The sequence below is a fragment of the Elephantulus edwardii genome, unplaced genomic scaffold (assembly GCF_000299155.1).
Source record: "Elephantulus edwardii isolate Elephantulus edwardi_28Jun2011 unplaced genomic scaffold, EleEdw1.0 scaffold00016, whole genome shotgun sequence".
NCBI lineage: Eukaryota > Metazoa > Chordata > Mammalia > Macroscelidea > Macroscelididae > Elephantulus > Elephantulus edwardii.
Window position 1 is genome coordinate 22,659,599 of NW_006399766.1, and position 135,098 is coordinate 22,794,696.

General features: G+C 40.4%; 1 protein-coding gene across 1 annotated transcript; it reads right to left on the reverse strand.

The window, feature by feature from the left end:
- Nucleotides 1–2,315: 2,315 nt before the first annotated feature.
- On the reverse strand, nucleotides 2,316–108,791 carry ATP11C (ATPase, class VI, type 11C). Its single transcript, XM_006881898.1, is given in 33 exon segments — nucleotides 2,316–3,016; nucleotides 12,126–12,279; nucleotides 15,986–16,089; nucleotides 19,353–19,418; nucleotides 21,511–21,646; nucleotides 22,473–22,600; nucleotides 29,537–29,596; nucleotides 34,116–34,261; nucleotides 35,450–35,552; nucleotides 37,791–37,965; nucleotides 42,361–42,624; nucleotides 45,539–45,720; nucleotides 46,309–46,412; nucleotides 48,409–48,482; nucleotides 50,309–50,380; nucleotides 51,016–51,167; nucleotides 52,018–52,179; nucleotides 60,157–60,354; nucleotides 61,144–61,294; nucleotides 65,831–65,912; nucleotides 66,247–66,311; nucleotides 67,223–67,273; nucleotides 69,465–69,568; nucleotides 71,376–71,504; nucleotides 76,250–76,357; nucleotides 78,292–78,372; nucleotides 82,180–82,269; nucleotides 93,323–93,474; nucleotides 107,765–107,971; nucleotides 107,974–108,009; nucleotides 108,012–108,048; nucleotides 108,467–108,553; nucleotides 108,555–108,791. Coding segments are annotated over 33 exon segments (3,960 nt in total). The 3' UTR covers nucleotides 2,316–2,953.
- Between the last annotated feature and the right edge of the window lie 26,307 nt (nucleotides 108,792–135,098).

Consider the following 135,098-nt stretch of genomic DNA (forward strand, 5'->3'; position numbering starts at 1 on the left):
GTGGCTTTACTATCAATATGTACTTGGCAAGTGATGAGATCTGCCAAGTGGCATTTAGCTATGTATAATAAATGTCATGGGCACCTTAGCTGAGTTAACATCTATTGCCCTGTCCCCGCCAAAGACCTGCAATCACCATGGGGTGCCCTGTTCCTTTTGGCCAGAGGTCTCCCTGCAGTTCCATGCATTCAGATCTGAACTGACATTTCCTTGACCATCAGATGGTTGGAATAAAAGTTGAAACCTATGAAATAATTAAGTGCTGTTCTTGTTGACAATTATGTCTAGATCTTTGGCCTTCAGATTTCATTCATCTGTGTCTTACGTGTCTTTAAGGTGCATAAAATGTCTGCTGAAGTCATAGAGAAATAATTACTCTTTTGTGAGTTGTCTGAGCAAAAAAGGAAATTAGGAACTTCCACCACCCAACTGCTCCTATATTATGTATATATTAAAAGAGACTTAAAAAAAGACTAAAATATAAATCACATCATACCAAAGTTTATTGATTACATCAAACAAAAATTTCTGTAATGAAAAAGGCAAGTTGCATTCATAAAAGATGGCATTCACATTCATTATAGAAAGCAACAACATAGATGTAAAAAATTGCTTAAGTGAAAAAATGTAATATTGCAGTCCCATTTTGCAAGCTGAAAAATGATTTTGTCAATACTTGCATAAAATCTGCACATTTATATAGCGCATGTTATTAAAAAATTCCATCACTAAATTATTATGAACATTGTAAATTTAGACGTTCATTTGTACTGTTGCTGGTGTGTATGTGGTTGATAGGAATTAATGTTTGTCGATTGGTAGGCAACGTCCTTAAACAATGAACAGTGGTGAAATTCACCAGAACATCGTGAAGTTGAAAAACCATCCTGATTGTGGGTATATGACCTTACTATTACATTTCCCCTTTCTTTGTAAAAAAAAAAAATTAATAGAATGGTGAGATTGCAGTGCTAAGAAAACCAGACAGCTTCAAGTTATTCCATCTGTTAACCCCATGCTAGCCACTTTTAGCCCATCAATTAAAAAAAAAAAATCTTTAAAAAGGCAAGGCAGATGCTTCCCACGGTGTTACACACTGCCATTCTGAATTTGAGTGGCAGTGCAACGTGTAACTGAAACATAATGCTAACTTCAACTTCCCCGTCCTCCTCATCTAAATCACTTCCTGGCTGTAAGGAAATGCATATGCATCCAATTATACTTCCACTCCCTTGGGAATCCTGATTCGGTCACATCTCCAATGGTTCTGCAGTGTCGCTGCCTTCCCATCATGTCTCACAGTCCCTGTAGTTCTGTATTCACAGTCCCTATAGTTCTTAGGTAAAACAGTAACAAAACAACTCTCAGGACAAAAACATGGTAATAATCACAACAACAATAAGAAACATGAAAAGCTTTCTTGGGTCTGCTTTTTATATCTTTGGAATAGGCGAATATAAAGACACTGTTGTAAGCAAATTACCTCAAATACAAGCTACCAGAATAACAGCAAGTTCTAAGTGGCACTTGCCGAAATGCTCACAAATAATACTGACAGATGAGAATAAATGAAATCAAAGAGCTCAGGAATTACTTCTAGTTGAAATCAAGCCATTTCTAGAATCTTTAAGGGCAAACCATGCCTAAAACCCTCCCAGCCTCAAATATATTGGTGAAAATCAAATGTGCCAGATGGACCATATAAATATATTGGTACACACAGAATCTAATACTTTTCCAAATCAAGGTACAACATAACCAGTAACAACACAGGTGTGCCAGAGAGACATACAAAATTGGCAACTGACAGGAAATGCTTTCTCTTTTATTACAAAAGACTGGTTCAATTTAGTAGTCAAATGTACCCATTTATATCCCAAACAGCATGTATTTCATTTTACCACTGAAGAGAAACATTTCATGTTGGAATTTAAGTGCACTCTCAGGAGACTAACCCCTCTTCCCAGAGCAGCGCATTAAAGGACTTTATCAAGGTGAATCTCACAGGTTAGGCTCAGACCATTGTCCTTGCCACAGTAGTAGAGAGAGACAATAGTCATGTTGACAGTCACGACTTAGCCAGCTGGGCTACCCTTCTTCCCAAAGTGGCAAGGTTTTAAAAAAACAAAAAAAAAAATGCTGCACGGATGCACAAGTGCAGCCTGTTTCAAATGAAAGCTGTAACGGTTTAAAAAAGAATTCTTCTTCCCAACATAAGCTCATAAAAAACCCTGCTATGCATTATGGCTTTTATTTTGGAGTAACTGTGGTTTTACCCACTTTATCTCAGATTACGGTAGCTTCATACCTACACATGGAGTTTAATGCGTAAGGAAAAAAACAAGTTTAAGGTCCCACACTAATACCCAGGGTTAACATTTCCACATTAAGTGTTCAAGGTATTTTTTGACAAGGATATTCCACCAAGAGACAGTCTGAATGTACATGAACAGAAAGAACTGACTATTCCATTTGATGCACTGACACCACTTCGTATTTTCAAGTATTTCTTTCATATATTTGGAAAAAATGGTTATTTATCATTCAGCAGGAACAAGAAGTGTGACCCATATAGTCTATTTCTTTTGCCAGGCCAAAAAAAGAAAAAAAATTTAGCAAAATCTATTCATTCCCATTGCATGACTTCTACTTTGATACTATTGTATTTAAATCCATTCACGAAGTTCATGGGTTAAAAGTGCACCCATTTGGTAGTTACATTATTCTATCTATCACCAGATTTCTAAGTATTCTTGCTTCCAACTTTTGTATAATTCTCAACTGATAGCTTTGGCCACAACAACTGCTTATAATAACTGTAAATGTTTGTGAGTCATTTGGTATCTGAACAGACATTGATTCTGAACCCTAGACACAAGAGTGGTTTACGCTGTTGCATATCAAGTATCCTGAGATGAGAACTTTTTGTAGTTGACTCTTCATGCTTTCTTTTCTAGCTGTAACCACTGTCAATATGCTTGTAGGACAGTAACATGGGCAGTTCAAGATTCGGATTCTGAAAAAAAGGTTAAATAAAACAAATCAAAAGGTTTATTTTTGTAACAGCATGGAAAATCTGTTTAGAATTTTCAAAAATAAATCAAGTAGTAAATTTTGTTATAAGTAAGACAACTTCCTTAACAAACTGTCAAGTTTTATCCACACATGCAGGAAAGAGAGAAAGAGGAAAAGAGAGAGAGACCAAAGCGACAGCTTTGAATCTTTGTTTTGAAGGTCAACAGATTCAGACTTGCTTTCTGCTTCTGCACTGCTCCAGGGCACACCCTGGCTTTACCACTAGGGTAACCCAGCAGAGGTTTAGTTCACTATGCCCTTGTCCTCTAGGTAAGAAGCTCTTTAAAAGCAGGGACAAGAGACAACTTTTTATCTCTAGCACCAAGCAGAGTTGTCTGTCCTGGACAATCCAATGAATGGATTGCTTTCTTAGGGAAGTGTGAATTTTGACAAAGGAGGTCTGAAGATATATTCACTTTTCAAAGATTACAGTGAAAATACAGTTTTAAAAATGTTACTGGATGAAGTAATGTCCCTTCTATTATTGACCAGCTGCCACTGTGACAATTCAGATTCCTGGTAACTCATGTTATAGACTAGAACTGGGCTCTGGAGGGTTTTCAGTGGCTAGGATCTCTTGGAAGGAGATCACCCGGCCTTTCTTTGTGGTGGCTGGGAGAATCGGCAAACTAATCAGAGTATAAGTCATGTATTTCAATAATGAGACCACTTCTGAAATCCTACATCCAGGAATGGCGGAGTCTAAGCTTGCTTCACTACATTAAAGGGTATTTTCAATTATTGATTGTGACTCTAAATAGTGTAAGGCCTTTGTGTGTGTGGAGATGACAACCTTTCCATTTTGTTTCCTCATCATGATTACATGAGAAGTCTCCTGAAAAACTTTTGAGGCTGTAATTCCATTTTTCTTTTCCATCCACATTCTCAAGAACTAGTTAGTGGTAGTTCTTTAGTGCAGGACCGTGATGACTGACGAAAACTCATGGAATAAACACAGAGGCTAAACTAATTATGAAATACTTTCCTTGGAGGAGAAATGATGTCATGTGAAAAATCTATTACTGGATGAAATAATTATCATTAAAAAGAAGATGAAAAGAATTGTTTTCTTTGAAAAGTAAAAATTCCCTCAATCCTATGTTACGTATGGTAGGAGTTAAATCCCTGGAGAGGTCAAATGCAGTAGCAATGTCTGTTACCCAACCCTGTCCCTAAACGTCAGAGCGAACTCAAGAATGCAATCCAGGGGGAGATAAAATTTACTGGAAACAACACAGCCAAAATGGACCACACAACTTAAGACAAGGCTATCTGCAACTAAAGGCTGAAACTGTGAAGGCCAAGGAATATCCCTTTCCTAGGGAAAATAAGTACGCACATTAATCTCTGAAAGATGCTGAGTGAGACCAAAAGAGTCTGCCTCGTAATTACGGTTGTAGACGCAGACCATGAGGAACAGGTGACAGAATCAGCTGACAGGGAAACTTACTGACTCCATCCTGTAATGGGGTCGGGTAGGGAGTGGATGGCAAAACCCAAACAAGTGGATCTATCAGGTACACTTGCAACTGTCTGCTTCAAAGTGAATGGACCAGCAATTTCAATGATGAAGATCATCAGGTTTAGTGAGCGGATAAAAGATGGCCTTGCCGTAAGCTGCATGTAGTTGTTTCTACACTGGCAGGTGTGCACTCATGCATGAACGACTCTAAAGGCCTGGGGGGCCCAGGCTCCTAGAGTGGGGAACATGGAGGGCACACAGTAGAGAGTCTGAGTTCAATGCTTCCTTACACGGATAATATTTCTTATAAAAATAGGATACTATATTTGAAAGCAATATATTTGCTATTGGAAAAAGTAATTTTCTCTAGTTTAGCTAGCATCCCCCTGAATGGCTAAGAAAGTTTTCAGCTCTGAAGGCTGAAACATTTAGCTCGAATAAAACTTGACATTAAACAACAAAATCAGAAAAAAAGTTCCCCAAATTATTATAATAGACCGGTTTATTAATACATATTTAAGAATCAGACATGTACAAGGTACATACCTGCAAACACACAGACACAGCACATGAAGGTACGAACACATTTAATTATTTTCACATAATTCCCAAAAAAGGAACATGCAAGACTAAACTGACTCGGGATTATACAGATGCAAGTTTGGAATATTCTTTTTTTTCTTTTCCAAAGCGTCTCTTGAAATCGGAATCACAGTTCCAGATCAGTATGGATGAGCATTTTCAAATGATGGGCCAGCCGTGACAATGTGCTCCTTACAAATGAAAGATATTGTACTTCCCTCTCAGTTCTGGAAACACCTGCAATTTTACTTGAAGGCTGAGCCAGTTTTGAAATGTGTATTTCCCCATATTCCAAGTAATGCATCTTTATATTTTGGCAAAGAATAGTTATAAAGTTCACCACACCAACAGCAGAGAAAATTTAGAGAGTAATGATTTTTCTTTTTAAAAAAATTTCTTATAATGCTGTTAATCTGTTTCTTTAAAGCCAGCCCGCTTGTTTAGCACTAGGTACCTGTTACAACATATTAGATTCGTCTGAGAATGTTCGTAAAAGAAGAGGTCTGACTGAAGGTCTGGCGGATAATGAGTCAGATGCCCTTCTACAGCTCTGATTTCTCTGTAATAGTGAGGTAAAGATACTTAAAGCATTTGAAGATTAGTTAACCTACCTGGAGATAAAAATGTAGTAGGGAAAATAAAAGAAAAAAATATTTCCTATGAATTCTACTCTTCTGGCCAAAAGTACAAATGATTACACGGTAGTAAATGCGTAACATTCAAATGAATACATTGAAAAGCCTATGAAGTCTCCAACTCAAATCGAAATGTTTTCATGGTGGAAGTACACAGACATTAGAAGTGTGTGGCAAACTTGGATTTCTGAAATGGCACTGGTAGGTTATGTGGTAAGATGAGTCGATATGGTGGGATTAGAAAACCTTACCATCCTTTTGGTGAACACCTCTGAGAGTTGTGCTGGTGGCTGTGAGTTTACCGAACGAACAAGAATTTGTACAAAACATTCCTGTCCTGGTGAACAAACTGGTTCCACGCCATGGCTACTACATACCATGGGTAAGGGAGGCCACAGACTTATAGTCTAAGCTTTTCAAAATGACTTCCTCTCCAGTGCAACAGTTTGAGGAGGTGAAGAAATGGTTAAAGGAAAATGACCAAATACTCTAAGTATCAACAGAAGATATAAAACAAGGCATGAGAAGTAATGTATAGAATCAGGAAATGGCGTCAAGCAAATGAGAAATGCAAGCAAGTTGGTACATTAAGAAAGAAAATCACCTTTATTCACTCCAAGAGAAACTGTGATTGCTGGAAGTTTGAGAAAGCATGAAGATAGTAGATGTTCCTGAGGAAGGGAGGCGTTTCGTTACCTTGTTCACAATTGCACAAAAGGTGGAAAATTGCAGTAGAAAAAAGAGAAATGCAGAAACCAAAAAACAAAAAGTAAATATACTCTCGAATGTAAGACATTTAAAGAATAAGTAGAAATGACATGTTAGTTTTGAAGACGTATCTTTCTGAAGAGTAGAGTTAGTCAGGAATAGGCTATTATATGTGCAAATTGTAATATCTACATATATAAATGTAATTTTTCTAATGAGGAAATTGACTACTTCTGAATTCACATAAATTTTAAATGTTTCTCATTCACATAAAACTTATATTCAGTCAATTTGCTAAGCTACATTTGTTCAAACCCATTGGTCCAGGGTCCATCCACAATCCACCATGAAGGAGCTGGCTATATTTGGGCATTTACAGGTTAAAAACCTCATCAAAACGAAGGTAATGGAAAAACACTGGGTGAAGTCATACTTAAGTTTCATTTACTTCTGGACCAATGCTTACCTTCTTCTAACACGGTTTGATTGGCCTCCCCCATATTTTTTTCTGTAAGATACCTCTTTAAAATAGGTAAAGAGCTTACAATTTTCCTTTTAAAACACCTAGAAGTCATCCAAGCTGATAATTTAATGTATTATTATAAACCCTAGCCGACTATCAATTTCCTTCTTATCTTGTGCCTAGACTTAGAAACTACTTCTTAGACTTGGTTTTGGTATTGCCCAAGCAAAAGAGAAGATGAGGTCAATTATGAGGATGAGTTTGAAAAGTCTTCCAATCAAGAGTACCCATTTTATTTACTTAGCGACAAAGGAAAAGAGATACAACAACAACAAGAAGGAAAAAAGTCAAGTAACTTATATATCCAGCAGCCTAATAAACTTTCAAAGGCAAATACTTTGATTTAGCCAGGTATGTTTTTGAGATTAGTTAAATTTTATTTCCAGTTCAGATTTTACCTAGAAGCAGCATGCCAATAACCAGTTAAGAAATAAAAGATTTTGATTCTGGGAAAATGTTTACAAATCGCTCCTATCTTCTATTTTGTGGGCAAAAACTTTGTAACAAGATTAACATGGTACCAAGTCCCCCACCCCAGTGTTCAATGTGTAAGTCTATTTATTAAAGACTGCAACTGTAAGCACATTTTGGTGTGCTCCAAACTTGTACCCAACCTTTACAGATAAAAAGTATTTATTTACAAAGTAGAAACTTTCTGGGTTAATACATTAGGTGTTAAGACTGCTTTATAAAGAAAAAAATGAGATATGAAAGTACAGAAGGCAGTAGAAAGCATGAAAAGAATATCTAAAGCAAAAAAAAAATACTGATATTGCTAACAGTTGGTGAGGGTGGTGGGAAGAACAGGAGATGAGGAGTTTCAACAATATGACATTTTCACATTCCTTTGCAGTCACCCGGATCTTTGACACTGGCCCACTCAGCACTATGTCAGAGAAGCCAATGGACTGGGGTCCATCTCAACAGCCACGGCATTAGGATTTGACAATCCCCTCCCACCCGCCCCCAATCAACCTCATAGCCTTAGAACCCATGACTACTTTTGACACTGTAATGATTCCATTGTTGGTGTCGTGAACTGTTGAGTTGGAACGTAGTTGACCCTCCCCAGTGGGTTTCCAAAAGCAGTGAACGGCACAGGAAGAGACTGCCCAACTTTCTCCCACCGAGCTGCTAGTGGATTCGAACCACGTGCTGTTGGGTTGACAACACAGCTCTTAGCACTAGGCCGCTTTCTAATGGAAGGATTCCAATAGTAACCATCCTTATCCACTATTATTACTATAAACAGAATTTCCCCCCCTAACTTTTCCAAGTGTTTCCCCAGGGAATTGTGTTCACTGGCTGACATTCCTCCTCCCCTCACCACAAGAGCTCTCCTCCATAACGGCACGTTTCTGTGCAGATGAGCTATGCGAGGCCTGGTGGTGGTGCTGCTGGGCCCACTGTCATTAGATCCCAGTGTTCTCGTGTCTAGTCAGCCAGGCCTCTAGCTCACTGTGCCAGTTACCTGCCATGGTTTTACACAAGGCCACGGGAACATGCCTCCACTGGAAATGTGATGTTTACTACTTAGCTCCAAGGGCCAGGGGAACTGCCCCGATTCACAGAAGGCCCAAATGCTTGCTTAGAGGGCACATGGCTTTTTGAAATACCCAAGTCTCGAACCTGCAACTTTCTCTGAGGTGCAGTCCTCTCAGTTCACTGTGCAGTACTCGGCGGGCCTTTCATCTCACTGGCAGCAGCGAGGCTGTGGAGCCTTTTCACATGGTAAGCTACAGAAATGCTCTCTGATCTTAAAGGATGGGACCTCGGCACCAAAATGAACTTGAGTTCTGAAAATATAGCTGAGGAATATGTGACTTAACCACACTTTCTTACTTAAGTGCCTGAGGGAACCTTCTGAAGCTCGTCAGTGTTACGACATAACTCAGCTTTGGTGGAGGCCACCATCCAGTCTTTGCACAGAAAGCTTCAGGAGGTAGTGACTCAGTCTTTGAAACAGCTCAGCAGTGTTGTAATAGGCCAGCCTATCACTGATTTCTACCATTCTTCTTCCTGCTTGTTTGTGGGCGGGGGGTGCGGAAGAAAAAAGAAAGAATCTCCTTTCTAACTCAGCTGAAGTAACAGCTCTCTGTGAGCAGGGGCCGTGTGTGCTTCACATGTGCAACCAGTGTAAGAGCTCTGGAGTCCTCAGGTGGTGCGGACAGTTAAAGTGCTTGGCTGCTAAATGGAACGAGTGCCTGGAGGTTGGAGTCTACCTCGATGCCCCTCACAAGACAGGTCTGGTGGTCTGAGGAGATCACCTACTGAAAATCCTCTGGGGCACAGTTACATCTGACAGGAGTGGGGTCACCATAAATTGGATTTAATTAGGCAGCAATCGGTTTCGTACAAAAGTGAATTCACAGTGGCACCTCAGACAACGTGTGCTAAACGGAACGGAAATCCACATAAGACTGTAGCTATAATGGTTATTTATGTGCAGTAACTTACTTCTCTCTCAAAGTGGCCGCCTAGTATGGCTGCCTGGGCACAGCATTGGTGGCCAGTCTGCCACTGGAACTACTGGCTGTGTGCACAAAGCTCAAAGAGCTGAATGGTTAAAGCCAGGGATGGGACTCCTCATTAAGGAGCATGTCAAGCATAAGATGAGTCCAGTGTAAAATTACCTCTTGTCTCTCTTTAAAATGAGACCACCGCCTTAGCAAGGACACTGAACAAAGCAGGAAAAGCTGCCACTTAAGATGCCTGTTGTACACTAAGCATCAAGGCTAACGTATTTCAGGAAAGAAAGAAAGTCTTCCTCCTCATACCTTATAGGTGGCCTCTGCTTCTTTGGTATGACCGAAACCAAACTGTATATAGAAAGAGACGTTACTTAACAGAATAGCCGTGGCTGCTGTCATAGATCAGTTGGTCTTTATGCATTCATGTGCACTTGCATTTTCTCACAAAGAAAGGAAGACAGAGTGCTGCTGAGTGCCTGCAAACTCTCATCTCTAACTCTCAGATACCATCAAGTCTGAAAAACCATGTGGCCTTTCAGACACTGGATGTGAAGAGAGATGTTCATCAGTAGGTGGTTCAATAAATGTTGACTGGTTCAACAGAGGTAGGAATATATGAATGAATGATTCAATGAATGAAGATGATCATGGAAATCCACTGGGCGGTTCTAGCGAGTCAGCATGCCAAACTACAGTGCAGACCGAAACTTCCTCCCACCACAGATTAACTTGCGGCAAACAAGCTTCATGTGGAACAGACTTTTCTACAATGTTAAGTAAAATGGACTGTGGTTCTAGAACTCCAGGCTGTCAACAGACCTTTAGGACCTCCTGTTTGCACTCGGGAAGGGTGGAAGGAAGTCCTAAGGTTTAATCTCGACTGCCTTTCAGCATCCTTCCATGGAAGCCTATAGAAAAAACATCACCTCCAGCCAGTACCTACATTTTTCTTTTTTTTTTTTTAAAAGAATGCTACGCTTGAAGATTTTGACTTCTCAGTCTTTGTATCATCTTTAGAGTATAAAGTTAGATGTGATTCATCTTAGCATGAGTTCCATTACTCCACATAAAGAGAAAACATTTAGGAGAAATTAAAGGTGCACTCCTGAGTAAGAATGGTAGAAAAAAAATAGGAGAGTCTCCTCAGATCAGTTAGATATTCTATAAAAGCATAAAAGAATTTCTTACTGTGGCATCTTTTATTTGGCCTCCTTCAAATTGCTACCTCAGTCATTTTGAGAGGAACCTGTCACACCAACTTGTTTTTCCTCCTCTGTTAATAAGGTATGAACAGACCATGAAAGGTTCCATCCGAAGACTAACCTCTAGGCTGGAAAGAGTTAATGTGAGGTCGACTGGAAGGAGTTAGGCAAAGACCAATACAGTATTACTTCGGCTGACACAATTCTTGTTCAGTTCCATCTTGGAATGCACACAGAAGCTGGTAATTCAGGACATTCTGACTACTTAACTATACATGCACTGGCCAAGAATCAATGTTGTTTATGCCACTGACAATTCGTTTTCAATTGAGAGTGACTGTGTGGACTTGAACATGAAGATCTTTACACATTTGTCACTCAAGATTTTTTTCCCGCTATAATACTGTCAAATTCCCATTTATATATGATGTTAATTATTGGGTTGTGTCAATTTAAAAACAAACAAACAACAAAACCAAACCCCCAAACCTCAACAAAAATCAGACAACCTAGCTTGGTGGCTAAAAACTGGTTCATAAATTTGATCAAAGAAGGTAAGGTTAACAGAATTTAAAGTATTTCTTGAAAATAATTGCCTTGGAGAGGATACAAGATCCTGGGACAACAATGACAGAAACAGGCTTTTTGATTGGCAAAATGCGGTAACATCGGCAGGAATATATTTAATTAACTTGTAAGTCAAAATCTGTCCAAAGTTTTCTTTTCCAGGTTAATCTACTCCTTTCAATTTGAAGGCTGTTTAGGAATGTCCACGAAATGTCAGATAATGCAGGGACAAGTAATCAGGAGGAGGGAAGATTAAGAACTTTTCATATCTATGACAAATTTTACAATGTAAGCAGCAAAACCCCACACACATTAAAAGCAATCTCGGATGCTTTCTTTTCTTCGTTAAATGAGTATGTTCAGTAAAGTTAAGGATGCAGAAATCACATCCAAGGAATTCTCTTTGGATCAGATATTCTGCTGGACGGCCAGGGCTAGAAGCAATGCAGAGATTAAGCAGCACTATAATTAAAGGAGGGGCAAGTTTTCAAAGTGGCAAATTGGGACTATCAAGGGAAAACAAAAGATCTGCAAACAACCCACAAGGAAATTTCTAAGGTTAAAGTTGAAATGTTGGTGTGGAAATTCCTGGTGTGAAAATTTCTAGCCTGAATTAAAAAGAAAGTATATTTTCTTTCAAATTTCCATATGGAGCATGTTATATACTCCATATGGACTACTAAAGGTCACACAGAACACCAGTAAGGAATCTACTTACCACCTGCACTGAGTAACGAAGTTTTTACTATACTTTTATGCAGAAGAGGAAATTAAGTGGTGAACCTGTAAGGAGGGGTTTAATAATTCTGTAACTGAGATAGTTCTCTAAATAAGGTTCTTAGTTCAGGGCAGGTATCAAAACACCTTCAAAAGTTCAACTAATGTAAATGTAGTTCTTACCCTGGCACTTCTTCTTCTTACATTCTTTAAAACTATCAGGAGAATCTCAGGGAAAAGGCTGATAAATATAAGAAAAATTATGGCCAACCATGTGGATACAGAAGACAGCATCTGAGCAAATACAAAATACATTCTTTGTTGCTTGAGAAAAGGCCTGGAGTGGAAAGACAAGATACAACAGAAAACAAGTGAGTTTCCATCATACAGAACAGAAATGTAATTTGAAACTGTCTTTTGTATTTAAAAGGGCTCTTCATTATGCACGTTAATAAAAATAATTTTCTCTAGAACATCCCAAATGTGGTAAAGAAATTTCATTTACCAAATGTTTTGAAAGAAAAGACAGGATAATCAAAGAGAAAAAGAAAGATAATAAAATACATTTGACTTGACAACAATCAGGCAATCAACTCTGAAGCTGCCAACTGGAGAGTATTTACTTTCATTAGAAAATACTGGAGCTTCAAAGATATTCAGGACAAAGGATAGTTAATTTCAATGATAACAAGCATTTTACTTCCCAGCTATTTTAGTAATATGAAGATAATTTTGTGCTTTACATTTAGAAACTGAAAATATCTTTTTATAATTCTCTCTCACAAAACACTGTATTAAAAAAAATAAAAATAACTAGAGAGCTAATCTCTCTCAAATGGTAGGAACCTAGCATTCCCATTGACAAATACATTTTTTTAGTTCTAGCATGTGCCAAGCAGGGTGGTAGAAAGCAGAATACTGCAAATAGGGCATTAAACCCTGGAAATTCCAAAACTGAGGAGGTGGCCGCTGCCTCCTCTGCCTTGAGATGAAAGTCAGAAAGAATTTGGTTCAAATCACCCACTGAGCTCGTGAGTGCAGCCTTTGGGAAACATAGCCAGGTTCCCACTGAGAGTCTCCCTGGGTAACTTCAAGGCTGTTCTAAGAGGAGGACAGAGAGGAAAGTGGCTGCTGGAGGTGTGGATGCTCACCGGACCCTTGGTGCCAGAGCGTTAGGTAGGTAACCACCTGGCACCATTTGTTCTATCAGGCATTGCTCACTGATGGTAACTGGCTGTGTATTTAAAACTCAGTGTCCGCATCATCGAGTAACACTTTGAAATCAAACTTGTTCTGCATCTCTGTGGACTGGGCAGTGAACAGAAGTGGGCAGGACAGAAAGGTAGGCAAACCTAGGAGGCCCGGACTACAGACTCTGCTCTGCAGAATTCTAGCTCTGAGGAAAACACTAAGTGACTCTCTGGACAGGTAAGTGATAGCCAGTCCTTCATACTGTGCCTATAATACTCTCTCTTTCTCCTTGCTCTTTCTCTATATAGACTTACACATACACATACACTTCCCCCCCACCTTGAACGACATCTATGGAACATTTCAGGGAAGCGGTAAAAAACAATAGATATAATCTCTGGGTTGGGCTCTGTGCTCAGACCTCATTCTCACTGCGCACCCTGACGAAGGAGTGGTTCCAGTGTCTCAGGACAGAAAGACGTCTAGCTTCAGGGTAGCAGCAGGAACCAGCATTCAGCTGAAGCTTCATATGGTGACTAGTCCTATTCTGCACAAAGACCTACAGATTTTAGTTTCTCAGAAATATCTTTTTCCTTGTGGACAAGTTGCCCTTATTAATTAGCTCATACACTGATTACAAGGATTCACAGATAGAATAGTCTGGGTAGATCTAACATTATATATCAGCTTATGTGTCTACTATTACGATGGAAACGTCTTTCAGTTTCTTGGCTCTCCATTAGTACTTATCGATGTGCCAGATATATGTTGCAGTTATACTTTTCAGAGCTGGTACATTGTTTTGCAATTAGGTATTTCTCATTTTTAAAAAGACTTTGGTAAAACAAAAGCTTTTCAAAATACTGCAAGTTTCTTCTAATTAAGTCTCAAGGGGCAGAAACATCCTCCTCCACCTCTCAAATCTCTGTGTTGAAATGTTCTGTATTTATGATTTTTCTCAAACCAGAGAAAATGTCTCACAGTGTGGATTGTGCTGGTCAGGCTCCTCCTGCTGGCATCCTTTTCAAGACAAGACACTAATAAATGAAAACAATTCTGACATTTAAAGACAAAATGTAGCCCTTTGGGAGGTTTGGAAAAGAGATGCAGCACAAGCTTCTTTGCATTCTTTCTAATTTTCCAAGTCGCAGTTTGTGTTCCTCAGTCAACTATAATCTCCTGGAGGGCAAAAGTTCTGTCTAACTCTCGTCTGTATCCCTTAGAATACCTGTTGTTATGTGCCGCCGAATCACCTGCAACTCATAGGGACCCTATATACAAGAGCTCTGAAGCCTGGCTTGTCCAGAGCCAGTCTCACTGACTCTGACCTACCTACCGTCATTGCCCCAATTACTGGATAAATCTATCCCATCCGAGGTCTTCCTCTCCTATGCTGTCCTTCCACCCTTCCGAGTATGATATCCTTCTTCAAGGACTGGTCCCTCCTGGCCACATACCCAAGGTATATGAGATGGAGCTTCAAAATCCTTGCCTCCAAGGAGAAATTTGTTTCAACCTCTCCAAGACAGACCTATTTGTTTTCTTGGCAGTCCATGGTACGTTCAATATTCCCTGCAGCACTACAACTTAAAAGCATCAATTCTTTTTCTGTCTTCCTTAGTCACAGTCCAGGTCTCTGATGCATAGCAAGTACTTGTAAAGACCATGGCCTGAATTCAGGAGTGCCTTAGTCTCTGGACTGACACTGCTGCTCTTCAGCACTTTGGAGAGATCCTTGACAGCACCTTCACCCAGAGAAATGAGTTTTTTTCATTCTTGACTGCTGTTGCCAAGAGTGTAGTCTGTGGACCTGAGCAAGCTGAAACTGTTAACAACCTCAATCTCTTCTCCATTTATGATGGTGCTGCCAATTGGCCACATGATGAGAATCGTTGTCTTCTTGATGTTGAGCTTCAATTCATAGTTAAGGTTGCAGTCCTTGACCTTCTGTAGCAAGCACTTCAGGTCCTCCTCAGTTTCTGCGAGCAAGGTTGTGTCATCTGCATGATACAGGTTGTTTGATGAGTCTTCCTCCAATCCTGATGTCACATTCCTCTTCATAAAGTTCAGCCTTTTGAATGATCTGTGCCATATAGATTGAAAAGGTATGGAGATAGGATGCATCCCTGATGCACTGTTTTTCTGATTTTGGACTAGTGGTAAGGAGCTGTGCTGCAGTCCTGAAGGGACATGGTTCAAACTGCCCATTTGCTCTGTGGGAGAAATCTCTCGTGTGATTAAATTGCCTCTGAGAACCTGGCAGAGGGTCAGCTATGTGTTGGTTCTGACTCCACACTAAACCACCACCACCACCACCACATTAGAATACCTAGCATAAAGTAAATGCACAAGACATATCTACTAAACCAAGATGAACCAATGAACTTCATGTCAGGGCTTGCCATTTCCCCCCAAAAGCAGTAAGATGTGTTTCAAAATGTAACCCTCTGCATAGTAAGTGGTGTCTATTCTATACCAGGAACACTACTTGTGGAATGAAATAACAATTACATACCACAAAGAGAGACTGGGGTTCAAAGAGATCGATCTATTGGCCAATTATCATGTAGAAACTTCACAGAATGAGCACTTCCAGTGGAGATGACATGAGAATCATGCTGAAAATTACAGTTTCAATTCACAGAGAGAAGTTACAGACCTTCAAGTTGAAAGATGTGCAAAGGCCCTCTGTGTAACTCCCACAGTCCATGTACTTGTACTTGAAAACTTACCAACAATTAGCTGTGCCACCTTACTGAAAACTTTAAAAGTATAATCAATATTTACATAGTGATGTACAAATACCTAGATCTGGTTTGTTATTTGTCTATTACAAATGAACAGCTGCTTACCAAATAATTCCTCCCCAGAAGAATGAGAAAAATACATAAAAGGCCAAGGAACCCCAAATCACAAAGTGATTTATCCACGTCCAGAATCGAGTATCCAACGCGAGCTGCAAAGACACAACCAACATAAGAGCTTTCAAGAGGGGTACAAACTGCATCAAGGGAGACATTAGGTGATCTGGTAACTATATGCAGCATGAGAAGATGAAGCTTGGGCCACAGATCCAAAGGAGAATAGAACAAATCGTAAAAAAGAATGGAGGTTGTTCAGGGTGAGAAAGAAGGTCCCTGGTGGTACAAATAGTTAAGCACTAGAGTACTCGCCCAAAGGTTGGTGGTTTGAACCTACCCAGTGACCCCACAGAAGAGAGGCTTATGGAGTTGTACATATGGAGTTGACACGAGTAGGAAGAGATTGCTGTGATGTGTCACTGAGTCAACAGCGACTCCCAGTGATCCTATGCACAACAGCTCTGAACTTTGCCCTGTCCTGAGTCAATCTCACGGTCTCCAAGACACGTACACCTATTACTCCTGTCACTGAGTCAATCCATCTCCCCCAGGGTCTTCCTCTCTTGCACTGTCACTCCACTTTTTCATGATGTCATTCTCAAAGGCCTAGTGTCTCCTGGCAACATGCCCAAAAGTATCTCAGACAGCGTGTCAAAATCCTCGCCTCCCAGGAGCAACTTCATGTCACCCTCTCCAAGACAATCCTGTTTGTCTTCTTGCCAGTCCATGGTATGTTCAAGACTCTTCCCCAGCACCACAACTCTCAAGCATTAATTCTTCCTCAGCCATTATTAGTCTCTGTGCAACTCTGATGCACAGCCAATATCTGCAAAGACCATGTCTTCGATCAGGTGCACCTTAGTCTCTAGACTGACACTACTGCTCTTTAGCACTCTAGAGACATTCCTGACCGCTGGTGCCAAGAGTGTTGAACAAGCTAAAACTGTTAACAATTTCAATCTCTACTCCACCTATCATGTGCTATCAATTGGCCCAATGGTAAGACTGTCTTCTTGATGTTGCTCTTCAATCTATATTGAAGACTGCAGTCCTGGACCTTCTGCAGCAAACACTTCAGGTCCTCCTCAGTTTCAGTAAGCAAATATAAATATGAGGTTGTGTCCTCTGCATAATGTAGGTTGTCTTCCTCCAATCGTTTTAGCACATTCCTCCTCATAAAGCCCAGCCTTTCAAATGATCTGCCCCAAATAGACTGAAAAGGCATGGAGACAGGACACATTCCTGACACTCTACTTTCCTGATTGTGAACCATGCAGTGTTTCCTTGCTCTGTTCTGACGACCGCTTCCTGGTCCAAATATAGGTTTCGAGACTGCAACTGACAACTATATGAGAAATAGCCAGTTCTGTTCTAAGGCCTCTAGATTCTGAAGTACAGAAATAGAGCTTTGGTCACGCTAAATGGCAAGTAAGTGTGGAGCTGTTGACACCTTACTGTTTGAGGAAGGGCAGGAAATACCCAAGAGGCTGGGTTGTCATGTAGTGGTAGCTGGGAGACAATGACAAAAGGAGTATGACTAGCTGGCAGACGTAGGCATATTGAAGAGCAGGAAGAGAGAAAAAAGAGAATATGAGGGGAAGACTAACTGTACAAAGGAGTCACAGCACTTCAACACAACAGATGGGACCCTGTAGCAATGAATTATAGGCTATGTAGTATGCCTTTCCAATTGCAAAATCCTTACCTACTCAATTAAATAAAATTTTCAGTCATCTCATAATCCTTTTAGGTTTCTGCCAAGACTAAACCTTTTTCCAGATTGCGGAACTTCAGTCTTTTGTATGTGATCTAAAAACAAAAGTACGGGCCTACTATGCTTGCTTAGAAGTTCAGGTGATATGGGCATTTATTTAAGGTTCAGGGGGAAGTGATGTTTCATTTTTGCTACTTGCTGTGAAACCATGGTTCTCTGGTCTCTGTTACAATTTCTCTGTTAATAAACAGAATGCTGATGACATTGTCAATGTAGCCCTGAACTACCACTAGGCTGCTAGGGAGAGTGTTACAATAATACCCTCCAAAAAAAGTGGATATTTTGAGAATGCAATAAAGCCACTTACAGCCTTGCAGCTTATGCAAGGAAAAGATTACACACAATTTATCTCAAGTCATTATGATCCTTTGAAACAAACAGCATCTATGATAACGGGAGTGGTATCTTTGCTGGCCATACTTCTCAAAGTGTTTTATAAGGTTTTACCAACTGAACACTCAAAAAAATCTTAGAGAGAAGAACTGCTTTTACTTCCATTGTACAGAAGAAAAGTCAGGCCCAGAGAAGTGCTGTAACTTGTCTGAGGACACCTAACGAATAAGTGGCTAAATGGAGATGAACATTCACAATTACTTTTTGAACACATTTTAAAGTCTTAAACAGAGGTCAAGAAGTATTCATTTTTTTTTTAATCATAGGTAGGCTGCTTCTTATTGTAATTATCAGAAGAATCTGACTATGTTTTCAACTATAAAATATGAATCCCAACACATGGGATACATTCTACAAGACTTCAAAACATTATTACATGACTGCATGTTAATGTCAATGATTTTGACAACACTCCCCTTCTTATACGTTGTTGTTAGGTCAATTCTGACTCAGAGATCCACACAACAGGGGGAGAGCTTCCACACAGTTTTCCTGGATGTAAGGAAACATCAGTGGTCCTTCTTAGATGTCACCTTGGGCGTCATCTTGAGGACTCATCCGAGGTACAGCCTCAGGTCTTTTCACCACCAATTCCTGGGGTGGGTTCCCATCACCCCCCTTTCACTTAGCAGTCACGCATTTAATCATTGTGCCACCACAGTCGCTCTTCTGTTTGTTACTTGCTGGACATCTTCATGCATTCATCACCAAGATGAGTAAACTCCAATGATAAATATGTTTTATAAAATGTCTTTCCAACCAAGCTCTTTAACATACACACTTTGCTCCTAGATACCTATATAATTGTCTTAAGATCTCAAAATCTGGTCTCTGGGATTCTTAAAAAGATAAGAAATTTGTAAAAGATTCAAGTATCTCACATGGAAAAACATACTTTAAAGGTTTAAACATAAGTCTTAAAACTAGCAAGAAAGAAGGAAGAGAATTAAAAAATAAATATGAGGTTCTAATATTCTTTAAAGTAAAGCACAACAGAAAGGCCGTGCTCTGAAATAAAGAAGATCACACATATTAAACAGACACTCAAACCTCTAGAACTATATGTATGTTACTCAGCTTTTAGACAGCATTTTGAATAGTAACTTGCAGTAAAAATAAAGATTCGGAGATTTACATCAGACAGGAGTATTAAAACTGTGTTACATATATTTGAATAAATAAAGATCTAACCTTTAGCGTTACTGTGAAGACTAAGACTGTAAAAACAATGGTTCCAAACGTCCAGTTTCCATATACCTGAAAGACATTGAACAATTAATTACATGATATGTAAATGAATGCATAAGCCCCCTTTAAAAACAAAATAAAAGGCAAATTTTAATCCTGCTTGTAACTGCCAAGAGTTTTGGATGACTTGCTTAGGGAAATATCTGGTCAGGCCACAGTGCTGGATTTTTCTGGGACCCTACATTTCCATGAACTGCATCTGTGGTTTGGGAGGGTCCACGTCATTACTCCATGCATCATCAAAGAAGCAGTTCACTGATGTGACAAAGGCAGGAAAAATCTAGGCCACTAACAGCTATACCCACCAAGACAGGTAGTTTTCTCAAGTCTCATGGGCTTTTTCCTCTGATAAGGAACTGAAAACTAACGCTCTCAAATATATAAACATTTGCACACAAACAGACTCACAGTTTCATAAACTACAGTCTAATTGTTTGGCTGTAACTATTTGACTTGTCAGCATGTGTACTTCAAAGAAAAGCAGATTCCAAGTATAAATGCAAACGATGGCAATGAATGGCACATATGCTTACCACACGCTGTCAAGATCTGAATGCATAACATTAAAACAGAAAGTGAAATGTGAAAGGCTTTAAAATTTTTTTAAAAAATAAGGTTAATAGAAGCAAAAAAAAAAAAGGATTCAATCTAATCATACACGGGCGTTATTATGCTGAATTGCTGATAGCAGTTCTTACACTTACTGTCATTTTAACAAACACTTAGAAGGATGGTGACATATACAGGAAAATGTTATTCATTTGGGCTTTATGAACTCAAAAGGAGTGAGAAGCGGGACAGAGGCTGGGCTGAAGCTCCCCATGCACCACCTGAAGAGTTTGCTGAGCAAATGAGTCATGTCAAGAGAACTGCAGAGGGTCTGCCTACTTGGGAGCAAACGGTTTGCAAGCAGTAGCCAGCTATATAGAGTTTCTAAACGAAAATACAATTAAAAAGTGAGTTACAACATCAGTTATAAAAGCTGAAGAGATCTTATGAATGGGCAAAGCCGACCTACAAAGTGGAATTGACTGGCCAGAAGGTACTCAGACTATGGCATGTATCCACTCAACCTCTATCATATCAATAAATTACTTTGTGATTAATCATTTTGATGGACTGCTATTACACAGATTTCTGTTTTGCTCAAATCAGTCAAGTTCCCAATTTCAAAGTACTATCCAAACTATTTCTGCAAAAGGTGCCACTGGTCCAGACTCTATACATGGTCATTGTACTCAGTAAAATCTTTCGGAACACTAGCTTAGCTTCACGCTATGATCATAAAAAAATCCCAATAAGTAGCAAAAGAGAGCAGAGTGACAGCAACGTGCAAGGCAGTGGGTTTGATCTCCCGCCATGTGGTGGGAAAAGGCCTTACCTGTCCCACATCAACAATTCTCTCTCAGAGTACCAAACCCAACCCACTGCCATCACGGAGTTGATTTCTGCTCACAGTGACCCTTTAGGACAGAGTAGAACTGTTGCATTGGTTTCCAAGGCTGTCATTCCCATGGTAGCAGACTGCCACAACTATCTCCTGCAGAGTAGCTGGCGGGTTTGAACCTCTGACCGTTCAGTTGCAGTCAAGGCAATGGCATGGCCACTGCCACCATTAGTGAGAACTGTCTTCCTCATTTCTAAGGTGAACGCTCAATCAATATGGCAGCTCCCACCTCCAACTCTCAGTGGGCAGGATCACAGCGAAGTGGGACTGAGTGAGACCACACTTTGATGTGAGAAAAGGTTTTTCTGATTTTAAAGCAAAACGCAGGAGAGTCCAAAGTCTGAAATCCTAGGAACTCTACTCACGCTAGGAAAACCTACAGCCAAGTCAAGGTTCTGTGTGTGCTCTAGTTAGTTATGTAGAACTGAAGTGGTTTTTACACCAACGTTCCTACTGGAATAAAGAAGTTGAGAAAACTAAGCACTATATATTTAGAAAAACCGTTTGCAAAGTGATTGCTGCTCCAGTACGTGCATGGCAGATTCAGTGCCAGTGGAAAAAAGTCCGGCTTATAATACTGAAAGATGTAATGACACAGCTTTTAGGTTGGGTGTTTTTTTGTTGTTTTCGTTTTGTTTTGTTTTTGCTTTTTACCTTTCCACTGTCTTCAAGGGATGAAGTCTGAAAGAGAAAGTAAGTTCCAAAGAAGAACACAGTTCCTTCAAAGGCAGCCAGAAATGTCCAATATAAGAAGGGGCCCAACTGGAGCATGGCATTGCCAGTGATTTTCCTATTGCAAAATAGGGAACAAATACAATACCGGTTAATGTCAGGTAATGTCAAAGGTGAAATGCCAAGTTGAGTATGTGGGTTGGTTGACCCATTATAATGAAGAAGGCGGAGACAGATTTATCTCCATGCAATCACTTCCTGACCAACGTACAAGAGTAAGTAAACGATCAAAAAGCTGTTAAGTTCAAACTCTGGCCACTGACCACACTATCGTAAACCATAAGAGCTTCCATTTAATGAGTCCTTCTTTTGTTGCCCAGAACAGAGTGAAGGGTCTTGTGTGCATTATCTAATTATTAAAATTTTTTTTGGCATTATCAATTTTTATCTACATAAAAACTACAGATGAGAAGTATTATCATTATTCCCATTTCTAAATCATAAAGGTTCTCACAATTGGAAGGCACTCTGTGCTGGAAGGGCTTCCCAGCTACCCCTCCAGTGGTTTTCAGAGGCTGGAAATCACACGGGAGGAGACTGCCCATCTTTCTAGAGCAGAGCACCTAGTGGATTGGAACCACATGCTTGTAGGGCGGCAGCACAACTCTTTATCACTAAGCCGCCAGAGTTCTCGATCTATTCCAGGTGGGGGTCCGTGTTTGAAAGGAGCAAAGAGCTTTGTGTTTTTTTCAAAGTTAGCAAGACTCTCGGAATTGTATGACAACATACTTTTGAATTTTGGGGGCTAGAGACTGTGACCTCAAGTACAGAACTCACTGCTAGGGGATGACGTCACGTTCCTGTGTCTTCTCCACGTACAGATGATGAAATAAAACCCACCACTTGGAAATTCAGAGGAGCTTTGGATGCTATTTGCTACTTACATATACAATCGGGGGTCTGAGGTCAATGTGTCAATGTTGATGTGCTGTTCCAGTAGACTGTAGGCCAGGATGGGTAAGGAGGTGAAGCAGATATTGTACATTGTAAGATAAGCAGCATCATACAGTGGCTGATACGAAAAACAACAGGAAACAAAGAAAGAAATGTACGATCACAAACATCTGCAAGAGGACATTTAGGTGAACGGAAAGTTGGAATTCAAACAAATGTTTCATTCTTGCTTTGTGTGACAGCCAATAGAACTTTGCAAATAAAGTCACCCTGGCAGCGATTACGAAGATGCATCATATTAACAGACCCTCCTTTCTAATAAGATTTTATTCAGAATGTTTAGATGCTATAAGCTTTATTACTAACAGCTTCAAATAAATCTTCACTAACAATTCCAAAAGATTTGTCAGTGAAAGAGGCCAAATAAGTTTGAGGCAGGAACCAGCCCTTCAAAGAAAATAAATATAGGTAGCTGTGAGTCTGTGTCACAATTTCCAAAATACTTTTGATGGTTTCAAATATCACCATCACCTTTCCATGCTACATCTGGAATTCTGAACGTGGCCATTTATTACGGATAAATCAACTGCACTGAGAAAAATGAGTTAAATGTCTATGTGTGGGTAAGACTTTCCACTCTTCTTGGTACTGGGACTTCCCAGTGCGCCAGATCAGTTTCCAACTTCCTGCTACCAGCTGTCTCACAGCACCTTCAACCAAGTCTAAACTCAAACTCATTAACATTTACTCAAAATATGCTTTGTCCTATGTTCCTTGTTATAGAGGGTAGCACTCCAATTTTTACAACCCAAGTACCTACTGGTGCTTGGTACCACTCAGGAAATCTTCTGGAATGACTTTTCCTAATGCTTACGCTCTGATCCAGTCCTATGGTCTTAACAGTATCTGCTCACTGACAATTCCCAAGCCTCTATAATCATCAGACCAGTCCTGCCCTCAACTCATAAACTCTTATAGCTAGCTGCCCACCTGACATTTACTCAAGTGTCTTAAATTAACATGCCTCAAATGGAGTATCTCTAGGCCTGCCTTTATTTCAAACTTGCTTCTCTTTAAGTCTTATCTTAGGAAACAGCAACTAAATCTTTCCAGTTACTAAGGACCAACATCTTGGAAACTTCCTCGCCTCCTCTCTTCTTCAAACACCAAAGCTAATATACGAGATTAAAAATCTATTTCGAATCGGTTCCCTTCTCAGCACCTGCACTGACAGAATCAAGGTCTTTGTGCAGCCACCACTGTTCATTCTCAACATGACGGCCAAGTTGTCCTATTAAAAGAGAAGTCAAATTGTGTCAGAGTTCTGTTCAAACTCTCCAATGGAGTCTGTGACTCTGAAAGTTAAGAAAGGAAAATGCTCTTTCAATGTGGTAGCTGTAAGGTCCCACCCAACTGCACTTCTCTCGCCCTCATCTCTAACTACTCTCCTGCCTCACTGAACTCCAGGCACAACAATGTCTCTTACAAGCAGGCCAGACATGCTCTTGCCTTAGAACCTTTTTTGCACTGGCTGGTCCCTCTGCCTGACGCATCTTCTTTACTCGGTGCATCGCATACTCCCTCATTTCTTTCCAATCTCTGCTCAAATGTTTTGTTCTCCATGAGACCAACTCTGATTGAAACTGTCACTCCTTCTGTCATGAACACGATCTATCCCCATTATTATCCACCCCCCCCGACAGCACTAACCACTTTCATTTACACAGTAACTTTAATAGGTTCACTACTTGTCTCTTCCCACTGAAATTAAAGCTCTATGAAGGCAAGAATTTGTGTCCATTTTCTTGCTGCTGTTTCTTCAGAAAAAGCAAAGCAGCCCTCTAGAACCAGGAGCTGTCCTGGTACAAGCTAGGCCTTCTACGGAGCCAAACGATGTCCGGCAGCACGCCAGCAGCATCAGATTAACACCATGCTGTGACTGTGACGAAACAAGGTGAGTTTTTAATTACATATGAACATAAACAAAACAGGAACTTTGTTCAAATATAAAAACATTCAAATACTCTATCCTGGTAATAGGAGTGACTAGTCCTTCTTTATCAACTGATTACAGCCTTAGTTCGTCTCTTTGTGCTCTTCACTCCTCATGGGTAAAACTGAACTAACCCCATTAGAAAATGACCCTCATTTCCCACAAGTGACCAATCAGGAATAAACTCTCAGTCTCGTAAACCTGCCCGCAAGTCACCTCGTCTTTTCTAGCATCCTCTTTCTGCAAGGCCCCATTATTCTCCCTGCTGTGTGTTCTTCCTCTGGCATGAGGTAAGAAATCAAAATGGATTCAACTACTGGTATTTTGCTAGTGATCTTTAGCTGAGAGCTCTGTCCGTTTGGAGCTCGCAGAACAGAATCTGGAAGTGTTAAGAAATCTGGAGCTATGCTCCCTCACTCAGTGCCGTCAAGATGGAAACGACTCAGAGCGAACCCTCCAGTGGGTTCTCAGAGGTGGTGAATCACAGGTGAGGAGACTGCCCACCTCTCTCCCTGGGAGCAGCTGGTGGATTTGACAGCTAAGGGATGCAGCCTTTGGGTTAGCACTGCAACTTCCTCTGGACAAGGCCACCAGAGCTCTCGGAAGTGATCCTGAATCGTTGGGGAGCGATTTAACCTGGCCACTGTAAACCTTCCCTCGTGGGGGGTGTCTTCTGTGAGCCTTATTTTGATGAAAGCACTGATGGAGTACAGTATTGACCTATGCAGGGCTGGACATGGTCCACACAACCATTATCTGTGCGCTGAATAAATGCTATCCTTTATGCACAGATTGCTTATAATGAAATGCATCTGAATCGGGCTTTAGATTAGTATCCCAAGTATTTTACATCAATGGCTACAAAAGGTTCAATTCTGTCATCATAGGAGTTCTAAAAAAATCTTTGACTAGAAAAGTCAGGGATGATTTGAACGGAGCATTAATTCACTCTCCAACATTTGCTGTGCATCTACAGTGTGAAGGACTGGGGACAGAATAATGCTTCATCCTCTGTCCCCCAAGGAATGAAAATTCTGAAGGTGGAAGCAGATTGGTGTATGGACAGAGAACTGGCAGGAGCGAGAGGTGGGACCATAACTCTTACCTGTGGTAGAGATAAGAGATAATACATGCAACGTTCTCAGTGCAGTGAAAAATACAGCTATATACAGAATATGAAAGCGCTTCCCACATGCTTTCTGTAAACAATGACTTAAACTCAGCAAAAATATTTCAGAGAATTAAAAGGAGGGGGGAAGGCACTATATTCCTTTTAAGTCTCAGAGGAGGGAACTCGTCCATGGCACACAATATCACATTTCCACTGGAACCTACTTATTATCACTAAAGAGAAAACTGAAAAAACAAACCAAAATCCCAAACTCCGACTGACTGCTGTATAATTTAGTCCAGAATTTCACTCAAGTAAAAGAGGCATCAATCTACTTTTGTTCTATTATATCATTTGAAGGTACATGTGAGATAAAGCTAATTCATAGATGCATAATTAAAAGGGCACAGATCTTCCCCTCAAACAAACAGGTTTTCGCTGATAATACTGTTTCTTGTTGGACCTGTCACAAATGTTGTCAAAAGTATCAGCCTAGCTATGTTCAAAGAAGAGGTGCTTTTGTGCTTAAGGTCTTTACGTCCCAACCCCACATCTTCATCCTCCCTAGAATGCGCTCCAATTTCCAGGGTTGCAGAAAACACGGGATACAATCCTGGGTTGAAAAAGGCTGACCACCAGCATGGGCTCCAAAAAGATTTTGAATAAAGGCCACTACAATCCATCCACGTTACGATCTAACCAGGCACAAAATAAAAGATGCCTCACATCTCAAAGAAGCAAGCCTTCATTTGACCTCGTTTGATTTTCCTCTAAGATGTTTGCAGAGCTCAGTCCCTCATCTCCTCTGAGTCTCTGCCCAGAAGCCACCGCATCAGCAAGAACTACCAGATCATCCCAGAGAGAGAAGCAGCCCCTCCACCAGCCACTTTATAATTAGTGCTCCCTTCAGAGACCAGATCAGTGCCCAACATTAATGACTTTCCCCTCCATGTGGTCTGTCTCTCCTCTCACTACGTGCAAGTTCCATAAAGGTAAAGGAGTTGGTTTAGATTCCTGTTTTATCCGTAACACCTAGAATCTATGTCTGGTATGTAGTAGGAGCTCCAGACATATTTGTTAAAGGAATTAAACACCAAACCCACTCAAACGGATACCTGAGCACGTAAGCTAAATAAGCCTAGGACAGCACTGAGAGTGAATCTCAGTAGGCTTCCTAAGCCAAAAGTTCTTTCTTTTGCCATACCACTATTAAGCACAAACAACCTTTTCAAAAGATAAGAAAACAACAAAAGTCTTGGAAAATAAGGCAAAGGCTTCAACTCAAACAGGTTAACTTCTCTCTAGTACTTTTCTACATATTAGGCAAGGAAGAAAAATTAAAGTGTATTTTTAATATTTGCTTTCATTCAATAAGTGAAGGACTGGTAAAATTTTGGTCAATGACAATTTCAATGTTTAAGAAAATTGACTTTTATACATCATCAGAATTTATAAAATCTTCTCTAGCCAGGAGAACAAACAGGTCTCGGAGAGGGTGAAACCAAGTTTCTCCCTGGAGGCAAGAATTTTGAGGCCAGGAGGGAGGGACCAGTCCTTGGAGAAGGACATCATGCTTGGAAAGGTGGAGGGACAGCAAAGGAGAGGAAGACCCCAGATGAGAGGGACTGATTTAGTAACTGGGGCAATGGGATTAGGTGTGTTGGAGTCAGTGAGACTGGTCCCGAGCTGTTGTACACAGGGTTGCTATAAGTCACAGGCAACTCAATGGCACATAACAACATTTATATATTTATATATTTTTTTCTTATTGTTAGGTGTCATTGAGTCAGGTACAACTCATAGCGACCCTATGAACAGTAGATCTGAACTCTACACAGGGTCGCTATGAGTTGCAGGCAACTCAACAACACATAACAATGACACAACAGTTAATACTATTGTTGTTGTTGTTGTTGTTATGTGCCGTCGAGTCATTTGCGACTCATAGCGACCCTATGCACAACAGCCCTAAACCCTGCTCTATCCTGCGCCAACCACACCGCCTCTGACACACCCATCCCGATTACCCCAGTCACCGAATCAATCCATCTCATAGAGGGTCTTCCCCTCCTGCGCTGTTAGTCTTGAATATAAGAACGTTAGTGGCATTGCATCAGCTGGTGAATGGCTAACTAGGGCATAGTCAGCTTCACTGAGGCTGATGACACAACACTGATGATGTCAAAGGCAGCATAACAAACAGCAAAGAGGTATGTTCAAGAAAAAGAAAATTATTCTCCATTAGGAAGAGTAATGTATACATATGTTCATAGCAGTGTTATTCACAAGAGCAAGAAAATGGAAACAGCCCAGATGCCCATCAACAAATGAATGGATTGAGAAACTGTGGTACATTCATACAATGTAATACTGTGCAGCAATATGGAACAAGTTCTTAAATTACCACCTAGAAGAGTCTAGAGAGCACGATGCTGAGTGCAATAACTCCATCACATAAGGAGAAATACTGCCTAAGACCATTATTATAAAAACAGAATGGTAACTAGTAAGATGTGTATAAATGTTTAAAAGGAGAAAGGGAATGAGGGGAGGGAGAAAGAAGGGGAAAAATGACTGGGAGAGCAGAGGCTGGTGGGTGGAGGGTGAGGGAAGGAATGGAAAAGGCTCAGTGGGGACTTGAAAAGCCAGGGTAATAATAGGCATAGAGCAATGGTCATTAATGATGTAAAATATAATATATGAATGACTGGATAAAATATAATGTACATGAACGAAACACAATGTATTTCATGACTGCATAAAGCACGAGCATGAAACAAGATGTCTATAAATTTTTTTGTACAAACCAATACAACATTGTTTAAAATGGCCAACAACTGAGGGGGGGAACCCATTAGAAGTCATGAGAAAGTGTGCTTTTGAAATTTAGAAACTGAGTCGTCAATACTTGAGGTGATAGTATAACACAGCTTGGCAAGATCACTAAAATGCTCATAGATTTCTGGGTCAGAAAAATTACAGCCTCTGTACTTAGCGATACATCCACTACAAGTAGTGTAAAATCTGGTTTATGCATCAAACTAACATACTGTATATTTGACAGGCAGTAAATTTTGAAACAACAGAGGGCAAAAAATTTAGAGTTTCTTCAAGTAACCCAAAACTCCCAAATAAAACATGTCTCCAACCTGAGACATGTAAGGGAATTTTATTTAGTGAAATATTGAGCTATCATATTTTAGGACATTTTGAAAAATATTCTACACATTGATAAAAAGGAAAAACATGTAAAATGTAAAAAGTCTTTTTAGAAATAAGAGCTCTGCCACGAACACTGATGTTTACTGTAGCTTTTACACAATAGCAAAGAAATTGAAACAACCCGTGTCCAATAACAAACAAATGGATAAACTGTGGCACATTCACATGATGGAGTACTATACAACACTTAAAAACAAATACTGTGTAAGACCACTGCTATAAAAGGATGGAGAAACAAATCCATCCATTATTTACATACAGAGAAATCAATCTAATATGGTTACCAGGGAGGAAAAGGGGGTGGGGGGGGGATCTAGAAAATGAACTGATAGACAATGAGCACTTACTGGGATGGGTAAAGGGAAGGACAATGTGAAATGAATAAACGATCAGATATTGTATAGATTGTGGACCTTGTGTAACTGGTGTTGCACAACAGCATGTGCATGAATGGTTATTTGGGAAAAAACCCCAACATTCTTTTTAAAGGCATCTCAATTACAAGAAGATGTACCAATTAACTTTCGAAAAGAAACAAATTATAAGAAAGCTATGTTATTGACAAAACCCAGGCACAGACAATCATCTGTTGAACCCCAAACCAAATCAAACAATTTTCTTTTTGGAAAATTGTCTTACTTCTCTAATGCCTACAATCTAATAAATAAAATGTCATTTATTCAAAGTAAATATAGACCATAATATAAAAAGTAATTTGATAAACAAACCTGTTGTGAAAATCCACAGAAGAACTGGTACAAAAATTGTGGCAAAATGAAACAAAGGTTCTGGAAAAAGGTAAGAAAAAGTGTTAATATTTTAATTTAGTGAGCTATTTAAAAGAGAACCTTAAAGTGCCAGGATGCAATAAATCTCTATTCCAAAGGTATAAGAAAACTGCTCAAAATTTGTAAGAGTAAGTCTTATTAAGACCAACACTTGCTCTAACTAGGTAGAAAAAGATTGCTTTATGAGAATCTCTTGCTATTTTTATCACAGGGAAGAAATGCTCTCATCCAATATGAACAGCTAATGGTATTGTACCTTAAATGCCAATTATATTTGCAAAATCCTTATAAAAGAGATTTATATAATTGTGCAAATTTATATTTCAAAGGTAGTTAATACCAAGATTCAGGAGATTACAATCTATTATGTTACTGATAGTATAAACAACTGCCATCAACCAATGCCTTTATTACTATCTCATCAAATAATTAGCATGTAGTTATTGAACACCTACTACACGCAAAGATAATACTATGGGTGACAAAAAATAAAACACATAAACTTCCTTCACTTCTGGGATTTAGTTAATTGCTGAACACTATAAACAAGCTGATAAAAAAATACAAGCTGAGAATTTGTATGGCAATAAAACCCAGTAAATGTGACTATAAAATACTTAATTTAGTGTCTTCAGGTAAAACTGCTGCTGTCGTTAAGTGCCCTCGAGTTGGTTCTACCTCATGGCTAACAATAAAACAAAATGCTGTCTGGTTTTGTGCTACATTCACAACTGTTGCTCTGTGTGAGCCCACTGTTGCAGTCACTGTGTCAATCCATCTCATTTAGGGTCTTACTCTTTTTCACTGACCCGTCTACTAAGCTTGATAGTAGAGGATAGTCCCTCCTGATATTGTTGTCGTTATGTGCTGTCAAGTTGCCTGCAACTCATAGCGACCCTATCTATGTACAATAGCTCTGAAGCCTGCCCTGTCCTGAGCCGGTCTCACTGACTCTGAGACACCTCTGTCCATTGTCCCAGTTACTGTGTCAATCCATCTCATTCGAGGTCTTCCTCTCCTGTGCTGTCCCACCACCCTTCCGAGCATGATATCTTCCAACGATCGGTCCCTTCAGGCCACACACTCAAAATATGTGAGAGAGAGCTTCAAAATCCTAACCTCCCAGGAGAAACCTGGCTTCATCCTCTCCATGACAGACCTATTGCTTTCCTTGGAGGTCCACGGAATGTTCAAGAAGACTCTTCTCCAAGGAGCTCAGGTGGCCTAGTGGTAAGAAGCTGCACTGCAATCCCAAAGACTCTTCTCCAGCACCATCAATTCTTCTGTCATCCTTAGTCATTGCCCAGCTCTTTAGATGCATAGCAAGTAACTGCGAAGACCATGGCCTGGATCAGGTACATCACAGTCTCTAGACTGACATCATTGCTTCTCAGTACTCTGGAAAAGTCCCTGACAGCAGATTTACCTACTGCAATTCATCTTTTGATTTCCTGATGGTTGGTGCCAAGAGTGTTGATTGTAGAGCCAAGCAAGCTGTAATTGTTAACCACCTCAATCTCTTCTCCATCCAACACGGTGCTGACAATTGGCCCAGTGGTGAGAATCTCTGTCTTCTTGATGTAGAGCTTCAGTCCATATTGAAGACTACAGTCCTTGACCTTCTGCTGCAAGTTATTCAGCTCCACCTCAGTTTCAGCAAGCAAGGTTGTGTCATCTGCACATCATATGTTGCTGGTGAGTCTTCCTCCAATCCTGAGGTCACATTCTTCCTCATAAAGCCCAGCTTCCCCAATGATCTGTTCTGCTTATAGACTGAAAAGGTATGGAGACAAGATGCATCCCTGATATATTCACTTCCTGATTTTGAACCATGCAGTGTCTTCTTGCTCTGTTCTGAGGACTGCGTCCTGGTCCAAGTACAGGTTCCACAAAAGTACAATCAAGTGTTCTGTGATTCCCATTATCCTCAAGGTTTACTACATTTTGTTGTGATCCATACAGACAAATGCCTTTGCGTAGTCAATGAAACACAGACAAGACATGCTCCCTCTGGTACTCGTTGCTTTCTGCCAAGATCCATCTGACATTGATGATAACGTCTCTAGTGCCACAGTCTCTTCTAAACCTAGTCTGCATTTCTGGTAGTTCTTGGTCAATGTACTGTTGCAGTCGTTTCTGGATAATCTTCAACAGGATCTTGCTTGTGTGTGTGATATGAGCGATGTTGTACGATGGTTTCCACACTCTGTCGGATCACCTTTTGATAACATGTCCTAAGTATGTCTCATGAAGTCTTCCCATCCTTGCTTCTAAGGAGCACGATGATTGAACAAGTTTGTTCTTTGGGCAGTCGACGGCATATTCAATATGCCACATTCAAAGGCATCAATTCTTTAGGCTTTCTGTTTCATTATTCAACTTATACGTGTTGTGAAGCAATTGAAAATATCATTGACTGGGTCAGGTGTACTTTAAAGTGACAGGTTGGGTCGTTGGTAGATTATTTTGCAAGGCAGTACGACATTTGTTTTCTCCTTTTAAAAGAATTTTTAATTGGTTTATATGCACTCATTCATATACATTTTATTTCCTTCATCTACACTGTGTTTTATGCAATCATTTGTATACAGTGTTCATTTCTGTACAATTTATATGACCATTTCTATACATCATGTTTTATATAGTTTTTATCGATCTATGACTTCCATCAAGAACCATGTCACCAAGAACCTACTGAGACTCGCCTCATTCTGAACACCTATCCTGTACTTATCTCCATGTTTCCCAGGCTCATCCTCCCCATCCAGTCTCTGCAGCATTCACTGTCTGCTCATTCTGTTTCTGCTCTTGGCCATCCCCCTGCCCTCCAAACCCCTCAGTTTTTGAAGTGATGAAAATGTTATATAAATACACAATGGTGATGGTTGTACAACATAGTGAATGCAATAAAAGTCACTGAACTACACACTGAACAAAGGTAAAATTGGCAAACTTTTTATCTATTCATGTTGTTACGTGCCCTCAAGTCAGAATCAACTCATAGCTGACTCTCCAGAGGGTTTTCAGAGGCTGTAAATCATGTGGGAGGAGACTGCTCATCTTTCTCCTATGGAGCAGCTGGTGGATTCGAACAATCTTCCTTTTGGTTGGCAGTGCAACTCTTTACCATTAGAGTTCCCTATGTTCTTCTTCCTAGTTCAAACTAAGAAGGTTGAAAATATTGGCAAAGATCTCAGGATAAAAGTCTAAAAGGACTACTACTACTACATCAACAACTGAGATGATAATGGGCTAGAGACCTTAATAAAGACAGAGTGCATTACTTACACACATAATCCCCCAAACTATTGACCACCAGTCCACATTAATCTTTTTAATGTTTGTCTTTGTTCTGTCTTAACAGAACATTCCTTCCATCTGGTGGCAGATGCATGAATTGCAGGCCAAAACCTAAAGAGGCAAACCAAGCCTTGGAGCAGCAGGGCCAGATTACAAGGAAGATCTCTATGGCAAATCTTTATGGGAAATTCTACTAGGCACAAAAACGGGTCTGTATTTGCCTAGAACAGAAGAAGAGTGAGACATGGGAAGAGGAAATAATGTGTGGCTAACTGCCTCACTGAAAACTCTCACCATTGCCATAAGACCAGACTGGATAGTGTCCAGCTACCCTTACTGAACATTTTGATCAAAGTTTCTAAAAAATAATCATGATCAAATGGGGGGAAATATAAAACAAAATTTAAAATTTTCAGACCCTAGACTAAGAAGTCATGAAAAGTGGATGCACCTCAAAACAATTGCGCTGAGGCAGTAACTATAGAAAAAAATACCCTTTAGCGTCCTTAATGAACCAGACGTCATTGTTGTGTGCGGCACAGTCAGAACTGACTCACAGATGACCCTCCAATGGGTTTTCAGTGGCAAATTAGCTCCCAAGAAGCAACTGGGGGATTCTAACCCTGAGTCTTTGAGATTGCAATGCAACCTCTCACCACTAGAGCTCCCTACTAATTAGTTTAGCTTAATTAGTATGAAATGTGTGCCTTTAGCCTTGTGCTCTTTTAAGATCTATCTTTATGGCTTCAAGCTGAGAAGAGCAAGTCAGAAGGTCAGGCAGAAATCTTAGTGGGCAGTGGCACTGATATTATGTTAATGAGGGAGGAACAACTCAGAAAAGAGGATAATGGTTGCAACTCAAAGAATGAAAACAATGTCACAGACTTGTATACAGAGAAACTGTTGAGTAGGCTTATGTTCTCCTGTGCAGGCTCTCAACCACAATTAACAAAAAAATGACCCAAACAACCACAATAAACCAAAAAACCCCAAATTATTAAAACTAAATGAAATGTATGTTAAGTGACAAAAACCAGGTGCAAAAGACTACATATAATTTCATTTGTATGGGGCATTTTGATACATTAAATTTCACCACTGAGACAAAAGAAAAACAAAGATTGAGGAGGAGGAAGAGGGATGGAAAACAACAGAAATTATGTTGAGCGAGATACTGCTGAATTTACCATCAGTTAAATTACCAAATTTTGTCACATACCTTATAGAAGAAATACTGTACAAGGTGTGCTATTCTCACATAGTACAGATGCCCATGAGCCAATAGCAGTTTTTTCAAATGTTTAAACTTAGGAACAGCATAGTCACTATTCCTGGCTGCTTGGCGACCTTCTTTGCCTTTAATACCTTAAAAGAAGAATATCTCTTTAGGGTCAGTATTTTCTAGAATAAGCAACCCTTGGAATTTTTATTTTAGGATACTACACTTGCTTAAGCATTACAATTCAACTTTATACCTTACCTTTTTTTTAAAGTTCTTTCTTTAAAGAAATACCTAAATTTTCTAGTAAAATATAAAATTAAGTTTAATCCGCAAGTATGCATTTATAACATAACATGAAACAATGAGATAGAACCATTATTTTACTCAACACAAGGTGAAAATTATCTAGAGGGAGAAAAATTAAACTCAAAAGACATTTTTAAGCTATGTAGGAAGTAATTAATTGTGCACTACCACAGGCTTACACGCTATATTAAAGCAACTCAAAGACCTGGGATTTATGTCCTAGGAACTCAAAATTGAATAGTTACAATGAAAAGATGACAAAATCCAAAATCTTTTCACTGAATGAAACTCTAAGTAGCACAGCCAAAGTATTTCATAAACTCATGTAGCTTTAGACCATTTCCACACCAGATAATTATAATGAGTACAAGTTCAGAGGTCTGCAACCAATAGGGCAACTTTGAGACGGGGCGGGGGGTGGGGCATTGTGAATTCAAACAGCAGCAAAATGAGTCTTAAGATTCTAATCTCCTATCTCTCCATTCCACTTGAGAACAAAGTACAGGGGTGTTAGGTTTATTGCCTAAAAATGGTGCAGTGGTGAAAAGCTGTTGTTGCATTTAAACATATAAAGTCATCACTACAACCCAAACCACCCACAAATGTTGTTCTGTGGAAAACCAGACAACCAATTAGCACTGCTCAGTCCCAAAGAATTAAATATCTCAAAAGATACAGTGCAGCAACATAAGCAGGTATTCTGACCGAGAGAGGAAAATCAATACAATTTCATGCATGCTGTGAAAGTGAGAGCTAAACAATCAATTGTGCTGCCAGCACGTTTGGGAAATTCACTTTTACTTGGTCAATATGAAACTAGCCCCTCTCCCAGTCCTGCTATATGTGCAGGCCCTCTGGATAGACTTGTTTCATGATCAGATGAGGCCCTCCATTCGACTGACAATTATCATCCCCAAATTAAAGTTCAGGAGGAGCAACCAAAACAATCTCTCTAGAATACAAGGCCGTTCTACCTAAAACAATACTGAAAGGTTTCAGCTATCATCTCAGAAGATGTTTCTTACCTATGCCCACATGGGATTCCAAGATCATACTAACATCATTGGCACCATCACCTATCGACAGTGTTATTGGACTGCCTTTTAAATTCTTCACCATTCTGACAATCTAAACATTAAATACAAAAGAAGTATAGAGAAGGTCAAAGCAGAACCTGCGAATGGACCACATGTGGAGTTTATGACTCATTCACACCTGTAAATGGAGGCCTTTCAAATGGGTCATTTATGCACGTATATCCCACAGTCAAGGATTCGCAGACACAGAGGACCACAACCATTACTTGTTTCTGGTTCTGTGCTTGTGTGAATTAGCAAAAGCCTGGCTTATTAATTATATTAACGAACAACACATGCCACACTTTTGTTACTGCTTCATATGTCTTTTCAAGTCAGTTGAACGTTTTCCAATGAAGGCCAGAAACAATTTGGGGTGGCGAGTACAGAGCCGCTGGAAGAAACGTGGGAAGTCAGAACAGTACTTTTGTTCACCTGTCCCTCCCTCCCTGGTGGTTTTCCTCAATATAGGTGTACCTTGATTCTCAATTGTCTAGTTTATTTCTTGTTAAAGTCTTGCTTCCATCTGGCTATCTATTAATCTTTAGTTCATTTCCTGCTGCGTAATGTTATGGAAACACTAGTGTTTTAATGACATGAACTTGACTTGGCGGTGTGGGAAAAGAGATTCTAGGGGAAGGGTGAAAGCTGGAAGACCAGCAGGGAGATTGGCGGGGGGGGGGGGGCACAGAGGAGGAAGTCTGTTAAATCATATGGAATTGGACCAGGCTGGAAAAGAGAGATTTTCAAAGCTGATATCAAATGAAAGTTATGACAAAAGGCAGGATGTCAACAGGGCTTAGTGACGACGAATCAGAACCTTGCGCTCTCCTGCATCATACAGGGTAGAGGAGTTGAAAAATACTGTGTATAGAAAGTGGCCCTGGAACCTTGGATTATATCCCGAGTTAAGTTTTTTGTTAGGTCAGGAGGAGTCCAAATGAGGAAACATGAAAACATGAGAAAAGCTTTGTTAAGTGGACTTGGGTTACACCATAGTGAAGGGACACAAAGTGAAGAAACCAGAAGAGGGGGGAGGGTTTTCTATTACAAAGAGAGCACAGTTCTTCTCTGACACACATATGGTCTCCATGGTTGGGGTGACTTGAGAGCAGTTTGGAATGGACACAAAGCATGTACATATGTGGTAAAGTCCAAGAGAATGATCTCCAACTACCATCTTTCATCTTAGGAACTAGGTGACCACAGAAGGTGTCTGAGCGAGAAATGATAGAAGCACTAGTGTTGTAATACAGTGAACCTGGCAGTGTGGGAAAAGAGATTCTAGGGCAAGGGTGAAAGCTGGAAGACCAGCAGGGAGATTAAAAACAGAAGAAAAATGTCTGCTAAATCATAAGGAATCGGACTAGGCTGGCAATGACAGAGCTGAAAAGCTGGTATCAAAATGCAAGCTATGACAAAAGGCAGGATATCAACAGGACTTGGTGACTTTACATGGAATAAGGAAGAAGAGAGGGGTCAAAGGTAGTTTTGAAAGGCTGGGAACAAATGAAAAAATGGCCCTGGTAACAGAAATAATGAGGATACGGGGAGAAACAAACTACTAGCCTGAAGGAAGAAAATGGGAAGATGTGTTTTGGATACTACAATTTCATGACAGTGGGAAAGCCACGTGAAATGATCTAATAGGCAGCGAGAAGTATGAGGCTGAATGTTAAGACGGAGTTCCAGTCAGAGATATATCAACGAGGCTCAAAGACGTGAACGTGCTAATCCAGACACAGAGCATCGTCATAGTAAAGAATAGGATGGATGACCCAAACCTAGAGAACGCCAGCAGTTAGAGAAAAGAAAGGTGATAAAAAAAGAAAAGAAAACGACGCTGGGTTGCCAAAGAAGAAAAAAAGTCCGAAGCTTGAGCTGTCACAGAAACCAAGGGAGGAGAGTTTCAAGAAAGATCTAATTGGTACCATCAAATGCAGTGGAGAACGCAAGACAAGTCAGCCTTCAGGGTAAGATGAGAAAAAAGAAGGCACGGGGCTAATGTAATAGGGGAGTCGGGGGCAGAGGAACGGAGACAGCAGGCACCAAGTGCTCAACTAGCAGTTGGGAAGGTGAGTTACTGAGTAGCCGGGTTTGGGCAGACAATAAGGTGAAACCTAACTTTAAATTCAAATTGATGCCCAAGTTTGACAACAAAGAGAAAGAAGCCAAGGACGACAAGATTAGGTGTCAACAGTCACTCATATATAAACAGATACCCTTGACTATTTGGACATATGTCTATATAAGAACCCAGAGTGGAACATTAACATAAATCCATAGTTACCTGGGCTTTTTGTAAGGGTGCCATCCGGCAGCAGAGCACTGCCGTGCACTTCATACAAATTTGTAGGAAAATGTTTTTGTAGTTGTTTGAGCTAGAGTCTTGACTAGAATTCAATATGAGTGACAATGTGGAGCCATCAATGATTAATCCATATTCCTGGTGCTCTGTCCATGCTCTGAAAAGAAAAAGAAAAAGCTGTAGTTAAATCCATTATATGTTTGTGTTTAGAGCCCTGCTTTATTTCCTTTTTAAAACGAAAAAAGGATGAGTTTCAGAAGAAAGAGTCAACAATCTGATCTCTTAACCTGTAGATTCTAAGAAAGTAGTTACCTCAAGCAATGGCACAACTGAGACTTTCAATGACATCTCTAGGACCCAAGCTGCCCATGGAGATGACTGAGCTCTAACTGATATAAAAATAAAAATAAAGGAGGTCGAACAGGAATACAAAGACAAATCTGGAAATTATGGATCAAACTCTGGTATGAAGAAAAGACATCAATATGAAAATGTCTTAGCAACACAGGAAACGCGAAAAATGATTTTGGGGTAAATAAATTAAAAGCGACCATTTGCTAAAATATTTTTGACTAAGGGACAGAACCGATTAATAGAACATGGCTTCTCAAATGTAATGGGCTGCCTGATAGACATGATGTTCAAGAAACCCCATACAATACTGACGTAGGCTCCGTAAAGAAACAGCACCGTACATAATTCACACGAAGGATAAAGTACTGGCAAGCACTGCCATTTTCACTGGTTCTCAACCTGAGCTCTCTGGACAGCTTTACAAAATGCCCAGCTCTGGCATCTCTGCCCACATCAAGTAACTCAAGAGTAGCTGGGCCAGGGTTTGGCCACAGGTGTGATTTTAAACTTCTCCAGGTGATTCAAGGAGGAGCCATGGTGGTACAGGGGTTAAATGCTTAGCTCCCGATCAAAATGGCAGTGCTGTGAACTCTCCAGCTCGGAAAGACAGGGTAAAAAGAGGTCAGAAAAGCAAACTGCTAGAGCGGTGCAGTCGGCAATCAGGTTGAAAAGGTGGATTTAGACCTCTGCTTTGACCTGCTTGTGTGAAAATGGGAGAAACAGCCATGGTTTCTGAGGAGAGCTGAGGTTTATTTAAGGATCCTTCATCAGGCAGAGGGGTTTAAGAGATACGAGGGACGTGGTGCTAGGAAGTGATGTGGCGCATTGGCTTTGAGAAACGGGGACATGAAGGAGGCTTGGGTGCAAAGCTGTAGCTGGTTAAAGTGATTCTAGGTCTGAAGTCTGTGTAATTGAAAAAAAGACTGTGCCCAACTCCCAAAGATGGGATGATCTGGTACAGCGAGGAAGGTTTTTCTACGTTTTGGTTTTTTAAAGCTCTGGCTTTTAAAAAAGTGTTCCCAGAGCTGTAGAATGGACAAGCAAGATACAAATAAGCATGATTTAATAACTAAAGGGGAAAAGATTTATCACAGTTAATAAAAATCTGCTTACTCTCATTGTTATCTAAGAATCAGAACAGTAACAACTATAAGAATAATAATTGTTGTTGTTGTTATGTGCCGTCGAGTCGCTTGGGATAATTAGGATCAATTTTAGAGAACTACGGAAACCCTCAAGAATGTGCAGTATTTTTTTTTAGCTGTGGTAAAACAGACAATATTACAATATAAATACAATATGTAAAAATTCACTATTTCAAAGTATACAATTCAGAGGCATGTTATCACCACAGGCATCGCAACCACTCCCACTATTTGCTTTTCAGAACCTTATACTCTGGAGTTTTCATTTTAAAGCCTGTTAAACCTCAGGGATGGGGACAGATAAGTATGAACCCTGGAACTGGGTAGACTCGTTCCCCCCTCACTAGTTACGTGATCTCAAGTAAACTGCTTCCCGTCTCTTAGCTTCAGCTTCCCTATGAACTGCAGCACTGGGCTCAAGTGGGTCAAAGATGATGAGGAAGGCACCAGATAGGGCAGGGTTCAGGTCTGTCGCTCACAGAGCACCCAACAACAACAAAATGGAGAAAATAAGAGGGCTTTAATGAATTCCTGTACAGATTAAACGAGCAGCATTTTCTAAAGCACTTACTATTGTGCCTGGAACAAGTGTATACTTGCTCTAGTTGGTTCCGACTCGGACCAAGCCTCCAGGGCTGTACATCTTTGCAGAAGCAGACCGTCTCATCTTTCTCCCAAGGACTGGGGTTCAGGCTTCTAACCTTTTGGTTTAGCCTTAACCACAGTGCCGCCAAAGCTTGTAATCAAGAAGTAGTAAATATTGCCTAGGGTCCTTTGGGGTTAGTCCAGACGCAACCTGTGGTATTCTAGAAGGGGACATGAAATTGCTTATGGCTCAGATAAAGGTACATATACCTGATGGGGTGGAGGGAGGGGACCCCTGTTGTGCCTGGAAAAAGCATTGCTTAGTCTTAGTCTTGATCTGAGCAAGACACAAGAAGTCATCTTATTTCAGGATGGCCTCAGGCAATCGGGTTTAGAAAACATCTGTGGGATCTGATTGTTAAAGTGCCCTGATGTTGGTCAGTTGAGCTGTCCACTTGTAACGTACCCCAGAGGAAAACAGTCCGAGTCTTAGAGGGTCAGTGGTTGAAATACATTTCTTTTAGGCAAAGGGAATGGCTGGAATGTCAGAGAGATTTCTCTAAGAGGAGCAGTTTAATCAATGGTTAAAAAAGATAATACCTTAATACAAAATAACTGATGACTTTTATATTGCTGTTCCTTGCTACCCTTAAATGAACGCAAGTAGATTTCTTGACACTAAAGAAATATCTGATGTGACTGGCAATTGGGAGGGGGCGAGGGTAGTAAAGGAAAATATTTACATTCTAAATATATCAGGTTAGGGAGTTTTTATAGAAGCAAAGTATATTTGGGAGTGCTGGTGGCCTAGTGATAAGAAGCTGTGCTGCAATCCCAGAGGCACACAGCTCGAATTCACCAGTTGCTTCACGGGAGAAGGATGGGCAATTTCCTCCCGTGTGATTAACCGTATCTGACAACCTGCTGGAGGGTCAGCTGTGGGTCAGATCCGACTCAACAACAAGATAAAGGCAAGTAGGTGGTCTGGACAAGGTTGACTCTTGCCCAACAGGAAGTAAGAAATAAACTGCTCTCACTCCATAGACTGTACTGTAGGAACTTGACAGGTTTACAGAGGCTGTAGGTCACACGGGAGGAGAAGCTCCGAGTGAGAAAGAGAAGACCCTTTACAGCCTCAGAAATCCAATGGAAGGTGGCCATGTATCAGCAGTACTTCAAAGACTGGGTTTCTAGTAGTTTTGTAGGCTTATTTATGCTTATTTACTAACGTTTTTCCCCACATGAAAGATACTGCTTAGGTATGACCACCATCTTCTATCCCTTCCAACTCCACAGCGCTGCCTTCTTTTCAAATTTATGCCAGAGACAGAGTATTCAGTAAGCACTGTAAGCACTGGCCTGCTTGTGTTAATTTTCTAATCTGTCGTGAACTATTTCACAAGCACAAGTACGTACGTGCCTACCTTTCCTACCGCGTCACCCATCTGTCCCCACTGGAATTCTAGGGGATGATAGTCTCCACACAAAGTGGCTCCAGAACTTCAAAATGCATAGAAACTCTTAAGAGACTCCAATTTAAGAGACTAGAGAGGAGCAATTTTTCTTATTATCATGGACTATGACAGGATATCAATGCAAAACATCTAGGTCCAGAACATTCAGAAATTCAACTACTTTTCTAAACTTCAAGATTTGGAGGATTTTCTTTTAAGAGGAGAAGATGGAAAATGCCTAATCATCTCAAATAGACTATATTAAGCAGGTCCTCAGGGAAGGTTTTAATTTACAAGCATGAAACATCTGCAGAGAATGAAAAATTACACAAAAATGGACCATTCTTTCGTAGGCAAAACCAAGCCTACCCCGCTGCCATTAAGTTGCTTCTGACTCATCAAATCCCTGTAGCAGGGCTTCTCCACGGGGTTTCAGAGGCTGCAACTCTTCTACAGAAGCTAATGGACTGCCCTATCTTTCTCACAAGAATAGACTGTTGTTGTTGTTGTTATGTGCCATCGAGTCGTTGGCGACTCATAGCGACCCTATGTACAACAGCCCTAAACCCTGCTCTGTCCTGTGTCAATCGCACTGTCTCCGACACTCCCATCCCAATTATCCCAGTCACTGAATCAATCCATCTCATAGAGGGTCTTCCCCTCCTGCGCTGTCCCTCTACCCCACATGATGTCCCTCTCCAAAGACCTGTCTCTCCTTACAACATGTCCAAAGTATGTCAGGCGAAGCCCCCGAATCTTTGCCTCCAAGGAGCAGCCTGATTTAACCCTCTCTAGGATGAATCTGTTTGTTTTCTTGGCAGTCCATGGTACATTCAATACTCTTCTCCAGCACCACAGCTCAAAGAATAGACTAGTAGCTTTAAATTGTTGGGCCTTTCAGATAGCAGCCGAGTACTTTACACACCACACTACCACGTCTTCTCTTCTGCGTCTGTACCTGAGATTAAAACCTATGCCAATGTGCATACACAGGAAACTAACGCGCTTTCTTACTTTTTCAGGCTTCTAGTGCTTTTAGGAAATTCATGCAGCAACTTTTTTCGATATTCTATCAATAACTCATGCAAGCGGTCTTCTTTTCTTTCACTTTCTTCGATGGTTTTCGTGGTCAGCTCCAGGAGCTCGGTGCTGGTCTGGAAGAGGCGGCAGGCATAGCACGTGGATTTGGCGGTCTCCATCTTGTCCCCCGTGAGCACCCAGACCTTCAGACCCGCTGCATGCAGAGCTTCAATGGTCTCGGCAGCTTGATCTTGAAGCCTGGAACACAAAGCAAACCTTGTTATCCTCTAAACCTCCTGACAGGAATTCAGCAAGGCAGCTTGTTATCGAGAATATTTTTATACTTCACAGCCTTTCTCGAGTCCTGACACCTTATTACAGTTGGTGTTCTTATATATACCCAACTCCTTCTGAGAATGTTGTCTCTGACTTCATTTTACTTATTAACGTGAATGTCAAATAATGAGGTTTAGAAGATTTGATGACATCTTCCCTGCCTCCCATAATTTTCAATGAGCTTCTGATCATGGAATTGTTGTCGTTGTTATGAGCCGTCAAGTTGCTTGCGACTCATAACAACCATACACCCTGCTCTATCCTGTGCCAACCTCACTGTCTCCGACACACCTACTCCCATTACCCCAGTCACTGAATCAATCCACCTCACCGAGGGTCTTCCTCTCCTGCACCGTCCTTCCATTTTCCCAAACATGGTGTCCCTCTCCAAGGACCAGTCCCTCCTTGCAACATGCCCAAAGTATGTCAGACGAAGCTGTAGAATCCTTGCCTCCAAGAAGCAGCCCAGCTTCACCCTCTCCAGGACAAACCCGTTTGTTCTCCTAGCAGCCCATGGTATATTCAACACTCTTTTCCAGCACCACAGCTCAAAGGCATCAATTCTTTCTTTCATCCCTAGTCACTGTCTAGCTCTCCAATGCATAGCATGCAATTGTGAAGACTATAGCCTGGATCAGGCACACCTTAGTCTTCATTCTGATGTCATTGCTCTTTAGTACTCTGGAGGGCTCCCTGACAGCTGATTTTCCCAATGCAATTCGTCTCTTGATTTCCTGGCTGCTGGTACCAAAAGTGTTGACTGTGGAGCCAACCAAACTAAAAGTGTTACCAATCTCAACCTCTTCACCATCCATACTGATGCTGCCAATCGGACCAGTGGTGAGAATCTTTGCTTTCTTGATGTTGAGCTTCAATCCATATGGAAGGCTGCACCAAGTGTTTCAGGTCCTCCTCAGTTTCAGTAAGCAGGGTTGTGTCATCTGCATAACGTAGGTTGTTGACGACTCTTCCACCAAACCTGATGCCACATTCCTCTTCATATAGCCCAACGTCCTGGATGATCTGTTCTGCATACAGATTGAAAAGGTATGGAGACAGAATGCAATCCCTGGCAGACTCCCTTCCCAATTGTGAACCATGCAGTGTCTCCTTGCTCTTTTCTGATGACTGCCTCTTGGTCCAGGAATAGGTTTCGCATAAGCACAATAAAATGTTCTGGGATTCCCATTCTTCTCAGAGTCAGCTACAGCTTGTTGTGATTCACACAGTCAAAAGCCTTTGCATAGTCAATGAAGCACAGATAGACATTCCTCTGGTACTCTCTGCTTTCTGCCAAGAAATATCTCTAAGTACCATGACTTCTTCTAAACCCAAGCCTACACATCTGGCAGTCCTCTTGATCATGGAATAGCATTTTAATATTTTATTGCATTTTTGAAATAATTTTACATTGCCAATTAGGTTTTATTGGACAATTTCTATGAGTGTTATTCAGTGACACTGGTTCTATCTCATTTCCATCCTGGTTGTTTTGTTTCCGTGAGTTTAGCTTCCTTGTTCTCCCCTCTGGTCCAGGGTAAAAGCTGACCTGTGTATCTTACTTAGAAAACTGGTTAGAAGAGCACGTACTCATAGGCGCTATCATTTATTTTGTGAGGTAATCTGTCTTTTGGCTGATAGGTGACACAAGAGAATGCTTGAGTTTCAGGTGTAAAAGGTATTCCCAGGCAAGAGTCTCAACGGTTCCCCTAGTCTCCGACGGTACAGTAGGTCTGGCTATCTGGCCTTTTTAAGGAATCTTGATTTTTTTTTTTCTACATTTTTTCTCCTGTTCTGTCTGGGATCATTCATTATATTTTATGACATGTTCCTATGAAAGAATTAAGAATCATCAATCTAAAATAAATTGGTTTTAAAACTCACCAGATGTTTTCAGTCACTATCACTTTCCTCTTTTTTATTATATTGTAAATCTCATCACACAAGTAATTAAGGTGGTTCAAAATAGATAGGATCAAATGCCTTCTAAGTCAGAGACTGTGGGGTATTGGAGAATTCTTATGTCTGAGGCACTTTAAGAACAGGAAAGCCAAGCATCCTGAGTTAACTTATACATAATTCTGAAAGGCAAGATTTAAAAAGGAAAAAAAAAAAAAAAAAGAGGATTGTATCTCTGGGTTCCTTCTGGCCATAAAGCAATATTAAAATTCTAATACTTTTCTACGTGGTTGAATTTATGTTTGGAACTTTTTGTTTGTTTAACTCTGCTAATTTGCATTTATACTTTTTTTTTTTTTTAGAAAGCTCCTAAAATATTAAGAGTCTCAGCATTCTTCTCGGCAGGTCACTGCTGGAACCCTGCAATCCTCTCTGGCAGAGCTCATTCTGTCCAGTTCAAGCCAAGCATTTCAAAGCGCACAAAAGCGTGCTTTGGTCTATTAAAGCCAGGTTAGAATTCAGCTTTCATGTTGTTCTCTCTTGAATTTCCCTTCAGCTTTTCTCTTGTGAAAATCTCACCTATTCTCGCAGGTATTAGCTCAAATGTTGTCTGCAGCACAAAGCTCTCTACACACAGGAAGTCTATTTCAGAAACGTCTGCATAAGTGAATGGAAGGCTTAGTTGGAATTAAAAAAATTTGTGAGGACTGATTTACTTCTAGGTCATTTGGATTTAAGTTAAAAACTATTAAATCACTCAAAATGTAACCAAGTTTTCCCTAGTTGTCAAAGTCAATGTATCTTTACGCCCATTTAGATAGCAAAGTTAAACAAAAGCTTTCAAAATCAGAGAACAGAGGGAAAAAATATTCAGTGGGGAAGATCTCACTTCAAATTCCTTGTCATTATTTTCATAAGAGTATTATTTTCTAGTTACTTGTCTTCCACTGCAGTAGCTCCAATTAAATTCATGTTCCTCTCAATATCATCAAAAACCTTTTCCAGTTTTTCTTCTCTGTCTTGTAAGGCCATTTTTGCCTCTAAGAGCTGTCTGTTAATCCGTTCATAATCATCTGAAGCAATTTCTTTGAAGGCTACACAAAGTGTCCGATAACCATCCTAAAAGAAAAGCAGGAGATGAGTAGTTATCAGAACAGTATTTGGACAAAATGCACTCTCTTCAAAATTTTTTTTACCCACATATACAAAGGAGAAGATTTGAAACTGTAGTAAAAAAAATTATATATTGCAACTGAAAGGGCAACTGTATTTGGTTAAAAATAACACAAGAATAGCTGTCTTGAGGTATTTACAAAAAGCAGAAGCCATGCAAAACAAAGATTCTTTTTAAAAAATTTTTATTTATATTATTTTGTGTGTGTGTGTACCATCAAATCGGATCTGACTGGTACAGGAGGGGTGGATTCGGACCACGTGCCTCTGGGATTGCAGTGTAGCTTCTTGCCACTAGGCCACCAGAGCTCCTTTGCAAAACAAAGATTCTTAGAGTGTTCAAAGTGGCAAATGATGTATCGAACCTTGCTCCAGGATAATGTTTTAAAGTAAGAAAAAGAGGAGACAGAGACTCTCAAATACAAAAGAGAGTTGCTAAACGAAAATGCCTTGAACACTGCCTTTATACAGCAATCCCCGGCAGAAGGGTAGGTCTAGCTGCCCGTTTTCTGCAGAGGGAAGCGATGTGCTCACCATGGCATTGCGTTCCACATGGACTTTAGTCAACTCAACTTCATGATTCTGAACTCTGGGGAAAACAGCGGAGTCTGCACCTTTACAAAAGAGAATTATGTCTCCTAAAATAAAGAACCAAGACACTTGACTTAGAATTTTAAGACTGGAATTGGGCTTTTAGTAACAGACAGCTATTAAGGGAGCATCTCTCATCCAGGTGATGTATCTCCTGAGCCTACCTTGCAATGAATGAATGCTCACCCAGACTGAACCGATTTCTTGAACTTCAGTCCGTCAGGGGAATGAACACACACTACCTCTTAAAACTAATAAGCTGATAAGCCAGAGTTTCCACCATATGCACCTCTTTGAAAATTTACTTCCTTCAAGTGAATCACAGAGGACTGTCCTTGTGTCAAGGGCTGCATTTATATTCTCCTTAGAAACCAAGGCAACGAATGCCATTGAACTTGTACCTGGTGGAATTGTCAAGTGGGTTCCTGTTCTGCTATGTACGTTTCCACAAAAAATGGGGGAAAAAACATCTTTTAATTGAGGTAACCTTGGTCTTGAGTGCACATATGGTCATCTGCACACTTCAAGGACCAAGCTCAAGCTGAAGTAGTTTTCAAAAAAGCTAATCAATTCATTTTTAAAACAGTGGTTTGACAATTTTTACTGGAAAGTTGAGAGTAGTTTTGTAGAACAATAGTATGAGTGTGATTTCAAATCAGTCCACATACTCAGGGAAGAACTCAGAATAGAACATCAGGAAAGACATCCTGAGCAAAGCGCTGAGTTCAACATCTTAAGCAAAATGTGACTCTGCCGTTGGAGCCTCTTAGAATCTACTTCACCTAATGACCATTTTCAGTAGACGCTTATGAGGATGTGCCCACATAAGGTAAATGGGTATTTCAAACGTCTTCTCCTGCCTGTTTTCTCTCACACCCCCAGCGCAGTAAGACAATTTCACGGCTATACAAATATACTACAAAGCACCCAACAGTAGGATCCCTAAGGACTGTCTGTATGCTCCCAGAAATATTCTCACTTTAGTGAACTTAGGCTACTTATTTGGGAAGTAATTCATAGTTACTCTTTTTTTCCCTCCCCCCACCTAGAAAGAGAAGGACAGATGGATGGATACACGTCCGGAATCTGAGAGCTTGTGACTAAAGGAGAAGTGCTTCATCAGGGCTTTACTGACAGCAGGCAGAAGGCACTTACTATGGTGCCTGCTGAGGACATGAGAGCCTTGGAACTACGGCACTGGTTCTCCTGGAAAGACAAAGCTTAGTCTGTCATACAACCAGCCCAGAACACCAGACCGAAACCACAATCCATCCTATCTAACCCACTTGCTTCCAGAGAGTAGAAAGCAGAAGGGAATTTAGGAGGTCAAGAGGGACACCAGAAACCCTCCCAACCCAAGGATTCTGCTGCCAGAAATCCAAGACCATCAAACTATAAAGAGAAATTACTGGGGACTTTGGCCAATATCCTGAAGTTTAAAGGGCATCCTTCCAGGATCTCGTTTCAACAATCACAACAACACAACACACTGCTGTGGAGTCAGAAGCAACTCATAGCTGATTTTTCAGAGGAGTTTCTAGAGGTAGTAAATCACATGGAGAAGACTGCCCACCTTTCTCCCACGGACCTGAATTGCTGGTGGATTTGAACTGGAGGCCACCAGAGCTTCCTAACACCCAGGGCAGAGAAATAAAATTCTCCAGTTTCCATGAAAATGCAGTTTCTACCACTGATATTTCGGCAAAGTGTACATACACATTTAAACAGGACACAGAAAATGTAAAAATGCGTTGCTGTTGAGTCGAATTCATAGCTGATCCTCCAGCGGGATTTCCAAGACTCTAAACAGCACAGGAAGGGACGGCCCATCTTTCTCCTGTGGAGCGGCTGGCTTCTGAAGCGGCCTCTGGATTAACGGCACATCACCCTCCTGACAAGCCCACGAGAGCGTCCTCAAGACGAGAGCCAGCAGAGTGTGACTTCAGCTAATCCTACACCACTACCTGAAATGTCCTTCATAAAATAAGACCCGAAAACCTGCAAAGGGAAATGGAGAAACTAGCAAGTTTTTAAAATGCATACCTGTCCGAGTTTTCACAATTACACTCATGCGGCGGCGAACGGAATCAAAGTTCAAGGTGTGAAGAAGTTCGTACCTTTAAGAGAAGAGAAAGGAGAGGAAATAAGATATCTAGACAACACCTGAGGAAAAAAGGAAACCCTACAGAAACATCTTACGATCACACATAAAGATCTGGAACGAAGGAAAGACTCATCTTTGCAGGATGGTGGCTGGTTGTCTGCATGGCTGGAACACATGGCCGAAGACAACACTGTGAGCTAAGGGTTACCTACAGCCTCTCGTTAAGAGTCCTTAAAAGGTAAGGGGAGAATGCTCACCTAGGGATGGCGGGCGACAGCAAGGAGAGCTGACATGCCAAGTCCTAACTGGCGGGATTTAGAGCCAGCCCCACCCTGCCAATTATTTTACTACGATCTAGAGTGTGTAAGGTGTTGGGTAATAGAAGTGAATCTGCCTGAGACCCTTCCCTAAAGTGAGGCAGAGGGTGATAAGTACTGTCTTCCCAGTAGGCTAAGCACTGTTGCAGCCCAAGTGGGGTGACGTGAGAGCACGCAGGCAGGAACCTTGGTAGAGCACCAGAAGGTGTAACAGGATGAAGAAAGGGGGCAGGGATATTCCAAGTAGCCGGAAGGGCACATGTAAAAGCACAACAGGAGGAGAGAACAAGACCTATACGGGGTGTTTTGCCAAGGCCTCAAACAAGGTTGACAGGGGAATAGCAAGAGATGAGGCAGGAGAGGTTAAGAAGGGGCCATGAGCAGAAAACTTCGTGTTTCATGGCAAGATTTGAGATTTTTACCTGAAGGACAGGACAATGCTATTGAGAGGTTTAAAAAGAGGAAAGACAGGCTCAAACTGCGTGTGGCAGGCTGAGCGATTATTCATCAGACAAAAGACTACAAGAACATTTTAAAAAACTAATTAATAGAAAATGATTGTTAATATAATTACTAGAAAATTAAAAAGAATTAACAGAAAAACCGTAGGCAAGTATTTTTTCTTAAACAACTTGGATGCAAGGATATAAAAATATGACTATGTAGTTATGTAGTTACATTGACTTGTTTTGTTTTGGTTGGGAGCGAAAGGATTACTGACTTTCTGAGGTGTGTGCGCACATGTGACTACACCACCTCCTGTCAGTTTAAGCCATTCGCCTACGGCATCTTGCTTGGTGCTGGCCAGATGGGGGCGCTGCTGTGGAGTAGGTACAGTCTGAATACTGACAATGAAATTGGGGGTAGGCAGCCGACGGGTCTTCGGAGTATACATTCCCGAATGCCTCCATGTGGACGACAGGTTTCTAAGATGGATCTCATGAGATTCCAGAGGGTGGAAGTTCAGATGAAGAAATCCCAATTACTCAAAGGGCCGAAGTGCCATTAAGTCAAAGGGGCTTTGCTTATTGGGGTCTTTGTAGCAAAATAAAGACAACTGCGCCAGAGTACTTTCCCTGCAGTTCACCTGAGCATCTGGGCAGCACAGAGCTTCTGGTTGCCAGCCAAAGCTGCCATTACTGTCTGGGCTACACTGGGCTTGCCGTCTCGGTTCAGCTCTGGGCAGAAAGTGTTGTACATGATGATCCAGTTTTCTGACAGGATGTGTTAAGAGACCTGAAGGGCGTCTAAATCCTACAATCAAAGTCTATGCGGACCTTCATTCAAGACCAGTGGATCCATATGTGAATCAAACGGGTATTCTTTCTACCTCAAAGCCCAGTTCCTGCCATTTTATGAAAATGAATTCTCTTATACCAGCTGCATTTCCAGAAAACTCCGCAACATGAGAGCAGAGTCTGGTATTTACAGATGCATCCCATTTCCTTTGGTGTCCTTCCTGAATCTGTCGAATATTGACTGTGGAGTTTGGAAAAGAGAAACAACATACAGTGCTACTTACTCTTCTATTTCTTTTCTTTGGTTCTCTACTCTCATATGGCCATTCCTACTTCCTAAAAAGGTGAACCCGTACCTGTGAACAACAATGAAAAGCATCTTTGTTAGTCTCTAAACAACAATCGATTTCCCCTTGCACTGGAGTACTTGTTTATTCTTTCCTCTGCCTTCATATGATCTCATAGGCTATACTTCCCTTTATTGGCTGAGTTAGTAACATAGACCAAGTTAGTGCTCAGCTACAATCGAGGGAGAAGCAACTTGCAACTCCATGTCTGCAGCTAACTTGCTGGGTGACCTTTTACCCACTTCATCATCTTGGACTTCATGAGTAAAACTGGCCTGTCAGCAAATGAGGTCACATAACACGTGAGGAATAACAAATCAATGGCGTTGGTGGTATAGTGGTGTGCACAGCTGCCTTTCAGAAATAACCAGTTTGTGTACAAAAAGGTGGACTCTGTTACATGGTTTGTAGAATAAAATATGAACACAACAGCCTTTCCAGCAGTCCTACAGAAACGGTATTACAAGTTCTAGCCATGCACAAGTGTTTTCTCTTTGATCTTAGTTGTTTAGTTATTTGTCGAACTTCCAGAGAAGGAAGTCTGGTGCCCTTCCTACCATGAATTTAAACACAAACTTTGAAAAGAACAAAATGGTTCCCAAGTCCTGTGAGCTTGCTTTCTCCAGAGAAGGAGCAGCACTTACTTTTTAGCGCCTCTCACCAGTGCTATTTCATCTGGGGAAGAGGAGATATAGGTTAGTTCAGCGGATTCTGTAGCTCCATCAACAGCATCACTGGTTTTGATCTCTACAGTATGACACAGGCATAAAGCACGCAAAAAGAGCTCTTCTCGATTCTGCAGAACAGAAACAAAAGAGGGACTATAGTATTTTTTACTTCAATTACTCAGTAACTTAGTGAAAAGAGCACATTAATATGAGAGAATGTTAACTTCCAGCAAACTGAGTAAAAGAAGAGTCTAAATTATCTTTAAAAATTTTATTTCTTTTTAATTTGTGTGTGTGTGTACTGTCAAATCATATCTGACTGGTACAAGAGGAGTTGGCCCCTCCTTCTCAAGTACAGCATCTGGTGGATTTGAACCGCATACCTTTGGGACTGTAGTGCAGCTTCTTGCCACTAGGCCACCAGAGCTCCCCGAAGTGTCTAAATTCTTAAACAATGGGCTGGGGAACTTCCTAATACCTAACAGAGTCCCTGGTTCTCAGTGAGCACAGTCTAGGAGTCACATTAACATGTTCAGGGTAATGCAGGACAGCCACCTGATACCAAAGCAGTGACTTCTTCAAGGCCTAAGAGTTCACCCTGTATGTAACTGACAATCCAGCAATAGCTCAGGTGCAGGGAGGCTGGTCCATTTAATGCTTTGACACTTGTGGAATTTTTATGAGCCAGACAGATATTATTCTTGGAGGGCTAAATATTTTAAAAAGAAAAAAAAAAGCACACAAAAATCTTAAGTACACAGACAAGCAAAGTTTAGCCAAATGCCTGTCCCATGATTCTCTGAAGATGCAAATTCTACTTGTTGACAAATTCCAGAGGTATTAGGAAAACAAAGGTAAAATCAAAAGAACACACGACTATTCAAAGGTGTCTACTGGAAAGTTCTTTCTACTCTGCAGGGTTAACACATGCACTATAGAATAACATCTTGAGGTAAAATGCAATAGACAAACTACCACCTTATCTGCTTGTTCAAAGTATGCTAAGGGCCCATCAGTTTGGGAAACTCCATCAACTTCCTCAGTCACAGCTTTATACTTATGTCCGTCTATGCAGCATTCAATGAATTCCATGCTGTTTTCAGTAAGTGTTCCAGTCTTATCCGTAAATACATAATCCACCTAAAAACAAACAATACAAAACACATACATTTTAATTTTCTTCAGTGATCCATTTATAGTTAGCTGTAAGGCAGGCTTATTTTTACATCCACAGAAAATCACCTCTTCTGAGACTACCTGTCAAATGCCACGCAATTACAGAGAGAACATTATCAAACGAATGAGTATTTCTAAAGAAAATGAAATAATACCACGCACCTAAGACAGACCTACTCAATGACAAAAGAATAGGATAGAAAAACAATGTGGCTATTTATCACATTAAGAACACGTATACCATTTTTTAAATTGTGGAAAACATACACCTAACAGAACATTTCCCATTAACATTTTTTAAACAAACAATTCAGTGACATTAATCACACTGCACAACCATTACCACAATCTGTTTATAATTTAACAACAAAACTCAAAACATCCTTAAGAGAAGCTCAACAGTCCCTGAGCAATGGCTCCCCACTTGCCCCTTCCCACTTATCCCTGGTAACCACCAGCAAACTGTAATCTCTATGCATTTACCAGTTCTAGATATTTCACATATGTGGGATACTACAATTCTTTGTCCTTGGCAAGCTAACTCATTTTATTCAATATTATGCTTAAGAACTCTTCAAATCAACACTTACTTGTAAAGAAGCTACATTAAAAAAAAAAAAGTCAGTTTTCAAAACGAGAACTAGGATAAACCAATCAGTTAATTTTGCATACTCTCTGCCCGCCACCCCACCACCACTATAAGCTGTAGTGTGGATACCCATGAGACAAAAATACCTGACTAAAATGTAATGTAACTAGGAGAAAAATCCTAACAAACAACAATACTCCCCCACCCCGAACAGTACTATATAGAAGGGAAATGCACTGAATCTTATCATCTACACGAGTTAGAGCATGTACATGAAGAGGAAACTAATGATGTTAACAGCACAATCAGAGGCACAGTTAAATCAATAGTGATCAAAAAAGGACAATTAAAATTTCTTCCCCACATACTACATATATTTTCACTCACACCTCACAAGTTTATAATTATAGAATTTATAAAGATGGGTCAAAATACCTCAGCATCTTTCCACAGATAATAGGGGGAAAGCTACCCAAGACATTTTCCATGTAAAAGACCACAGTGAGCATTGCCACTTTATCGCAGTCTTTATCTCATCTCTATTTATAACATCTGGCTTTTGGAAACCCACAATTTCATCCTCTTTTTTTGGCAATTTATGCTTAAATAGTTAAAATTATGGGCTGACAGGAACAAGCATAAGCACAAGATTAAGGTTTTTATTATGTAAGGGAGAAAGAGATGAACTCCAGCAGTAGTTGCTTTCTAATTATTTTTCAAAGCCTTTCACGGTAGCGGCACTAGCACAAATATAGCATTCTGATCACCCCCGTTAGTCAGCCACGTTTGAAATCTTTCTTTAAATTAATCCAAATGGTCCTACTTGTGTATCATCTCAATTTATCCAGCTGAAATGATAGCTTTGGGGCTATCATCTCTTTTGGGTTTCTGTTAAAATAAAAATTGTTAACGCTCATTTCCCACTGAAGGGTGCTGAACCTCAAGAGCGACAGCTTTCACAAGATGAAGTGCATGCTGCTTGGTTCTATGAAAGCAGGTGTGCAGTGTGGATCAGATGTTCAATCTCGCAGGCGGAGGCCAACATACTGATGCAGTGGTTACCAGACTCTGATGTGCATCACAATCACCTGCATGGGTTGTTACAACTCAGATCACCGGATTCCACCCTCAGTTTCTGATTTGGTAGCAATCAGATGATAATTTGCATTTCTAGCAAGTTCTCAGGTGATGCTGATGCTGCTTGTCCCAGGATCACACTCCTGAAAGCCACTGCTCTAATATATGCCATGTACTCAGGAAAAGGCGACAAGGAGCCAGTCGTGACTCATATTAAAACATCCTATCCTATTTATCTAAAGGGGAGAAAGGGGGACACTACTGCCTGATTCTGAGTCTTTTTTTCCCCCTATAATTATATTTCATTTATTTTCATAAACATTTACAGAGATTTTGGGTTTCCATTCATTCCTTGTTGCACTATTCTCTCTACCCTCCTCCCAGTTTGTTCTTGTCCAAATGCCACAGTGCTTGTCAAAGCCAGTTCTGATTAATCTCCTTTGTCAGTGTGTCCTTTGCCATTCCCTATCACTCCTCCCTGAGAGAGACTTCACCCTGAGTCATAAGGAAAAGGGGATGGCGTATTCTCTTAGCTACTTCCTGCTGAAAAGGGACGCTGTGGGTTTCAGGGTGAAGGTCTTTTCTCACTACTCTAAAGGGCCCCTTTGGCAGTAGGAAACACATAGACTATTATGGAGATTGATTTTGGAATTTAGATGCACTCTTATTGATTGCGCTTGGCCGTACATGTTCATATCCTTGAAGATGTATCATGGGGGTGTTGCAACCTAGAAGACACAAATTTGACTAACAAGTTATAAGTACATGAGTCCAGAAATTATGGAAAAGTAAAAGAAAAGATTCTTTCATTGTTTTACAAACCCTCCCCCAGGTCCCCTCCACCATGGAGCCCTCGCTCTAGTCTCCTGTGATGACAGAAATACCTAGTTATATATCTCTTTTAAACAGTTTTCTCCCTCCTCTGTTTCAGTGCAGTATACATTATTGAACCCATCTTACTCAGTCTCTCCCCAACCCCAAGGACAGTCCCATTCTACAACAGTGGCATCATGTAATATTTGTCCTTTTGTGACTGGGATATTTCACTCAGCATAATGTTCTCCAGAGTCAACCATTTTGAATAATATTGTATGAGTTCCTTGTTTTTTAATGCAGCATAGTATTCCATTGTGCGAATATACCACAGCTTCTCTAGCCATTCGTTTGTTGATGGGCACTTAGGTTGTTTCCAACTCCTTGCTATTGTGAACAAAGCTGCAATAAACATGGGTGTGCATATATCTGCTTGGATGTCAGCTATGGTCTCTTCAGGGTATATTCCCAGTAGTGGAATTGCTGGGTCAAATGGTATCTCTATTTGCAACTTTTTGAGAAAGCGCCATACTGCTTTCCACAGGGGTTGCACTGATTCTGAGTCTTAAACATAGCTTTTCTCCTTTCAAAGCTCTGATAGCGCTGTGGTTCAGGCATTTCACTGTGAACCAAAAAGTCAGTGGTTCAAAATCTCTAGCCACTTCTTGGGCGGAATAAGAGGCAGTCTGCTTCGGTGAGAATTTACAGCATAGACATGTACTGCGCAGACAAACAACGTTACAAGGCCCAACATAAGGGAGGATCAACATGGAAAGAATTGAGATAAAGATAATAGGGCTAGGGAGCCCTGGTGGCCTAGTGGCAAAAAGCTGCACTGCAATCCAGAAGGTGCGTGGTTCAAATCTACCAAATGCTCCCCTGGAGAAGTAGGGGAAATCTCCTAATTTCCTCCTGTGCCAGTCGGATCTGATTCGACGCAACACAACAACATTTTTAAAAAGATAATTGGGCTACTGCAATTAGCAAATGGGAACTCACTCTCTCTCCCTCTACACACACACACACACCTTACACCTCCTTAAAAGAGAAAGAGGAGAAGGCGGTGGAAGAAGGAAGAGGAAATCACTAGGACAGTGGAGATCAGCGGATGGATGTGAGGGAGAGAAACAGGTAAGCTGCAGAAGAGACTTGAGACAGGGAGATAAAACTAACAGATCAATGGTAATTAATTCTATAAAACACAATGTACAGGAATGAAACAACACCTATGAATAACTGTATAGAAGTGAATGATAAAACAACTTTCCAGCTCCATAAACCCTACAGGACTGTACTACTCTGCACAAAAGTGCTGCATGAGACTTGACAGCGGTGGGTTTTTGGTTGCTTCCCCTTTAATGATGGATCTGAGTTTGCTGGGACATCTCCTCTATTAAGACTAGCTCAAGCCTATCATTTTGTAGACGGAAAACTAAACATGTGATCTTGTTGTAGGACAGAATCATCACTGAACTAGAGATTGAATATATGAAATTAATAATTTTGTAAGTAAAAAAATCAGAAAGGAAATGGGAAAGATCCGGTGTGAAAAACAATGTATATGAACTCTGTAAGCAAGTCAGTATAAAAATAAAAATTTTATTTAAATAATTTTCTTAAAAAGCAGCATTTTCATATGGCTCAGCCCAATGGCATGCTTAAGTCTTGGAGCCAATATTAAATTTATGAGCAAAGAAAAAAATTTCTCGATCACCTGGAGCTGAAAGCATTAGCCTTAATAATACCTACTGCATAACACTAAAAATTGTGAAAAATAATAAACTTGTTCTATGAGCCCTAAGATACAACACAGATGTTAATTGCTATTGTTGTTGTTGTTATGTGTCATCATGTCATTTGCGACTCATAGCGGCCCTATGTACAAGAGCCCTAAACGCCGTTCTATCCTGTGCCAACCTCGCTGTCTCAAACACATTCATTCCCACCACTCCACTCACAGAATCGATCCGTCTCATAGAGGGTCTTCCTCTCCTGCGCCGTCCCTCCACTCTCCCAAACATGATGTCCCTCTCCAAGGACCAGTATGTCAGACAAAGCTTCAGAATCCTTGACTCCAGGGAACATTCTGGCTTCACCCTCTCCAGGACAAACCTGTTTGTTCTCCTAGCAGCCCATGGTATATTCAACACTCTTCTCCAGCACCACAACTCAAAGGCATCAATTCTCTTTCTATCATCCCTATTCACTGTCCAACTCTCCGATGCATAGCACGTAATTGCAAAGACTACAGCCCGGATCAGGTGCACCTTAGTCTCCAGCCTGATGCCATTGCTCTTCAGTACTCTCGAGAGGTCTCTCACAGCTGATTTTCCCAATGCAATTCGTCTCCTGATGTCCTGGCTGCTGTTACCAAGAGTGCTGACTGTGGAGCCAAGCAAACTAAAACTGTTAACTATCTCAATCTCTTCACCATCCATAGTGATGCTGCCAATTGGCCCAGTGGTGAGAATCTTTGTTTTCTTGATATTGAGCTTCAATCCATATTGAAGATTGAAGTCCTTGACCTTCTGCAGCAAGCGCTTCAAGTCCTCCTTGGTTTCAGCGATCAGGGTTGTGTCATCTGCATAACGCAGGTTGTTGACGATTCTTCCACCAATCCTGATGCCACATTCCTCTTCATATAGCCCAGCGTCTTGGATGATCTGTTCTGCACAAAGACTGAAAAGGTATGGAGACAAAATACATCCCTGACAGACCCCTTTCTTGATTTTGAACCATCCAGTGTCTCCCTGCTCTGTTCTGACTACTGCCTCCTGGTCCAAGCATAGGTTTCGCATTAGCACGATCAAATGTTGTGGGATTCCCATTCTTCTCCGAGTCAGTCACAGCCTGTTGTGATCCACACAGTGTTGACTTAACCAAAATCACATACTCCTGGATTCTTTCCATTATCTCACATTCTGTAATGTTTCTGATTATGAACACACTGCTATGGTTAGAAGTGGTTTATATATTTCTCCAACTAGATGGTGAACTATTCGAAGATTTATTTTATGTAAATAAAATAATGGTAACTTCTGTACCTAGAACACACACGCAGATGCACAGCAGAACAGCAACAAATAGCAGACTGAATTGCTGGGACCAGAGTACTCATTCACATAATAAAGTTACACCATTAGGCACAGTCCTTGGGCTGAGATGGGACATGAAGCAGGAGGCTACTGTCACAATTTTTCCAAGGTGGACTGAAACCCTTTGGCCATCAAAAGGACTGAGGTTTGACCATGTAAGATCCCATTATGCTCCCACTGAAGGAAACCAATCGACTTCCTTTTGTTTCTCCAGTCAAACACTATCTCCAAAGTATCTCTTTTAGTGGGGAATGCAATACCAATATGGGCAAAGAGGTCAAGCAAGTGCCTGCAATACTACTGATGGAAATTGACAGTACTTGCAGTAACATAAAAAGTCCCACAGATCTTAAGTTATGACTCATCAGAGGGGAAACTAGGTACACTTCATTTTGTGCGTACCAATCCGTTAAATGCTCAACGACCTAAGAAACTATTTCAAGTCCTCTTTGCATTTTTGTTCAGGTCGTTTCTACACATCAAGCTGATAATGATGGTAAGCTATTTTTACACGATATTAATTGAAGTGGGGGTCTGGCTATTAACTCTGTAATTTGACTAAATGGCAATCACAAGCAGAAATGCGGGATTTGGTGGAGGAAGGAGGTGATAGCTGAAATGAAACAGGGAGCTTGTCTTTCACAGATCAAATTTACCAGATTACTCAAAGGTCTACTTTACTTTCTGTAGTGCTAATACAATCTAGATGGTAAGAAGACTGTGTTCCCATAGGTAGTAAGGAATCTGCTGAGGTGGAGATCTGTAAAGGAGACAAGATTCTCATCAAGTAGAACCTGTCGGGACACCCTGTCTGTCTCTACTGAGTATTGTATTGGCTGTGGAATGATAGCTGTTGTATTTGCAAGAAGAGGTGGGGTAGTCCCACACTAATCCTTCATCCTTGAGTCAGTTAATTCACAAAGGCAGGCACTACACACACACACACACACACACACACACACACACACACACACACAGAGACAGAGAGAGACAGAGAGAGAGAGAGAGAGAGGGAGAGAGGGAGGCACACCTGTTCACCATCTAGAGTGAGCCAATCACATAGGTAGGCAGGGAAAAACTTACCAGACATGGATGGTATGCTTAAGAGGAAATAAACAAAACAAAAAATCCTGCCGATTCAGGACTAGTATACTTCTGCTCAGTCAACTCTCTTCCTTCAGGGAAGGGGATTTTAAAAGGCTTAGGCCCACTCTGGCATTACCCACAAAAGAGTCTTTTGGGAATGATATTTAAGGGAAAAGACAATCATTCATCCACTTCTTGTTTCAACCTTCGTATTCCAGTGTCTTAACTTGGGGATATGCCATGATCTGAACACCAGAGTCCTGAGCTAAGGTCTGAATAAACGATCAGCTGGAGAACATTTTCACACTCACTTGCACTGCAGATGGCAAGAGGTTACTCTGGTTTCGGTGAAAGCTGTGCCATGAGCTGAAATGGTTGAGGGTCAATTCATGTATCAAAGAGAGAGCTTTGAGGTGTACATGCAAACTACACCATTTAAAACAACCGCGAGGACCTATTTCGTTCCATTAAGGGAATTTATATCCCCCAGTCTTTAGAAATGACAGTTCCACTGCCTTGACAGCCTAAATATCATGAAAATGAAACGCAAGCCAAAACCCCCCCACAGCCTGTGAAGATCATTACATGACACACTAAATTCAAACAAAGGGAAAACACTTTCTCAGTTCTGATAAGAAAAGCACCTAAAAGTCATCACTTGAGATTCACAGCTGGGCTGCACTGCATTGGAAAATAAATGTGCTTGCATTAGAAATGAGGTCACAGCCTGGGTTACATTGGAATAGGAGGCAAAAAGCATTTGGAGAAGTGCACGCCCTCACATTTTCCCTTCATTTAGATTTTTGTACTGGGATAAACAACTCAGCTTGCTAGGTCTATATTCCATCTGATCAGAAATGTACCCCAAAAAATGCCAATAGGACCACTCTGGTCAATTTTAGTCATGAAACAAAATGCATTTATAGAATGGCTCCATTTACTACTCCATATTCTAACTTCCAAATGGTTATAGATGGTAATGAAGAGTGGACATTCCTCTTCCAAAGCAATGCTTGCAATCTAACATCATCACCAGGTGAGTTCTGAAGATAATTTCTGAAGATTCAAATTCAATACACCATCTAGGACATTTCTCAAAAATGCCGGCAAAAGAATGGATGCAATAGCTATGAAAACTCTGCTTGCTTTCATTATATACCCGCACAAAGCAATTTTGTTTGAATCGTATTTCTAAATATGGTCACATATGTTGTTAATTCAGATAACGGAAACGAGATTTTTCAACATAGAAACCGACTTAAAATGAAAATGTATTCTAACCTGACCAAGTTCTTCATTAAGGTCTGATGTGTTAACCAGGGCTCCTTCATGAATTTCTTCATCATAAAAATCTTTATCCCATGAAATGAAGAAGGAGCCCAAGAATTTCTGCATTTCTACTGTGACATACATGGAGACGGGAATGATAAAGTTGAATAGAACCATAAATGACAGGAAGTCAGTGAACATTTTCAAAACCTAAAATAAAAGAGACAATGCATGAGGAGTAGATGCACAGTTCTGTTACGTAAGTGCAATATAAAGAGATTGTTAACTTTTATTTCAGTGCTAAAATCACTGCTCATGCTATAAAGAAATTCTTTTTTTTTTGCTATAAAGAAATACTTAGTGCACTATTTCATCATAATAAAAATTATCATAGTATATGAGAACAAGAATGCCCTCAAATTTTATCACTGTTCTTTAGCATATGAACCTTTCGTCATCACACTTTTTAAGTTTTCTGCTCCCTCTGAATATGAGCTCAATGTCTACACACAGATATGGACCACGGTCCTATTGTGGTATATTACAAGTTCATATTACGTTAGAATGTCACAGATTCTTGCCAAAGTGTTTAAAACTCTCAAATAAAGAACAAAACATAAGCATAGATGCCAAAAGTTAAGGGGGGGGGAAATCTTCAAAATATCTTAAAATATTTAATGGTTAAGCTACCATACAACTAGGGAGCTCTGGTGGCCTAGTGGCAAGAAGCTATGCTGAAATCCCGAAGGCATGTGGTTCAAATCCACCAGCTGCTCAGTGGGAGAAGGATGGGCAATCTTCTCCTGTGTGATTAACTGCTTCTAAAAACTCATCAGAGGGACAGCTATGGGTCGGTTCTAACTTGACGGTACATAGCAACCACACAACTAAAGGAAAACCTGAAAGCTAACAAAAGGCACTTCTGTAAGTAGCATTTCAAGAAATTGCAGCTTGTTCCCAAAGTGCTAGACTTAACATTCTCAGCAGAAGCTCAATTACCTTCAAAGTCTCCCGTTCCTTCTGGGTCTTTTGGTTATACCAGGGTTCATCATGATGTGGATTACTTTGCCAAACATACTTTAGGGTAGTGCACACTGCAGCCTTGGTCAGTAGTATAAACAAATACACAATCAGGAAGGCATTGATGGACCTGAAAAGGAAGAGATAATGGATTTTACAAACCAGACAATTTTTTAAGAGTTCCACTGGCTATTAATGGGAATGCTGGTGGCGTATTCCATAGCAGGGCATTGAGACACTAACCCAAATTCAACCCATCTCCAGTGGTTCAAATCCACCATCATCAGCTCTGCTGGAGAAAGATGAGCAGTCTCCTCTCATGTGATTGACAGCCTCGGAAAACTTCCTGGAGCTATGGCTCAAAGGCAATCAGAATGAGAGATTAACTAAATGCCGCAATTATCTAAAGCTTCTCCTATATATGTGACCACAGGGTAAACCTATGTGGGTGAATCCCTGTTATCACAACTGTAGAATTATTGCCAAGTGGCAGAAATGGGAAAGGCAATCCTGCCCGGTGTGCTGGTCAGTAATATGGTACTAAGTGTAAAAGCTGAGTAGTTTAACACAACATCAATAGAGCTCCTGGAAGGTGATGGACTCCAGGTTATTACAGATTAAGTACCGCGTGCTAACTGACGGCAGCACTGGAGCTCTGTCCAGTTTATTACAAATGGACACTCTAAAGCATACTGTGCTGGGCATTTTGTGGGGGGCAGTATATATTGCAAGGGGAAAGGATTTGGTGAACTCTGAGGCCAGTGACTGCGAAATGATTCAAGAGCTGGTCCTCGCACATGACCCCTGTCCTCGGCACTATGCCCCACATGGATGGGGACTGCAGATAAACTGGAACATGACAAAGACTTCTCCCCTTTTCCATGGCAATAAATCCAAGCACTGGGGTAGAATCAGAAAAGGTAGAATCATAAAAGAGACAAGGTGGAGTCGATTGCTACCACCAAGGAAACAGCTGGGACACTCCACAGGGCTGGTGGACTTCCGGGGCAGCGTCTACCATTACTTCAATAAGTTTGTAACGATACAAAACTACAGTGCCTAAATTTAGATTTTAGCTAATTCCCAAAGACAGAACTCCTTAAGCATTAATACCATCATTCTGGTTATGTGGGACACAGGGTGGTAAAGGTTATGTCAACCAAGGGTAGACTTAAAATATATAAAATATATAAATGCATTTTGGTCTCTTTTTCAGGGTCACACACTATTTGAACTGAAGGAGTAAATTACTTCAAAGTAATTTATTTAGTATGTTAACATTACGTTACAGAGAACGAAACAATGGTCCAGTAAAATGGTCTTTTAATATCTGGTTGTATTCTTTTGGATTTGGGGGGAGAACCACGAATCCATTCCTGTATCTGGTACTCAGTGTTTTCTCCCTTTAATTCTTAGTCTGGACATCACGTCCAGTCTTTGTTTTGCTGTTGTTAGCCTGGCTTTCTAGTGGTCTTCCCTTTATCTGTGTCATCTAGTGGCTAGTCCATTGATTCAGAGATTGTCAACTCCTCAGAGTGTGGGGTGGGGGACACAGTCAACATTTCAACCAAGTCTCAAGACTCAACTATTTGCTAGGCTGTCTTGGATCCCCCCAGGTACGTACATGGGTTTGTGTGTGCCAGAAAGGTGGAAAGAACTGAAATGCGGAAGACCTTTCATAGCGAGATCTCTTTTCCACCAACCAGCTAAACGGCTGCACGGTTTCCTGGCTCATCTCAGCTAGGCCCACAACCTGCTGGCGACCAAATCTGTGGGGTTTCTCCAGTTGTTTCCTACTGAGTTAACCACTTATAGCTAATAAAACTACTTGTTGTCACTTCTTGCCCTCAAATGAATCTGCCCCTTCTAGCAACAAAACAGCTGGTTTTCAGTAAAAATACATTTCTTTGTGACAGAGTAGTAAATGGGAGCGGCTCCAGACAAGAGGGCAAGAATAAAGAGTTCTCAATTCGCGCCTGCCTTTGCTTTTGTTATCCAGCCCTGCAATGACTGTAGTGGCATTTTCGGTCCACTTTTAGATTACGCTTTGTTGAGATGCTTTACCAACCTCTTCATACTGCCATAACCGAAACAGAATCCCTGTTGGAATGAGAAGCTTGTCTAAACATCTCTGAATGCTCACTTATGGCCAACTGACCTTTGACAAAGAGATTTTTAAAAAATCCATTCAACAGGGCAAAGACAGTCTCTTTACCAAATGGTGCTGGCAAAACTGGACATCTATCTAGTTGCATAAAACTGAAATAAAATCCATAACTTAATACCATACAGAAAAAGTAACTCAAGGCGGATCAATGACCTTGGTATAAAATCTAACACTATGAAGATAATCAAGGAAAAAAATGGGTGCAAACTTAGGAGTCCTAAGCTATGGACTATCAAATAGGACTGAAAATGTACTGTCAACAGAGGATAAGCTAGATGACTGGAACTTCTGGAAATGGATTTCTTATTCACATCTAAAGACTTCTCCGAAAGAGTAATAAGAAAACCTAAACATTAGGGAAAAATATCGAGCAATGACATGAAATTTATAGACATCTCTAACACCTCAACAAGAAAAGGTCAAACAGGTCAACTGCAAAATGATCAGATGACACAGATGGACACTTGACCAATGAAGACATTCAGGTGGCCAAAAACCACATAGAGAAATGTTCAACATCGTCAGCTATTTAACTCAAAATCCATTGTCAACGAGTCCGAAAGGATTCCGAGTTGGCCCTCCAGTGGGTTTTCAGAGGCTGTAAACTGCACAGGAGTGGAGTGTCCATCTTTCTCCTGAGCAGCTGCTGGCGGAGTCAAACCACAGTTAATGGTGTAACTCCCCACGGACTACACCAACAGAATTTCCAATAGCTACTGCTGTTGTTGTGTGCCATTGAGTCCGAAACGACTCACAGCTGGAGGGCCACTCCAGCAGGTTTTCAGAGGCAGTAAATCATATGTGAAGAGAATGGCCACCCTTCATTCGTGGAACAAGAGGTGGATTTGAACTGTATGCCTTTGGGATTGTAGTGCAGCTTCTTACTGCTAGGCCAGCAGAGCTCCCTGCAATAGCTACTGCTGTTGTTGTATACTGCTGAGTTAGAACCAAGCGACAGCTGACCTGCCGCCAGGTTTTCAGAGGTAGGTAGTTGAGAGAAGTAAATCAATAGAACAACGAGTTTCTATCATCTCATCCCTGCAAAAATAGTAATGTTCAATAAATTAACAAGTGCTGCTAAGGATGGGGACTACTGGAATCTTATACATTACTGGCTGGAATGTAAAATGGTATGACCACTATGGGAAGCAGTCTGCCAAGTCCTTAGAAAGTTGGGAGGACAAATATCACTTGATCCAGCAATCCCACTACTGGATATAAGTCCCAACGAAATAAGAATTGCAGCATAAACTAGCACCACTATTTACAAAAGCAAAGAGTTGGAAAAGAACCCAAGTGTTCATCAATGGACAAATGGCTAAAGAAAACGTGGTACATTCACCCAATGAAGTATTATGCATCACCAAAATATGATCAATAACTCACGAAATACTGCACAACATAGATGAAGCAAAATAAAATTATGCTGCACGGACAAGTCAGTTACAAAAAGACAATTATGGTCTAAGACCACTAACATAAAAAGTTGAAAAAAGATTTACACTCAGAATCAGTCTTGGGGGGGTAACAGGGATGGCACGGGAAAGCGAGAGGAGCAAAAATTAATACATAGATAAGTCAGGGGAAGGGAAAGGCAATATACAATATACAATAAGGCCTTAATTCATTACAGCGACCAATTATAACTACTGTTATAAAACAATATGAGTGATGTGTAAGAAAACTCAAGTCTGATTTGTAAACTTTCACTTATTTTTTTTGTCCCCAGATCCCTGGATCCTAAAGGTCTGGGACAGAACAGGAACAAATCAAAACAGAACCCACTGCCTTTGAGTCAATTCCAACTCAGAGCCACACTCTAGAGCAGAGAAGAACTACGCCTTATGGTCTCCAAGAGTATAACCTTTACAGAAGCAGAGCGCCACCTCTTTCTGCTGCAAAGTAGCTGGTGGGTTTGAATCACCAATCTCTGTGCCACCAGAGCTACTAAGAGCAGGGACAACAAATGTGAAATCTCTAAACTCACTGAGAAGTCTTTTGGGTGTTTGAAAGTGGACCCCTGGAGATGAATACTGGCAACCATGGAGAGGTTCAAGATGGCATGTGGCTTGAAAATAAGCCAAACCTTCAGTTTTTGCCAAGAGACTATCATCTATATTCTGGACTTTGCACATTGCAATTGAAAGACTCAAACTATTATTAGTTCCTGTAGCAAAAAGGCCTGAATCTATATTACAGTTCAAAGAAACTCATCTCCTGAAGAACAGTGTAAGTTTGACTAAGTAACCCAGCATCTCTGAGATCACTTCCTCAGCTGGGAAGTAGATAGGTTCATGGAAACTGCGCCATAGAGTTGTTTAGAGATTGAGAAAATCTGACATTCAAGTCACCGATTATAATTTCTGGGACACAGACGTGATCCAAAATGGTAGGTATGACTATTGCTGATGCTGTTTTTGTCATGGTATTCTCTGGAATCACTGGGAAAGTACCTCTTTAAGATCAGTAAGGACTAAAGAAATTGGAGTGTATACTAACTTTTCAACAGCAGATCGTTTCTGAGATTTCCCTTGGTAGTTCAAAGCCATTTTGGTTTCCATTCCAGTGTAAACAGCAACTCCTGAGGAACAACAAGATACAATGAAAACCAGGTTATAACTCAATTTGTAACTAATTCTTCACCCAGTTGGTTTTGATATTTTTATATCTATGAAAGGGGGCAACTCTTAAGCCCTCTTACACTCATCAGTTAGTATAGCATTTATAGCATAATTTAATTCTATGTAGTCTACTTGTCATAGTTTATGTAAATTCACCATCTTGTAAGTTTCTAATACCTTAAATATGCTTTTATTTAATATTGTATCAGCCAAATTAAATTTCTAGCATGTACTCTTTGTTCACTGCCTTTACAAAGCATTACTTCTGATAAGAGTATCTTAAAAATGATTCACCATATATCTTCTTGGTATTTTTTAGTGTAGCTCCTTTCAGCAAGAGATTTTCAGGTCCCAAAGACCTAAATAAAAGATAAACACAGCTTATTAAAACAACTTACACATATCATCATCTCTTAGGACACATTTCACACTGGCACGTATCTATGTCCAAGGGGATCAGATCCGTCTACTTATAGCACATGTGAATTCCCCAGGACAAGCTCAAGGACCACCCTGCTCTGAAGTTACCTGAGGGTACAGCACAGATGGAAGCACAGTATGAAAGTAGCCAACAACACACAGACAGAGAGAGATGCACAGAGATAAAAGGATTCTAAGTCACAGAGAGCAAGAGTGAGGAACAGAGTGACAGATAAAAGAGACTGGCACAGTCAATGTCAGGTGAGAAGAAACACTGACACATTTCTAGAGAAGAGACTGACTTCTAGGGGTTCATTTGGCACCTTGCAGTTATTTGACTCCCTTTTCACTGTGTCTATAAAGGCCAAGTGGAAAAGCTGAGATAATGAACTAGACTGGAGAAGAGGGAAGGGAGCAGTTCATTTGGTTATGATCTATCCACTTACATATCCCTTTATTTCATTTTACTTCAGTCCTAACATTGTACCCACTACCTAGTACCCAGCTCCCTTCAACCACTGTTTGTTCTCCTAGTATATACTTCCAACACTGCCAGCCAATGAACAATAAAAACAGTGGTCAGAAAAGATCTGCAAATACCAAGGGTCTGAAGCTCTGACACTCTGTTAACCCTAGATATCATTTCCAGCACCCTGCCACCACACCCTCACCCTGCCACACATGTTTAGAGACCTTAGCCAATCATTTGATTAGTTTAGACCTGCTAGCGTCTAGTTACTCCAGGTTTATTCACTTTCACAACTCTTTCTAAAAAGAGAGAATTTGACTTCTATAGCGAGCTTAAGAGCGAGACATACCCCCAAAAAGACAGAAAAAATGAGTAACTAACCTGGCAACAGCCTCAAGACTATTACTATAGATACTGATTCGCCCAACAAACCTGTAAAAAGAACATAATAACACATGGGTTTTCTATCTCCAGATAAATTCCAAATACCACAAATATGGGGAAGGACAGAAATACAAAGAATGCAAAAAAGAGATCCATGACTCTGAATTAACTAGAAAATTCTGTCATGTTTCTGAAGCAACTTTGAAATGATAAGGTAACACTCTAACCTGGTTTTTAAAGTAATATACAGCTTATAAAATTTTTGTAAAAAGATCTTAAATCGATCCTGAAATTCCACCCAGCACTGAGCATCCACAGCCTCTTCTTTCTACTTTAATATTAATAATACGGCTCCTAATTTAAATTCATGAGAAGAAAGCTTTCTGGTGTTTGGACCTTCAGAACCGTGGTTCATTGCTTCTTACACTTGAGCACACCCAGAATCACCTGAAGGGCTTGTTAAACCACAGACTGCTGAGCCGCGCCCTGGAGCTTTTCAGTCAGGTGCGAATTTACAATTCCAAGTTCCCAGATGGAGCCAATGCCACCAGTCAAGCGGCCACTCCGTGAGAGCCACGCCAACAGTCTCACAGCACGAATCTGGATGACAATGTTGGACATTTCTCACTTCTATCTTGAAGCTGATCTCAATACCGAGCTGTATAGTAACCACAGCAAAAACACTTGTGGATTTACTGTGTGCTTCCATTTCTTCAGTGAAAGGAGGCAACCAAGGCCTAAACTAAACGTTACAAGTGCTTTAACAGATTATAAGGAGAATCTGGTTGTTTAATTTTTGCTAGAAAAAAAAAAGAACAGTTTTAGATGGCTACCACATACAGGAAGTGTCCTTGCAGAGGAAAGTCTGCTTAGCCTTTCATCATATGACTGCACCAGTACTGTAGGAGGGGCAGGTGATAAACTGATGGGAGAGGAAGCCATGTCCTTGTCCTCCCAGGGCTCGCAGTCTCCAAGGCAAGACAGAAACGTGAACAAGTACTTGTAGTGCAACTTCTTGGCACGAAGAAGTTGATAAACAGTGTTCTGAAGGCACAGAACAAGGGCACCATATCTCTAGTCAAAGGAAATTTAAAAGAATGTTTCCTTCTTCTTTATATATTAAGGGCAATGACGATTTGGGAGTTTCCTTCAGAAATATACAAAGTGTATGTTCTTTTCTAACTCGGGTAGAACCTGTTCCTTCCCTTTCTGCTCTTCCAAGGGTCCCGCACCTCTCCCTACATACGCACCTTTACACTCTGGCACCCCCATCTTGTTCATTCTAGGCCTGGCATTACTGCTTTGTTATCTCTGCTCACTGCTATCTCCTCGTGGGCAGAGAATAGAACATATGCTTCATTTTTGTAGACCTAAATCCCCAGTTTCAAGGTGAGTACAGACAATGAAGGAAAACAGCAATAATGGGAAGATACAAAAGGAAAAAGGCTTTGTTTCCTCACTCTTCAGCACCAATGGGAGCCACATCCGAACACTCTGTACCCTATCAGGACCAAGATGGCTGGCATGGGGGATAGATGCCATCTGTAACAGTGGACAAGAATGAAATTAATTGGTGCACGTGGGGATAATAAAACCTGTTCACTCTACCTTCATTAGCACTGTGATCTCACCAACCAGTCTTAATTAAAATCAAATGCCAAATATCTGACAGCCCACAAAGACTGGTAATGAGTAAACCTACCCCAGGGTGCCAAAGCATGGTAGAACGGAGGAAATGACATCATTTTACTGATCCCTCAACTTAACTGTTTGCCATGGACAAGAAATAGCCTACATGCTATTTATATGTCAGTTCACCAAGATCATCATAACAAAGACAGTGTGCTGACTAACTGGAAATTAGCAAATAGTCACTTCTTTCTTTAATGCTGGATGACTACTGAAGGGTTTATTTTGGTTTTAATTAACTCTGGTAACTGCATCCGTCTGACCGAGCCTTATGGGAAAAAAATCTTCAAATCTGATAGTTGTCCATATTCACAAATAATAAAACCACAAGAAAAACCATCGGCAAGATGCCTTGGCTCACAATGAATTTATCTAGGGCTGGTAGTGAACAGAGCTGATTTGATTCATTTCAGTGCCAGAAGGAAGGAACATGCTCATAAAAACACAAATGAGAGTAGGCTGGTAACTGGTGGGCGTTTCTGTGCAACACTGCTGGCGAAGAGAAGCAGAGCCAACGGGTAGCATTCACAGGAAACCAGGTCACCCTTACTTGTAGAGGTCGGGTTGAGGCTGTTCACATTCAATTGCTGCTCGAAGAGTATCAATGGATTCTGCTGTACACAGTGCAATGGTATCTCGTACTGCATAATGTGTCTAGATGAGAGCAGAAGGAAAAAAAAAACCAAGGAAAGTGTTTCTTTTCACCGTCGTACATGATTCCAGGAACACTCTTATGTTTTATGCATATTTCCCACCTAAATATATTTTATTGCATTATTCTTAAAATATATCACAGATAACTAGAAAACCATTCTGCAAGGGAATTTCAAAGCTAATTTAAAAATTCAGAAGAGTTTTTTTTAATACTGACAGCTGAGAAGATTCCATTTGCAGCATGCATATTGTTAGCTAAAAACCCCGCGAAATACACAATACTTATTTTTATGTCTTTTTATGGAACTGAAACCCAATATTTTGCTCAGCACACTAACTAACCATGTAAATATACACATATGAATTGAACACAACCCTTTCAATCTAAAAATGTTAAAATTTTTCCAAGGGAAAAAAATGATGAATATTTCCATTGTACAAATAGCATAATTAACGATCTTGCAAATGTTCAAAGTGCCTGCATTTCCATCTAGCAGTAGGGAGGGAGATGATGTCGTTTGCTACAAGCACAATAGTCAACTACTGTACATCATGAAAGGAGTTGTGTTAGTGCCGTGGCAAATGCACTGGTTGGTGGTTTGAATCCACTCCTCAGAAGAAGGAGTTGCAGTTTGCCTCTAGAAAAATCTACAGCCCTGGTCCTACAGGTTTGCTAGGAGTTGGAATAGAGCCAATAGCAGTAGGTTTGGTTTTGGTTGTGTCTATTACTCACTTGATTAATTCACCACTCAAAGGCGATTCCAATACTCACAAATCATCAAGTAAGGGTTAATTCAGACTCAAAACAATATATAGATTATGCAACTGGAAAGCTGTCGCCAGGGACTGTGGGGAATATAATGGAATTGCTGTAAATTTCAAACTATCTCCTGATCTTGAAAACCCCTGTATTTTTAGCTCATTTTGTCAGATCAATTTATTTGATAAAAGAAGGTACTTCACAGCTTTCTTCATTTAAACAAATGTTTCCCTTATTAGGGAATTTTTAAGTAGATCTTGCCGTTTTTATTTCGACATTCCTAAAATAGTATTTTCTTTTTTACAATTAACTAGTCCACTCCCATGCTTTCAAAGTACAGAATTTGTTATGTCACAGGTAAGCAAATGCTTTATTACATCCTTGGTCCAGAGCTTCAACTCTGGGTAAGTTAAACAAGCAGAGGAAAGCCCTCCAAGGACACATCCAGAGAAGAAAGCATTAGTGGTCCTACTTACATGGATCTATCTTCATGCCCTGAGGAGCTCTGGCTGACGGCCAAGGCCCACAAAGTACCAGGAAACCAAGTCATCCCTCAGTTTAAGCAAATCTAGTTTAACAAGTTTATAACTTTTTCCAGCTGCAACAGGATAAGCATTGGCTAAAATACACCCTACGGTATTAAAAAAAAAACCCTATCAAATTACTTCTGGTTATATTTCTAATGTTCCAGAAATAAACATTTTCTTTAATATCCAACACTTTTAAAATAAAAGCAGATCAAACTGTAAGGTCAGAGCGCACAGTTATTTTTGTAGTTATACATTTACTAAGAGTTATTATTCTCATTTTAAAAATCCTAAAGAAAAATGTTAGCTGGATTATGGCAATGATAAATGCAAGCCGTGCTATAAAATTCATGGTGATTTTTATTGGAAGCATGGTTCTTCCCACCCAAACATTACTCTGAACCCCAAAAGCCAAGTATTCGTTTAGAAATCCTACATGCATAGGAAAAAAGAAGGTAAGAAAAGGTGGTAGGTACCAGTATTGTTTAATTAACTGTCGGGACCTCAAATGTTCTACTACCTTGCAATTGGATTCCCCATCGAGACTGGCCGTAGTGACATAACAGGTTCCATCACTGGTGCCTGATGATAAAAGAATAAGATCACAGGGAAAGGTTTCATCTGCCCGCACTTCTACTACATCACCAACCTAGAAGGGAGAGGGGGGGAAAAATTCTTAAGGCCAAACAAAGAATCCATTATAACTGTGTACTTCACATTACTCTTGGTCTAGGCTTATGAGAGGCGCACAGCAGTGTCTCATACTGTATGCAAGGTGGCAAAATAACTTTTGCTCAGTATTCAGAACCGTCTTTTAGGTCACACTAGCTTATGATGTATTCATTTTACCTTGGAACAGAATTTTAACCTCTAATAAGTGAATCAGTTAGGCACCCCATAGCCTGGCTCCTCTAGGATTTTTGGCATGAATGTTTACTAAGTCAATGACTTTACTGCTTCATGAAAGAATCAAGAAAGTCTACATGTCACAAGTAGGACAATTCACAAAAGTTGAGCAGCTTCACTCCCCCCTCTGTATTATGTGTATTTCAACATGTTTTGCCTTCTGTGTATCAACAGCTGTGATCGCTGGGTGTGAGTTCTTCCGTGTTCGGGTCCATTCTTAATGTTAAAAAGTCTTCCTTATAATACGGGAAAAATACAAACTAATGTTTCCTACAGGTCACTTTGCCGTAATTCTGCTGAGATTCGAAGATTTAACACAGCAAAGAGATACCATTTCCTATCACCAAGTATTCCAATTTCATTCAAAATGCAAGAGAGAGGCGATCATGTACCACATCTATGGAGAAGAGAACTCATACTGAAGAGAGTAACTCATTATGGTTAAAAGCTGGGGTCCTTTAACCTGCCTTCACGTCCCAGCTCTGAGACTTAAGTCCATGATTTGTTAAGTGCTTGAGATGGTAACAATGACTTCCCAAGACACATACAGGGCATTAGGATGGAATTAGGATGTAGGTATTTTATTTCATTTAGCAAAGTACCTGACACACACTAAACATCTTGAAGGTGTTATGATTTTTATCAATACTCTGAAACTACTTTATGCCCAATTTACAAACAGTAACATTCTCATTTGCTTGTCTTTAATTTGTTGCTGTTGTGTGCCATTGAGTCGGAACTGACCCTCCAGCAGGTTTTCAGAGGCAGTTAATTGCATGGGAGGAGACTGCCCATCCTTCTCCCACGGAGCAACTGGCCGATTTAAATCGCGAGCTTTCAAGACTGTATAGTGCAGCTTCTTACCACTAGGCCACCAGAGTTCCCTACACTTCACAGTAGGGATTTAACATAAGTTAGGAAAAAAACATTTCCTATCTTAAAAGACTTGTTCCTTAGCTGTAAAACAAATCAATTACAGTAATCTTTAATGTGGAAGACTATAAAAGAAATCATCTGCTCCAGCACTTCCTAACATATTTTACACCATGGCACTTAGAGAAAACAAAATCCAACGCTACTGTTCAGGACCCTCAGGTAAAAGGAGGTGACTGTAGGTGGCACAGATAACACACTTAAGGAAGGGACTGGTATTTCACACACTGGTGACAAACTGGAATAAATGAAATAGCTGCCTTCTACTTAACTACAAAATTTAGCAGATAAAAAGAAAAGACAATTTTAAGAGCTGGTCAGGAATTTTTCTTTCTTTGCCAGTATTAATCAGTGGCCAAGAACAACAGTGTCAATAATTTGTAAATAATATTCTATTATGTTGGATATTTTCTTCCTTAGTTACATAAACACTTATGTTGCTTACACACAACCACAACCTATGCTTAAATGTTCAAAGAAAAATAATAATGCCCCAAGACATCTTGGAAGAAACAATCACTCAGAGATTGGAAGATGGTTCTCAATCCCAGATAAATGCAAATCACTTAAAGGGCACATCTTCCACAACATAATTCCTTTACAAATGGAATAGAAGGCCCCGTGCCGGTGGCCCGGTAATCAAGCAGGGCTGGGTTCAGGCTTCATTCTAAAGACAATGGGGAATGGCAAAGGATTTTTAAAGGAAGGAAATGATATATGGAGGCTCAAAGCACAATTTCCAACAGATTTATCATGTTTGATTCCCTGTGGAGAATTTGCCTTTTCACCCCAGAATCTACAATTTAACAAGCTCTGCAATGGAAGCCTTACACATCCCCAGGTGATACTTGTATAGACATAAACTGGGTAATCTACAAAATCCTTAATTTTCTTTAGTTGTGAGAGAGCTGATGTTGCAAAGCAATCAAGGGAAGCCAGACTGAGAGGGTGATAGTCCTTGAGAAGAGACAAGGCCATGGGTTGTTTCACAACTAGCACAGGAGGAAGGGATGGTGGCCAGAACACTTGGGAAGTGGAGAACAGGTGGAATTGTTCCCAATTCTTAAAGGCTGAGTTTGAACCAATGCAGCACCTTAGAAAGGAAGGGTGTCCAAGAGAAAAGGGGAGGCCAGTTCTTCTGAAAAGGCAAGACCACGTGCCTACGAGTCTTACTAGGTGAGAAAGAATGAGAGCAGGAGACCGGAAAAGAGTCCACACCATCTTCTCTCTTATGTGGCAAAAGTAATCTACATGTAGGAAGAAAGGCCCAACAAGGTCCTTCCCAGGAGGAGTCGACAGGCAATGGCGCCTATTGCTGGAGGACAGGTAGAGAAGCAAAGAGAAAAGTCAATTCAAACCAGGATTGCCATAGATAGGAGGCAAAGTTCAAGTGCCGCCGAGGTGGCCAGGGATACAGAGAAAGTCCTACTCCTGAACTCAGGAACAAAAGACTTGCAGGATTTTGATGTTGGAGTGGAACTGAGAAACTCGCTTTGTGGATTAGGAGTGTAGGGCCTGTTGAGAGTGGAGCTGGAACACGGAGAAAAATCTTGTAGGACCACAGATCCCACACAGAGCGCAAGTAATAGCAATCTATGACTAAAGAAACGGAAAATCTGTGCAACACCAAGACAAACACAAATAGAACAGCTGAAAAACGGACAAAGGATTTGAAAGAGAGTCCAAAGATCACACACAGGTGGACCAAAAGGTACATTAAACAACAGCAGGCAACAGAGCAAACAAGTCAAAACTACCACTTCAAACCTAGTTTATAAAAAAAATCAAGGCCACTGCTGTTGAGTCTGAATTAACAATAGCTGCTGGGGGATTTAAACCAGCAGGGAGGCATGGCCTTCGGGTTATGAGTTCTTCCTCGGGTAGAGGAGGTGGGGTTGGGGTGGGAGTAGGGGATGTGTGTGGGAAAGAACCCTTAGACACACAAAAAATCCCAAAACAAAAAAACCTCCCTACGGACCACAGCACCAGAGCCCCCTGAAGCTGTCCATAGCTTTTTATAATTGTAGTCTTAGGATGAAAGTTGTTTACAAGTGTTCAGGTCTTTCGTTCATAGGGTTGCTGTAAGTCTACGACTCGACAGCATTTAACAACCACAACAACAGCATAGAGAGATCAGTTGGCCTAGTGGACAGAATGTGATGCTACCAAGCCAAAAGTAGGTGACTTTAATCTGTGGCCCTTAGGCCCGGATTTAACTGTTTTTGGTCAAACATTCTTCTAGGTTGCATAGCCCTGGTGTGTCCGCTTGCCATACTGAGGTAACTTGTAGTTGCTGTGAAGGTGAACACTGTGACACTGATGTGTCTGATGCATTAAAGGTTACCTATAGTGGACAGTGTTTGGTGGAGCTCCCTGATTAAAACAAGCTTGGAAGCAGGAGAGGCATCCATTTCCGAAAATAGCTTGCCTCCAGAAACCCTATGAACCTGAAGAAAGCATGAAAGTTATACAAGCATCCAGGTCTTTCGTTCATAGGGTCGCTGTGAGTCACCTCCTACTCAATGGCACTTAACAACAACAACAACAACAGCATAGAGAGAGAGATCAGTTGGCCTAGTGGACAGAAAGTCATGCTTCCAAGCCAAAGGTGGTTGACTCTAATCTGCAGCCCCCAGGCCTGCCTTTATTTGTTTTTGGTGAAACAGTCTTCTAGGTTGTGTAACCCTGGTATGTCCATTTGCTGTACAGAGGTAACTCGGGGTTGCTGTGATGCTGAACACTGTGACACTGAGGAGTCAAATGCGTTAATGGTCACCCACGGGGGACAGTGCTTGGTGGAGCTCCCCGATTAAAACAAGCTTGGAAGCAGAAGTTATGAAATAACTTATGAAATAGTTTGCCTCTGGAAACCTTATGAACCTGGAGAAAGGACGAAAGTCACACAAGGTGTCCAGGTCTTTTGTTTATAGGGTTGCTATGAGTCGCCTATGACTCGACGGCACTTAAAAACAACAACCTGATACAAGCTTTTTTATAATTGTAGTCTTATATAATATTTGGCCTTTTAAGACTGATTTCAGTCAGCACAGTGTACTCTAGATTCCTCAATCTGCTTTCCATAGTGGTTACAGTCTCACTGGCATCTGTCCCCCAAAGAGGCACTGGGAGATACGAACCACCAGAGAGGACGGTAGCCTAGTCCGCAGGATTTGTGCTGCTCATGCAAAGGCTGTGGCTCCCTGCTAGTTCGAATCTACCACCAGCTCGGTGGCAGGAAGGTGGGCATTCTTCCTTTTGTGCCATTTATGGCCTCTGAAAACCTGGTGGAGGGTCAGCTATGAGTTGATTCGGAATCAACAATGAGTTGTGAGGGTTTTTTATTTTGAGAGCTTGATGGGTACACGTGTGGCTTCCTTTCGGTCTGATGAAAAATGTTCTGGACCTAAATAGTAGGGATGGTTGCACACACGGTCAATGTACAAAATGGCATTAAATGGGACATTTAACTGTTTTTAAAAAGGATGAATTTCCTCATGCTTATTTTACCACAATAAATAATTACAATAAATAAATAAATAAATGCAAAAATAATACCTTAATTTTTTCACTTTCTTTTCTCACTCGCTTGGCATTTTCAATAACGTAAACAGTACTCTTATTGACCTCATTATCAGCTCTGTGTCTCAACCAATCCTCATATCCCTAGAAGGATAAAAAGAACTATATAATCAAGGTGAGGCAATGACATCATTAATAAATAGCTCTACACCCCCACAATGAATCACCAGCAGATATTTATACTTAAAAACTACTCATTTCAACTCAGAATGCTAATGAGACAAAGCTGCACATTGCAATAACAAAAATAGAGACATCTTTTCAAATGATCCCTTAGATAAATTGCAGTATGAAAAGCTTCCTTCATTCTTCAGGTAAGTAATGACAACACTCCTCTACAGCTTTATGACCCTGCAATTGTGAAGGATTACCATTTTAGGGTTTATTTTCTTCTAGACGTAGCCACTTAAATACATTCTTCTGTGGTAGATATTGAAGTGATGGGCTCTGAGGAAACACCACAATCCTTCCCCAACCACAAAGAAGAGAAAAAGGCAAGTTGGGACTGCTTTGGAAGGTAATTTATGGTAAGTTTTTATTTCTGATGAGCAGCTAAACTTCACTGAGTTGGTGATGAAAAGAGAAAAATCAGACTTCCTCTCTGAAAATTAAACAGGCAAACGTGCATTGGTTCGTTTTTGTTTGTGCTTTTTTATATGGAACAGACTGAAACCGAAAGGAACGATGAAGGTCATGGCTTCGCTGGAGCATGGCCTCTTTCCTCCCTTTTTAATCTCTTGCTTTTTCCTCTGCAGCAATGCCTGTACCTTCTGTCTCTTTTCAACTACAGTTCTCGGAAAAATCCTTTGATCGCTAGCCTTCTTTTCTCTCCCCTCTTCAACAATTCCATATTCATTTCTCACAGTCCCTCCCAATGACAACGCTAGGCATTGCTGCATAGGGTATTTTCTGAGTTGTTAGAAAGGAACTGATACGAAATGGTAATGAGAGTAAAACTGATCAGGAAAAGCTCTGAAAACTCTACGCGCGCTATTCTTGGACTCAGGAATTCTATGATGCTAATGAAAATAATCCTAAAAGCTTAAGGGAAAGAACATTCCAAAGGTCTTTATTTAGCAGCCAAACAGTTGATAAAATATTCTTGCAGTTCCTGGTAGGCGAGATACTAGACCAGATAACCTGAAGGCAAGGGTGGCCTTGCTCCCCAAACTGTTTACAGAACTTTTAATTTTTTAAGCTTCACTGACTAACTTTTTACAAGTATGTTTGTAAGTCCGCAGATTCTGTGGACCATCTCAATACTTGATCAAGAGGGGAGCTCTGGTGGCCTAGTGGCAAGAAGCTGCAACTACAATCCCAGAGGTGCACGGTTCGAACCCACCAGATGCTCTGCCGGGGAAGGAGGGGCAATCTCCTCCTGTACCAGTCAGATCTGATTTGACGGTACACGCACACACACACACACACACACACACACACAAATAATAAAATAAAAATAAAAAATACTTGATCAAGATTACTAATCCATCCCTACACTCTCAGTTTGTTTTTGTCATTATCATTTTCTTCTTAAATTCTTCAAAGAGATTACTGTGTAAGATGTTGAAAGTGCTTCAAAGGCACATCACAATTATGAGTAGTTCTAATAAGAAGAAACACAAGACCCCACCTACTACCCCAGGTCCGTTAGCAGCATAAGAAAAGATAGTAAAATTACAGTATTTGTGTTCATGAGTTCTCTGCTAGAGGCAACAATAAAAGCCCACCAGACTAAAACAATTAACACCCAGTAAAAGTTCACCTCCCAATGCCCAACTAAGTTGGTTGTACTTTCTAATTTATGCTCTCATCCCTGTACACAGATACTGAGGAGGAAAAGAATAAAGAAATTAAGGATAAAAACCCAAGTATACTTAGTCCATTTTCAATGGTAATCAAATAGAAATGAAATCTATCAAGGATACTCACTGTTCTACATAAATATGAAAAACACTGGACAATAAAATTCAAAGGAGATTGGACCAGAGTTTAGGCGTAACTGTAAAGAATACATTTACCTGCTTGATGGCTGTAACAGTTATAACAAAGAACAGTGGAAGTCCACTGGTAACTGGGCTGGTTGGTGTGTCTACTGTGACCTAGGCGAAGAAATTGACAGTAAAATTAAACAAGCCATTAACACATTTGTAACAATCACACGTTTCAAATATCTAGACAGAAAAGCAACACGTTTCAAATATCTAGACAGAAAAGCAAGCAAAACACATTGAGCTAATTTTCATCAAAGCAAAAGCAACTCACAGAGTAGGTTACGAAGCAATCCTGCATTGATGTTTACTCTTTATCTCAGCTTAAACTAACCCTATTACTGAACTAAATCTATTTGTTCAGCACCTATTTGTTGAGCATATCTCTGTCCAGTCTTGTGCTATTATTAGCCACTCTGAGAGTGTAGCTCTAATAAGATGGAGGTAAGTCCCTGTCCTCATGTAACAAGCAGCTTAAAGGGAAAGTCAAACATTAAAATAAATCATCAGAATTATACATACATATGTTGAGATGTGAGAACGGTAAGAATTAGCTAGTTGAAGGGGAACTTTTGATGCCTGGTCAACAATGAATGCAACAATGAATGGCAGAAGGGAGCAAGGCACAGGTAAAGAAATGAAGGACAACAGTGGTACCTGATGAAACCATCAAGGGAGGAAGGGGCCAGATCATAAAGGGCTCTTGAGACCAGAGTATGCAGTTTATTCTTTATCCCACAAACAAAGGGAAGCCATTAAAGACTTTATGCATGGACAGAACAGCATTTTGAACAGATTCTCTTCCTCTCCAAGCTTAAACTGAAACGAACTCCCTCCCTTCTGATTAATTTTCAGCCAGACAATAGACAGGCATATAAAGTGATCAACACAAGATCTAAAAGGCAGCTTTGCTCAAGGGTAAAGCTCAGAAGAGGAATCTCTGGGGTCTGGTAGCAAGAACCTGCACTGTAATCCCAAGGGCACAGGGTTCGAGGCCACCAGCCACTCTGCAGGAGCAGGATGGGCAATGTCCTCCCATGCAATTACTGCCCCTGAAAACCTGCCAGAGAATTTGCTATTGGTCAATTATGAATCTATGGTACACAACAACAACAAAGCTCAGAAGGCAGGAAGAAGTCAGAAGGGAGGATGAATGAAAACAAATCACAGGAAGGAAGCGGAAAGAGTACATAGTGAGGGGCTATCATCAATTTCAAAATCAAAGGTGTTTAAACTGTTGACTGGAAAACCAATTTACTTTGCAAAATGTCTCCCAAATTTAATAAAAAATGTTTAAAATGAAAAATTGGAAGGGAACAAAAGAGTGGAAGCAGGGGATTCATTTTGAGGCCTAGAAGAGGATGGTAGCAGCAGATTAAGTGAGAAGTTATTTTAGGTGGCAACACTTAAGACACAAACGTGATAGGACAGGTGAGGGGATCCATGCAGAGGTGATGACTTCCAAGCAGATGTTATCATCAGGCTTTGGAAAGGAAAATACTTTAAGAGAACTAGACTAGACAGTTGGAAGGGCATAAGTTCAAATTGCCCTCAAACTCATTAACTCTCTCTCATTCCCAACCCTCACCAAGCCTGGCCCTGCCACACACACTCTGAGCAACAGACATAGTGCACACGTCAAGCGTTTAAATTACTCTGCGCCTTTCTGCAATCTTCTCCCTATGCAGGAGATACCAGCCAGGCATTAGTCAGTGGGTTACCCCTTTGGGTCTGTCGAGGCTCCCCTCTTCTTTGAAGCCGAATCAGACTCCTCTTGAGTAGAGAGAATCGGAATCTCCACTGAATTCTGGTAGCATTTTACTCCTGCCATCTGTATTACATTCACTACATTAAATTACGTGGCTACTTGACTGTCCTTTCAGCTACAGAACAAATTCTTTAAGGGGATAAAAGCCATGGCTATAGCCTCTCAGTCCCTCCTACCATTCCCCCCGCCCCCCACATTACCACATGGCATGCAGCGGGTGCTGCTTCGACATCTGCTGAATTAACAGAAGTGTACCACTTGCCAAGTGGAAAGAATGACTCCCATGAGCCGCATCTGCTTCACAACGGATGCTCCACTGTCCTAGAACATATCCGACCAAGGCTCCTCTTGAAATGTTCCATCACTCAAGACTGAAACTGGCTCCCTCCCATTTCATAGCCAGATTGTTTCCAAGTAACAGGCTAAATTCAATTTCAGTACCATTCACTCAAAACCTCAAGGGGGATCAACAGAAACACTTAACAACAACAAGGCATTTGAGCAGCTTCATTTGGGAGGCTTTTTTTCTGCTTTGTTTTAAAAAAGAAAATAGAGGGGAGAGTACCTTAAATGTAGTAAAAATTTCAGGGGGTAATTTTGGTGTGAGAGTTCAACGGCTTAAACTTAAAGAGACTTAAAGAGAGGACACACAATTGAAAATATGTAAAACATCAAAAGGAACAGAAGGAAACGGATTTATCTCGGTCTCTGAACCTTCATGTGTGTAAATTCACAAGAAAGAGCAAAGTGGTAATCCAAGAAGATCTGCAACACATTTTCAATCAGACCAACAACATAAAACTACCAGTCTGAACTATTTTCAGTAACGATACTGCTATTGCCTTTAATGGAACAAAATATAGGTCCCTTTCGAGTGAACTGAGATGAGAAATCCACAAAAGCTTTAAAGAAAGTAATAACTGAGAGGGGGGGAAAGGCTTTGTGGTGAAAATAATACTTAAAAAAAGTTTCTTTTTTAACTTTATTTTTTTTAATGAACGCTTACAGAGATTTTGGATTTCCATTCATTCATTGTTGCACTTTTCTCCCTGCCCACCCCTCCCCCCAAGTAGTACTTCTCTTTGAAAAGTAAAAGAAAAATTATTTCATTGGTATAGAATCCTCTCCCCCGCCAATACACTCCACTATGCAGCCTTCATTCTGGACTCTTGTCATAACCATAATACTCAATCATATAGCGCTTTCAAACAGTCCTCTCCCTCATCTGTTTCAATGCAGTATACAAAATTTATCCAGTTTTTCTCAGTCTTACCCCAACCATGATGTCAGCCCCGTTTTACAACAGTGACACTATGTAGTATTTGTCCTTTTGTGACTGAGATATTTCACTCAGCATAATGTCCTCCAGGGTCACCCATTTTGAATAATATTTCATGCGTTCCTTGTTTTTCAATGCAGCATAGTGTTCCATGGTGTGAATATACCACAGCTTCTCTATCCATTTGTTTGTTAGCTTTGTTCACAATAGCAAAGAGTTGGAAAATACTTTTTTTAAAAAAAACATCACAGCCCTTAAAATATGCTTGCTACCATTTCAAGCACTTCATATATATATACATGCATGAAAGTTGGACAATGAATATGGAAGACCAAAGAACTGATGTCCTTGAATTGGGGTGTAGGCAGGAATAGTGATTACATATCATAGACTGTCATTTGCCCTAGATAAAGGATAGTCAGAATAATCCTTAGATAGGAGGGCACTTACTGCCTAGAATAATCAACCAGGTAAGGTCCAAAGGGCAGCATTTGCCCAAGGATAAAGCCCAGAGTGCTGGAAGGGGTAGGAATGACACATCAATGGAAATGAGACACACAGGAAGGAAGTGGAAGGAGTGTGGTCACATTGTGGGTATCATAAAAATGTTCTCAACAAATTGGTTTGAATTGAGAAACAACTTTCTTTGTAGAAAACAATGCAGCTTTTCTGTGCAGAGGGTACACCAACGGGCGCCTGTCTGGCAGTGATGGTTAGGCTGGGGCAGGACTGAACCATGTTTTCTTCTGTTGAGCCAGAGTCAACTCAACAATATAATCTCTTCATCAAACAGGACTGTAAGGTCAGGAAGGGATTGAAAAGTTGTTTAAAGTAACCAAGTGTCCAAAGGGTGAGTCAAGGAAGTGCTTACCTGTACAAGGAAAATGATGAGAAAATAAAAATTTGCAATTCTTCTAAACTGCTCAAACAGATTCTTTGGGAGGAAATTCCAAAGTGTATACTGTAATGGGGAAGAGAAGGAAGTATATTATCAGAAAAGAAAGTTTAAAAATCTTAATAATAATGATTGATGGTCATTCTTATCTAAGATTCCAATTCAAGTGGCACTTCCTATATTCGACACTTTAAAAAAACCCTTGTGTTTTTTAAAAAATATTTATTTTATATTTAGTTAGGCAATAATACATATAGTCACCACTGTCAAACTTAATATGAGATGTTAGATGTTTGATCCAATTTTCCTTCCTGGATAAGTTTTTTTTTCCTATCTCTGTTGGTTTTGAAAACACAATACCAGAAGAAGAGTGGCCCAATGCCAAACACCGCTCCTATGAGTGAGAGCTTGGGAGGGGCCTGGAACTGGGATAAGCATTCACTGAACTTGTATTATGTCCAACGAGGCTGGACAGGATCTTCTATGATTGACTGGCGGTTAGGGTTGTTGGGCTGAAGCAGATATTCCCATTTAAGCCAGGATCTTACGGCCAGTCGCTCATTTTGTGCCCACCAGGTCTCTGGAGATACATTATATTCTGCTGGGTCGAGGGTAGCAGGTTAGGTGGCCAGGCACAATGGCTTGTACTTTGGGAACGACATCTTGGCTACCCAAGAAAACCTTGTTAAAACCCCTATCACACACACACATACACATATAATTTTAATTATGCTATTATCTAGACATCTTTCATTGTCACTGAGTCAGAACTAACTCCATAAAAACATTTTCAGAAATGACATCTTCAGGTCTCCATAGTACAATGTTTCTAAATTGTTGTTAGGTGCTGTTGAGTCAAGTATGACTCCTAAGAACCCTATAAACAACAGACCTGAACCCTGTCCCAGCCTCTGCCAGCTCCAACATCTCGGACACACTTCAGCTCATTGTATAATTGTTATCTACTGTGTCAATTCATTTTGTTGATGGTCTTCCTCTCTTTTGCTGACCCTTCATCTATAACCAACAACAAACCCAGAAGGTTCACCCCCTGAGACTCAAGAAGTGCCTCAGGGAAGACCATTCAACATTAAGTGTGGAATTAACTATAAATAAATGTGTATCAGCAGGAGAGGACAGTACATAGTTTTCATCAGATCCTCAAAGGCAGATTGTAAACAACCAGCCAAAGGGCATATGGAGTCACTTTAAAGAGGACATAGTCCAGGTCAACACCTAACTGCTCCAGTTACTTCAGATCAATTTTCTACAAATTTCTATCAAAGCTAAAAGCTAACAACAGACTAGGAATCTGGTATGCTGACCTTCTGCTTTCAAGTTTTTAATTACACAAATAAACACTGGGAACTGGGGGGGGGGGTGCTACCATATCAAAAAGAAACACTTTTTGTCCTTGTTTCTAAGCCCTAGAGTACATTTACTACTCTTTTAACAGGCCCAGTGTGTTACTTCCTTGAGAAATGCAGGTTATCATTTTATAGGGAACTAGTGAAGGAGAGGAAGACCCCCAACAAGACGGACTGACACGGTGACCTCAGCAAGAGGCTCTAGCGTCAGATTATGAGGATTGTTCAGGTTGGCTGTTCACAGGGTTGCTGAGTCACACTCAATCCGACAGCCCAACAACAAGTGCTTATACAGGGAGCTCTGGGGACTCAGTAGTATGGAGCTGTACTATCAATGCAACGGCACCTGGTTCAAATTCACCAGCCACTCTGTGGGACAAACTTGGGGAATCTCTTCTTATGCAAGTCATCGCCTCTGAAAACCAGCTGGAGCGTCAGCTATGGGTTGGTTTCCGCTGACTGGTAAACAACTGCATGTATGCTCCTCTTCTTTCTTTCCTCGAGTCACGAGCTGTTTATTAAGATGTCAGGGACCGTGTCACAGATACACGACAGGACACAGGGAGGTTCCCATCTCCGCCTGAACAGTTTTTGCACCAGTCATGACACTTTTCCTGTTGTGTGCTGTCTGTTTCTTGCTGTCAGTAATAAAAGGTGTGCTAGGGAGCATCTTGTGTATGTTGGTTCTGGAATGTGCTAAAATTAGATTTTTCTTTATCTCTTTGCCACTTACTATTATTTCCTGAAAGGAGGTGAGCCAAGGCGACTGTAAATAAGTGAACACACACACACACAGACACACATTACCAAAACCAGTAAAAAAGTTTTATTACAGTAATTTAACAGAGACATGGCGAGTGAAAGAGAAAAAGAGGCCATGCAAAAGGGTTAAAGATGAAAGGAAGGAAAACGGGGAGAAACATCCTGATAGGTGGTGTCAAACCTTTGGCACTTTGTCAGTAGAAAAAGACAGACCCTCAGGTGGGCACTGCTTTCATTGGCTCCCCATCTCCTGGGATTGGTCATCGCCTAGCCAGTCTAGGGACCTATGGGATTGGTGGGAGTTTAGCTCCCCTGCATTCCTGAGGATGGGGCTTCTTCCTGATGTAACCCCATTTCTGGCTCCTGTCAGAGGTACTATCATTTTGGTGCAACTGTTTTTGCCTTCCCGGCTTATTTCCTCTGAGACACTGAGTTTTTAGCCCTCTCCTATGAGAGCAGGGAAGAGAGACACACACTAGGTAACAATTCTATCCCTTGACAGGTTCCGATCTGAAGGACTTCACAGTCAAAGAAGAATCATGAGTAGTGACTGGCCCCCTTTCTCTAATGGTCTCCTGATCCCATAGGAACCTAGGACATCCTGAGAATACATCACAGACTCAGCTGAACAAAATAACTATAACACTTAGCTGTAAATAAGCCACCCAAAACTGTTCACTTTACTAAATTACTGTATCCATTTTTTTTATCAACTCTCATGTAGGCATGAAATCCAACTATGAAAATAATAGAATCTCATCTCATTACCAATGGCAAGCAGATGAATTTGGGGGGAAAAGTCACTCTTTCCACCAGACTCAGGTAGAAGCACAAAAGGAATTACCAGAACACAAGTGAATCAGGACTTCAAGGATTTAATAACTTAAAAAACAATGTACCTTCAAAGAGAATTAGATAAGTCCGGAAAAATGAATTCTAACATATTCCGTAGAAAAATTGAACCTTCTCTTTTCCAAGACAGAAAGCAGTTTATCTTTTTGCACTTCTAAAAACATCACTACACTATGATTTTAGTGAAATTTTACAAAAAGACTAGGTTTTCATTCATTCCTTGATACACTATTTTCCTCCCTCCCCTAACCCCAATTCACTGCCTCGTTCCAAATTGTTAATTGCCGTGCATACAATGCCTAATCTTATCCACTCCTTTCAGAAAGTCCTTCTCCAGTGCAATGTTTATTATCTTCCCCCCAGGTAGCTAGATATTAATCCTATTTTTATAACAATGATCTTATGTGATACCTGTCCTTTTGCGAGTGGGATATTTCATTCAGCATGTCTTCCAAACTCCTCCATCTTGTGCAGATTTTTTAAAAAATATTTTATATTGTTTTGCTCACAACTTACGCAGTGTTTTATAAGTTCATTGCTTTTCAATGCTGCATAATATTCCAGTGTGTAAATATATCACAATTTTTCTAGTAATTCGTTTGTTGATGGGCACTGAGGCTGTTTCTATCTCTTTGCAAATGTGAATAATGCTGAATAAGGTGTGTGTTTTTTTTAATTATTTAGGGTATATTCCTAACAGTAAAATAGCTGGCTCAAAAGTTATGACTATTTCCAACGTTTTGAAGAAGCCTTCTATAGTAGTGTACCATTTTATATTCCCACCAGCAGTGTATGAGAGATTCAATTTCTCCACATCCTTGCCAGCATTTGTTGTTCTGTTGAACTTTATTATTATTATTATTGCTGGGCTGAGATGATATCTCATTGTTTTGACTTGCACCTCTCTAATAACTAGAGATTTTGAACATTTCTTCACGTGTTTGTTGGACATTCTTTTTTGGTAAAATGTCTGTTCACATCTTATGCCCATTTTGCAAGTGGGTTGTTTGCCTTTTTCTTGTTGAGGTGCTGGAGTATTCATTTTATACAGGAGGAGTATTCATTTTATACAGGAGTCCCTTATGAAATATGTCATTGCCAAATATTTTTTCTCAGTCTCTCAGGCTTCCTTTATATATTACTGGAGAAGATTTTGATGGACATAAGGATTTGGTTTTGAGAAAGTCCCATTCATCTGTTTTATCCTCTCCTGGCTGTAGGTTTTTTCATTATACTTGGAAGTCTATTAATGCCATAAATTAGAGCTTCTCTAGTTATTCCTAGTTTTTCTCTGCTGAACTATTTAGTCATTGACTTCACTCCTAAGTCTCTCAAATCTAACTTTGAAAATGAAGAGAAACACTAGTAGAATTTGATGCTTGGCACTTTAACCCAAGGTACTTTTCTCACATGTGTTCTAAGCTTCACTTGGGTCTAACCTTCGAAGAATTAGCTGGAGTCCCACTGATCCTTATCCCACTGAAATACATGAACTGCCACAAAAAGAGAGGAGGGCACAGAGGAGATGAAAACAATCATAATGCTTTTCCTAAGGAAAGGAATTTCCATAGTTTTTTTTATCAGCTACAAAATTCTGGTGATTCCCAAAGGACCTTTTCAGAATACATTAAAGCAGCACACTTGCAGATCACATTTTTTCCTAAAGAAAATGCTTGTATTCTCAATAGAGAAAAAAAAAGAATACTCATTTTAAAAATAAATAAAATTCAAAGTAGGTCAAAGTGTTTATCTTCAGCGCTTCTTGAATTTACAGGATTTATTCCCAGTAGTACAATAACATTTCTGATGGTATTTGTAAACCAAAAAAGCACCTAATTAATAAAGTTATTTCATGAAGGGTGGAGAAAGGAAACCAACACTTGCCACAAGTTTCTGGAAGGTAGCTAACATAGTCTATAAAGGTTACATTTCCTCAATTACGTACTTCTGGTATTAACGCAAATAACCAAAAGACAATTTAAAGAAGAAAAAGCCAAATTATGAAATCATTAGTCTCCTCTGAGTGGACCCAAAGGCCTCCTTTCATAAGGGCCACCTGCAAATTAAAAAAAATGTGAGACCAAAGAAATCTTAGTAGCGTAATTTGCACCAGTCACAGAAATATAAATAACATTACCAACTACCATTCAATGAGTTGTTGGTACATGCAAAGCACAGTGTTACATGCTTTCTGTGGAGTGTTTTCTGAGGTAAACACTATTAATATCTGCACTTTAGGAATCACTGCAACAGAGAGATAAAACGAACTAACTTCAAACTCAGGTCATGTGTCTCCAAAGGGGAAGCTCTTCATCACTATACTATACCATGCTCTTGTGTAAATATTCATTCTATTAAGATAGCATCCTTTTTTAAAAACTTACTAAACAAAATTATTTTTCAGTTCCTTATGAAAAGGAAGATCATTAATCAGGAATTAACGAAAACTATAAACACATAATAAGCACACAGGAAAAAATAGATAATAGTCTCTCAATATCCTGGTTTCTAATCTATTATGTGAAGTAAAATCTTGCTGAAGATTATGTAAAAACTATTAGAACAGTACATCAACAGGGAACTACCAAAAGTATAGTCTGGGTTTAGAAGAGGCTGTGGCACTAGGGACCTCACTGCCAATGTCAGATGGATCGTGGCTGGAAGCAAAGAGTACCAAAAGAATTTCTACATGTGTTTCATTGACTAAAACAAACTACGGCTAACCTTGAGAAGAATGGGAATGCCAGAACACTTGATGATGCTCATGCGAAACCTATACCTGGACTACGAGCCAGTCGTCAGAACAGAGCAAGGAAATGCTGCATGGTTCAAAATCAGGAAAGGAATATATCAGGGATATCCCCTGTCTTCACAGCCTTTCAATCTCTATGCAGAACAGATCATTTGGGAGGCTGGACTTTATAAGGAGGAGTGTAGCATCAGGACTGGAGGAGGACTCATCAACAACTTGCATTATGGAGATGATACAACCTTGCTCACTGAAACCTGGGCAGGACCCAAAGCATCTTTTGCAGAAAGTCGAGGACTGTACTCTTCAGTATGGATTGCATCTCAATATGAAGAAAACAAATATTTTCACCAGTGGTCTAATTGGCAGCACCGTGATAGATGGAGAAGAGATTGAGGTTGTTAACAGCTTTAGCTTGCTTGGCTCCACAATCAACACTCTTGGCACAAGCAGTCAGGATATCAAAATATGAACTGGATTAGGAGTCTCCAGAGTGCTGAAATGCAAAGATGTCAGTCTAGAGACAAAGATGCACCTGTTCCAGGCCATGGTCTTTGCAATTACTCATTATGTATCAGAGAGCTGGACAATGGATAAGGATGACAGAAGAAGAATTGATGTCTTTAAGCTGTGGTGCTGGAGAAGAGTACTGAACATACGATGGACTACTAGGAGAACAAACAGGTCTGTTCCGGAGAGGGTGAAACCAACCTGCTCTCTGAAGACATGGATTTTGAAGTTGCCAGGACATCATGCTTGGAAGGGTAGAAGGACAGTGCAGAAGAGGTAAACACTCGATGAGATGGATCAACATAGTGACTGGGGTAATAATGAGTGTAGCTGTGTCAGCGACAGTGAGACTGGCTCAGGATAGGACAGAGTGTATAGGGTCGCTAAGAGTTGCAGATGACTTGATGGCACATAACAACAACAACAACTTACTGTAGGTAGTCTGTAAATTATCCTAGTTTCTGTTAGTAAATTGGCTTAGAAAAGGGATCTTTATTTGCCCTATAAGCACCCAAATATTTAAATAAGTAATTATACAACTTTGCCTGCTAGTGGGTAAAACAGAATTAAAACAACAACAAACATGGGTAGAGAAGCTGTGGTATATTCGCACAATGGAATATTATGCTGCATTGAAAAACAAGGAACTCATGCAATATTATTCAAAATGGGTGACCCCGGAGGACATTATGCTGAGTGAGGGATCTCAGTCACAAAGGGACAAATGCTATATATGGTGCCACTGTTGTAGAATGAGGCTGACATCGGGATGGGGGTAAGACTGAGGAAAACTGGATGAAATATGTTTATGGTATTGAAGTCTTTGGGGGAGAGAATATTTTATATTTTAGGGCATTATGTTTATCGTAAGAGTAAGGAATGAGGATTGCAGAGTGGATTATATTTGGGGTTGGGGGATGTGTGGGGGAGACTGGGTACCAATGAGGGAGTTTTTCTTTTGCTTTTGAAGGAGAGGAGCGAACGGGGGTGGGGGGGCGGGGAGAAGGGTGCAACAATGAATGAATGGAATTCCAAAATCTCTGTAGATGGTCATTGAAATGAAAAATAAGTGTATTTTTAAAAAAACCAAAAAAACCCCAAAAACAACAAACAGCAAACTGACCCTAACCCCATTGCTGCTGAGTCGGTTCCAACTCATCGCAACAGTCCACCAGGTTTCTGAGACTGTAGATCTTTCTAGAAGGAGACAGTGTCTATCTTTCTCCCTTGGATATGCTGGTGGGCTGGAACGGCCTAACACTACACAGAGTTCCTTCAGTGACACTGAAGCCAGACAATGTAGGAAAAGAATCTTATTAAAACAAAATGGACTGTAACTGAGTTTTAAACATGATTTTAAATATGTGCAATAAAGTATTAACACTAATATAATGAAAACAGGGTATTACTTTACCATCTTCTCCTTCAAACAGTACGGAAAACAAAATTATCCTAGAAAAGCCATGCATTATGTGTTAAGGGCTTTTTATTTGGAATCACTAGATCTTAGAGCTCTGATGGCCTAGTGGTAAGAAGCTGCACTGTAATCCCAAAGGCACGTGGTTTGAATCCAGCTGCTCTTCAAGAGAAAGATGGGCAATGTCCTTCTGTTCCATTTATGGCTCTGAAGCCCCACTGGATGGCTGTGGATTGGTTCCACCTTGACGGCACACAAGAAGAGATCTTAGAAAGCAGCTGTGATCCTATCACTCATTATGTGTGGTGACCAGGACGCTAACTTCACCTCTCTGCTCAGGCTGTTCATCTATCATGCTGTTCAGTTGAAAAGAATGACTCCTCAGGACTTATAGCTCTTTAAGTTCCTGATGTGGGGTAAAATACAACTGTTGATTCTTTCCTTGGATACTACAATGTTATCTACCATAGAGTGGAGCTGACTGAGAGTTGACCCTCTAGTACCTTTTCAGGAGCAGTAAATTGCACGGGAAGCCACTCCCCATCGTTCTCCCATGACACAGCTGGTAAATTTGAACCCAGTGTCTTTGGGATGGCCCGAGCTCCCACGGATACCACTGTTGTTGCTGTTATGTTCTGTCAAGTTGGAACTGACTCATAGCTGACCCTCTGGGGGGTTGTCTATCTTTCTCCTGCAGAGCAGCTGGTGGATTTGAACTGTGTGCTGTCAGGTTGGCAGTGGAGGTCCTGACCACTAGGCTACCTACCATAGATAAGTCTAAATTTCCAACGAAGCAACTATTCACTCTGCGGGTCGTGTTGCTGTTACGTGCTGTCAAGTTTTGTGGAGCCGACTCCTAGCGGACCCTCCAGCAGGTTTTCAGAGGCTGCAAACTACACAGGAGGAGAATGCTCATCGTGCTCCCACAGAGCGGTGGACACAGAACTCCTTTTTCTAAGGTGGCTTGGTGGTAAGGAGTTGCCCATGCTCATCCTTCTCCCGTGAAGTAGCTGCTGGTCGGGTTGGCGGTGCACTTGGTCATCAGACCTCCCTGACCTACTCATTAGGGAATAGAACTTTCACTTTCTGGTCATATTTTCATGTTATTCTCCTACCTACACAGAATCTCTACTTCAGTGCTCCAAGAAAAAAACCAAATGAATGTTTGTAAACCAAACCAAATGTTAAATTTGTTTAAAGAGAGAGTATAAATTTTCTGTTTCAGGGTCTAAGTATCTGTGATTAAGGTGATTAAGTTTTGACTTTGCCCTGTCAAACTGCATGGAGGAGGAGTGACGAGTGATATGCTACAGATATGACAGTGACCTAGCTAGCATCTGTGCTAGCCACGCATGGTAACAATGCGGAAAAGTCAACGGATACATGGATAAAAAATTAGCTTCCAATTTTGAAATAATACCTCAGCAATAGAGAGAAATGAGTTCCTGATCCACATTACTACGTGGATGAATTTTGGACAAGCATGCCGAATGTATTAAGTCAATCACAAAAGGGAAGCTATTTGAACAGGTAAGAAAGCAACAGAAGACTAGTATTTCCTTGATAATATCTGAAAGGGGAGAAGTGTGCATTTATTATGTTGTTGTTATGAGCCCCCAGGAGAGCGGAGGTTGGATTTGGTCCACCTGCCTTTGGGTTGGTGGTGCAACTCCTAATCACTAAACCACCAGAACTCCCTCCTTTTTGTACAGAAAGACAATGCAAGAAGGACTCCCTATCAGATTGGAGGGACTTAGCCTCATTCTCGAAAAGTAACTGTCATGAAGACCTCCTTATCAAGTTTGTTGCTGTAAAGTGCCACTGAGTCAACTACGACTCACAGCGACCCTATGAACCATAGCTCTGAACCCAGCTCTATCCTGAGCCAATCTCACTGTCTCTGTCACACCTGCCCCTACTGCCACAGTCACTGTGTCAAATCCATCTCATCCAGGGGCGTCTTCTCCTGTGCTGGCTCTCCACCCATCCAAACATGATGTCCTTCTCCAAGGACTGACTGGTCCCTCCTGGTCACATACCCAAAGTCCTGGTAACACACTCAAAGCACGTGAGACAGAGCTTCACAATCTTTGCCTCCAAGGAACAACTTGTTTTTACCCTCTCCAGGACAGATCTGTTTGTTCCCTTGGCAGGCTATGGGTATGTTCAATACTCTTCTCCAGCACAACTCAAAAACATCGATTTTTCTGTCTTCTTTAGTCACTGTTCAGCTCTCAGATGTATAGCAAGTATTTGAGAAGATTATAGCCTGGATAAGGTGCACCTTAGCCTCTAGACTGACATCATTGCTCTTCAGCACTCTGGGAGGTCCCTGACAGGAGTCTTTCCAAAACATCTCAACTTTTGATTTCCTGACTACTAGTGCCAAGACTGATAACTGTGTATCTGAGCAAGATGAAATTATTAACAACTTCAATCTCTTCTCCATCTATCGTGATGCTAGCAATTGGCCCAGTGGTGAGAATTTTTGTTTTCTTCTTAGTGAGATGAAATCCAGATTGAAGACTGTAGCCCTTGACCTTCTATAGCAAATGCTTCAAGTCCTCCTCAGTTTGGGGGTAAAGGTTGTGTTGTCTGCATAAACAGGTTGTTGATGAACCTTCCTCTAATTCTGATGCCATATTCTTCTTAGACTTCAGCCTCTCAAATGATCTGTTCCACATATAGATTTAAAAAAAGAACAAATGGAAAACTAACATATACAGAATGACGGCTACTAGCTCATGGGAATTACAGTATGTTATATGGCATATTTGCTTCATTTCACTGACAATTTAATCTAGACTTTGAGAGACGAATTTGAGCAAGGTTACACAGGCCAAGATTTGAACCCAGGTCTTCAGACTCTCAATTCACTCTTCTTAACACTACACCAAACTGGAGTAAAGGCAGATGGCAGCCCAGCCACATTAGTAGAACTAACTTAGCAAGTCAAACAGGGTACTAAGAAGCATGCACCCTTTAGGACCCAGGAATGGGTGAGTCCTTGAGAAGATTGTGTGTGTGTTTTGGGTGGGGAATGGATAGGAAAATACAGATGCAAACGAATCGCCTTCTAGGATAGAATATCCTCGGAAAAAAAGCAAATTATTTGCTTCTGAGATTAGCTACTGAAGGACAATTCCAGAAGCTTTGTGTAATAAAGAATTCCTACTTTCAGTACACTTGAAGGTTTAAGGTAATATGTATAATCAACAGGTACTATGAATCACAATAAAAAGCAAGTAAATTATCTTATAGCTCTAATGTGACAAAGTCATTTAAAAAAAAAATAATGCCTTCCAGTGGGATAATTCTAACAATTGGTATGTGATCTGTAGAAGTGTAATGTGTTCATATAAATAAATGCAGTCACTTCCTCAGAAGCATAAATTAAAGTAAGTGCATTATCTAACTCACCATATGAACCCCCATAGAATTTAAGAGAAAACAAAACCTTACCTTGGATGAGACTATTCTATTATCACAAAATCTCTGGGCAATGTAAGCTTCTGTTTCTGAAACTGGATGGTTGCCAACAAACACTGTGCGTGTACCAACTCGCTGCTCTTCTCCAGCACACTGACCAAAAGAAAGAGGAAAAGAGTCAGTTTCTCATCCCATTTCTACACACTTTTTCAGAGCTCAGAATTCCTGTCTAGGCATGTCTGCTTATAGTCTCGAGAGGGAGGGCAAAACCTTCTTAGGAAATGCAAAATTTACCTCCAAGTCCGGGGTTGCTGACTTAGTGTGCCTTGAACCAATTGTTCAAAGACCAACATTGCAATCAGAAAATGTTTATTTAGATAAAATATCCTAGAATGGGAGGTGGTGTCACTTTACTTTTCAGTGCCAGTCATTTTCTTTCATCCACAGCTCCAAAAGCCCCAGTGATCATTATCACAGCAGCAAAATTAGTAAAAAGGCCAGAAATGTTTCATTTATTATATAACAATTATCGAGGACAACAATCTCATCTACTTAACAAATAGTACAAAGCAGAATGCAAATCCTAATAAGTATACAAGCCAGACTCCAGAATGGCTGCCCCAAAAGAAATCTTGCATTTCTTTGGCTTTATGGAAGAGATTCCTCTGCGATTTCTTGGAGTAAACTGTCAAGGTTTCATTTTACACTATGTGCCTGTAATGCCCCTTTAATTTTTTTTTTTTAAAGGGCAAGGTTTCTTCATTAAAAAAAAGTTAAGGATCTGTGCTGGATAATCTAGCTCTGCTGAAAGACAAGACATTTGAAAAACGGACTGTCTGATGTCCTTTGCAAACTTGGAAACCAGCAAAGAAAACTTTTTCAAGAATGGTAGCTATACATGTTTTTATTCAGGAACAGATTTCTCTTTGGGACCATTGTATACAGGCCTTGACAATGTTTACTGTTGTTGCTATGTGCCCTCAAGTGGACTACAACTCATGGCGACCCTAAGAACAACCCTGAACCTTGCCCTATCCTGAGCCAACTTCAGAGTATGCAAGTTTCTCACAATATTGTGCAAAGCTTAAGTTACAGGAAAGGTGAAACACCTTGCCAAATGTATAGTCAGCCTCCCCCTTCCTCTTTTGTTCTAGGCTTTCTGTCATTGTAGTTTCCACACAATGCACCCAATGTGAATTACGGTAATTTGTCAAGACCATGTTTCTATACTACACCTGCAACGGAACCTTTCTCTGGTACTTCATGTGGGCTACAGTAAGAGTATGGGAGCGCTGGTGGCCGATTGGCAAGAAGCTGTGCTGCAATCCCAAAGGCTCGCAGTTTGAATTCACTAGTTGCCCCACAAGAGAAGGCTGGGTGATCTCCTCCCACGCGATTAACTGCCTCTGAAAACTGGAGGTTCAGTTCTGACTCGATGATGGTACAACACAAAAAGAGACTATGGAGAAGCAAGAGCTATTTTTTTTTATACAAGTTTTGACGGTCATTCTACAAAAAGAAAGGGAGAAGGGACAAAAGAAGTATATGGTCCACGAAACAAGTGGTTTCCAGCACTGCCAATAAAGGTTTTTCCTCCTCGATCAACTTATTGATCAAATCAAATCGGCCAATTGATTAAACTCTGAATTAAACTCTCCTATTTGCATTATAGACAAGAGAAGAAAAGCAAAAGTATAATGCACTCTCCTTGCACATCATATTTGTATGAGTCCACTACGTTTCTGTAACATTTGTAAATGTTTTGCTAGGCACTTTCCCCAAACATTACCTATGATCTCTTTCACATAAGACCTAAGTGGATTCCCTCTCCATTAAATTGGATATAATGGGTTGAAACTACTGTGCAGGTTGGGGGTGAGGATGACCTTGGCAGTGGTCACTGATAAATGATAAAGAAAGTCTGTCCCCTACAGATTTTATTTTCTTTTTTAACTTTCAGAGCAAGGCAAAGTATTCTCAGTTCAGGCAGGTGTGGGCTGAACTACTGAGAACTGGGTGGTGAAACAGATGACTATTCATGCCCATTTCACCTTAAAATCTGATGAACCTACAATCTCTGGTGGAATTGGCTGCAACTGTGTAACTCTGTTTGGTACACATAAAAATGGCTGCAACAAACTCCTGTAAATTCACTGTAATTTTCCACTTGCTGCCAATGTGGTGTTAAAACAGTGGTTTTTAGTTCCTGTGATTCTGAATAATGTAGGCGCCTTTGCCAAAGCAGAGAAATGTTAAATAGTAATCATTTAAGAAGAAAAAAAAATACCACTTGGATAGCACACAGCGTAGCCTGGAGTGGGAGTACATGATTCCTGGCACCTCAGAATGAATTTTAAGTCATTAAGAGTCCATCCTGTGCTGAGTTGCTCCTCATCCAAATTTCCTTAGGAACAGCATTTTCTTAATTGAAATATGCTGGCACCCATTCCTTTTATGACACATCTCATACTACAATAAAACTCAATAATGTATGGGACAATAAACCCTATTTACAACATGCGACTTAACAGAGAAAAGTAATTTTCATTTCTCCTTCAACATAAAATTTACCCCTTTGTGCTCCTGATTTAACACTGCCATACTATAAGCTCATTTGCTCACTCATTCATTGTCAAAAAGTCTGAATCTACTCACAACCACAAATTTCACGGTAGGAGGGTGCCCAACAGTCTCCTGCAGGGGCCCCTGGTGAGTTCGAATTGCCAGAGAGGTGTGACCTCTGGATAAGCAGTACAACTCTCTACAGATGCCGCCACCAGAGCCTCCCCATAATATATACTGGATATTAGAAAACAACAAAAATGCATAATAAAACAAGTACTTCGTACCAAAATATAGCTTCTCTCAATAAAAACACAACAGAGTAAGACGGTACTCTTACTTATCTCTAAACCCCCAATCTCATGGCTGCCAAGTGGATTCTGACCCCTAGTAACCCTCCATCAGGTTTCTGAGGTTATAAATCTGTATGGAAAGTGACTGCCCATCTTTCCTCCACAGAATCACTGGTGGATTCAAAACACTGACCCTTCAACAGTCCAATACAGTAGGAATTACTCCACTAAGGCTCCTTCTTACTTACTCTCATCTTAAAATCAGCCTTTGCTGATGGCTGCAATTATGACCTGTTTCTCAACTGACTCCAGGTAAGTGACTAGATAAACACTTGGCTGAGAAAAGTTAAAGACCTAAGAGAACTCCAGGGCAGAGCAGACCTTCCCGTAGAGTTTCCAAAGGCTGAAAATCCTTACAGAAGAACTGTCACATCTTTCTGCCATGGAACACCTAGTGGGTTTGAACCGTTGAACTCTTGGTTGGCAGTTGAGTTGACAGAAACTGTCACTATATAGGCTGGCATAGTTTCTGAAGTATCTACTTCATCCATTCCAAGTGTTAGAAACTTAACACGTAGACACAGATCAATGGTTCTTAATTATGTCCATGCACTAATTATGTTATTGTTGTTGTTATGTGCCGTCATTTGCGACTCATAGCGACCCTATGTACAACAGCCCTAAACCATGCTCTATCCTGTGCAAATCGCATTGCCTCTGACACACCCATCCCAATTACCCCAGTCACTGAATCAATCCACCTCTTAGAGGGTCTTCCCCTCCTGCGCTGTCCCTCTACTCTACCCAGCATAACATAATGTCCCTCTCCAAGGACCTGTCCTTCCTTACAACATGTCCAAAGTATGTCAGATGAAGCCCCAGAATCCTTGCCTCCACGGAGTAGCCTGGTTTAACCCTCTCTAGGATGAATCTGTTTATTTTCCTGTCAGGCATTCGGAACTATTCCTCCAGCACCACAGCTCAAAGGCGTCAATTCTCCTTCTATCCTCCCTAGTCATTGTCCAGCTCTCTGATGCATAAGAAGTGATTGCAAAGACCATGGCCTGTATCAGGCGCACCTTAGTCTCCAGAGAGACACCGTTGCTCTCACTATGAGAGAGGGAAAAAACCAATGCCTGAGATTTTTATTTAATATTTAACTTATCTGGAGGCACCCAAAGTGATGATTTTCAATTGCAGCCATGGCTAGGCCTTACTGCCACACATACTTTTCTGAATTGGTGACATCCTACTTATTTTTGGTGTAGAATGTGATCCCTAAATCTATGCTGCTGTGTACTGTTAAGCAGGAACGAACCCATAGCTGACCCTCTGGTAGGTTTTCAGAGGCAGTTAACTGAATGAGAGGAGACTGCCCATCCCTCTCCCACAGATCAAGTGGTGGATTTGACCTGCACATGCCTTCAGGATTGCAGTGTAGCTTCCTACCATTAGGACACCAGGGCTCCTTAAACCTGTACTTTTTTCTTTTTAAGTAATTAAAACCACTTAAAATAACATACTTTTCAGTGGGTGAAAATGGAAATAACTCTCAAGTAGTACAAGCTCCGACCATTTCAAGTTGCTCACAAGATTTTCCTCCAATGCTTCTTTTTTACATGTGATAGCTTTCATCAGTTATTCAAATGATAATTTTTTTTAAAAAAAGTATAGACCCTGACATGATGCAGAGTAACATAGGTTATTAGCTAATTAATCACTGAGGTCAATCTAAGCAATTTTGTTTTTTTTGGTTATCAAACTATTCATGTTTCTGTAGCAAATAAAAACACCTTCTCAAAAATAAGCAAAATATCCTCATAAAAAAAAAAACCCTCAAGCCTTGGCAATGATTTAAAAACTGTTCTCCACACCCCAGTCCCATAGCTCTGTTTTCCTGTGAGGCACTAGTATTTCTGACCCGCACAATCTGTTTTAATAGTACCAAAGGAATTCAAAATTGAAAGAGCATTTCATCACATTTTCCGACATGTCTTTAAATGCTCCCCAATGTCAGCATTTCTTTATCAGGGTTGAGGGTGATGAAGGAGAGGGTGGCAAAGGACCATTTCCAGTGTATTAAGCTTCATGGCTAAAATCACTAGAACGTATTCAGAGGTCAAAATGTTGAGGCTTCAAGCCTATTCCTTTATAACAAGCCAAGAATAATCATCTTGATGTGTAATTTACAGTCATAACTGAAACGATACTCAAAATCGTACTGTTGAGATTTTGCTTTTACTGCATCTTCTTAAGCGATTAAGCTGTCTTTGCTTTGTCAGGGCAAGTGAAACTGGGGTGTTTTTTTGTCTTCTTGCCTTTAAAGCTTCTTTATGGCACATTAACAGACATTCTCAAACAAACAACCAAAAGAAACTGAGATACAAAGTTCATCCCTAGATACAAAAACTGCCTATAATCAAGCTTTACCCAATGGCAGCACATTGAGTTGAAAAGAAACTGCTATTGGAAATTGCTCTTTAGTTGCACCCAACCACCTAAATCAGCAAGCACAATGCTTTAGGAAAAAGTAATGACTGTGAGAACTCTGACAAAAACTACCTGCTTTGGCAGTTCTGAGTTAATTTCACTACCAAGTATGTTCGACTTCACAGTGTACAGTTTTCTACTAGGGACAATTCGGAGCATTTCAAATCTTCTTTCCTCTTACTTATCATGCCCTCACCCCCAAGGACTGACCCAAGCCAAACCAACTGTCAGGTGCATTCCAAGTCTTAGCAACGTTAGAGGGCTGAGTGGGTTTCTAAAGTGGCAAATCTTTACAGAAACAGATTGCCACATCTTTCTCTTGGGGAATGACTGGTGGATTCCAGTCACCAACACTGTGGTGACCTGGAGTGCACTTTAATCACTGCACTACTAGGGCTCCTCCACGGGGCCTCAGAGCCAAGAAATGTGGCTCTTATGATGAACTACAACCTTCTTACAGGATAGCTAGCAGAGCTGATAGAGCAAAACTACTGTGAGCATTTAACTATTCCAACTTTCAATAGGAATCTTAATGATTCAGGGGTTCTTCCATTTATAGAGAGTAACAGCTAAAGAGTTCAGTTCCCAGGCTCTGTCCTAACCTAGAGCTCAAGCATGTAGGGACAAACTTCATCAGGTCAGAGAAGTTCCTGTTCACTTTCACTACTGATACCTACACACCACTTTTTATTTCAAGCACCGAGGCACTGAAATAACTTCTAAAGCTAGGAACAACAGTTGAGGCTGACTGACAACCTAGCAAGTCTATATACCGGCCCCCAGGAAATAGATAAAAATACCCAGGCAAATAAAAAGAACAAGTATAAAAAATTCCCCAGGAACTCAAAAGGCCAGCCTGGCTGAACAGAGAGCAAATAAAGCCTAATCCCAAACCACAAGGGCAGTTGATGAAGATGAGAGTGCTGGCATAGGCCCTGTCACCAGACATCTCCTAACAACGGCGGCTAACTGGAAGACAAAGTCCCTGAGATTAACAAGCAACTTGTATCAATCCCTGAAATCCTGGGAAAGACTTCCATAAATAGGTGGAAAAAAGAGCCCTTTGTGTATACTACATATATACTGTGGCTTCATGTATATTTACTTCCAAGGGAGGTAGCAAAGAAAACATTGGAGAAGGCTGGCTCCATTCTGCAAGACTTCCAAAAGCACTCTGGTGGCTTGACCTTCATTATGGCACTGTTTTAAGACTCTTGTTTCTTGTGACTTGTCTTTGTAGCTTTTATGTTTGAAAGGTATGCATGTTTTCAAACATCAGTAGTGGGTAGAACAGTATGTTCCAATCTTGGCTAGTTCTTTTCTAACAAAGGGACCATGATAAGAAATGAGGGCTACAATTTTGGATGGAAGTCAATTGCAGCTTTGTTTTTAGTAGGCAGGTAAAATAGGTGGAGAGAAAATTTACTTGCTCACTAAGATACACTGAAATTCCTCCCCTCCCAAGGCACCAAAGGGAATTATTGTAGTAATGTACCTAAATAACTATTCCAAAAGAAGGCAATACGCCCACCCTCTGTGGTTTGGGACTGGGATTTATTCTGTTCTCTTGAGGTCTGGGGAAATTGCTTTCTATTTGTATATTTTTAATCTATTTCCAGAGGGCCTGTATGAATGAAATAATGAGTATATGGTCTCCACTGAGAAGTTCCCGGGGGTATGAAAAGTTTCCTCACTATTTAGAGATTTCACAGGTAAGAAAGTTGTATCTCAGCACCAAGCAGTACAACACTTAACAATGGCAAGGAAAAGAATAAGTGTGTGTGTGTGTGGTGGGGGGCATGCCCTTACCAATATCATTAACTTGGAAAAAAAATTGTTCAAAAATTACTTTCTAGGTCACCAGAGAAGAATTTTATGTCAGTATAAGGAGAGATAAGAAATATTAGCTAGAGCAGAAAATATATTGCCAAAGAGGTGCCTGGTGGCCTGAACAGGGTTTTTATTTTCCATCTTAGTGATAGCATTATTGTTATAAAAGTGATAATACATTTCCTATAACGGGTTGGCAGTTCAAATATATGCTAAAGCATGACCAGTAAAGCCAATGAATATGTTTCCAGGGAAAATTTTAAGTACATACAGCATGTGAAGAAGTTGAGGGGAAATGCCCAACTTGTAAATGTAATTCTTTGAATAGCATATATAAGCTTTGCCTTTTTTAAATTGAGATTGTAATGAAAGTTTATAGACTTTGGATTTCCATTCATTAATTGCTGCATATTTTCTTCCTTGCCCACCCCTTTCCCCCAGTTGGTTTTTCTCTTTGAGAAGCAAAAAAAGACTCCAAAAGCCCCTTTCATTATTATACAATCCAGTCCACTCCACCACGAAGCTCTAATTCTGGACTCTTGTCATGCCAATAATACCTAATCATATATACCTTTCAAACAGTTCTTCCCCTCATCTGCTTCAATGCAGTATCCATTGTTTATCCCCTTTTTTCTTAGTTTCCCCCAACCCTGATGTCACTCCTGTTTTACAAAAATGGCATTATGCAATATTTGTCTCTTTGTGACTGAGATCTTTCAGCATAATGGGCATAATGTCCCCCAGGGTCACCCATTTTGTATAGTATTTCATGAGTTCCCTGTTTTTCAATGCAGCGTAGTATTTCATTATGTGAATATACCACAGCTTCTCTATCCATTCATATGTTGATGGGCACTCCGGTTGTTTCCAACTCTTTGCTATTGTAAACAAAGCCGCAATAAACATGGGTGTGCATATATCTGCTTGGGTGGTGGTTATGCTTTCTTTAGGGTGTATTCCCCGTAGTGGAATTGCTGGGTCAAATGGTATTTCTATCTCCAACGTTTTGAGAAGGCACCATACTGCATTTTACACTCCCACCAACAGTGAATAAGTGTTCCAGTTTCTCAACAACCTTGCCAGGATTTGTTGTTTGCTGTTCTGTTGAATATTGCTATTCTTCCTGGAGTGAGATGATATTTCATAGTTGTTTTGATTTGTATCTCTCTTAGAGCTAAGGATTTTGAACATTTCTTCATTTGTTTGTTCACCATCTGAATGTCTTTTCTTGTGAAGTGTGTGTTCATATACTGTGCCCGTTTTTTCAATTGGGTGGCTTACCTTTATCTTGTTGTGGTGCTCGAGTATTCTATAAATTTTAGATGTAAGTTCCTTATCAGACATGCCATTGTTATTGTTGTTGATTGCCTTCGAGTCGAACAGAACTCATAGCAACCCTATGAACAAAAGGCCAGGGTCATGTAATTTAGTAAGTGGATGCCACTCCTGCTTCCAAACCTGTCATAGGATGTTATTATTTTTATATGTCACTGAGTCACTTGTGATGTACAGCAACTCTATATACAGCAGCTCTGAACCCTTCTCTGTCCTGAGCCAGTCTCACTAACTCCAACACACCAACCCCCATCACCCCAGTTACTGGATAAATCCATCTCATCCTGGATTGCCCTATTCTGCGCTGTCCGTCCACCCTTCTGAGGATGATGTCCTTCTCCAAGGACTGATCTCTCCTGGCTACTTGTCCAAAGTGTGTGAGGTGAAGCTTCAGAATCCTAGCCTCCAAGGAAACACTTGGCTTCATCCCCTGTAACACAGACCTATTTGTTTTCTTGGCAGTCCATGGTAAGGCCAAGACTCTTCTCCAGCACCAAAACTCAAAGGTATCTATTCTTCTCTCATCCATAGTGATTGAACAACTCTCTGAAGCATAACAAGTAATTGAGAAGACCATGGCCTGGATTAAGAGCAATTTTGTATCTAGGCTGAGGTTGTTGCTCTTCAGTCCATGACATGTCATTGTTGTTGTGTTGTTGTTATGTGCCGTCGAGTTGCTTGCGACTCATAGCGACCCTATGTACAACAGCCCTAAACTCTGCTCTGTCCTGTGCCAATCATACTGTCTCCGACACGTCCATCCCAATTACCCCAGTCATTCAATCAATCCACCTCATAGAGGGCCTTCCCCTCCTGCGCTGTCCCTCCATCATACCAAGCATGATGTCTCTCTCCAAGGACCCGTCCCTTCCTACAACATGTCCAAAGTATGTTAGGCAGAGCCTCAGAATCCTTGTCTCCAAGGAACTGCCCAGTTTAACCCTTTCCAGGATGAATCTGTTTGTTCTCTTTCCCAGTTTGTGGCTTCCATTTTTACAATGTCAGAGAAGGTTTTGGATGTGCATAGGGATTTGATTCTTAGAAGGTCCCATTCATCTATTTTATCTTCTCTTGGTTTTAGGTTTTTTAGGATGCTTGGAAGAGTGTTAATGTTGAGAATTAGGGCTTCTAGAGTTATTCCAAGCTTTTCTCTAATGAAGTTCATAGTCCTTGATTTTAGTCCTAGGTCCATGATCCACTTTGAGTTGTTTTTTGTGTATGGAGTGAGGTGTGGATCTGGCTTGAGTTTTCTGTAGACAGTTTGCCAATTTTGCCAACACCATTTGTTAGAAAGGCTGTCGTTTCCCCACTTAACTCATCTAATCTCCTTGTCAAAAGTCATTTGAGCATAGGTCGATGGGCTGATTTCTGGATTCTCAATTCTATTCCATTGATCTATATGTGTCTGTCACTGTACCAGTACTACGCTGAATTGACCACCACAGCAGTGTAGTAGGATTTGAAACCAGGGACTGATATGCCTCCTACCTTGTTTCACTTTTTAAGGAGTGCTTTCCTTATTTAGGGCTTCTTTCCATTGCAAATGAAATTGGAGATTGTCTTTTTAATCTCATTGAAAAATGGGATTGGTATTTGTAGTGGGATTGCACTGAATGTGTAAATTGCCTTTGCTAGTATTGTCATTTACACAATATTGAGTCTTCCTATCCAAGAGCAAGTTATATTCTTCCATTTCTCCATGTCTCTTGTTGCTTCTTGTAGTAATGTTTTGTAATTTTCTTTGAATAGATCTTGTGTGCTTCTTAGATGCACGCCCAAGAATTTTATCTTGTGATTAGCTATTACGATGGGTATTATTTTTCTTAGCTCCAGTTCTGTATTCTCTTTGTCACTGTAGAGAAATCCAATTTATTTTTGTATGTTGATCTTGTATCTTGCTACTTTGTTGAATTGGTCAACAATGGCCAGTAGTGTTCTTGCTGAGTCTTTAAGGTTTTCTAAGTATACTATCATTATCTTCATATAGAGATAATTTTATCTCCTCTTTGCCAATTTGGATACGTCTTATATCCTTCTTCTCTCTCAATGCTATTGCTAAGATTTCCAATACAATATTGAATAGGAGAGGTGATACTGGGCATCGTTGCCTAGTTCCTGTTCTCAAAGGGAATGCCTTTAGTCTCTCTCCTTTGAGAACAATGTTGGCTCTCTTTGTGTATATGCTTTTTACTATGTCAAGGAAATTCCCCTCTAATCCTATTTTGTTGAGTGTTTTAATCAGGATAGGGTGCTGGATTTTATCAAAGGTGTTTTCTGCATCAATTTATAGGATCATGTGGTTCTTGTTCTTTGTTCATGTGATGAATTACACTGTTGAACCATCTTTGCATATCTGTTATGAATCCCACTTGATCACGGTGAAATTTTTTTTTTTTAATGGATCACTGGATTCTATTGTCCAGGATTTTATTCAGGATTTTTGCATCTATGTTCATGAGAGTTATTGGACTATAGTTTTCTTTTTGGTGGTGTCTTTACCTGGCTTTGGTATCAAGGATATGTTTGCTTCATAGAAGGAGACTGGGAGAATTCCATCTTTTTCTAATTTCTGAAATAGTTTATGTAGAATTGGTGACAGTTCTCTGAATATTTGATAAGATTCACTTGTAAAACCATCTGGTCTGGGGCTTTTTTTTTTTTTTGGCTGGAGGTTTTTTTATTACCTTTTTAATTTCTTATTCTGTAATGGGTTTGTTCAGGTGTTCAATTTCAGCTTGTGTCAGTTTAGGTAAGTTGTGAATTTCTAAGTATTTGTCTATTTCCTCTAGGTTTTCATATTTGTTTGAGTATAGTTTTTCATAATATCACATTGTTAGCCTTTATATTTCAGTTGTTTCTGTTGTGACATTGCCCATTTCATCTTTTACTCCTGTTTTTTGTGTCTTTTCCTTATTTTCCTATGTTAGTTTTGCTAGTGGTGTGTCGATTTTATTGACCTTGTCAAAGAAACAACTCCTAGTTTTGTTGATGGTTTCAATGATTTTTCTGTTTTCCAATTCATTTGCTTCCCCCCCTTTTTTTATAATTACAGTTTGTTTTTAGACGGTGTTGGGTTGTCTGGCTGTTTTTCAATTTGTTGGAGATGCTGGGTTAGAGAGTCAATGGTAATTTTTTCCTGCCTTTTGATGTGTTGCCTTATAGCTATCAATTGACCTCTGATTACGGATTTGGCTGCTTCCCAGAGGTTTTGGTAAGTCGTGTTTTCATGGTCATTTTTTAAATTATTTTTTTTTATTTTTGTGTGAGTGTACTGTCAAATCAGATCTGACTGGTACAGGAGGAGATTGTCCCTCCTTCCCCGGCAGAGCATCTGGTGGATTCGAACTGTGCGCCTCTGGGATTGTAGTTGCAGCCCCTTACCACTAGGCCACCAGAGCTCCCCTCATGGTCATTTATTTCAAGAAGTGTTTTAATTTCCTTTTTTATTTCTTCCAGTGCCCACTCATGTTCAAGCAAGGTGTTGTTCAGCTTCAAAATATGAGTCTCTTTTCTCCTTGATCCTCCTGTTATTAATTTCTAATTTTGTAGCCATCTGTGTTCAATCTCTTCATATTTGTTGTCTGAGAAGATGCTTTGTATTATTTCTATGTTATTTATTGATGCTTGCCTTGTGACCTAAAATGTGATCTATTCTCTAGAACGTTTCATGCACTTTGGAGAAGAAGGTGTACTGTGCTTTTCTGGGGTGCATTAGCCTATAAATATCTATGAGATCAAGTTGGTTTATTGTGTGGTTTAACTCTTCAGCATCTTTTTTGAGTTTCTTTCTGGTAGGTCTATCTTTTGAGAGTGGTGTATTGTAGCCTTCAACTACTACAGTCGTGTTGTCTATTTCCTTTTTCAGTTTTCTTAAGGTTTGATTTATATATATATATATTTTTTCAGCTCTATCATTTGGTGCATAGATATTATTATTATTATGCCCTCTTGTTCTACTGCCCCTTTAAGCATTACATAGTGGCTTTCCTTGTCCTTTGTGATGGTTTTTGCATTGAAATTTATTTTATCAGAGTTTAATATCGCTTCTCCTGGTTTGTTTTTTTTTTCTGGTTGCCATTTGCTTGGTATTTTCCCCAACCTTTTATTTTTAGTCTTTCTTTGTCTTCACTTATCAGGTATGTCTCTTGTAGACAGCATATTGATGAATTTTGTATTTTCATCCAATCTACTACTCTTTTTTTCTTCAGTGGTGCATATAAACCATTCACATTCAGTGTGATTAATGAGAGGCAAGTTTTTATTGCTATCATTGTGTTCTTTTTGGTGTAGTTGCAAATTACTTTGGTCCATGTGGCTATATGTGGCACCTGTGTAAGAAGGACATTTCTCAGTGTTTCTTGAAAGGCTGGTCTTGTTTTACAAACTCCCTTAGGCTCTGTTTTTCTGTGAATATCTTGATCTCTCCTTCATATTTAATGGACAGTTTTTCTGGGTACAGTAGACTTGGTTGACAGTTGTGTTCTTGTTCACATAGTTTTTGCTGAGAAATCAGCACTTAATCTTATCTCCTTTCCCTTATAGGTTACTCTTTGTTTCTCCCTAGCTGCTTTCGGAATTCTCTCCTTATCTTTGGTTCTAGTAAATCTATGATAGGCCTTGGAGTTTTTCTTCTGGGGTCTATTCTATATGGGGTTTGCTCAGCTTCTTGAATATATATTCTCTCATTCTTCATTATGTTTGGGAAGTTTTCCTCTAGTAAGACTTCCACAACTTTTTCAGTGCCTTTACTGGCTTCTTCCTGTTCTGGGATTCCAATGATGTGCATGTTATTTCTCTTGAAGGTGTCCAACATTATTCTTAGATTTTCTTTTTCCTTTCTTTTTGACTCTGCTTTTTCATCTAGCAGATCAGTGGTGACAATTCTATCTTCTATTTCATTGATTCTGTATTCCATCTCTTCAACTCTTTTCATGTGTCCCTCCATCATGTTGACAGCATCTGAGACATTGGGCTTCATATTTTGGATCATGATTTCTTGTTTTTCTAGAGCCTCTAGTGCCTCCTTTGTTTTATCTGCATTGTTTTGATTGTTTTTTTAAAGCTCTGCCTGGTTTTTGTTTGCAGTGTCTTATAATTCTTCAAGTTTGTCTTTCACCCACTGAAAATATTCAGTCATTTTCTGCATCAGCAAGTTCCATCAGATTTTCTGGCTTCAGAAAATCCATTGATACTGTGTCATTTTTTTTTGGGGGGGTGTCACACCTTGCTTTGTGCTTGTGTAGGGTGTGAGGTAGACTGCTTCTTATGTGATCTGGCTGTGGTAGAGTTTTTCATGCCTCAAGTGATGATAGGTACTTTATCTGAAGTAACTGCTACAGAATAGGGTGTGGCAGCTTTGCTGCCTGTGTTTCCCTATGGACTTCTGAACCAAGGGAAATTTCAATTCAGGGCCTGTGAAAGTGGCCTCTTCTTTAGGATAATTGTTGCAGCTAAGCCAGACCAAGGCTCTCATGTGCCAGCATACACCAGGCAGGTGTGTGGGCAGACACTCATCTGGTGGGCACTTGTGGGTACCTCACTCAGATTGTAGCTGTCCGGGTAGATATGTGTGTGGACCTCAGTCTGATTATAGCTGTCTAGTTCGTGCTAAGCAGGGCTAGCTGTCCAGGTGAGTATGCATGGGGACCTCACTCAGATTGCAGCTGTCTGGCTCACACCCTGCAGGGCTCACGGTCTGGATTTCTTTTTTTTTTTTTTTTCAAAGACATTTATTCAGCGTCATGATCACACTATTACATTTAGCAATCAACAGTATGGGTAAAAAAGAAAAATTACTTTAAAACCCTTTTGTTTTCAGAATGCTTTACACTTTCCATAGAACAGAAATTAAAACAACCTGTTTTACAAATATTCACAAATACAGTTTTTGACGGTTTTTTTTTTTGCCCATACACTTGAGGGCTGTCTGAAACATGTCTTCCTTGTAGCAGTAAGGTTCTGTCACCACCATGCCTGGCTGAGTTCACAAATCTTTTGTGACCTGTAGCTTCCCTGTCACTTCTCTGACTCTCCTCTCCTGCTAAGCTTTATTTCCTGGCAGTTATTAAAAACTGTCTGTCACTTCCATAGCTACTGCTGCTGCTGCTTGAACCACCAGAGCCACCTTGGTTTCATGTTTTGGTAAAATATTGATCTCCACCACCATAAGGGCTCCAAAGCTTCCTCTCTTCATGGGTCCAAAATTTAAAGATTATTGTAAATGCCAAAATCATTGTTACTTCCACCACCTCCAAAGTTGTTTCCATCATTACCAAATCCATTATAAACATTTCCACAGCCTTCATATCCTCCATCACCATGGCTGCCACCAAGCTATCTTGTCCACTGAAGTTTCCTCTTCCACTAAAACCATCTTCATGGCCACTACCAAAGTTTCCAGAACCACCTAGACCTCTTGGGCTGGAATAGGCACTGACCATCTCTTGCTCTGACAGGGCTTTCCTCTCTTCACAGTTGTGACCATTCACAGTATAGCATTTCTGAATAAAGATTTTATCTATAGAATCATAGACAGCAAAAGTTACAAAAGCAAAGCTCCTCTTATTGCCACTGCTTTAGTCAGTCATGATTTCACTTCAATTATCTCATACTGCTCAACATAATCTCATAAGTGATGTTCTTCAGTATCTTCTTTAATTCCATCATCAAAGATCTTTTTCACAGTTAAGTGGCAACCTGGTCTTGCAAAATCTTCTCTCGAGACAGCCTGCTTAGGTTCCACAACCTTCCATTCTCACCTTGTGAGGCCTGGCATTCATGGCTGCATCCACCTCTTCCACAATTGAGTATGTGACATTTCCAAAGCCTCTGAAACGCTTGGTGTTTGAATCTCTCATTACCACACAGTCTGTGAGCATCCCCCAGTGCACAAAATGGCTCCTCAGACTTACATCTGTCATTTCAAAGCTCAACTTTCCGATGAATAGTTTTCTCAGTTGTTCAGGCTCTTTAGGAGTCTCTGACTTCGACATGGCAGTGGTGGGAATAAACACTGTAGCAATGCTTCCCTGGCAGCATTCTCGCCAGAAAGGCTGCTTTTCCTTTTTTAACTACTCCAACTAAAGAGGCAGGTAAAAAGCTAATTTCTCTTGCGGAGCATAGTCTAAATGAATAACCAAAGACAGTCAAGCTTCCAGGAAGGCCGAGTCCTGACTCTTCACTGAAGTTTCAAGCCTTTAAGTCTGCCCTGATAACGTGACTTGCTTCTGTGCTCAGACAGCTTAAGGAGAAATTCTGCTCTTGAAATAAAAGATGACTGCGAAATATATATACTTATGTTTCCTTCACTGTGAAGTCGGGGAGAAGTCACTTACGTAGCGGAGCCTCAACTTCCCTATCACTACAATAAGGTCACCTAACTTAAGAGACTCTTTGCAGCCAGCTCTGCTATTGTTGTTATGTACCTTCACGTGGGACAGACGCATAACTGACCCTCCAGGCAGTTTTCAGAGTCAGTAAATCACACGAGAGGAGATTGCCCAGCTTTCTCCTGCTGAACAGGGAGATTCCAACTGTGTACCTTCAGATGGCATTGCAGCTCCTTGGGGTCTTTGTAGCTTCCAAGCTCTGGGTTTGCACCCCAGAGATCACCACAAAGTATCCTAAAGTTTCTTCACGTGAAAAAGATGTTGTTTGTAGATGCTAACCAACGAAGGAACCAATATTACAACTACAGGAACCAAGCCATTACAGAACTAGGCAATGTCCTCAATGAGATCCACAGGTACATATTTTATTTTAATCAATCAGGGAACTATCTGTCTCCACTGAGATGTAAGTAATTCTGACCAGTTTTGGACAACACTGGTCCAAAGGGGCCAAATAGGCTCAGGCCTACTAATTAGAGAGAGCTCAGTGTTGGCAAAACTAAAATTAACCACCCACCCAACCAATCAACCAACCAACCAACCAACCAAACAAACAAAAAAGGTACCTCAAACTCACTGCCAGCCAGTCAGAACAAACTCATAGCTGGCCCTCCAGCAGGTTTGCAGAGGTTGTAAACAGCATGGGAAGAGACTGTCTACTTTCTCCCAAGAAGGTTGTTGCTGTTTTTAGGTGCTACAGAGCTGACTAAGATTCAAAGTGACCCTATGGACATTGGCTCTGCTCTTTGCCCTATCCTATGCCATCCTCATAATTTCTGATACACTTGAGCTCATTGTTGCAGTCACGGTGTCAATTAATCTCACTGAAGGTCTTTGCATATTTCACTGACCTTTCCAAGCATAATGTTCTTCTCCAAGGACCAACTGCTCCTAACAACAAGCCCAGAATATGTGAAGTGAAGCTTCATGCTTTACCACTCTTGCCTCTAAGGAGCATCCTAACTTCACTTTCTCTAAGAATTTGTTTGTTTGTTTTGGCTGTCTATGGGACATTCAATACTCCAACACTACAACTCAAAGGCATTGAATCTTGTTCTGTCATCCTTACTCAGCTCTCAAATGCATAGCAAGTGACTGAAAAGGCACTGGCTTCAATCAGGTGCACATTAGTCTTCATACTGACATTACTGTTCCACAGCATTTTGGAGAGGTCATTGACAACAGACTTGCCCAATGTAACTCCAGGAACCAGTCTCCTGACTGACTGTTAGTATCAAGGATCAATGTGGATCCAAGTAAATGGAATCATTGGCAACTTCAACCTTTTCTCCATTTATTATAGTAGCATTGTCCAAAACCTTTTCTATAGAGTATGATGTTATTTCATCTTCTTTGGAGAAAAAATTGCGTAGAGCCTACTGATGGGGATGGGGGGAAAAAGATGTTTGTAATATTTCATTCTACTTGAATCGACAATTAATATTCACAGAAGCAGTAGGCAAAAAATAAAATTTAAAAAAATCAAACAATATATTGCATTGGGCCAATCTGCTGAAAAACAAAACAAAACACCTCTTTAAAATGTTACAAAATCAAAAAGACCATTTTGATGACTAAGATGAACTGATCAAAGCCAAGGACATCTTACTTACCTCATATGCACATGAAAGCTAGACAATTAAAAAGGAATACAGAAGAATTGCTTTGAACTGTAATGTTTACAACCTGAACTGGATGAACAGATCAGTCTTAGAAAAAATAGAATTTGAATGCTCCTCAGAGCATGGAGGATGAGACTTAGTCCTGCTTACACAGGACATCATTCACTAGAAAAGGATGCCACAGTTGTAAAGAGTCAGCAAAGCAGAGGCAAATCTTCAATGAGATGGAGTGATGGAATAGTTCTAACAATAGATTCACACATACCAACAATCATGCATATGGCACTCAAGGCCAGGAGATGTTTCATCCCTCTGGACTGACATCATGTTAACTAAGAACAATTGATAGGGAAAACAGAGTATATTCGCAATTGCTAAATCTGCCTAGGATTCACGAGCATGAAGTGAAAGAATTATTTCATTTGAGACTATCTCTCCCTGTAAGCCAAGACTAGAAAAATGTAACTTTTAAGGGTAGGCCAGAATCCTAGGTTAATATTTTAATCTCCTAAAGCTTAATTATGAGAGGTAAAACCCAAGAATATTTCTCCTTTAGTCTCATTCTTCTATTAACTATGTGTATCTTTGGGAAGTTGTCATCTTGGTTTCTTCATACGTAACTTGTTGAAGGCTCCACTAAATGATCCCTACATTTCTCAACTGCTCCAATATTCTCTAAAATGCTGAGGAATTAGGGTAAAGTTTAGCAATAAAATAAGAAATATGGTTTTGAACATTGCATCATTTGAAGCCTGTTACGGTCAGGACCTGACGACCCCTGCTCCCCAATGTGAAGAAGAGAGTTTCTTTTTTAGGGTAAAGAATAATTTACAAATATGTAAGAACAGAATACATTTGTATAAAACTTATTCCTGGGCTTCAAAGCAGAAACATACTCACTGCCAAGGAGTCCTTTTTGATCTTTAACAATCAACCCCTTGGGTTTCCAGGCTGTAAACTGTAAAGGGAGAAGATGGCTCCTCCTTCTCCCACAGAGTTGCCAGTATTTGAATTGCAGGAAACGTTTCTGGTTGGGTTTTGCTGTTTTTATTTTCTTTTTTTTTTATTTTAGGAAGCATTTTTTTTTATGCAAGCGATAAAGACCAAGGAACAGCAAGTGCTAATGTAATTTTATTATTCAAGTAAAAATTGACTAGATTAAATCCAAAGTGCTAATTTTGAAACTCTATAAGGTAAACTGACTCAGGTTTTAGGGATGTCTGTTTAAAGCTCCACAGAGACAATTTATGTATGGAAAAATAAATGTCTTCTCAAATGTGTCTGTCACCCTAGGAAAAAGTTTCTTCCTCTGATGAAACATAATGTTATCTATGTTCCTACCCTGAGGTGTAAATGACTTCAAGTTAAATCTACTTAGAGTTAACCACCACAAAGAGGGCTATTTTAAAATTATTCACTTAGAATCACAAACTCTTGCACAAAGGCAATACATATACAAACACACCACACATACACAGAGAAAGATACCCGAATCCACTTGAAAGATTTTGAGTGGCTACATTCAAACCTACTTCTCAGAAACAAGCACCACTCATACTAAAAGCCATACCTCCCCCAAACAAACAATTTCCACAAAACAACTAAAAGTGTTCTTCAAAAGTTCAGTTTTTTTCCAAGTAGATATAATACACAAAATAATTTGACTTTCTTTTCACATATATGGCTCGGAATAACAATGAGACATTTCTAAAACAACACAGGAGGTATATCCAGAACGGGTATAAGAATTTAAAGCCTAGATTATAAATATCTGCCAAGCTTTGAACAAGGAAAAAAAGCTTTCAGTTAAATCATAAAACACCACAGTAGTTGCAGGCTTTTGGAGAGCAATGGTTAGTCATGACCAGCACTCAATAACTAAAAGTTCTGAAAGATTCCATTCTCCTGATTGTAATGCATCCCACTGCACTTCACAATATTATGGAAGGTGCATATATCCAAATGTATTATACAGTTCCAAATCTATTCTTACTCAACTTGTGTAAATTCAGATATCAGGCACTGACAAACAAAATCATCCCAACATTAATAGGCAGAACCCAATATAATATAGATGGCTTAGTGGCAAGAAGCTGTGCTGCAATCCTGAAGGCATAAAGTTCGAGACAATCAGCTGCTCCATGGGGGTTAAATGATGGGCAGTCTCCTCCTGAGTGATTAACTGCCTCTGAAAACTTGCTGGAGATCAGCTGTGGGTCAGTTCTCATTCTAAGGTATACAACAACAATAACATGCAAAGGCTTTAAAGTACATCTGACCTTTTACCATTAGGATTGTGAGCCAATAAATGGTGGTCTGGATGGGCAGGCAGTCAGTATAAGGCTCTACAGTCAAAATACTGGGGTAGCTAAGTTGTCCTGTTTGCTTTCCAGCTTGGCTGTCTTCTAACTGTTACAGGCTCTGTCCCAAGTTCAAGGCCCACTGGCAGAGACAATTCCTCGTTCCTGGGCAGGCACAATTAAGAGGGGTGTGTGTAGTGAAAGGAGAAGACAGGAAGTAGCAAGACAAAAGCAAAATTACTTGTGATGAAAATGGCAGCAATAAAATCTGGCCTGTCAATAAACACATAATGTAAATAGATTCAGTCACTGATTAAAAGAAAGAGAATAGCGGAAGTGATAAAAAAAACAAAACAAAAAACCCAAATAACAAAGCCCATCAATATGTTGCCTACAAGAGACACATCTAAGGAATGGAGGGTAAAGACGAAAAGTCAAAAGTTGGGGAAAAACATCTACCAAGCAAATGGCATCCACAAAAAAGCTGGAGTGGCATAAAAACCCACCCAAGTAGAAGCTAAATAACACTCTGCTTGAACACTAGTGGGTAATAGGAGAAATAAAAAGTGAAATTAAAAAAATCTCCAAAATAAATTAAAATATAACATATCAAACCCTCTAGGATACAGAGAAAGCAGTCCTTATGGGGCAGTTCATAGCAAAATAAGCAAACATAAAACAAAGAAGAAAAGAGCAATATTAACAACTTAACGTTCCCATCAAAAAAGAAAAAGAACAACAACCTAACTCCACAGACTCTAGAAGAAAGGTAACTATAAGGAAATCAATGAGGTAGAAAACAGAAAACCAACTGAAACCATCAACAAGACCAGGGACAGGTTCTTTGAAATGGTTAATAAAATAGACAAACTTAACAAAAGAAAAGAAAGAGAAAACACAGATAATTTGAATAAGAAATTAAAGATGACATAACAATAAAACTAGTTGAAACTACATTTGCAAAGGAAAGAGACCCCGAATAAGCAAAGCACTTCTGAGAAATAAAAATGAAGTGGGAGGCATAGCATTCCCTGACCTCAAAACCTACTACACAGCAGTAAGTAACCCAAACAGAATGGTACTGGTCCAATAATAGGCACACAGATCAATGGAACAGAATCAAGAAACCAGAAATGGACCCATCTACCTGAAGTCAGCTGGTATTCGACAAGAACTAAAAATCTATTAAATGGGGAAACAACAACTTCTTCAACAAATGCTGCTGGCAAAACTGGACATCTACCTGCAGAAAACTGAAGCAGGATCCACATCTTACGGCATACCCTACCCCCCAAAAAACACCAAACAAACAAACAACCTCAAAGCAAATCAGAAACCCAGGGGTAAAGCCGAAAAGCGTGGTTCATAAAAGACAAAATGGGACCAAACTTAGAAAGCCCTTTCCTATGGCATGAAAAGGCTTGCAAACATAGGCAGGAGAGGACAAAATCAATGAAGGAGACCTTGTAAAAATTAAGTCCCTCAGTGCATGAAAAACTATTTCCAAGGGGGTGAAAAGAAAACTTACAAACTGGGAAAAAAAACTTTAGCAGTGATATTTCAGAAAAGGGTCTCATAAAGTTTAAACTATCCTATAGGGCCTCCAAGTCCAGGCTGCTTTCAGAAGGGGTCGTGGTACTAGAGATATTGTAGCTGATGTTAGATGGATCTTGGCTGAAAGCAGGGAATACCAGAGGAATGTCTATCTGTGTTTCATTGACTATGCAAAGGCATTTGACTGTGTAGATCATAACAAACTGTGGCTGACTCTGAGAAGAATGGGAATCCCAGAACACTTGATCATTCTAATGCGAAACTTATACTTGGACCAGGAGGCAGTCGTCAGAACAGAGCAAGGGAACACTGCATGGTTCAAAATTGGGAAGGGCATATGCCAGGGATGCATCCTATCTCCATACCTCTTCAACCTATATACAGAAGAGATTATCCGGGAGGCTGGGCTCTATGAGGAGAAATGTGGGGTCAGGATTGGTGGATGATTTATCAACAATCTGCGTTATGCGGGTGACACAACCCTGCTTGCTGAAACTGAGGAGGACCTGAAGCGCCTGCTGCAGAGGGTCAAGGACTGCAGCCTACAATATGGACTGAGGCTCAATGTCAAGAAGATAAAGATTCTCACCACTGGACCAATTGGCAGCATCAGGATGGATGGTGAAGAGATTGAGATTGTACAAAGCTTTAGTTTGCTTGGCTCTGTAGTCAACAGTCTTGGCACCAGCAGCCAGGAAATTAAAAGGTGCACTGCCATTGGAAAGTCTGCTGTTAGGGACCTCTCCGAAGTACTGAAGAGCAATAGTGTCTCTCTGGAGACTAAGGTGCGTCTGATACAGGCCATGGTCTTTGCAATCACTTGTTATGCATCAGAGAGTTGGACAATGACCAAGGAGGATAGAAGGAGAATTGATGCCTTTGAGCTGTGGTGCTGGAGAAGAGTATTGAGAATACCATGGACTGCTAGGAAAACAAACAGATTTGTCCTGGAAGGGGTTAACCCGGGTGGCTCCTTGGAGGCAAGGATTCTGAGGCTCCGTCTAACATACTTTGGACATGTTGTGAGGTGAGACCGGTCCTTGGAGAGGGACATCATGCTTGGGAGGGTGGAGGGACGGCGCAGGAGAGGAAGGCCCTCTATGAGGTGGATTGATTCAGTGACTGGGATGGATGGGAGTGTCAGAGACAGTGCGATTGGCACAGGACAGAGCAGAGTTTAGGGCTGTTGTACATAGGGTCGCTATGAGTCGCAGGCGACTCGACGGCACGTAACAACAACAACAATAGGGCCTCCATAAGAGGAAGACTGATAGACACATGAAGAAATGCTCAAAATCACTGGCAATCAGAGAGATGTAATTAAAAACAATGTGTTATCATAGAATCCTAGTAACAAATTTTAATAAAATAACAAGCAATAATTGGCTTGGCATTTATTTTTGATCTCTTTTTTCCTTGTTGTTTACCATTGAGTGAGATCCAATTGGCAAAGGAGGAGACTGCCCATCCTTCTCCAGTGGAGTATCTGGTGGATTTGAACCATGTACCTTTTGCCACTAGGCCACCAGAGCTCTCCTGAAATAAATGTCTGAGAAGATATAGGGAGGTTGGAACACTCATGCACTGTTTGTTGGGTTATAAAATAATTATAAAACCACTCTGGAAGGCAGTTTGACATTTTCTCAAAAAGGTGAGCATAGAAATCCCTTATGACTCTGCTATTCTTGTTAGAAATACACCCCCGGGAAATGAGATCTGAGACATGAATGCAGACATAAGTACATCTAAGTTCATAGTAGTGTTATATACCATAACAAAAATATGGAAACAGCACAAATGCCCATCAACAAATTAATACATTGGACACTGTAGTACATTCATACAATGGAACACTATGCAGCACTAAGGTAACAATTCTGTAAAATACTATATAACATAGGTGAGTATGGAGAGCATTGTGCTGAGTGAATTAGTTCAGTCTTTTAAGGACAAATACTGCATAAGACCATTATTGTAAAAATAGAAAAGATAACTAGTAAGACGTGTATAAATGCCCAAAAGAGGAAGCAGAAACAGGGTAGGAAAAGGGGAAGGGTGGAAATCACTACTATAGCAAAGTTCAGTAGGCGGATGGGGTTGTGTATAAAGTAATATGAAAGATTCCAAAGGAACGTGAAAATATGGGGTAATAATAGTCATAGTTCAATAGTAATTGATTATATAAAATACAATATGTATGTGAATGAAAACAATATATATTAATGTATGCAATCCAAAGGCAAAGGAAAAGCATAAAATAAAATAAAAAATCAGGCTTCCGCTCCATATTTCCTTTCAGGTGAAAGGTCCATCCCTTTGAGAATGTAGCTTTTTAATAAACCTATCACTATTATTATACCATAAAAAAAAACAACCCCCCCAAAAAAAAACAACAAACCCAATGCTATCAAGCTAATGTTGACTCATATTGACCTTATGTATTACAGAATAGAATCAGGCCTTTTCTGATTGTAATCTTTAACAAAGCAGATCACCAGGTCTTTCTTTTGTGGTACTACTGGGTTAATTTGAACTCTCATCCTTTAGGTTAACAGTCAAACTCAAACTATGTTACCTAGGCATTTAGTAGTATTATTCTAACGCCAACTTCCTAGTTTCAATCAATTTACCTAGATACGGAAGATGATGTAATTGTAGAAACCTGAATAAAAGTTATTTCTACCCAAAAAAAAAGTTCAGTCTGATAAGAACTGTTTTCTATATGAAAAGGTAGGGCTTTATCACTATTTACAATGCAAAGTCCACTGAGCATTTCCCAGAGTTTTCAAATGCTTTGAGTAACACAACTATTCAGAAAAAGAACATTTCTTTAGCAGTGAGATTAGCCTTTTAGACTTCATCTTCACACCTAAAAATGGTTAAGAAAAAAGAGAGCGTTCTATTAATTGTTGCTCACTGATCTTTAGAAGGCGATATAACCAAATACAAGTGGACATGAATGTCACAGATTTAGAATTAAATCCAAATACTATACCTTTGACTTTCACTCTAACTTATGTCACATTTGTAATACTGTGAAACAACCATGTGATACAGTATACCCAACAATGAAATATTCTCAATGCAAATAAGGGGAGGTTACAACATTTTATGCAGGGAACGATGACCAATCTCCTTCCGTGCAATTTACTGCCTCTAAAAACCCGCTGGAAGGTCAGCTAGGAGTCAGTTCCAACTCACTGGCATATAACACCACCACAGCATTTTTTTTAAATTTTTATTTAATTTAGTTTGTTTATTTTTCATTTCAATGAACATCTACAGAGATTTTGGAATTCCATTCATTCATTGTTGCACCCTTCTCCCCACACAAACCCCTCCCCCGTCCCCCCCTTTTGCTCCCTTATTGGTACACAATCCCCCCGCACCTCCCCAAACCCCACCCCCTACCCCCAAATATAATCCACTCTGCAACCCTCACTGCGTACTCCTATGATAAAATTAATGCCCTAAAATATAATACTTTTAGACTATTCTCTCCCCCATAGACTTCAATGCCGTAAACATAGTTCATCCAGTTTTTTCTCACACCACAGCATTTTAAAAGCAACAGGTCCCAAGGTGAACTTGTTAGAGAGTTGCTGCTAGTTGATGTATGCACAACAGAACGAAAGTTGTTTGTATCAATGATGAATGCATGCAACTAATATGTACTGGGCAAATTCAAAACGGACCACTAGAATCACAGCCTCCACTAATCTCAAACCAGAAAAACTAAATGGGACTGGGTTGAAAAAATACTCATCACTGTGATTGCTGTGATTCCTTGAGTCAAAACTTAGCCATAGCTCACCCTCCAGAAGGTTTTCAGAAACAGCAAATTGCATGGGAGGAGAATGTCCATCCTTCTCCTGCAGAGCAGCTGGTGGATTTGAACCATGTGCCTTTGGGATTGCAGTGCAGCTTTTTACTACGAGGCCACCAGAGTTCTCTGGTTGGGATCACAGTATTAGGTCCTTGACAGTGGGAGGAAGACATGGAACAAAATTAAAAATCATAAAAGAGACCGGATTTACTGGTCGGGCAGAGACTAGTAGAATCCCTCATACAATGGTCCTCAGACACTCTTCAAACCTGGTACTAAATCTAATTGCAGGAGAGAACAATCTTTAAAACGGTCAATAACAGAGATAAAAGGGTAGCATTTGTCCCCAAAACAAAGTTCAGAAGGCAGGGAAGATGGACCCATGGAAAAGGTGAATCCAGGAAGTAAGAAGAATGCTGTTAAATTGAGGTGATTGTAAACTCCAACCAATGTCATGAAACAAAATCCTATGAATTGTTGAATTTAATTTAACAATGTAACTAATTTGCTTTGTAAATTTTCATCCAAACTACAAGAAAGTGTTCCCATCCAAAAAAAGGATATCAATCAAATGCAAAGTTTGGATCTTATATAGATCCTGGTCCAAATAAACCAACTGGAAAATACATTTTGAAACAACAAAGAAATTTATTGAGCTGTAATTGGTTTCATTTTCTGGTTGCTAGCAAGGGATTGAAAAACAATGCTGAATAAAAAAAGGGAAATCCAATCCCTGCCCTCAAGCAGCTCAGAGTGGTAAGAGAGATTAGACATTAATTGAATACTCATACAAATGAGCCAAGCAGCACAGCACTCAGTCAAGACTGCAGCGACCACACACCTGGTAACCCTATTTTAATCAAAATCCTTACTCTTATCACTGAGCTCTTGCACACAATCTGACCTCTTTCTTCCTCTCCAACTTCATCCCCCCACAAGTAACTCCTCTTTGCTTTCTCAGGTTCTAGTCACAAGTGCCTCCCTTCCAGACGCCTTCCTGTTTCGGGGCTCCAGCCACAGCACTTCCCTTACAGAGAACACTCTTCCTCTCCTCTTCACCTACTTAACTTGTAATCACGCAGGCAGATCTCCTCCTCAACTTCCTCATCAAGTCGTCTCAGATGCAGAAAGACTTCAAAATCTGTCTGCTACAGGAAACTGACAATGAAGCAAAGTAAAGCAAAAAAAGACTTCAAAGTGCAACTTGTCGACCTGAAAATGCTTTGCCATGGAGTCAGAACGGACTCATAACTGACCCTCCACTTATTGCTCCTGTGAAGCAGCTGGTGGACTGAAACTGCCAGAAAGGCTCAACCTTTGAGTTTGCAGCATAGTTTTTTCCAAGATGCTGGTCCATGTTTAATTCCTTGATTTTCTAAAAGGTGCTATTTAACCTTCTAATTCGTTTCAGTAAAGTTAGGATTATGACAAAAAGAACTTGTGTCATTTAATGTAACTGGCTACTGTGATGTCTCATTAACTGATCTGTATATTTTATCCTGGCCAGTCTATACAGATTGATCATTTCCAGTTGATTAAACATTTGATTAAAATAAAATTGTGGCCATTTCTACTTGAAAAAAGAAATTCAGGCACCACGCCAAGAATATAATCCCCAATGTAATTACAGTTTTTGTGAAGAAAATCAGATTAGACTTATATTACTTTGACTTAGAAGAAATTTTTCCATGAATATTATCTGCCATAAAGCATAAGGACACGCTGTAAAAGGCTTTCAAGGGGGCCAACACCAGGAGAGTGTGCACCATGGATTAGACATAAACAATTTCAATCAGCTAGCCACGTGCTGTTCTCTCTGCAAGCCCACCTCATTTAATAATCATAAACTGGGGCAGGGCATTTTTCACAGCATTGATTTCTCTGCAAGCAGTGCAGAGAGAAATTTCACTGATACACAGAAAGTCATGCAAACAAATACAAAAGAGACTCCAAGAGGAACAAGCCATCCAATAAAGCAGCAGATACCTAAAAAAAAAAAAAAGAGACTCCACTGAAGTTGTAAAAGGACAAGGACGTCTATGCAATATACATTATCCCTGTGCTTCCTGCTTCAGAAGAATAGCTCAGAGATTCACTGATATTATTTCTTTGCAACACATAATTGATTTAAGTCTAATCATGAAGCTTGTACCAAGGGGTTTACTTAATAAGTGAGAAAACATCAGTATGTAATCAACAGAACTTCTTCGGTCAGAGTCTCCAGGTCTCGGAGAACACTGTTGGATAATCAGCACAATCTAGAAACCCCACTCCATGTGGGAAACAACACTATTTCATTGTTCTTCTACACCACGGAATGTTTATAAACACAAAATGCCAGTGTTATGGTCTTCCATCTAAGTTCTAAGATCAAAGGACCTCAACAAATACCCCTTCCATGGAAAAACCTCATGAAAGGTGGGGTGGGGCAGAGTGGGGCGAGGTGGGGAAGGAAGGCTGCTAACTGAAATGCCTCTATATGAACAAAGGAACTCTGGTGGCTTAATCCTCAGGGAGTTGCTCTGCTAAACCAAAGTCTACAGCTCTGACAGGTCGAATCCACCAATGGCTCTCACTCCATGGAAAAGAACTGCTTTTTAAATGTTAATGATTCTGGTGCTTAAGTACTCAGCAGCCAGCAGGAAAAACAAATCAGTGGTTCAAATCTACCAGTCACTCTACAGCAGAAAGATGTGGTAGTGTGCACTGTGACCCTACGAACAATGGATCCGAACCCTGCCTATCCTGTGCCATCTTCGCCGTCCCTGACATCCTCAAACTCAGAGCGCACTGTTAAAATCATCCCACCTTGCTAAGTGTCTTTCTCTCTTTCTAACCCTCCGCCTTTCCCAGCATGGTATCTTTTTCAAAGGACTAGACCCTCTTAACAACATGCCCAAAGTATGTGACACAAACTTTCACTATCCTTGCTTCTAAGCAGTGTCCTGGTTGCACTTGCTCTAAGATAGACTTGTTTATTCTGGTACTTCACTGCATACAGCCTTGGAAACCCTTTGGGGCAGGCTCTCCTCTGTCCTATAGGGTTGCTAGGAGTCAAGTGGCAATAATAGGTTTCTTTATTTTTAATCCTAGGAATAGGGAGCCACAGTGGTGCAATGGCTAGGCAATCAACTGCTATTGGAAAAGTCTGCAGTATGAAGCAATGAGTTGAACAAAGACCTGATGACCTATTGCTCTAAAGATTAAAAAAAAAAAATCAAACTAACTGCCAACAATCAACTCTACTAGTTGCTCAGAATGCCTACACAGCTTTTAAATTCCATACACTCATGATGTAGACTCACATACTCAGGGCTCTTGATCTCTCCAAGCCTTCAACAACTCTCTCATCTTGGTTCACTCTTTCACATTTGTAATCATGGGGGCTGTGAGCTAAACAGAATCAAATGGAATGGAAGGCAGACCCATCTCTCCTTTTGCTCTCTTAATGATTCCAAACTAGAAAAGCATCACTTCCTGTAATGGACAAATTTATAATCTCAGGGGGCTGACAAGAAAGATATCACTGTGTATGGGGTTGCCGTGAGCTGGGGGCCCAAGTGAGGGAAGCTAACTATACACTCACTGCCACAGAATTAGAAATGACACACAGCTGTCCCTTCAGTGGGTTTCCAAAGCTAGAAACCCAAGGGGAGGCTACTGCCCATCTTTCTACCTTGGAGCAGCTGATGGATTTGAAGGACTAGAGAGGTGTGGCCTTTGGGTTATGAGGACAACTCCCTAGGGACTGCTCCACCAGAGTTCCCTAGCTAGCAACAACAATCCAAACTAGGATCAAATTTGTTTTAAAATGTTTATCCACACATCTTGCTCCAAAATTCGTTTTGGGTACTACGGCATGAGAATTTTCTTTTTAGTCATATACTGTGTTTGATTTCAGGGCTTCTAGAACACAACCTGACTTTCCTCCCACACTCGAAGTGCATTTTCTACTACTGTTAAGCCAAATCAAGCTATTCCTGTCAAATAAATCCCAAGTCATGACAAGCTTCCACCATATTTCCAAGGTGAGATTGCTCAGCTATTTTTCCTGCAGAGCAGCAGGGAGATTTGAACCATTGAGCTTTCAGTTAGTAGCCGAACATTTAACACCCTGTGGAACTAGGGCTCCTTAATGTATATTTCTAGTCTTCCACAAAAAGACTACTCCACTAAATTGGTCTCCTTCCTCTTTTTCCTCTCCAAATAGCTTAGTTTATTCCCAACTGCTGTTCTCTTGGACTGGAATAACTGCAAGAGTCTCCTTGAAAGAAAATGGAAGGTTCAACTAATGCCAAATTCAGCAACTTAATTAAGAGTCCCTGGAACATATGGAATGCTGTCGATAAAAAAAAAAAACCAAAACACCAAACCTGGCAAGCTTTTTTCAGACTGGCTTCCTTCACAAGGTGAACATTCAGTGATTCCTAGAGCCCTCTGTCTTATTCTCTTATTCCACAGAAGGAAAAGCAAAACCTAAATATGTGTTATGAGCAGATGAAGAACTCTGTAGACAGATGGACAGAAGGACTGAAGGATTACAAGCAGATATAGCTTACTCATTTGACTATATAGCTTGAGCCCAAAATTAGGAGAGTATTATTTAGACTCATTTGAGATCACCAAGTGGCTGATAGTCTTAATGTGGGTGTTATAGTATGACGTTAAGAAATCAGAAGCACTCTGATGGCTGCCATTTCAATGAACTTCTTTCAGTAAAAGGCTGTTTCAATTCAAGGATTGAGAAGGAAGATAATTTACAAAAAGGGCAAAAATTATCAGGAACAGTATATCTAGTAAGAGTCTACTATAAATATTAAAAAGACTTCTACAACTTACCAAAAAAGCCAAAGACCCAATAAAAAATGGGCAAAAGACTTGAAGAAACACTTTGCCAGACGGGATGGATATTCAAATAGCCAAGCACATGCAAAGAAGCTCAGTGCTATCAACCATTACGGAAAAACCAAACTCACTATTGTCAAGTTGATTCTGACCCATGTCAATCCTCCTTCGGGTTTCTGAAGCTGTAAACTTTGATAGGAGAAAACTGTCCATCTTTCTTTTGCAGAGCAGCTGATGGCTTAAAACGGCTCGCTTTTTGGTCGGCAGAACAATACATAAGATCGTCTCATCCGCCATTGTTGGTGTTAGGTGACATGGAGTCAAGTATGACTCATAGTGGCCCTATGAACAACAGATCTGAACCCTGTCCTATCCTGTGCCGTCCTCACAATCTGACATACTGGAGCCCATTGCTGCAGTCACAGTGTCTATCCATCTCATTGCCATGAGAGAGATACAAACCAAAACTATAATGAGATACTACCTCAGAGGTATTAAAACAAGTTATTTTTTTAAAAAAATGAAAGAAAAAAATCAACCCACTGGAAAACAGCAGGTGTTGACGAGGCTGTGAGGATAAACGGAATCCTACATCCTTTGCTGGAAGGAATATAAAATAGTACAGTCACCATGGAAAACAGGTTAGGCATTCCTCAAAAGGCTGAACACAGAATGTGTAAGCTCAACCCTAAGTACAGACCCAGAGAGTTGAAAGCAGGGCCCAGGACAGACATCAGGATTGGAGGAAGACTCATCAACAACCTACAATATGCAGATGACACAACCTTGCTTGCTGAAACTGAGGAGGACCTGATGCGCTTTCTGCAGAAGGCCAAGGACTGGAGTCTTCAGTATGGACTGAATGAAGCTCAACATCAAGAAGACAAAGATTCTCATCACTGGGCCATTTGGCAATACCATGATGGATGAAGAGATTGAGGTTGTTAACAATTACAGCTTGCTCAGCTCCACAATCAATACTCTCGGCACCAGCAATCAGGAAATCAAAAGACAAACTGCACAGGGAAAATTTGTTGTCAGGGACCTTTCCAGTACTGAAATATAACGATGTCAGTCTAGAGCCTAAGGTGCGCCTGATCAAATCTTGAGCCTTTGGGATTGCAGTATAGCTTCTTGCCACTAGGCCACCAAAGCTCCCTTGTAATATTTATATATACATAAGGAATCGTGGCAAGCTTTTGGAGTCGACTGCTTTTCCGGGCACGTGTTTGTTACGTGCAGGTTTGTTCTGTCCCCGGGAGTGAGGCTAGTCAGCCTGGGCCTAGGGTTTGAACCAGGAGGCGGCCTAAAGCCAAAAGGGCCCTCGGGCAGGCTCAAATTGTTTTCCTGTCAAATGTTCTTCTAGGTGGTATAGCACTGGTCTGTGCATTGCTGTACAGAGGTAACTCGTGGTTGCTGTGGCAGTGATGTGCCAATCGTGGTAATGGGTACCCATGGTGGACAGTGTTGGCTGGAGCTTCCCGACTAAATCAAGCCTGGAAGCAGGAGCGGCATCCACTTCCAAAATGGCTTGCCTCCGGAAACTCTATGTACAAACAGTGTACTAACAATGGCTCTGTAACACTTGAGTGTGTTATGAGTAAATCTTCAAAATGAGTCCCCCAGAAATCCACATGATTGAGATAGCAAATTTATTAACAGGTTACCAGAAAAATGTCTTGTTGGTATCCTGGTACCATACCGTAATAAATCAAATGGCATGTACTTTAAACCAATCCTAAGTCATTCACTTATCCTTGCCAAACTCTCCCTTATAGACATCTCACATTAAAACCCGATGATTTTCCCCCAGCCAATTAGGTATGCAGCATTTAGCTCCTACTCTAACAGTACACAAATATATTCCTTACTACTAAACCTTATATAAGTGAAAAATCATGGAAAACAAACAAAATACTGAAGTTGTCATGGATTTCCTCTTACTTGGATCTACAATCAACCCTCAGGGAACAACACTTAAGAAATGAAACAACATATTATACTGGACAAAACTTCTGTATAAAGATTTCTTTACAATGCTACAGAGCAAGGATGTCACTTTAAAGACTAAGAAGAGACAACCCTGAAATCGCTTTCTATATCTATGAAAGTTGGATAGATTAATGTGGCCTAGTGCAAGAAGTTACACAGCACTCCTGAAGGCAGACAGTTCAAATCTACTAGCTGATCTGTGGAAGAAGAACAGGTAATTTCCTCCTGTTTTATGAAATGCCTCTGAAAATCCACCAGAGAGTCGGCTGTGGGTTGGTTCTGACTCTACAGTACACAACAACGAAGAAGAGTTAATGATATTTTTCAAATGTAGTGTTGACAAAGATTACAGAATAGACTATTGACTGACAAAAGAACAGGTAGTTGGCAAGGATGGTGAAATTCTGTTTCACATATTTTTGGGAGGGGCCAGTCCCTGGAGAAATAAATCAAACTCAAAAAAGAGAAAGACCCTTAACAAGGTGGACTGTCACTGTGGTTGAAGCAATGGACTCAGGTACAGGAGCGATTATAGGGATGGTGTATGACTGCGCAGTGATTTGTTCTGGTGTATACAGTGTTGTTACTATAAACGGGAACTGACTCAATGGCACCTAATAATAACCAACCTGATACAGACAAGAAGAACTCACGTGACTATGGCCCTTAAGACATTGCTCAAACCCAGAACTGAACTCAATGTATCAACTTTTCAAACAACAGATGTATTGGCCAGTAACACCATGAGGACCTACTGTTTTCCCCAGAACAACCAACCATTTGCCCTAAAACGAAAACTGAAAAGGCAGAAAGGGAGGACGAAAAGGATGAATGGAAAGAGGGAATCCAAGGAGGAAGTGGGAAGAGTTCTGTTATACTAAGGGGGACTGAAACCAATGTCATAATTCAAAGAATGTACCCTTTTTTGACGCACCTTAGTCTCCAGAGAGACTCCGTTGGTCTTCAGTACTTTAAAGAGGTCCCTAACAGCAGACTTTCCCATTGCAATATGTATTTTAATTTCCTGGCTGCTGGTGCCGAGTGTTGAATGTGGAGCCAAGCAGACTAAAACTGTGAACAATCTCAATCTCTTCACCATCCATCCTGATGCTGCCAATTGGTCCAGTGGTGAGAATCTTTGTCTTCTTGATATTGAACCTCAATCCATATTAGAGGCTGCAATCCTTGACCCTCTGCAGCAAGTGCTTCAGGTCCTCCTCAGTTTCAGCAAGCAGGGTTGTGTCATCAGCCTTACACAGATTGTTGAGAGATCTTTCACCAATCCTGATGCCGCATTTCTCCTCATAGAGCCCAGCCTCCCGGATAATACATTCTGCATACAGGTTGAAAAGGTATGGAGACAGGACACATCCTTGGCATACGCCCTTCCCAATTTTGAACCATGCAGTGTTTCCTTGTTCTGTTCTGACGATTGCCTCTTGGGTTCAATCACTTGTTATGTATCAGAGAGTTGGACAATGACTAAGGAGGACAGAAGGAGAATTGATGCCTTTGAGCTTTGGTTTTGGAGAAGAGTATTGAGGGTACCATGAACTGCTAAGAATACAAACAGATTCATCCAGGAGAGGGTTAAAACAGGCTGCTCCTTGGAGGCAAGGATTCTGGGACTTTGTCAGACATACTTTGGTCATGTTGTAAGGAGAGACTGGTCTTTGGAGAAGGAAATTATGCTTGGGAGGGTGGAGGGCAGGCGCAGGAGGGGAAGACCCTCTAGAGATGGATTGATTCGGTGACTGGGGTAATTGGGATGAGTATGTCGGAGACAATGAGATTGGCACAGGATAGAACAGAGTTTAGGGCTGTTGTACATAGGTTGCTATGAGTCGCAAGTGACTCGATGGCACATAACAACAACAACAACAACAACAACAACAACAACAACATCCTTTTTTGAATGAGAAATTACTGTGCTCTATAAGCTTCCATTCAAATCATTATAAAAATGTTCAAATAACCCTAGTGAGCACAGTTGTACTCTAACATAGATGGGTCACTATGAGTCAACCCACAGTAACTGATTCCAAATGAAATAACTCAGCCTGTTATGTTGAAATCTCTACCACCCACATAAATTTGATTACGACTCTTCTGGCTTCAATCCTCCAAAAATATGTCTGTTTTAGACATTTATGTGTAAGAATTTTTAACAGTGGATCGTTCATTGCTTAACTTTGAGAAATAACACCTCGTGCATGAACCCAGGTTACCTCTAGCTGTTAACTAGTATATTAGATAATAAAATGGAATAAGATTTGCTAAGAGGCTTCAATTTTACTAATGTTCAGTCGTTTCTAGTAAACATTGGATTTCCTTCTTAAATAAGTTTGCACCAAAGGGTTTCTCAATTTTGTGGCATCAGTGGCTATAAATTGCAATAGTTACCACCCCTGCCTTTGATTTGGTAGACTGGAGTCCACCTGATAATCAGGATTAAAGAGCTAACCAGATTTGGCTTTGGAAATGTGCAAGTAAGATTAGGTTGAGTAACTGCCCATGGCACAAGCATGCAATACACAGTGTAACTCCTACAGTTTACTTTTGTCATTGTTCATTTTTATGCTCTTTATAAATAAACAAATAGACTGACCAGACACCCAATAACCCTGTGGAAAAAGGACTTGGTAAAAAAAATGCTTTCATTCACTCTTAGGAGTACGCATTCCAAAGTAATACAAATAGGTATGACATAATTAAGATTGTTTTTGTACACTTCTAAAACATACTGCTGTTCTAGTTTGTGCTTGTTAAGATGCTAATTATCATTACTAGCTGATTAGCCACAAAGGTGCTTCCTAGCAAACAACCCAGGACTCTAGTAAGGCTCAGAGCCAGGGAGAGTTTACCTAGGGCAAGGGTTAGTAGAAGCAACTGTCAGGTACCCTGGGTACTCTGAACTATACCCACAATATTTGGAACACTAAGGCTAGTGATTTCTCCCCACAATTCTCATCCACCTGCCCCAAAATGCCTCTTTCCCTTCCTCTCTTCCTTCTTTAACCTCGCACACATTCATGACCACACTGATCCCCTTTTCCTCCCTCTTCCCCAGGACGCGGACGGAAATGTACCCTGCACCACTCCCTTCTTGTTAGCCCAAACTCCCTCCATCCCTAGCATGAGAACCTTACCTACACAACTATTTAACTTCCCTGAGACCTGGTTCTCTTCTGAACCCTAGTTGCCCATGAACCTTTTCTCTACATTCCAGAAAACTCCTAGGGGCCAGCTTCCTCCTGCTTGTCCATGAGTCCAATCTCATTAAATGTCCCACTCACTTTAGGTTCACCCCACTTGGAGAGGCTAGCTTCCACTCTTCTTCCTCAGGGTCATCTATTTATTTTCTAGACATTTCCTTTCACCAATTTGTGTCACTGGCCTCCTCTCTATCTCCTGCCACCCACAGATCTCCCAGTTACTATTAACAGTGACTAAAAACGTTGAAACTTCATTTCCAGTATTGTTCTTCATGCCAACTAAAAAATATATTGCAAAATCCTGTCACTGAACTGGGTAGCACATCCAGAAACACAGATTGCCAAGTCCCAGATATTATTTGCTTTAAAGACCATCACCTTTATTCTACTTTAACTAACATTCTACATTGTGACACATTAGGATTTGCTATTGTACTGCTTCATCTCAGATATTTCAAACAAAAAGTCTCCCTCTTACCATTTCTATGCTATTACTTTCACTGCAATAGCTCTACTCTTGATCTCACACTCAGTTTCTTAAATTCCTTGATATTATGCGCCATCGAGTTGCCTGCAACCCAAAGAACAATAGCTCTGAACCCTGCCCTATCCTAAGTCAGTCTCACTGACTCGATAACGCATACCCCCACTATCCCATTTACTGTTCTGATTCATCTTAACCAACTCTTCCTGTTATAGTTGCTGTGGTCAGGTGCTGCTGAGTTGATTCCACTTGGTAGGACCCCTGTGGACAGCAGACTAAAATGTTGGCTGGGCCCAAGCCCACTGTCCCAGTGACTATATTAGTCTGTCTCCTCAAAGATCTTCCTCTTTTTCGCTGACTCTCCACTTTTCCAAGCATGATGTCCTTCTCCAAGGAGTGGTCTCTCCTGGCAACTCCTTAGCTTCACTTTTCTGTGAAGTCTCAATATCATAGTCACTCAAGGAATTCATTCTATCATCAACCTGTTCAATTTCTTCCCACAATGGTTTTCTGCTTTACTTACTTGTCCTGTTGTTGCATACTGTTGAGTCAGAACCGACCCATAGCTGACCTGGATTTCCAGAGGCAGTTACTGCATGGGAGGAGACTGCCTATTCTCCTCAGTGGAGCAGCTGGTGGATTTAAACTATGTGCCTTCAGGACTGCAGCTCAGCTTCTTGCCACTAGGCCACCAGAGCTCCCTATACTTGTCCTACAAGGCCCTAAATCCAGGAACGATCTTGTAAGCTGCTTTAAATCACTCCTACACTTACAGTGCTGAGAACATTTTTGTAAACCACAACCACATTTATGTAAAATGATGGCATTACCAAGTAAGTCCTCAGTGCCACCTCACAAACCTCCTTTTCACTCTTTCTGTAAATACTGATTTTCAATGCTTCACAACTCTCCTAATCCGCTACCTCACTGCTCTCTCTACAGGTGACCTTGTTCCTACATTCTTTAGAAGGTGAGACTTTGCATCACAAAATTGGGGCATCTTTCTCCTAGAAAAGGACATCATGCTTGGAAAAGTGGAGAGTCAGCGAAAAAGAGGGAGATCCTTGAGGAGACAGACTAACATAGTCACTGGGACAGTGGGCTTGGGCCCAGCCAACATTTCATTCTGCTGTCCACAGGGGTCCTACCAAGCAGAGTCAACTCAGCAGCACCTGACCACAGCAACTATAACAGGTACACAGGTTACATATGTGTGGCTTTGAGTCAGAGCCGACACAATGCCACGTGATAACAAGTAGACAATGTCCCCACAGTTTCAGAAATAGCAATTTCTACTCTTGCTCAAAGCTAGTAGCTTCCACCTCTCTACTTGATTTCCACCCTTCCTTATATTTTTGCACGGGAACAATCTGCCAACTTTTCCATTTCTACTCTCCAGCTCCTCCTGATTCCTTAACTAGAAGTCCTTTTTATAAACACCTCTTCTCTTCTCTTCTCTCCCTCTCCCTCTCTCCCCCACCCCCACCCCCACCCCCACCCCTTTGACATAGCACAGCCTGCTAACCTTATCTCTTCCCTTTCTTTACAGGCTCAATAGAAGATAAGCTCTTTATGATTGGGTGGGAGGATAGTGTCTGTTTTTTTGGTGGTGTTCACTGATGTAGTGCTAACACTTAGAGAAGTACCAGCCATCTAGTAGCTGCTCAATAATGATAGAATAAATGGCTTGTTAATTGCTGTTGAATGGATTCCAAATCAGGTGATCTCACATGTGCAGAACCAAATGTCTCTGTAGGGTTTTTAAGAATATACAACCTTTTGGAAGCAGACTTCCAGACATATATTTCAAGGAGGCTCTGAGTTGGTTGGAACCATCAACTTTCATCAGTGACTTATTGCTGTTAGGTGCCATCAAGTAAAGTAAGACTCACAGCGACCCTACGAACAAGAGAACTGAACCCTGTCCTATCCTGTGCCATCCGCACAATCTATTACACATTCAAATCCACTGCTGCAATCACTGTGGCAAACTACCTGGTTGAGGATCTTCCTCTCCTTCACCATCCTTCCACCTTTCCAAGTAGGTTTGCACCACCTAGAGACTCCCAAATAAATTACTAACCCCCTCAAAAGAATACATTAACTTTATTTCTTCAACTTCTGTATGTTCTTTCACCATTCTCTCTGTAAACTCCTTCCTGCCCCTACACTCACATATCTAACGTGCCAAATCCATTGGGCATTTCCTAGTCTTGATCAAATTTAATCTCTCTACAGAGGTAACTTGTGGTTGCTGTGAAGCTGAACACTGTGACACTGATGCGTCAAATTCATTAATGGCAGGCGGTGTTTGGTGGCGCTCCCCGATTAAAACAAGCATGGAAGCAGGAGTGGCATCCACTTCTGTAATAGCTTGCCTCCGGAAACCCTATGAATCTGGAGAAAGGATGAAAGTCATGCAAGTGTTGAGGACTTGTTCACAGGGTTGCTACGAATCGCCTATGACTCGACGGCACTTAACAACAACAACAAAATAGTACCAACACTACTAATCATTTCTCCTTTGGAAGACCATTTTCTCCTTTGCTTTCATGACAATAAATTTCTTTTTATCTCTCTGGACAGTCCTTCTGAGTCTCCTTTGCTGTACCTGCTTCTCCTGCCTCTATGCAATAAAAGTGTAATGAGTATATGCTCAGAGACAGCACAAAGTGTTTTCTGCCCTAAGTATCTCTTCTGAGCTCTATACAGTGTTAAACTAATGACCACAGCAATTGACATGTAGAGGCTTACTGATGTTCCAAAGCACAATTGTGTTTACTGATTTAGTTCTTACAACAAACTCATAAGGAAGGTACTACTATTATTCATACTATACTCAAGGTACTATCATTGGTTGTAGGTTGGTTTTAACTTGTAGGAGGGAAAAATCCTCACCTGGACCAATTGGCAACATCATAACATATGGAGAAAAGACTGCAGTTGTCACCCATTGTATTTTACTTGGATCCACAATCAGCAGCCATAGTAAGAACAGTGAAGAAATAAAAAATGTTGGGGAAATCTGCTGTCAAGAACCTCTCCAAAGTACTAAAGATCATGCACGCCAGTTTAAAGACTCAGGTGAGCCCAATTCAAGCCATGGTATTTTCAATTGTGTCTATGCATCTAAATGTTGGGCAATGAATACAGAAGATCAAAGAAAAATCAATGTGTTTGAATCGTGGTGCTGGAGAAGAGTACTGAAAAAACCATACGCCTCCGAAAAAAAAAAAATGAAATCTGTTTTGGAGGAAGTGTAGTCAGAGTGCTCCTTAGAAGCAAGGATGAACTACAACCAGGAGAGGATAAAATAGATGAATGGGACCTTCTAAGAATCAAATCCCTATGTACATCCAAAAACTTCTCCAACATGGTAAAAAGCAAAGCCACAGACTGGGGGGAAAATATTTGGTAGTGACATGTCTGATAAGGGACTTATATCTAGAATTTATAGAATACTCCAGCACCAAAACAAGATAAAATGGTAAATAAGCCAACTGAAAAATGGGCACAGGATATGAACACTTCACAAAAGACATTCAGATGGTGAACAAGCACATGAAGAAATGTTCACAGTCCTTAGCTCTGAGATGAAAATCAAAACAACTATGAGATATCATCTCACCACAGTAATAAAGTTCTACAGAGCAGCAAATAACAAATGCTGGCAAGGTTGTGGAGAAACTGGAACCCTTATTCACTGTTCGTGGGAGTGTAAAATGATGCAACTACTCTGGAAGGCAGTATGGCGCTTTCTCAAAAAGCTGGAAATAGAAATACCATTTGACCCAGCAATTGCACTACTGGGAAAATACCCTAGAGAAATCAGAACAGCCACCCAAACAGATATATGCACACCCATGTTTATTGCTACGCTGTTCACAATAGCAAAGATATGGAAGCAATCTAGTGCCCACCAACAAATGAATGGATAGAAAATACTATGGTATATTCACACAAGGGAATATAATGCAGCACTGAACAACAAGGAACTAAAGAAATACTATACAAAATGAGTGACCCTAGGAGACATTATACTGAATGAAATATCTAAGTCACAAAATGACAAATATTATATAATGCCGCTGTTTTAAAACAGGGCTGACATGGTGATTGGGGGGAAATGAAGAAAAGAGGAGATAAATAATGAACACTGCATTGAAACAGATGAGGGAAAGAAATGTTTAAAAGGAATATATAATTAGGCATAATTTGTATGACAACAGTCCAGAATAAGAAGTGTGTAGCAAAGTGGATTTGGGGTGGCGGGCAGGCAATTGTGCAACAATGAAAGAATCTCTTTAAAGAGAAAATCAAACTGGGATGTGGGGGCTGTAGGAAGGAAAATGTGCAATGAAGAATGAATGGAAATGCAAATTTTCTGTTAACTTTTGTTAAAATAAAAAATAAATAAAAAGCAAGGATGGTGAAACTTCCTCTCACATACTCTGGGCATGTAGTCAGGAGGAGCTGGTCATTGCAAAAAACATCATGCTGAGTAAGGCAGAAAGTCAGAGAAAGAGAGGAAGATCTTCATTAAGATGAACTGATACAGAGACCTTAACAATGGGCTCAAGTGTATCAGAGACGGTCAGGGTTCAGATCCACTGCTCATAGGATTGCTATGAGTCATAGTCAACTTACTGGCACTTAACATCAACTTTGCATAAACTGTAGTTAATTTGAAGGTACCTAATAACACTGCTATCATTCTCATTTTACAGAGGAAGCTGAAGCACAGAAAGTAAAGCATCTTAACCAAAGTCATAAAGTCAACTCGTTCTGTATTGAAGTTGGTATACGAGACCCTATTTAGATGAATTTTGCTAAAAATATGACACACATGCCATAGAATTCTCCTACTTAGCATGCACAGTTTATAGGTTTTAAGTATATTCACAGGGTGTACAAGCAGCACCAAAAGCTAATTTTTAGAATTTTATTATTCACCCTTAAAAGAAACCATTTGTCAAATAGCAGTCACAGATAGTACTTTTTAACTTAGATCTCAATAACTATAGTTTTAACACATTTAAATTGAAGAAGAAACACACACAATGTGTTAAGCCAAAACAAAACAGTTTTGACTTTTGGTTGGTTTGTTTTTTTAAAAGTATGTGTACAAATAGATACAGATATATAGAGATACGTTGTTGTTGTTGTTATTGTTGTTGTTGTTAGGTTTCAACTAGTCACAGAAGACTCATAGTGACCCAATGAATGAAAGACCTGAACACTTGTATGACTTTTTGCACTTCTCCAAGTTCATAGGGTTTTCGGAGGCAAGCTATTTCAGAAGTGGATGTCACTCCTGCTTCTAAGCTTGTTTTAATCAGGGAGCTCCACCAAACACTGTCCACAATGGGTAACCATTATCGCATTTAACACATCTGCATCAGTGTTTAGCATTACAGCAACAAGTTACCTCTGTACAGCAAATGGACAGATCAGTGATATACCACTTAGAAGAATGTTTGACCAAAAACAATTAAAATCAGGCCTGATAGATATATTAAAAAAAGGATTAGATTTACCTATATGCTACAAATTCAAACAAGAGCATGCTAAACAGTCCCACAACTAGACAAATATTTCAGCCTTAATGTGTTACCAGAAGGCAGACAGATTTTTAAAAAATTTTTATTTTATTACTTTTAATGAACATTTACAGAGATTTTGGATTTCCATTCATTTATTGTTGCATTTTCTCTCTGCCCACCCCTCCCCCCCAGTCCACTCTTCTCTTTGAAAAGTAAAAGAAAAATTCCTTCATTGGTATACAATCCCCGCCCCCACCCCCAGTACATTCCACTATGCAACCTTCATTCTGGACTCTTGTGATAACCATAATATCTTATCATATATCGCTTTTAGACTGTTCTCTCCCTCATCTGTTTCAATGCAGTACACATAATTTATCCAGTTTTTCTCAGTCTTACCCCAACCTTGATGTCAGTCCCATTCTACAACAGTGGTACAATGCAGTATTCGTCTTTTTGTGACTTTGACATTTTACTCAGACACATTGAACTCTCAGATGAATAAACAGTAAAAAAGAAAATAGTTATGA